Genomic DNA, 118,273 nt, shown 5'->3' on the forward strand with positions numbered 1-118,273 from the left:
ATCACATATGAAAATCTCTTTATTCATATAGCACCTATTATATAGCAGCAGTTTAAAGTACTTTACAGGACAGAAAATGGCACAGATACAACAATAATGATATAAAAACAACAATAATCAAATATAAAAAAAATTTATGAATGAATGATAAATGAAATAATCCACTTTCAATCACAATGTCACTGATGCCCCAGGATTTTAAGCTAGTCATGCTGTTTGGAAAAACGTCTGTGTTGGTTGAAAACATATGAAAACTGCATTCAATAGTCTGTACCCTTTACGTTCGGCTGCTGGCCCACCAAATTTAGAACTGGACTTAAATCAGAGCATTTTCGTTTTTTTGTATTTGTATAATTATGCGGGATGTACCCCATACACAAAAGTACCTTGGCGAGACCCTGTGCAAACAAATCCCATCCTTAAACTATCTTTGTGAGACCCTGTACTTTTTTGGATAACTTGTATTTGAGTCATGTCCTAAACTATCTCAGGTGATCCATGACGTGCAGTTTAAGAACCAAACAAAGAGAAAAATCGCCTTCCTTCTTATGCCTACTTCAGTGATGTATTGTAAAACATCAGACAGCACACATGTATTATTAAAGAGCATGGAGGCACTTGCAACATTATTTGCTCAAATGGACAACAGATAATTTAAACTGATAAGGGGAGCTGTAACAGGATGTTGTTATAGGAAAGATACACCGATCAGCCATAACAATAAAACCACTTTCTTGTTTCTACACTCACTGTCCATTTTATCAGCTCCACTTACCATATAGAAGCACTTTGTAGTTCTACAATTTTTTTAACCTGCTTTTACTCCATTCTTCAATGGTCAGGACCCCCACAGGACCACCACAGAGCAGGTATTATTTAGGTGGTGGATCATTCTCAGCACTGCAGTGACACTGACATGGTGGTGGTGTGTTAGTGTGTGTTGTGCTGGTATGAGTGGATCAGACACAGCAGCACTGCTGGAGTTTTTAAATACCATGTCCACTCACTGTGCACTCTATTAGACACTCCTACCTAGTTGGTCCACCTTGTAGATGTAAAGTCAGAGACGATCGCTCATCTATTGCTGCTGTTTGAGTTGGTCATCTTCTAGACCTTCATCAGTGGTGACAGGACGCTGCCCACGGGGTGCTGTTAGCTGGATATTTTTGGTTGGTGGACTATTCTCAGTCCAGCAGTGACAGTGAGGTGTTTAAATACTCCATCAGCATTGCTGTATCCTATCCACTCATACCAGCACAACACACACTAACACACCACCACCATGTCAGTGTCACTGCAGTGCTGAGAATGACTCACCACCCAAATAATACCTGCTCTGTAGTGGTCCTGGGAGAGTCCTGACCATTAAAGAACAGCATGAAATGGGGCTAACAAAGCATGCAGAGAAACAGATGGACTACAGTCAGTAATCGTAGAACTACAAAGTGCTTCTATATGGTAAGTGGAGCTGATAAAATGGACAGTGAGTGTAGAAACAAGGAGGTGGTTTTAATGTTATGGTTGATCGGTGTATGTACCAATCTATCGTACACTATACAGCTGAAAGTATATATAAACACTTGACAATAATCTTGTTGGACTTTTTACCTAAACCATAGGCAATAATATGGAGTTTGCTTTCAACTTTACAGCTAAAACAACCTCCACTCCTCTGGAAAGGCTTTCTACAATATTTTAAAGTGTATCTGTAGGAATCTGTGCCCATTCAGTAAAGAGTGCATTTGTAAAGTCTGGTACTGATTTTGGTTGAAAAGGTTGGTTGCAGTTCATCCCTAGTCAGACATCCCAAGTCTCCCGGAGGTTCCGGGAGTCTCCCGCATATACATAGCGGCTCCCTGATGCCCGCAAGTCAGATAAAATCTCCCGGAATCTAGAACGAGCAGCCAAGAGCACACACACGCGCACGCAGGCGACACAGACTTTTTTCCCCGATCGCGTAATAAATCCGTTATCTGATATACAATCTAGCGCACTGTGTAGGGAACATAAATCAATTGTCTAATATACTGTCTAGTGCACTATGTAGGGAACATAAATCCGTTATCTGATATACAATTTAGTGCACTATGTAGGGAACATAATTATGTAATACACTATCTAGTGCACTATGTAAGGAACACAAATCATCATCTAGTTATACTTTCTAGTGCACTTTGTAGTGAACATGAATGCGTTATCTAATACACTATCTAGTGCACTATGTAGGGAACATAAATCCATGATCTGATATACAATCTAGTGCACTGTGTTGGTAACATAAACCTAAATCCATTAACTAATACGCTACCTAAAGCATTATGTAAGAAACATAAGTCTATTTCTAGTACACTATCTAGTGCACTAAGTAAGGAACATAAATTATTTTCTAATATACAATCTAGTACACTATGTAGGGAACATAAATCTATTATCTTGCACACTATCTGGTGCACTATGTAGTACATGTTAATGTGTTTGTGACGTGAACAGTTAGCTTAGTAGCTCAGTTAGCAGCTCCTAAAAGTTCTGTTATCACCCATATTCTGTGTGTACGAGAGGTTTTTTAGCTTTTTTTGGGATGTCTGCCTAGTGTTCAATAAAGTTGTGGTTTGGGTTCTGTGCAGGCCACTAGAGTACCTCCACACCAAATGTCCTCCACAACAAACCATGTCTTTATGGACTTTGCTTTGTGTACAGGGGACGCAGTCATGCTGCAACAGAAAAGGGCCCTTTTCAAAATTTAAAGCATATCATCCTTTTTATACATATTGAAGCAAGTGTAAAATGGACTCTCTCTGTACAGACACATTGATATACTATGCAGAGGAAAATATCTACACATGCAAACAGTAGAACTGAGAGGTTAAGATGGAGCTGAGGCCCAGATTAAGGAAACAGAATACTCTTAGTATTAAAGAGTGGGAAAATTCACATAAAATGGACTCTATAGTCAAAGTCTACAAACTTTAACCTGCAGTGCTGACCTTGGCTAACATAGTCTCTCACTCTCCTCTTCAACAAAGAATTGATTTCAGTTACATGAGCTAAAAGCTCTATTATTACCAAAGGAACAAAACATGCACTGTTCCTGCTGTCCTGACTGGCCTTTACAGTGCACCTAAAACCAAAACCACATAATCTGTCATATAAAAAATATACATCATCACTATGTATCCTGAGAAAAATTTGCACAAATGTACTCTAAACTGCTTTCCAATATTCACTCACTCATGCCTGGGGTTTCTTGGGAGTAGCCTATTCATGTACTGACATTTTCAAGGGTTGTAAAAAGAATGCATTATATCATTTGTAATTGTTATTTGTAACTGATTCATCATCCTGTCTAAAGTCATTTAAGTTGATATTATACATGTCTACATATGTCTCTCTAAATGTGTCTTCATCAATGGTACCCATGCCGTGGGCACTGATAGAATCCTATGCCATAAAAGATGCTGGCTTTTCACTATTCACTGATTAAAATCTGGATGGTCCTTTTCATCTTTGGCACAGAGAACTCAATGTTCATTTTTGTAAAGATTGGCAGGGGCATGGGATGCTGAATCATGCCTACCTGTTGTGCCACTAAGGCCAGCAGGGAACATGAAGTGACAGAGGACTGTCAGAGCCATCAGCGTTAATTTGCTTCAGCTGGAAGAGCATTTTATTTGCCAGTTTCATTTTCCTCTTCACACAATAACACAAAATACTGGAAAACTTATTTTTTAGAATCTTTTTAAGATGTCTCTAATGCTTTACAGAATTCATAAGCTTAAGCTTAAACAAATTTAGCATTTGCATAGATAGCCATTTAGATAAAGTTGTGTTAATAACCTGCCTTCCTTCTGTAGAGCAGAATTTACTCTATCTGAGGTTTTACTGACATTTTTAACTTAAAAACAGACACAAAATAAAACATCAGTACATTCTCATTACAACAGCATGTGTTTATGACATTGTGGCTCCTCTGTGTTTTATGGCATCTATAATATTTAAAAGCTGCTGGGCTCACACTCTCTTCATAACATGATCTATTTTTGTCAGTTTTACAGAAAAACCACCAGTGGAACATAATACATTAGACAGATTGCTAAACTGCTTTTCCTCCCAAAAAAAATATTTTACCAGTCAGTTTGTACTTTCCAGTAGAGAGGGTTTTCTGCAAGTAATTCTTAGATTTAAAGATAATGAGTTTGGAGCAGATATTAAACATTTTGGCAGTTATTGTAAAAATTAAGGTGGAATCACATCATTTTCACTGGAGGTGATTCATTGTCATTCTGCAATAACCCCCAACATGTCTTATACTTTCATCAGCTATTCGTTATCTTTATAGTATTAAACCTTGTATATAGAACTGAGTTATGTGATCTGTGTTCAGTGTCATCTATATAATATGCTATATATATATATATATATATATATATATATATACAGTATATATATATATATATATATATATATATATGTAGTATATACACTGATCAGCCATAACATTAAAACCACCTCCTTGTTTCTACACTCACTGTTCATTTTATCAGCTCCACTTACCATGTAGAAGCACTTTGTAGTTCTACAATTACTGACTGTAGTCCATCTGTTTCTCTACATACCTTTTTAATCTGCTTTCACCCTGTTCTTTAGTGGTCAGGGCCACCACAGGACCACCACAGAGCAGGTATTATGTAAGTGGTGGATGATTCTCAGCACTGCAGTGACAATGACATGGTGGTGGTGTGTTAGTGTGTGTTGTGCTGGTATGAGTGGATCAGCACAGTTTAAAAACTCCATCAGCATTGCTGTGTCTTATCCACACATACCAGCACAACACACACTAACACACACTAACACACCACCACCATGTCAGTGTCACTGCAGTGCTGAGAATGACCCACCACCCAAATAATACCGACTCTGTGGGGGTCCTGACCATTGAAGAACAGCATGAAAGGGGGCTAACAAAGCATGCAGAGAAACAGATGGACTACAGTCAGTAATTGTAGAACTACAAAGTGCTTCTAAAATCTGATAAAAAAGCTGATAAAATGGACAATGTGTGTAGAAACAAGGAGGTGGTTTAAATGTTATGGCTGATCGGTGTATGTAGAGAGAGAGAGAGAGAGAGAGAGAGAGAGAGAGAGAGAGCGTGTATTATATAGATGACTGATATATACATACGTATGGCACTTTATACAGTATATATATGTGGGTCATTCTATAATTTGGGGTACATTTCACATCACCAAAAAGTACAAAAACAATGTTCTTTCTCAACAGAACAATCAGTGGTTCAAGTTAATATATTCCTTTAGTGTAACATATCCACTATTTGCAAAGCTTAAACATAATTATTTTTTATTTTATTTAAAAGGGACAGTAGATGTAGACTACTAGGTAACTTAGTTGACAGGTAACATAGTTGACAATTTCCCTATTTTGACCCATAACTTCAGTGGTAGACCTTGCCTGGCTGACCACATGTCATTTCTTGAACAATGTAATGTCTAATTTGAACATACATTTGAATTAAAATTATTAAAAAAATTGTAACCATAACAATTTATGTAACATAGTTTACGGTCAATTAATATACTCATTGACAATGTTCTATTATAGATAAAATATTTTTAAAAATAAGAGAACATTCACCACAGTTTGTTCAATATGCCCTCTACAGAGATGAATGATATCATGTAATGCTGGTCACATAGTTTTAGAACAAACCATTTTTGAGTTGCTGAGTGGAGTTCTGTTAGTAACATAGTTGACAGAACTTTTGCGGACAATAATAAATAAATATATTGAAATTATTTAAAAGAGAAACTCAATTTAAAAAATATTATTTTTCTTTAGTATTTAAACTATTGAAATAAATAAAAAAATAGATGTTGTTGCCCTTAATAATTTTATTCATTATTTTGAAACCAAGGCACCCTCAACTTAAAACAGCAAAAACTGTTCATTTAGGAACATCATGACAAATTTCGAGCTAAATGAAGCATAGGATGCACATAATGTTTTTGTGATATTACAACATGTTTTCCATTAATAGGTAAAATATGACATTTTTAAAGAAAATAGTTAGAATAAATATAATTATTATCATTGGACATGGAATGTACCCCAAATTATAGAATGACTCAATATATATATATATATATATAATATCGTCATACAACAAACTGGTGGTGTGTTGGAACTGGTCCTTTCAGTACCATGTAAGCATACTATCAAATATTTCACAGTAAAGTCTATACTTATTAAGTCAGTCAGATCAGTAAAGCTCAATAAAGTTGTAGCTTTGATTACATTTTTAAAAATCGGTTTAAGTAATATACAGTGCAAAAGCCTTACATTAAATTAACCTAATTAAATTGTACCTCATGCCCAAACTTCTACAGCATCACAGTTGTTCTTACCTGTTTACTTGTGATGCATTATATGTTAATGCAACATATTCTGTTTTTGTTCAAATAACATTTATATCTGGTCAGTGCAATACTTCGTTTATTAAAATTACACTGAAGCTCGAATGCTAAACTTTATTTCAATGTCGCAAAAGTGAAACATTTTAAAAGCAACCTTTTTAAAACCTCTTAACGAGTTTAAATCTCCTTGTTTATTCAACTCAGCACTTGCACTCACCTTGTGAAATGTGTCGCTTTGAGAAAGCACCGAACCGCTTGCTCCAGTCCAGATCACTGCTACATTCATACTTTTTAAGCTCTGCACGGTAGTAACGTTTCTCCGCTCGTGACCCACCGCACCAATCCTGCTGCCATCACAAATGCCGCACAGTGCTGCGCTCCGGTCAGAAGAGTCTAACATGAACCGATACTTTGAAACGACTCTTTGATTCGCGGGAAATACCTCACGAGCTCAAGTAAAGTTCTTAAACAGATGTGTGAAAGATGCACTGGTCCAAATGTGATTGTTTTTACTACTGCGGAAAATAGGTGGGGAACGAAATGACACATGCAAAAATAAGTAATGTTATTTAATTAAGTGTTTATTAGCATATACGACTGACAAAACAGTCTATAAACACAGTGTTATACAGGCATGTTTAGGCTCCTCATAAGCCTTCACTTTCCCACAACCTAACTGCTTACAAACGAAAACATGGCAAACGCCATTGCTAAAAGGCTAGCATCCTGGCTAGCTGAACACATATTTTTAAGCACAGTACATGTGTTTAGGTTTTTAAGACTAAGATGTTCTGGTAACAATGTGTGTTAAGCTTCTTTTATTGTCCTGAATGCACCATACCAACTTAAAGATTTTATAAATGTATTGTTTTTTTTCCACAATATAAATATTAAATAATTTGAATTGTGTGATATTTTTGATATTAAATATTTTCAATTACAAAAGGATTAACTAGTCATCTGCCATCTGCAGTACATTTTGTACTTCTTGCTTATCATATCCAATTACAGTAGACCCTTGGGTTACGACCGGTTTACCATACGAACATTTCGGGTTACGAACGATCTTTTTCAACTTAACGTACAAACAAATTTCGGATTACGAACTGAAATTCGCGATACACGTGACGTCACGAACAAGTTGACTCCAACCATCTCTCTCTCTCTCTCTCTCTCTCTCTCTCTCTCTCTCTATATATATATATATATATAGTGAGTACACCCCTCACATTTCTGCAGATATTTAAGTATATCTTTTCATGGGACAACACTGACAAAATGACACTTTGACACAATGAAAAGTAGTCTGTGTGCAGCTTATATAACTGTAAATTTATTCTTCCCTCAAAATAACTCAATATATAGCCATTAATGTCTAAACCACCGGCAACAAAAATGAGTACACCCCTAAGAGACTACACCCCTAAATGTCCAAATTGAGCACTGCTTGTCATTTTTCCTCCAAAATGTCATGTGATTTGTTAGTGTTACTAGGTCTCAGGTGTGCATAGGGAGCAGGTGTGTTCAATTTAGTAGTACAGCTCTCACACTTTCTCATACTGGTCACTGAAAGTTCCAACATGGCACCTCATGGCAAAGAACTCTCTGAGGATCTTAAAAGACTAATTGTTGCGCTACATGAAGATGGCCAAGGCTACAAGAAGATTGCCAACACCCTGAAACTGAGCTGCAGCACAGTGGCCAAGATCATCCAGCGTTTTAAAAGAGCAGGGTCCACTCAGAACAGACCTCGCGTTGGTCGTCCAAAGAAGCTGAGTGCACGTGCTCAGCGTCACATCCAACTGCTGTCTTTGAAAGATAGGCGCAGGACTGCTGTCAGCATTGCTGCAGAGATTGAAAAGGTGGGGGGTCAGCCTGTCAGTGCTCAGACCATACGCCGCACACTACATCAAATTGGTCTGCATGGCTGTCACCCCAGAAGGAAGCCTCTTCTGAAGTCTCTACACAAGAAAGCCCGCAAACAGTTTGCTGAAGACATGTCAACAAAGGACATGGATTACTGGAACCATGTCCTATGGTCTGATGAGTCCAAGATTAATTTGTTTGGTTCAGATGGTCTCAAGCATGTGTGGCGGCAATCAGGTGAGGAGTACAAAGATAAGTGTGTCATGCCTACAGTCAAGCATGGTGGTGGGAATTCCATGGTCTGGGGCTGCATGAGTGCAGCAGGTGTTGGGAAGTTACATTTCATTGAGGGACACATGAACTCCAATATGTACTGTGAAATACTGAAGCAGAGCATGATCCCCTCCCTCCGGAAACTGGGTCGCAGGGCAGTGTTCCAGCATGATAATGACCCCAAACACACCTCTAAGACGACCACTGCTTTATTGAAGAGGCTGAGGGTAAAGGTGATGGACTGGCCAAGCATGTCTCCAGACCTAAACCCAATAGAACATCTTTGGGGCATCCTCAAGCGGAAGGTGGAGGAGCGCAAAGTCTCGAATATCCGCCAGCTCCGTGATGTCGTCATGGAGGAGTGGAAAAGCATTCCAGTGGCAACCTGTGAAGCTCTGGTTAACTCCGTGCCCAGGAGAGTTAAGGCAGTTCTGGGAAATAATGCTGGCCACACAAAATATTGACACTTCAGGAACTTTCACTTAGGGGTGTACTCACTTTTGTTGCCGGTGGTTTAGACATTAATGGCTGTATATTGAGTTATTTTGAGGGAAGAATAAATTTACACTGTTATATAAGCTGCACACAGACTACTTTTCATTGTGTCAAAGTGTCATTTTGTCAGTGTTGTCCCATGAAAAGATATACTTAAATATCTGCAGAAATGTGAGGGGTGTACTCACTTTTGTGATACACTGTATATATATATATACAGTGAGTCAACATTTGGACCGCGGATGGTGTTTTTTCTTTATATTTTGTAAAATTCAGTATTAAAATGGCCTCAAAGAAGTTGCAGAGAAAGCGTAGTGCTGAGAAAATGAACAAATCTATTACTATTTGTTGTTGTATAATTACTCCTGCCAGTAGCTGTCACTGTGTATCAGACAGAAGGGACAGTGAGTAAGAGAGAAGAAGGAATCCGGCTCAGTAAAGTTGTCGTTCTTTTGTGCAATTACACCTACAAAATACAACACTACTGAAATAAAGAAGGAAATAATAGAGAAATATGAGAGTTATTGTTGTTTCTGGTAGATACATTTTATAAAAAAAAGGAAGGAAATGTATTATGATGTATAGTAAAGCACACTTACTGTAGTGAAATGTGATGTGTGTTTTATGTACAGTACTACTGTGTATTATTGTTTATTGTTGTTTATTACAGGAATGTCTATTCTATAATTTAAGATTTAAGGGAAAATATACTTGTTTTATAACAAAAAGATAATTTAAGGCATTTGAAAGGTAAGGTAAGGGGGTGGTTTGGGAGGTCTGGCACAGATTAATTCTGTTTACATTATTTCTTTTGGGAAAAATAGGTTTAATTAACAAACATTTTGACTTAAGAACAGCCCTTCGGAACCAATTAAATTGGGTCTACTGTATACTTAACTAAAGATAGCAAATAACTTAATGTTTTTAATGTTATTAAAAGGGTGAATACCTGTACTAAGCCAGCCAGTGTATTGTTTTGTTTTTATTTATTCATTTTTTTTACCATTATGAGGTTTAGCTCGCAAAAAATAAGATTTGTTAACTAAATTGTTTTACCCTACTGTCTTTTCTCTAGTTCACCTGTAAATCATTATTTCAAATAAGCTAGCCACAGCATTTTGCAATGTTATTAGATCATAATTTAACCCAGTGTTTTAGACAAGTGTGTAGTTTTTATTCACTTATTTTAACATAATTTTAACAAAACATGCACTGAAATGTGTTAAACCCAAATTAAAACTGTTCTTAGACTTATTTGTTTGTTTACCTATTTATTTATTTATGTTAATTATTCCTGTTATTTAACACATAATGTTTTAAATCAATTAATTAAATAAATAAATAAGTATATTTACATGTATTATATTGCCAGCCTGTCACTATAGCATAGCAGATTGGGCCGCTCCACCTAAATGTTTTTTAGGAAGTAAATCACAAAGTAGGTAGAATTCACATTCAGTTTCAACTGTCTATATCTGTCCACATGGAGTATAAATTATTGCTACATTAGGGCACTACTTAACATAGGTGCTATCAGCTTGCTTTTTTTTTTTTTTTTGATATTATGTCTCTTCAAAGGTTGGAAAGTTTGGTAAGTATGGCTTTGAGAGTTGCATCACAGTTTTTAAGGATTTATGAAGTGGTTTGCTCCATTCTTTGAAAGTTAAGGATTTATGTAGTAAAACACAAATGTGAAACAATCATGCTAGTGCATTCGTTTCTTAAATCAGTATCCATTTCATTAACAGACTTTATTTGTCTGGATTCCATCATGTTACAAATTTAAAATAAAATAAATAAAAAGGCATTGACCACTGTCTTCACATGGCTCAGGGGATCTTGGGGGTAATATTGTTTCTGTAGTTCCCCAAAACAACAGTAAAAAAGTTAATCACAAGGCTAAATATTATTTAACAAGCCTTTCACGTTTGTTTGAAACCCAAAAGGGTTCTATCTACAGTTGGTTTCTCAAAATGTACTTACTGTTTATTTTGTTTCATAATTTGCAATAATGCAGTGGTCAAATCAGTGGCACAGTCAGTTGCATTTTAGTAAGTGTGTTTGGTTTTAACTTACTTTTTTAAACTGAACTTTTTTAACAGTTTTATGCTCAAAGGATAGCATTATTTAAATGTGCATTAAATTACATAATCACCAATGCATCTGTAAAGCAACATTTGATATAAGAAAGGCTCTATATAAATTGCACTTACTATATTAATTAAAATATGAACATTGCAAATTATACAATATTAATAACTAATTATATATTTAATGTAATATTTTTGTGTTTTGTTAAGCATTTTAAACAAATTTATGTAATTTTTCACTGAATATTTTGCTTATACGATGTTCGTTTTAAAGTAATGTTTAAGTAATGTTTATTATTTATGATTAAATAGATGTTTTCTTATTATTCTTAAAAATACTACTACTACTACTACAACTACTACGACTAATAATAATAATAATAATAATAATAATAATAATAATAATAATAATAATAATAATAATAGTAGTAGTAGTAGTAGTAGTAGTAGTAGTAGTAGTAGTAAGCGTTCAAGCTTTTATTTTGAAAACCAGTCCAGGAAGAAGGAAAGGATTGGGTCGTTTCTCTTGCTGGCGGGAGCAGTGTGTTTATGTTGTTGCAGTAGTTTTTCAACACACGTGTTATTAGTGTTTTATGCTACCAGTGGGTGAAAGTGACAGGTGAAGTGTTAACATGCTGTGTGTAAGGTGAGTAAAATGTACACACCGTGTTGCGCATGGAGACTGTGTTGAAGAACCTGGCAAGCACAGTGCAGCTGCTGGCTGTGTCTCACACCAGCTATGTGAAGGAGTGGAACAGTGAGACTGTACACAGAGCATTTCAGTGGGCAGAGTACTGTGAACACCTGTACACTCGCTTCAACAATAAACCCACAGTAAGAAAGGTTTTAGAAAACCACCTGCGTAAAACTAACGAGCTGCTGGAAGAGACTTTGTCCACATACTGCTGTCTGACTCTGTCTGATCTAGCTCAGTGCCAGCACAAACTGTTGACTGGACTCTTGAAGAATCCAGCAACACCTCACTCTGTCATCAAAGCACTTCTGCAGAAGTTCGGACCCTGTGATTACACTGATCAAGCTGACCATGATCTTGGTAGTCTCATTGCTTGTCGATCAGCTTGTAAACTGTTCGAAGATATCTCTCTGAACCAGCCTGATTTTGATTTTGGCATCTCTCTTGGCACACAGGTCCACGGCATGATGCTTCTACAGCACATCCACGCCATACAGTCTCCAAGTGATGACACATGTGCCAAAAAGCTGCTGGACTCTATTTTTCAGGACAGTGCAGGATCAGACAGCTTCCCAAAACTTATTGCATCTGCACTTTTGTCAGCAAATAACTGGAATGAACAGAGCACAGCTCCAGATCTTCTTGTTGACTGGTTACTAACACGTCATGACTTGCTCAACACCGTGTGCCAATCTCTGTCACCACACATATGCACGACATTTTCCCAACAGTGCCCGAAATTCTGGCTTGCTTACTGGGACAGGTTGAAACACTGGGCTTCCACCATGGAATATGATGTGAGCAATGGATTATGGGTGCAGCTGTGTGATAAAGCAGTGTCATTTCAGAGACTGCTGGAGCGGGTTAAGTCCTCATGGAGTTCGGGTTCACCACTGAAGGAGGAGACTGAGAAAGAGCTGATGAGGCTTAAACAAGCTGATGGAGACTTTGATGTGCAGGGACTGAGTGTGTGGACAGATCTGCTTATGCAGCTTAAATGAATGCAACATGTCTATTGTGAGATGTGAATCACTGGTTCATACTTCAGACAATTATTCCTAGGTTGTATGTTCAGTGTCCAGCTGAACCAAACCTTTACTGGAAGCTGAGATGTAAGGTTTCTTGACTAGACAGCATCTGCTAATGAAATGAATGTTAAGTAAGGTTTGAGTGGCTACAGCAAAGTATGAATGTTAAACTGTTTAAATGTTTTTAATAAAGGAATAATTTGGTGTTATTTAATCTAATTTGTATGCACCAAATTGGCTAAACTATATTATGTATTTTATATTTTTCCTAGATGTTTTATTGACACCCATTTATAAAAGGCATATGCAATCACATATTTTTATATTCACATATAAAATAAATTATGTACTTTTAAATTGATGGCAATGGTTTGGGAAAGGTTTTGTTTTTTTTTCCAACATGACTGTGCCCATATACACAAAGTGATATCGTGACGTGATTTGATTTGATTTCGAGGAAAAGTTAGACATCCCATTCCAAAACCATAGGCATAAATATAGTGTTGATGTCACGACCTACTCTGTTCTAAAAAGGCTTTCCACAACACTTGACCATGAGGTAATATCATCTTGTCCGGCCCATAACTGATGTTCTGATTTCTTCCTAAGGCGTTCAGTAGCGTTGTGGACAGTGCTTTATGTAAGCCTCCATTAACTTAACTTTCTGCACAGGGCACAGTCAAACTGGGAGGAAAAAGGCCTTCCTCAAACTGTTGCCGCAAAGTTGAACCCATAAAATACATGAGTGGTGTCCACATACTTCTGGCCATAAAGTGTATCTTGTTGCTTGCTGATCAGTTAATTAATGTTTGATCAGACCCACATAAGTACACTGGTAACCCATAACCAAAGTTTTCTCTGAAAACATGGTCCAATCTATAAAACATTATTTTACAGATTTGGGGCAGTTGTAGCCTAGTGGTTAAGGTACTGGACTAGTAGTCAGAGGGTTGCTGGTTCAAGCCCCACCACTGCCAGGTTGCCACTGTTGGGCTCTTGGGCAAGACCCTTAACCCTCAATTGCTTAAATTGTATCGTCACAACTGTGGGTTGCTTTGGATAAAAGCATCTGCTAAATCCCAAAAATGTAAATGTAAATTTATATGTTACTGAACACATTTATACACTGCTCAAAAAATAAAGGTAACACTTAATCATTACAGTATAACACCAAGTCAGTCAGACATCAGGAATATAATTCTGTCCAGTTAGAAAATAACTGAAATAAAAAATAAAGGTTTTTTTCTAACAAGAAAAACATTAGGTGCTTTGCTTGTGCAGGAAAACCAATTCTAGTTGTTTCAGTGGGTGTTTTACTCACCAGACATTATTCACATATTACTAAAACTTGCTGGTTTATTTATAATAATAACACTTTAGTACTGGTTTAGCAGTTGGGTTCTATGTACTGTATATGCATGATGGATTAAGTCCGCAGCAGACAGGGGGAGACAGAGTTCTTTAACAGACTAATCAGGACTAATGCGTATTACTATCAAGTGTTCATTGTTCTTTTATTTTCTACACTACAAACAAAATAAACATGTGTCCAGAAATGGTAGGATACCTTTTATAAATGCAATAACAATTAAAAACTGTAATTTGAACTTTCACTTGAACTTGAACTTTGAACTGATAAAAGTACAAAGAAATAATTTTTAGTGTTGCAAACTTAATCATATTTTGTAAATATGAAAACAATAGAATGTGATTCCTACAATACAATCAGAAAAAGTTGGGACAGAGGCAAAATAAGACTAAGGTTATTCAAACCCCATTTTCAGTAAAGTTGGAACAAAAGTGGTGCAGGCATCAAATTCAAAATGTGTTCATATTTACAAAATACAATTATCAGTTTTTTAATTGGGTTGTAATTTGTAAATTGGGTTTGTACAAGTAACACTGCTGTGGAAGGTTTCACAATTAGCAGTTTAACTGCTAACTATCTACAGTTCATAATATAATAAAAAGACTCAGGGAGGGGCAGAAAAAGCTGATGAATGTGCATGATCATCGAGCCTTCAGGCGGTATTGTTTTTTTAAAATCATCATGCTATGGTTACAGTTGTAAAAAAACATTGTTACTTAACACAGTATGCCGCTGCATTAAATTAGTGCACACAGAGGAAATCCATGCAGACGCTGGGAGAACATACGAAACTCCTTACGCAAAATGCACAGAGGCTAGGATCGAACCTAAAACCCATGTTGTGGTTCCACCTCCGTAGTGTCATCACAAACATCCATTATAAAGTAATTGAGCTGTAGAGTAGAACACAGAATTGAATTAGGAGGTGGCGTGACAGATGGTGGCATAACTCGTTGCCTCGGCAACTGTTGGCATTAGGCATGTTAAATGGAAAGTCAAGACTTATGGTGGGTCCACACGTCTCCAAAATTGGTCCCGCGAGGATCCAATGCTCCGTTCATTCTTAGCTAGATCTTCTTTGTTTCTCAGATTAGGATGGGAGGGAGAGAGTAAAAGGTTGTATGATGTCATTCTGTATTTAATGAGGTAAGCTGAGCTTGTCGACACCCAGAATCAGATCAGATCGTTGTTAACATGATTGAGGTGAAACCTTGCTAAAGCCAGCCGCGTTTAGTTATGAGTTGGTTATAAGATTGTTATGATTGTGCGCTTCTTGTTCAATCTCTGATTAGTTTACATCAGTCTTTGTGTGTGACAGATCAACGCAGTGACAGTCATTAATATAATTAGGCTTTATTACATAGAAGTTCATGAAGTTAAATGGCAGTACTTGGATTCAGTGGGATGCTGTATTAGCTGTCAGATATCATACAGTCTACTACACTGGGTGTCAGAGTATTCTCAAATAGAGAATGCATCAATTTAATTTTTTAATGATTCCAATATAAGGCCAAAGTGTGGTTGTGAAAGTTAAAATCACATACATTTTTGCTACTGAGAATTTGATTTCTAGTGATAATTCTGCCTGAGCCTGGGCAGATTTGGCATATTATGATGATAATACAGTGGTGTATGTGCCTGTAGAAGCCTTAAATCTGTATGATTTCAATGAAAAAAAATCTATTTTTAAATCCAGATTTAGATTAGATTTAGATTATATCCTTTTTTAGATCTTTTTAAATCCAAAGATCAAGTAAAAAAATCCCAAAACGCCAAGAGGTCAATGTTGACTTTACTGTAACCTTGTAATGTCTTCATGCAAAGCAGCTGATCAGTACCTTCTTCCACCGTTTAAAAGCCTTGGTTTTGAAAATGTGTCTTAGTTGGCTAATTAATAAATTTTCTAGCAAATCAGACAGGCTTAAATGATCTAAATGATATAATATAAAAAAAAATCATTAGGCACATACACTAATTTTTACTAATGTTATTAATTACACACCACTACGACAGCAGAATCCAAAGATTCATTGACATTTTCAGTGCACTACGAAAATGCATCGCTATTTTCCTCATACCTTTGTTGTTTTACTTTACCTTTTTAACAATTGTATCAATATTCCTTTAAAACATTGGGCTTTGTAATGTTTTTTTGCAGATGCATTATCTAATGGAGACAATAAAATTGCTTTTTGAAACTAAAGCCGCCTTACAAGAGGGTGGTCGCTTTTCATAGGTTTAATTATCAGACAATACTGATTTGATGCTTATGTCCTCACAACAGAGTCATCTCGCAATGGCATGTAACATTTTTAGAACAAAGTCCTGTGTTCATTTGCAAAATCTGTGTTGTAACAATGTAATTCAGTCATATACCAACCCACTGTGTTTAGGACACTATTGATCCTGATTTTGACACACCACAATAGATTGTTAAAAAAGAGCTTTTAAAATTCATTACAACAAATAATCTGTTGATTTAATAATAATGTTATATAACCGTTCTGATAGAAATTCTGCTTTCAAGTTTTTGCCACATCTCTGCTTCTCCTAATACCAAGAATTTTTTCTCTCACTCACCCCCCTTTTCTTGTCTTTCTTGCCATGGAAACCATGGAAACGTATTCTCTCAGCACCAATGTGTAGTGAGACAGTAGTGCCAGGGCAAACACCAATTTAGCATGCACAAACTAGAAATATAATGAAGCTAGACTGTTCTTGCTGTGAGAAAACATTATGTACTTTTTATATGTCATAATTTTTGTGTTTATTTCATTATTCATTGATTCATTCTCATCTCTAAATACCACAATATCTCCGCAAGCTCTTTCTATAGTCAATTTAATTGTTAGGCAGTGTTGGATTTTTTTCTCATTGAGATGGGTCTCTCAGGAATACAACATTTGGTTAGCGGGTCTGTATTTCGGCTTCCACTATCCTTTAATGCTTAGTGTAGAGAAAAAAAAAATTCATTTAACTCCATGGTTTTCAGTACAGTACATGTATAATTATACACAAGTTTTATGATATCATGTGGAATGCTTTAGTAAAAATGAAATACAGTGGGAACCAAAAGTCCAAGAGTTCTAGTAAAAATGCATTTCCATTATAATACAATGTTTATCATTACAAATCATATAATCACCCTAAGTGACTCTTAGATGTACATACATTTTTAAATAAGTGTACATGTACATGAATTTTTGAATTTCATTTAATATGACCATATTTACAGGTAAATAACTACAAATTAATTACCATAAACAAATGTCTTAAGGTAATTAGGTCAAATTCACGTTCCTAAACTCTTCTAAGCTTGTGTTTCAATGGAAAGGATAAAACTCAAGGTGATATGACTTTTAGTACAAAGGAATTGATCTCATAAATTTGCTAACCCGCTTTGCAGTAGTGCTAAGAAGAAATTCTAAAATGTAAATGATCGAAAAAATAATCTAGGGCACACAGTGTGTTATTGATTCTAACCATCCATGTGACCAAACATGAGTGAGTTAGGCAGGTTTATGGGGTGTTTTGCTTATAAAAATGTTTTTTCCAGATGTAGTCGAAAAGTCTCGAACATTATCATTACTGCATGGAGAATTTAATTCATTACACTGACACCATGTGAACAGCTGAAAACAGTCATTTTCAGTAATGAAATTCCACCTCACTGCACCCTAATTAGTATTTAAAGCCAAATACTAAATGTTCAGCAGTGACTAAATAAAAACGAGGAACAGAAACACCAACAATAGCACGACTCGTTAATCCTGCAATGAAAAACCAGTGGCAGCATCTAGCTGAAGGTCACTAATTTCTCTACAGCAGAAAGAGAACGGATCTATCAATCTACCCACAGGAGAATAACCCCAACTGAGCCATAGTCAAACACAGACTGCTATGTACAGCTGTCATCTGTTCTTCATTTACGTAGCCGAGGCTTTTCAGCAGTTTTTCCACCACATACAATGAGTGCTTTTCTCTTTATAACACTGTGGTAATACACTTATGTAGCAGTGTACATAATTTACATTGTATAATATATTTCAATGGTGTCTGTTTAAAACATAAAAAAAAAAAATTCTTTTTCTAATGTTGAAGAAAATGACCCAGAATTCTCTCTTTCTGTGGTAAAAACCAATATTACTAAGATATTACTCATTTGCCTATTTACTCTCTCACTCCCACATAAGAAACAGTTTAGTGATGATTCAGTTTTAGCATGATTGGGAAGGTGAAAGAAACAAGAAACTCCCAAAGAAAACCCACATGGTTATATATCTCCTGTGCTGTCCTTATACATTTTTCTCCAAAAAAAAAAAAAGGTGAAAGCAGTTTCTTGGTTGAGCTATGAAGCTCTATAAATAAAGATGTGCGTTATTGGCTTGATAAGACAGGATCATATAAAGTTAAAGTTAGAACACACTGTGGTGACTCATATTTGTTCTCTTTGCAAAGCTTCTTCAGTTGACACCCACAGTGCATATTTATCAACAGCTCACATTTACACACCACTTGAGGGAAATGGATGGAGTAAAATCTGGAAAATGTGTGAAAAGTTAATTGGTCCCATCTCACTAATATATCTATTTAGTATACTATGGTTACACTGTATGGTCAAAAGTATGTGGACACCCCTTTTTTTTGTTGAGTTTGGATGTTACAGCCACATCCATTGCTAACAGGTGTACAAAAATAATCTAAATTTACATGATATACATGATATACAACAATAAAATTAGAAGTGTCATTTAAAAATGTCCATTGTTTAAAAGGCCTATGGCATTATGCGTTAAACCATTCAAACTAATGTCTGGCATTGTGCATTGTAATCTTAGGTTAATGTACAACTGCTTGGTCAAGGTAATTCAAATACACTGATCAGCCATAACATTGTTTCTACACTTACTGTCCATTTTATCAGCTCCACTTACCATATAGAATCACTTTGTAGTTCTACAATTACTGAATGTAGTCCATCTGTTTATCTACATACATTTTAGCCTGCTTTCACCCTGTTCTTAATTGGTCAGGACCACCACAGAGTAGGTATTATTTGGGTGGTGGATTATTCTCAGCACTGCAGTGACAATGACATGGTGGTGGTGTGTTAGTGTGTGTTGTGCTGGTATGAGTGGACACAGCAGCACTGCTGGAGTTTTTAAATACCATGTCCACTCACTGTCCACTCTATTAGACACTCCTGCCTAGTTGGTCCACCTTGTAGATGTAAAGTCAGAGACGATTGCTCATCTATTGCTGCTGTATGAATTGGTCATCTTCTAGACCTTCATCAGTGGTCACAGAACGCTGCCCATGGGGCGCTGTTGGCTGGATATTTTTGGTTGGTGGACTATTCTCAGTCCAGCAGTGACAGTGAGGTATTTAAAAACTCCAGCAGTGCTGCTGTGTCTGATCCACTCATACCAGCACAACACACACTAACACAACACCACCATGTCAGTGTCACTGCAGTGCTGAGAATGACCCACCACCCAAATAATGCCTGCTCTGTAGAGGTCCTGGGAGAGTCCTGACCATTGAAGAACAGCATGAAAGGGGGCTAACAAAGCATGCAGAGAAACAGATGGACTACAGTCAGTAATTGTAGAACTACAAAGTGCTTCCATATGGTAAGTGGAGCTGATAAAATGGACAGTGAGTGTAAAAACAAGGAGGTGATTTTAATGTTATGGCTGATCAGTGTAGGTCCTAACAAACAGTGTTTTGCATGTCACATTGAGAGAACACTTGGACCTTAATGTTCTAAGAATTTCATTGTGTGAGTTGAGTGGTGTTGCTGCTAAGCTGCTGTAGCACTTAAACAATTTTGCTTCACAATAAGAATAACACCTGACCAGGGTAGCTCTAGCGAAAATATGACAAACTAACTTGAAAAGCTACTCCTTTGTCAGAGTTTGTCAATGGAAATTGCACTGTTGTATGCTTGATGTTATGCTTTTGTCTATTAGAAAGGTACTTGTGGTGTTTCACAGAAATAGCTTTAAGTATCGTATACATTTGCTATATTGTCCAACACTATACTACAATATATTATACACAAATGATTTGCGTCTACGTTAACCCACTGACTGTAGGATTAAAACGTGACTAGAGCTGGTGCTTGTACTCTTCTGAACCCGTTCACAGTTTTCCCTATGTGGAATATCAGGTGCTATTTTTATTCTTCTGTCTTGCACTGTTTTATTGCACTGTTTCTTCAGACACACCTCAGCTAGGAGAGATGAAGACACATTAAGCATCTTGGCTGATGGATACCTGTACTCACACGTCATCTCAGAGCCACCCAATCTCTCCAACACTGCAATAGTAAATGAGAAAAGCCGGGGGAAGTATTCAAGACAGTACAAAGATGATTTAGTGTTATTGTACTGTCATGAATTCAGAGCAATCCAGTTCAGTAAACCACTGTGGCTTATGATTTGCAAACGAGATGGACACTACAAGGATAGCTATTTTTAATATCTGTTACTGTCCCAAACACTGGATCAGAACTGGACTGGATTTTTCTGAGGTGAGGTAAAATATATACTCAGCCAATTAGTATTGAAACTGTACAAAATTTTACTTTGATAAGGCCTCTAATCTGTTTCAATTATCCCTTTGGCCTTTCAGTAACTTGTTACTATTTGAAACTGAGTTACCTCATTATTACTTTAAAGAAAATTGTTAAGCTGCAGACCAAAAATTGATTTTGACTGAATTTAATTGCCATTTTCCCTTCAATATACATTTAATCACACATAACAAAAATGCACATTTCTCTGGTCAAGATGAGCAAACTCAGACTGCGGTGACAGTTCACCTCTCAACACAACAGTAACCCAAAGCACACAGCCAAACAGCACTGGAGTGGTTCCAGTTCCTTGATGTATCCCAGACTTAAACCAAATCAAACATCTGCCAAGAGATTCGAAGATGGCAGTTCACAGACACTCACCATCCAATCTGAGGAAGTTTGAGAGTATCTGCTTTGAGTAATAGAATTAACTGCCCAAATCCAGCTGTGCAAAGCTTGTAGAGACATATCCAAGAAGGCTTGAATCTGTAATTGCAGTCAAAGGGGTTTCTACAAATAGTTTTGTGAATAAGATATTTCAGTTTTTGATTGTTAATTATTTTGTAAAAATTGTAAAAACATTAATCAGTGTAGATTAATGGGTAAAATGGCAATTATATCTAATCAAAACTTTCCATAGAGGAGTCAATGTCTTGGTAATATTTCCATGCTTTATACAGACTCTGCCCCTTTGTAATAACTTTACATTTATTTACCTAATCTTGTTAAATGTGCTATGCAGTTGACTATTCTTATGGATATAGTAGCACCATGTTTAATTTGGATGCCCTCCATTTGTTCAGAATTTCCCCCAGCAGTCTCATTCAAATCACTTTTTAATCAAAGTGAGTGGAGTGTGAGGTGTAGCATTTATTAAATGTATTCCCCCTCCTGTCTCTCTCAAACACACACACACACACACTGAGGCATATACAGAGCAAGTCCCATCTGGTACAGGTCAGGGCTGAATAGAAGAGCCTCTCCCCAGGGACACATACCCTCTTCTTAACATGTGTCTGGGCTCTCTTGCTCTCTCGCGCTTCTTGATCACTGTCAGACAGAGGGAGGCAGGAGGTCTCAGGCTACACCTGAGACCCTACAGCACAAGACTGCGAAGGACTGCAAACAAGTCTAATCAAAACAGTGATACTGTCAGAGGTGTAGCTAAAGGACAGAAATGACAGAAACCCAGTTTCTTAGAAGTAAAAAACACAGCATGTTTTACAGATGCTCTTATGTTTTTTTAGCATTTATGATGCAACATTGCTTTAAAAATGTAGAGCTTTTGTTAAAAGCATGCACAATATTCAACACGTTTGTGCAAAGATGTTAAAATATTAGTTTATTTAATGCTCACCCACAAAGTAGATGAACTCTTTTAAATGTGGCAGCTGGTCCACAGAGAGACAGAGTGAGAAAACTGCACTGTCAGAACCCAGCAGCTGTCGTTTCAGCAGGAACTATTTTGGGATGGTGCAAATGAGATGAGGAAGAGTGAACTGGGATATGTGCTAATGAGTGATAAAATATTCATTTTTCCTCTTTTGGTATGAACAAAAATGTATGATGATCGCAGTAATGTGATTATTAAATACTCCATGCCATGTCATGTCACCAAGCCGTCATTGCTTTCCAGTGGTTGGCTGCACAGATGTTCAGTTTTCTCCAATGCCCTCTGTCTTGTAGCAGACTAGCCCCTGATAATGCAATCCACATCATGATGTTGCCAATCCAGCTTATTCTTGAGCTTCCTCGTCGAGTCCTGTCATAACACTCCCTTCAACTCATGTGGGTGTTTCATCACAAGCACAAAGCAATGTAACTTCATTCATTCATTCATTCATTCATTCGCTGTCTGTTTTACCACCGCTTTATTCTATTCAGTCACAGTGGGTCCAATTCACTGGATGAAAGGCAGGAAACACCCCAGACAGGTTGCCAGTCCATCACAGGGGTAACATAACCTTCGTGACTTGATGTGGTTCAGTAGCTTCTATTCTGTTTTACTAAATAGTAGACAGTATTTAACTTTCTTGGAACTATAAAACACACTCTACAGCACATTGGAGTGAGGCACACCAAGTGTTCATTTTTTTGTGCTTGTTGGTGTCAGTTACATAACTTCACAGTGGCTGTCAGAACTGTGAGTGTTATGAAATCTTTGTGTGTTGACTACAACAATACTTCTATTCATACAGACTTTACAGTATAGCTAGGCAATAATTAATGCAACCTTCTGTTTCTCTACAGCTCAGTTCTCTTATAATGGACAGATATGAATAGATTGATATCGCCATTAAGAAATAGGCCTGCAACATTCCCATTTTTCTGTAAGACGATCACTAAACACCATCTGTAGGTGATCTGTGCCTAACGTTCACAGCATACAGAACATCAGTGGCTCAACATGGAAAATATGTTAAATATGTCCAGCTTTTTTAAGTCAACATCTGCACCTATAGCCTATACTCAGCATTCGATCAGTGAGTCACTTAGGCAATATAGTTACTTTGCATACAAAAAATTATATAGACATATCCAAAAATCTATCCATCCATCCATCTATCTATCTAGGTGTACCATAGCTTTTATGGTGTACCTTAAAAATGGAATAAAACATCAAATCATATTTATTTGTAAAAGAACTGGGTTGATATTATGATTATTATTATTATTGTTGTTGTTATTGATATTACCTGATAAATAAGAACGCTCCTTCACAAAGGATTTAAGATTTGTGATTTTACAATATTAATTTTATTAACGGATGTGGTTAAAACACCCAACCTTGATAATCAGGAAGGGTGTGTATTGAATTCTCATATTATGATATGTGGAACACAGCACAATTTATCCAGACTGTTTATGTAAGTTACTGCTATTATTATAGAAAGTAATGTCATTTAAGACAACCTTGAGAGTTATACAAGTCATATATTATATTCCTGAATAATAATAATAATAATAATAACAACCACAATAGTAATAATCATCATCATCATCATCATCAAGTGTCTGAAATACAAAGTGAAACAAGCAACAATAGCCTATAGAATTAGTATATTGAACATAACTACAGTAAACATCTGCATGGTCTGGAAACGGGGAGTGTACTTTGAACAGTACAGCAATCTATTGCAGATCAGCACACACTTACCCATTTCTTTACTTAATCCACCTTGTATGTGTTTATAATAAATGCTTATGGAAGCCTACATGGACATAAAGCTCCATAAAGATCTAAGATAATAAAACATGCAGAACAAGCTAAATGTAACTCATCTGTTTCTCAAGTAAAATGTCTTTAATTAGCAGCCACACTGCATATCAATTACTGACTGATCACACATTTACAAACCACTGATCAAATGACACATTTGATTGCACCTACTGATTATTTTATGAGTAAATTTATTTTCTTTTTTACCACAGCAAAACCTTTAAAATAATAAGATGTTTAATAGCAGTACCACTGCCAAAACCAAAGTGTGAGACAATGTCTTTCACAGCTCTGAGGCTTTTGGTGCTATTAATATTAACGAGTACATTTCTGGGTGTAGGGCTGGCTGGATTTATTAAAGGGGCGGTTTATTCAGAAGGATAATCATGTTAAAGCAATACTGATCCCTGCTGAGATCTCGTCATTAAATAGTCATTCTGGGTCTTGATTATACACACAGTCCCCTCAGAGATCTGTGCATACCCCATAACACCTGTCCCCAAAGGCCTGCACAAACTCATCTGTTCCAGTACACACACACACACACACACACACAATGGAGCCAAACAATGAAACATCCTATTTAATAAGTCATTAAGGCAACCTCAACATAAACAAGTTGTCGTCTTAGCCCTACTGTATTGCTGGAAACAACAGCTCATGAAGTGGTTTATTGTAAAAGATCACCCAGTGGCAGCATCAGCTGGGGGGATATATCACCAGGGTAATTAGCGTGACTGGTGGGGTTGGTTAGCTGTGGGAAAACATGTTCAGGTTGGCTGGTGACAAAATTGTGTGTGCTGTCACATCAACACATGCACAAGTGAAAGGCAGCTCAGGTCATTACTGTGTGTCAGCCTGCCTTGTAGACTTGATGTGCAGTCTATAACTGCAGGTCTATTTAATACAACTCAAACCAACTCAAGAAATTAAATAGTTTGTTTATCACTGACAGTTGACATGATTTTTTAGTTAGTAAGATTTTGTTATATTTAATATGATTTCATTTTAATAGATTTTCAGTTCTTCTACATTATTTTAATATGCCTTTATTGAAATACATTTCTAATAAATAGTGGTTTCTTGAGTCAACCTGATATTTAATATATTAAAAAAGGGAGTAGTTTCTTTAAAATCTTTTAACAGTCATCAGAGTTAACAGCCATCCTAATGTTTACTATTTAATATTGTACTGTAGTATATTGATACACTGTGATGTATGTACCAGCTACTGGTAAATATATCACAGAGCATATAATGATGCAACCGACAGTGAGACAGTGAACCGACGGTGAACCGACGGTGAAATCGTACTTGCATAGCTAGAGTGAGCAAGTTTATCAGTTGAATTGACTGAAGTGATGATATAAAGGTTCCAAAAAACCTGTGCTCGCAAGTGACAATCAAATAAGCATTTACCATATAGCCATTGCCTTGCAAATTTAAGTCCCAGCCTATGCTATACATGTTTAAGGCTTGAAGCGGGGAACTGATTGTCTCTGCTGTCTTGGTGACAGAAACAGCAATTTTGTTGGTCCTATCAATCTTGCTAAACCAACCAATTCTAGGTTTCTGAGGTCATGTCATTGAAAGTGGCTGAGAAGTGCAATCCTAAAAGCATGTAGAACCTCCCTTTCCTATTATTGTATGCTACAGCTCGTAAAGAATTGGAAAGCTGTAAATGTCTCGGAGGATGCACGACAGCTCTCAAGACTTCTGAATCAGTGACCGCTGTGTGATATACTATAATGTAATGGATATACAATAATGTTAGCTATTATGAATTATCCATAAGTATTTAATAACTAATTGGTGAGATATTAAGGAAATGTAAAACCGCCAACATAAAAACTGCCACAGTGTGGTAAGCACCTCACAAAAGAAGCACACATGTGATGTTAAAGAATTGAGCTCAGTTGCAGGAGGCTTACTTAAGACAGAACAATACTGTAACTGAAAAGCCACATATTTAAAACGGAAAACAATAACTGAATAAATGAACACAGGCACAGCATCACAGAAGAAGGAACATCCATGTGCAGCTACATGATCTACCTGTGAGTTACAATCAAACAAATATTTGCCAGAGAACCGAACAGGGCAACCCACCAAACGACTGTGGCAAAATACAAGAAAGCTGCCACGCCCCCACAGGATAAAACTCAAGGACTCATGACTGGATCCTGCGACAGCTACACACAGGAATAAAGAATGCTGTTATTATTTACCAGCTGGGCCCCCAGCAACCAGAGCAACATAACACTCACAAGAAAGTCAGTGGGAGAACAGGCATGTAGTCAGCCTGCATGTGAGACAGACTAGCAGATAAACAAACAGACTCACGGGGTGTCAGGAAATATAGATGCTTCCAGATATAGTGAGTAATGTTAGATTAGGCACAGAGAATGCTTTTGAGGTGCAGTTTAAGGAGAATCTGTGTATTTGCTCCCATGCCGGCAACCATGCAAACTCAAGGTGGTCATGTTATAAAAACACATAAAACATAAATAAAGAGTGTGAGCAAATGGATAAACCTTTGAAAATATTAAAATAAGTTTAACAGACTAAGATGACAAAAATTGTGGTTAATAACTTACAAGGGTTTTTCAAAAAGTTACTACTCTTCCTACCCTCACCGTTTCCAACCAAAATATAAGTGTGGAAACTTTTTGAAGATCCTTCATATATTGCATAGATTTGAACATTGTCCCGCTGAAGGATCCACAATTGACAATCACAACCTAGTTTTAGCTTCTTGGCTTAGGGAGCCAGATTTTCATCTCAAATCCCCTGGTGCTTCAAGTAGTCCATGATGACATGGATCCTAAGAAGGTTCTCAAGGTCTTTAGGAGAAAAAAACTTAGTCAAAAAGTCTTGATCATTATCACTGTACATAAAATACAAATGCAAAATACTGTACAAATGCATTCATTTTCAGGCAGGCAGATTAAGATATTATTTATTGATTGCCCTAACAGTGGGTGTGTCTGAAAACCTATTGAGCTGCCTTGCTGCCTACTGCCTACATAGTCAGCTGCCTAAGTAAAGAGGATTCTGACATCAAACTTTAGAAGGCAGATCATTTAGCACTACTTAGATACCGATTATGTCATTGGTTGTCCCCGCCTGCTGCCATAGTGGTAGCTTACTAAACTAACACATTTAGCCTCAGGCCATTCAAACCAATAGGTTCAGGCGACACAACCCACTAGCACACTAGCTAACATCTCCCTCCATGTACCGAAAAACATTGTCACTGACAAACTCAAGATTGCAAATAAATAACACTTGTACACATTTATAAAGATTAAAAATTACTTGCATTTGAAAAAATTAAAATTGGCATTCTTCACCTGTTGATAATTTAAAATGGGAATGTTATAATAAATTATTATTAGGACTTTTTTTATATAACAACATTTTAAGTTATAATTTTTAATGTTGATTACATTGTGGGGGTTATCTATGACATTCCCTTGCATCATTGTTTTTTTGCCTAATTATCTGTCTAATAAAAAAGCCTTAAGTAAAATCATAAAGTAGTCACTAAAATCACTAAAATTGTGTAATGAGTTAAAGAAAAATTCAAAATATTCCATGCTCAGAAAAGTGAAGTATAAATGAAGCATATCCTTTATCTATATATATGCTATTTAGTCAAGGTCAAGTCAAATTGATTTGTATAATGTTTTTACAATAGATATTGTCTCAGAGCTACTTTACAGATTTCAGGACCAAAATTCCTAATGAGCAGCAATTAAAAATGAACACCTATATACAAGTTTTGTATCACACTGAAGACTACTTAGCACTTTCTTGCTTAAAGGTGCTAAGTGCTTAAAGGTTATTGATTGTTAAATTGTTTAAATCTAATTTGCTGGCAGTAATTTGTCTTTTTCTGTGTTAAACAGGGGTCGATAACCCCAGTCTGACTTGGTGGGATTCATTGAGTCTGGCCTGTCTACAAAGTGTTAAAATAGAAAAAGCATTTAAGAGAATGCTGAAAAGAATTAGACTTAATGAATACCCAGGGCGGCACGGTGGCTCAGTGGGTAGCACTGTCGCCACACAGCAAGAAGGTCCTTGGTTCAATCCCCAGGTGGGGCGGTCTGGGTTTCTGTGTGGAGTTTGCATGGTCTCCCCGTGTCTGTGTATGTTTCCTCCGGGTGCTCCGGTTTCCAACCACAGTCCAAAGACATGCAAGTGAGGTGAACTGGAGATACGAAATTGTCCATGACTGTGTTTGACATTAAATCTTGTGAACTGATGAATCTTGTGTAACGAGTAACTACTTTTTCTGTCATGAATGTAACCAAAGTGTAAAACATGACGTTAAAATGCTAATACATAATAAATAAATAAATGAAAACCCACAATGTACAATCTATATGGAATTCAAACATTAGAAACACTACAGGATTTTCAAATCAAAACTGTCAAATTTTAATGACTAATACATGCGAAACCATTACAACCATAAACAATGTCAACTACAAAATAGGCTTATATTTGGTCCTTGAAAATAAATAGAATGGAATAAATGTTTTGGTCATTTTTTATACAAAATTAAAGCCATATTTATACATTACAGTATAACACTTTTCAATCAGAACTCACACAACAATAAAAGATCATTATATTTACCTTTCAGTAAGCAACCATAAAGAGTTTTGTAATATAGATCTGTGTATATTTACACACTGTTTTGGTCTTTGCTAAATAATACTATATATTTATTGTTTTAACAAAACCCTAATATAGCATGTAGAGCTTTTACTAATTATTACATTGTGCTATTTAGCCTATAGAAGGATAAAACCATGGCTCATTTTTCCAAAAACGGCAACAGCTTCTTAGAAAATGTCGCAGAAATGTATTTCTCCTTTAAAAGTAGGAGACCAAATTTAAGCCATTCATTTACATTTCCACATGACTTTTAACTCACTCACATCACTCTGAGATCACGACACGAATAAGAATCACAACAGTGAATGTACTACAATGGTTACGAGTACAATTAAGTTATTGCATTGCACCATTTTGAGTTTCTCATGAAGCATTTTAGCTTTTGAAATGTAATTTTAGACCTATGCTGGGAAACATATCTAGTAAACATGTTAGACCAAAAGCTCAACGTTATCGAAAATTTTGCAAACATTCCACACCAACTCTGGTGTTTTCCAGACATTCATGTGAGACAACATATATAGCATGCACTGTCTGACATCTAAATATACTTTATAAATGGACAGCTCCCTGATATGGTGCTGTCTATGAAAAATATGGCCTCTGAATAACAATTAGCAAACAGATCACCAACCCAACTTCACAAGAATCTCACAGAAACAGCAGATCAATCTAAACACAGACGATGAAATCACTTATTGAAGAAATACTTGTCAGTGCATTCAAAGCACTTGAAAATATGGCGGATCAGTTTTTGATTGGCTGAATAGGCTACATGTTATGTAAAGTCTGCATTGTAATAGCAATTCAATACATGACAACAACACATTATACTTGTGGTACATTTATAAAGAAGAAGTGCTGTGGAATGATCTTTTGTTTAATAGGTAACAAATGCAAATCAATGTTCAGGACTCTTCTAACTGGATATACAGTGAGGTGAAAAATAAACTGCCTCCTTTCTTAGTGCCTCTGTTATTGTTAAAAACAATCTTTGTAGTAAAAGCATAATGTTATCTAATACAGTCTATCTATCTATCTATCTATCTATCTATCTATCTATCTATCTATCTATCTATCTATCTATCTATCTATCTATCTATCTATCTATCTATCTATCTATCCATCTATCTATTTATATATAAATAGTCATGAATAACATTATGGTTTTACTAAATGTTTGTGTCTTTACATAGTGATCTGTAACTGATTTATTCTATTTAATTAATTCTCTGGCATTAACAGGGGCAATCAGAATGGGGCAACTACTTTTTTTGCAACAATGTATGCTTTTATGATTTGATTGTTTATAAATGTGTTTTTGTTTTTGTTTAGTTGATTTGTGCTATTACATTATTTATTTGTTTTTTAAAATTGCATTCATTTAGATTCATTTTAGAATAATATTAACATGATATTAATCAGTATCACATTTATTAACACTGACCCACAGTGCAAATTAAAATATCTTAGTTTTGCATAACATATCTAGGCAACCTAATGTTTCCTAACAAAAGTGCTTCTGTCAAAATGGCACAAGATGACTGTTATGTAAACTACTGATGCTCTCTACACCCCCCCCCCCCCCCCCCTCCGTCTAGCATTAATGTTACATAACAAAATTAAGCTGACCTTCAATAAAGTGTACCAAGAAAACAAAACTATTTAAAATTACAATATTTAGTATTTGTATCTATTCTGTGGATTTATAGCTTTCTCATTTTACATTATTCCATGTAACATATTGCTACATATGTAAATATGTATACACTTGAGTGCAAAGGTTTGGATATATACCCTAAAAAATAAACATGGCCAATCTGTTGCTCAGGTACACTTCGTTACCTTTGTTATCTTGACCACTAGGCTTTTCCTGCTGGACTACTGACCATACTGGACTAGTAAACAGAAGGTTGCTAGTTCAAACCCCACCACTGCCAAGTTGCCACTGTTGGGCCCTTGAGCAAGGCCCTTAACTCTCAATTGCTTAGACTGTATACTGTAAGTGCTTTGGATAAAAGCGTCTGCTAAATGCAAATGTAAATGTTACCTATTTATCAGTTGAAAGAGACCTCATAGGATTCCCACTGACCAGATGATGTTAGGATTGTGGACCATTTACAACACTGAAATGGCCACATTGAATTGACATGGTAGTGTGTGTTACTTTGGTATGGGTGTTTTAGGTGCAGCAGTGTTGTTGGTATTTGTAAGTACTATTTAAATGTACATACCTCTATAGTAGGATGACACTTCCTGACAGCACTCATTGTAGGTGTACGGTTAAAGATTATAGCTATTGTCTTTTTCATTCAAAGTGTGTGTTAATCTTTCTCTAGTCTTTCATCTTTAGACACTTTTGGGTCAAAGAACACTTCTGGTCTTATATTTTGGTTGGAGTGCTGTTCTCCTCCTAGTATTAGCATTAATGTGTTTAAAATTCCCAACAACACTGCTGCATCTGTTACACTGTATAAATGTACAACACTGTAATCGCAGAGATGAGAATGGTCCACCATCAAATAACAACTGATCAGTGAGGGTCCTATTAGGCCCCTTTTGAATAACTAATGGTGTAGATGGAGTAGTCAGAGCAATAGATGGCTTACTGTCAGTAATTGTATATCCACAAAGTTCTTTCGTATAGTACTTCTAGTTTTAAAAATAAAAACAAGTATGTACCAGAGATGTGTGCTTTGTGGTGTTTTCTAAAAACAACAAAATATTGTTGATCCTCCCCAGTTCACGTTTAATTTCTTCAATTTTGTTGTTGTAAATCAAATGTAGCTTGTTTTAATTTTTCCCTTAAAGATTTGCCTCTGCAGACCCTTGTACTCAACTTGATACAGCAAGAGTAAATGAAGCCCACACTCCACATCTCTGATTGAGTTATTACAGCATTATAAATATAGATGTCTCTTGTAGACTATAAAACCTAATGTCAAACATGGGTCAAGAATGTGTACTTAATCATCTATTATTGACCAGTATATGTTCGCTCATTGTTAACAAAATATTTAATAGGTTACAGTATACAGTACTATGAAAACATTCTTATACTTTTCTATAAATAAAATCCTCTTTTAATATTTATTTTTTATAACTGATTTGCACTAATGTCTAAGCTATTTTCAAGTACTGAATAAATGGAATGTTTAATTAAAATGCATTTGAATGTAATAAATATTTTTGTTTTATTGGTCCATAAATACTTTTCTAGCTATGATTATACAGTATTCTTATACATAATCAGCTTTATATCTACCTACAGCCTTATTTTCTAAATGTGTTAGTCTGAGCCACACTTATCTTCCCTGTAGATACTTTGATTGTATGCAGATAAGTTTTTTTTTTTTTGATGAGTCACCATAAACAATGACTGTGTGACCTTTTTTCTAAATACAAGCAGCCCTTTTGTTCTATGAGTATCCATTTCTATGCTGAGGATAAACCTGCTCAGCTCCATCCTGAATATACTCTTCTTTTTTCTCCCATCCTTCTGCCCATCCCCCATTCACCTGAGTAGTGGCTCCGTATGTTTTTGGGGGGGCCCCAAATGCTCCCTGAGCTGCAAGTGGAGCATGACTGAGTGTGATGTCACCAGTCTCTTCAGCAAGCTCATCTTCATCAATAAAACCACACTTCTCCTCACTGGTCTCCTCTGGGTCAGCCCACGGCTGCTTTTCACCTGATGCAAAGATGCCATAGAATACTACACCACCGTAATGGACCATGGAGGCAATCAGGAACACGTTCTGCCATTCTTCTCGTGTCTAATAATAAAAGAAGAGAGGTAAATTATGAACACAGTGATATAAGTGCTGTATAAACCATGAGTTGAAGAAGTATGATATATAGTATAATAATAAAATATGCACTTAGGTCAAAATTAGTATTAGAAATGACAGTGTTTGTTTCTTTACCTTGTTCTTTGTCATGGCACCCACAATAAGAGGGCAGACCATACCAGACAATGTTCCAACCCCATTTGAAATGCCCATCAGAATGCTGGCATACCTGGGTGCAATGTCCAGGTGGTTTACATTAAAACCTTTAAAAGAAGACAAAAAAACAGTCATAAATGATCATGATGCTATTTAAGGATAAAGGAGTAATTAAATGTCACATAGAAAGCAGTTTGAAGATTGACTTGCCTGATATTGCAAATCCACTGAAACCCACCGCTAGCACCAAAAATGAGATGGCTACACCTTTACTGTGGGAGAAACCAACTACCAATAAAAGTGTGGCCTCCATCCCAAACCCTAGAATAGAACCAGAAAGGGTCAAGCAAACATTTCCCATGGGAAACTAAACAGAATATACTTATTAAAAATACAAAACATATATTCATAATTATATACGTGGAGGTCATCTTACCTCCACAGTTCATAATCTTTCTGACAGTAGTGGTAGACAGAATATTTTTGCTGCGCAGATGGTCAGCAAGCTGGCCTCCTATTGGCACTATGATGGTCATGACCAGATGAGGCAGAGCAGACACCATACCGACCTGAGCACACACAAACAGATTAGCATATCTAATAGACAGATGTTTTTATTTCTAATAGTTAGACCAAATCTGAATGCCAACAAGTGTCCTAATAAAGGTACCATTGTCATTGAGAGCCACTATACTGCTGTTAGAATGGGCTATACTGGTATATCCTTGACAAAGGAAAGAGCTTTAAATATCCCTATTCATTATACTTTAGCAAACCAAATCTGGTCAAGTACACACTGGAAACTGTGACAATAAAACAGTCTATTTTAGTTTATTCTCTCATAGACCATAAGTATTCCATGTTAAACTAAAAACAATAGGGCATAACTTACACATAGCATTTTACATAAAACAAATGTTAGATATTTTGATTCAGATGTTTGAAAGTAATCACAGCATAGACAAATCACCACAGCTCTACATTTGACTTCAATCCTTTAAGCTAGGCAATAGCTCAAAGACTGTTATGACTGGCACAATCTATTCAGTGCTTACATGTTTACAGATTCATAGCATTTGCTCTGTCTGGGCACCAGAAATCAATACATATGTCAGTTTTGATCATGTTTTACTCTTTAAAACCATAAATCATACATCCATATGTAACATGGGACATAATAACAGCAAAGGTTATTTAAGGTGACAGTTACAATAGATAATAGCAAAAAACAATAGCATTAGACTGGAGCTGTCATGGACCTCTTAACTGAGAAGGAACAAGGGACTATTTAAAAGATATTTTAAAATTAATAAGCAAACACAAATCCTATAATACAATATATGAAACCCCTTTGTTTGTCTCCCTATTAGTATTTTGCCACCTCTGCTTTTGCTGGAAGGAATGTTGGTGGTTGGTGGTTGGTAATTCAAAGAAAAATCAATTTGAAACGAGAGTAAAATTGACCAGTCATATCCTTTCTCAAAATAGGTGGGCTTTGTTATTACTAACTTTATGAAGTTCTGCCTGCTGTGCCACCTACGTTAATTCTGGCTGTTGCTGACACTGTTTGTGTAATGTGAAGGTTTATTTGTGGATTATACAATTATACAAGTAAACATTAACCAGCAATGCACATCACCTAAAGGTACAAGGTATCTAGTTTACTTACAAATTTAAACCATATTGATATGAAAACAGTTTTGTCCCCATGACTTGATATTTTGAGACACTGCCAGCACAACAAACCAAAACTGCAAAAATAGAGACCCAGACTTCCTAACTATCATTCAACAACATTCTCAGTAAACACAATTTTGCAAAATCAAGCATTATAATTTTATTTCTTTATCATAATAAGTAGTATGAATTTAACTCACTTTACTGATCTCAAAACCAAAGACCTCTTCAAAGTATGCAGGCTGGCTAATGAGCAGGAGGTAGAAGGTCCAGCTCCTGCAGAAGTTGGCCACAATGATTGCATAGACAGGCATAGAGGTGAAGAACTTCCTCCAAGGTGTCTTAAATTTCTGCAAAATTATGCACAATTTTCTACATTAAAGGTCATTGCTTTCTATAAATAAATCTGGAGCAGTTCAGCATATTACTGTGGCACATAATAAATATGCCAAATAATGCATTCACAGATCTATTGCTCTTTGTTCTATTGGGAATTACCTGGCTGCAGTGCCCCGGTTATTTTTAGCCTGTTTATTGCTAAAGTTCGGACAGTGTAGAACACAGTGATGTTTTCTAGGAAACAGAAGTATCACCTCAGCTGCGCCAAGCAGTTTTGTTCCTTCTCCAATGCTCTCCTCTATGTAAAGTCGCTCCTCCTCTGTAATAGTGGGGTGCTCCGCTGGGCTCTCATAAGACACCAGGATCCAAAACATGTACCAAACAATACCAAAACTCCCTAATAAATGAGGCAGAGGAAGGTCAGATACAATATGTACTTCATGGCCAAAAGTATGTGGACACCCCTTGTAATTACTTGGTCAGTTTTTAGCCCCTTTCAAATTAGCCATACAGTTATGCAGAGTCTAAAGATAAGCAGCAGGATTGTAATGTGAAAAGCTTAGTTACTAAAACCAAGTATGTTACAACATTTACTCTGCTAAAACTGCCCTGCAGATACAACAGTGTGGTTGTTGCAACAGTCATGTTCTAAAATGTAGTAAAAAAGACTAAATGTTGTAAATGAGGGCCTCTATTTTAAAGGTAGTGTTCAGGTGTCCATATATATTTGACCATGCAGTACAGCACATAACATCACATTTGACAGCATATAGCCTAATTTGTTGTTCTGCTTAAACCACAGCTGTGGTCTTATTGGATTACCATAAATATAGAAGACAGAGGACCAGCCTGAATACTGCACAAGGATCCCAGCCAGAGGCATGGCTACTACAGCTCCAGCGTAGGAACCTAAAAATTAGTTTATACAGAACAACAGTCTCAGTGCCTTGTGTAAGTTACTGTGATGTGCTGTGATGACGCACATAAAATAAATAATTTCATATTTACCACAGAAAGAGGTGGTTGCCAAGCGACTTCTCTCTAGTGGTGGAGCCCACTTGCTCCAGATACCGTGGCAGGCTGGATAGGTCACTCCCTGAATTCATTTCATTACATAAAAATGAAATTTTCATTACATAAAAATTAAAATTTAAATGACAGTTGTAATCACTTGTGTTTTGTCATTCTTTATGTAAAAATTGTCTGATCTTTTGTAAGTGATAATGCTGGAAAACACAAGATGTCTAAATTATTAAGAAACCAATTTATGTTTTTGCAGAACAGTAATTAATCATTACAATATTATGCAAACCTATAGGCTTATAATATTTTTCAAGGTTTGGTTGCTGGTTGATGTAAAAACAAAGAATTGTAGAGTTCTGAATAATTATAAAGCTGAATAATTAAATCCTGGTGTTCATCTGTTCACAGTAAGACAAACAGTTTGCAAATTAAGTACATTTAGTACTGTTTCTACCTCTTCTACTCTCTTAGGAAGAGGCAAACTTGTCCATGTGGACACTAAAAATAGAAAGTGAACAAAATGGTGTTTATAAAAGTACGCTACAAAAGAAGAAAACATTTTTGCATAACCTAAGGTTGAATGTACTAAAATGCTTGTGGGACAATGTGCTGTGAAAAAACACAGTAAAATCATAATACTTGGTGTAAAAAGGCACAGCACTAACACCAGAACCTTGTCCCAGCTGCTAAAGCATTGTGGAAAAAGCATCATTGTCTGAACATTAGTCCAATCTTTGGACTAATTGTAATACAATTTACAGGAGTGCATCAAGGTAGCATCTCATTTCACACTTAATAAAAGACTGATTATACAAATGAATGGTACTTTGTAATGACTAAAGTCCAAAATTTCAACCAAATGAGAAACTGGCAGGAACTGAGCAGTGCTTATAATGAAAAAAATCTTAGAATGGTCTACAGTTCCTTCTCATTAATTTTTGCTGCTACAAGAGGTATTACCAGTTATTAAATACAGTGATTTATATTCTGAAGCTCAGATGGCACCATCATAAATTACACTAGCCCACTACTGCTGAGAACCAAGGTTTAAATTACAAAAGGTTCTGTCTGCCTGTCTGGTGTCTACATACAGACATGATTGGCTATGTTTTGGGGACATGGGGCTGCCAAAGCCTAGCAATGAATTGCTATCCTGTCTGGAGCATGTTACTGCTTTGCGCCCAGTGATAGAATGATGGATGAAGATCAGACTACATTTGATAAGAAATTGTAAGTGTTTGCACACTTTGTCCTGCAACAGTATCTTTTCAATCTTCTCAATTGTATTTACATTTCATTAAAACATTATTGATTGCAAAATCATTTACATTCTTGGTAAGAGTAGGTCAGGTAACACTCTTCCCACTATGTTAATATATCGATTTCCAGTGCAAATTCAAGTAGACTGTCTGTTTTACCTAATGTTTCATTAAATCTTCATTAGTCACTAATTTGCAGACAATCAGTTGCTGATGGACACAAATTGCTTGGACTAGCAAAGGCAGCAGTTTTACCCGGGCCAGTGTTTAATTTGCTTTAATCGGTCGATACACACAGAACACAAGCTGCAGTGGTTACTGAAAACTCCAATGTACACTCATGTACAAAGCGAGCTCATCCTACTGTTGTCATTTCTGTTGTACAGGACAAAGGATGTATAGCTAGATGACCTTCTTGTGGTTGGTGAAAGAGCAACAGCTGTTGTTGCTCTCTCTGTGGCTCTCAGGCTTTTGTTTGGATTCTTATATTTTATTATTGACTCTCTCACTCTCCCACTCTCTCTCTACCTGCTCGTGGTGTCTCTGTTTGCCCTCATTTTAGAGGCAGAGTTTAAGACCACAGGTTTACAAATGTTCAAATATAGGGTTTTCGGTAACCCTTCGCAGGATGTAGCATACATATTTTAGTTTTAGTACTCACATATAATACATCTGAATGTCTAAAATAATGGGATAAGTAATGTTCACTTAATTATGTACTGCCTACCTCCACCAGGCCTTGTAATATCCTCACAAATATGACACAACCATAATGCGCACGTGCCGCTGAAGGAATGAACATGTTGAGGGTTGACGTCAGCAGGATAGCTGCTCCAAACACCCTAAAAATGAAAGAAAATCAAACCTACATGATCACATAGAACAAAGCATTTGTTCATCACATCACCTTGACAATTCATGACTCAAGGCAGAATTTTTTTATTTCTTGTTCTTATAAATTTGACAAAAAAATGTAAAACATATTAAAGTATACTCAACAAATTTGTGTTGGTGTCTTAACATATTTAAGATCAAATATAGTTTGTGTTTACACTGAAACAGGCATTTTGTTTAATAATGTCAAAATTCGTTGTCTTGTAATGATGTAATGTAATTAAGCAGTATTTAATTGACTGCACAGTACAACAGGATGATTCTGCCCCTTCCCCATATGACATACATTGATAACCTTGCTGAGTTTGATGCACTGTGTGTTGTGACACATTCACCTTATCTCAAGTAATTTATTATCTGCAATTTGAGCCACAGTAGCCCTCCTGTTGATTGGTACCAGATGTCATAGCCTTAATGTCCTCTGGCACTGATGAGTCTAGGCTGCCCAACAATGTATGTATATACAGTATATGTATATATATATATATATATATATATATATATATATATATATATATATATATATATATATATATTCTGTCTAATTATATAATCAACAAAATAAATACATCTAATGATTGATGACACAGTTGATAATAGTGGGTGCCACATCGCAACATGGGTTCTGAGGAGATTATTAGGAGGAGGATTAGATCCTTGCCTCCAAAAGGTACAATGTTTATGTAATATTCTGTATTAGTATATATTTGGAACGTTGCAGTAGTAGTAGTTGTAGTAGTAGTAATAATAATAATAATTATTATTATTATTATTATTATATTGTTATTGTTATTGTTGTTATTATTATTATATTGTTATTGTTGTTATTATTATTATATTGTATGATGTATTATACCTGTATTTATTTTGCTTATGTAGCATTAAGAATGAATTGTGTCTTCGTTTGTAGAGAACGTTGCAATGAGCGTGTAACATTCCCACATTACTGTTCTTGGTTGCCATGTGCATCGATTACAATCGAGAAGCACGCGCTTCTCCCTCGAGAGCTCATTAACACAGAAGCACGCGCCCGGACTGAACCCCCCCGCGCTCGTCTATACTAAGCATACGCACACCTCCTAACCCCCTCCAAATTGTAAAGAAAAAATAATAACTAAATAAAATGTTGTTTGATTTTTATCATATTTGCATCAAAATATAATAAAATAATATAAGATAACATATAAATGTATTTAATATATGAGTAATTTATTTAGAAATAAATGTATATCATTATGCAGTGTTGGACAGTAACAAAATACAAGAATCCTGAACACATAATTGAAATAGACATTCCTGTGTTTTTCTGTGTGTGGTTCAATAAACATTTCAAAACGGCTTTTTGAGAACACGTTTCAAGTACTAAATAAAATTAATAAAAAATTGTATTATCAATGAACAAATTATCAAAGATAATGCAATTTAATTTTAAATAACGTATATAATCTTTGTGTTTGGTTAATAAGAGTTTTAGTTTTACATATTTTTAATTATTCATTATAGGAGAGGTAGATTTAAGACCAGCTCTTTTCATATTCATTTATGGATCCATATTTTTCGAGAATGTAATCTTATAGACTGCTTTAGTATAGGACGAATTTTACAAAATTAAAGGATCTGTTGTCCCATTTTACGAGACCCTGCCAACGGTACTTATTGAAAAGTGTTTGTCTTTTATAAATGTCTTTCTAAAATAATATTTATTAATTTAGTGTTCTGTCCTACAATAGCATATGATGGCATATGATTGGCCCTAAGCTTTTAAGTCACTCTGTACCTTATTTACAGTTTTTGAACATTTTTTTTACATGATTTCATTCATTTATAGAAATAGACAGTTGTCATTTTTTGTGGTTCTATCTAATTTCTTAAAGAAACAGGATAAAATTCTGACATGAGAGCAGAGACTGCTTAATTATAATACAGATGTTTAAGTTCCATTTGTATATTGCGTTGATTATGCTGAATGTTGCGTGTTAGAATTGAAAAAATGTGTGAAAAAATCGATATAAAAATATTTATAGATCTATATAAAAAATTTATTAATACAGATCTATCATTTATAATTTTATGGTCTATAGCTTCTATAAATTGCTTTAAGCTACAATACTACTTTAAGAAAGAGATACCTATTGTACGTGTATATATCTGATAGTGTTTAGTACAGATCTAATGTTAAAACTGGGCCACTGGTTCAACCCCTGATGATGGCAGAGCCTGAAGCCATGCCACTAGAAAACAGTTCAGTGTTTGTAATAGAATGTCAGATTACACTATCCAAAATCACAATAGAAAGGCAAAGGCACCTTTGTGCCTTTTTATTCACATAATACACAAACTATTTATTATTCAATATAGAATAATTGGAGGATCACCTGTTGGCTGCCAGTCTGGAGCAGATATATCCTCCTGGGATTTGTGTCACAATGTAACCCCAGAAGAAGGAGCCATGGATCATCCCGACCGTCTCTGGATCCCAGTTAAACTTTGCTTTCTTAGTGAAAAAACGGTTACATGTTAGAAATGTTTAATTAAAAAGCACCATTAACACGAAAAGATGCGATTCCTGGAATTTTATTCTTTGAGAGCTAATAAAGCAGAATTTTCAGCAATTTCAATTACAATATTTAATAAAGGAGGCCGATACTGAATGTGGGCGGGGTATAAATTCTGGGTGGAGTCACGGGCGCACCTCTTTGATGATTATCTTGCCACCCCGGTGTATGGTACTGTTGTTGACCATGCCCACGATGGCGACCCCCAGGTTACAGCGGATCCCAAAGGAGATGCAGAAACCGAGGCCGCTCATGATGGCAATGATGTAGCGGCGGGGTAAGCCGAAACACGAGCAGTCACACAGAGGTGCTTTCTTCTCTTTGATCTCTTTAGGACGCCCATCTTCTGTCAACTCGATCACCTCACCTGTTTTCTGCTTCCTTTCCAAAAGCCTGGAAAACCACACATTTACTTTCTTATACCACGATCAGAGCATATCTCAGGATCCCTGGATTTGCTTATGATCCATAAAGGGGCAATAATTTACGATTCTTTAAATGCCACATATTAACGACTAATGTGGGGTCGTGTTCTTGCAAATATTTGCGCCGCATTGCAGCATCTATTTTCTGAATTGTGAATTCCTATAATATATTTATTTAATTATTATGATTTAGGGAACGAAATACAATGGAATCATGGAATTTGTGTGGGCATAATAATTAGTTATCTGATGAAGAAAATAGCTGATTCTCTGTTAGATTTCTAGCTATCTGCTTGGTCATAATAGAATGTTACTCAAGATAGCCTACCATAAAGAAAACATGGTGTCTTTTCATCAGTCAAAAAAGCAGCATGATGCCTCTGTCTATATGATGAAAGCAATTACAAAAACGTGTTGAAAATATTAATTAAATGCGGACCAAAAATGGCATTGATTTATTTTAGATTCATGTATTTTATTAATTTTTTTAAATACACCGCAGTGATACTAATACTGCACATTCATTCGAAAAAACTACGAAAATACTAGTTTGCACAATGCAATTATGACATAACTAAAATACACTAAATAAGCATTATATTTGATGCAAGTAAGCTAATAAATAACGCTGCTTCATTATTATAATAACTATTATTAACGTTATATGTTAATTATTTCATTAAATATGTCATAAATTCTCAGCTCGTGTCTTGGGTACATTAATTATTTAAGGTAGACACGAGCAGAAGAGCGATCCTCATGGGAATTCATTCATCTCCAGTGGCATATAGCAGTCCGCCTTAAATTGTTTAACAGAATGGCCGTATTACTTTTGCAAACGAAAAATCTTACAAATAATGCATATGATAACGAATTATTATTATGTTTGGTGGAAAACATATTAAAAAATTTGATAAATCATTTATATAATGACAAGTTTGTTTTAAAATCTTACATAAATCAAGGCTAATACACATGTACAAGAATAAAATGCATATATTATATTAGGGTAAAGGTGGAACTTACCTCTGCATATGAGCCAGTGTCTTCCCCGCCACATTCTTCAGTCCCGCCTTACCGGGGGCTAAAACTCGTTCTTTTACCGTATCCATATCCAAACCAGGTATTAATATAAGCCTCAATAAAAATCCATATTCCGTAGGGTAAGGAAACCAAACCGGTGGATTTTTGTCGATGTAAAATCGGAGTTGAATTTCTTCGTGACGATGAGCTGTAAAACGCCTACACCTGAATACACTCACTTATCACCACAGAAATCCTTTAAGTTTTCCTTCAGTTCAGTACATCCTCGATTATCCATGGCGCCTCCAGATCAACCTTTATATACTCCAATCAAATGTTAAATACAGAGAAGAAACATATTCCGGGAAAAAAAACATACAATATTATTTAGTAGGTTGGAGATTCAACTGATTGCTGCGCTCTCACTGAACCTGAGCAACCGGGAGCGCGCCTTCTTTCTCTTTGCGCGCACACGCCGCTCGCACCCCTTTTACTCCTCTTTACTGTAACAGGCACTCGCTAAGAAATGGATCAGACCCATCACCACCAGGTCTTCACCATCTCTAGATTTTACATCACTGATTTTCAACACTGGTATGTGGATGGTATTAATAGTACATTTTTGTTCGTGGGTCGTTAAGAAAAGTCTGTTTAAACGTATGGACATGAGATGATACCATGGAAACGAGATTTCACCATCAGTTCTACTACAGATTCCTACATGAATATAGGAATTCAAATTCTCTCACTTTCTCTCTTTGTGTGTGTGTGCGTGTGTGTGTGTGTGTGTGTGTGTGTGTTAGCCTTCAAGGGTAAGGCGTATTTTAGAAAAAATAAATGTAAGCAATTTAAAGAAAAAAAACAAAGAGAAAATAGAAAAGCGTCATGATGGGATTTTAATAAACCAATGGAAATTAAAGAAGAGAGAAAAATAGGAACATAAAGAAATAAGTAATAACCAGGACGAACAGAAGATATATTGGGTAGAAATAGAAGAACAAAGAAGCAAAATAATGAGAAGAAAGAAAGAAAGATGGGAATTAAGTAAACCAATGAGAATTATAGAAAGAAAGAAAGAAAGAAAGAAAGAAAGAAAGAAAGAAAGAAAGAAAGAAAGAAAGAAAGAAAGAAAGAAAGAAAGAAAGAAAGAAAGAAAGAAAGAAAGAAAGAAAAAAAAAAGAAAGAAAGAAAGAAAGAAGGAAAGAAAGAAAAAAAAGAAAGAAAGAAAGAAAGAAAGAAAGAAAGAAAGAAAGAAAGAAAGAAAGAAAGAAAGAAAGAAAGAAAGAAAGAAAGAAAGAAAGAAAGAAAGAAAGAAAGAAAGAAAGAAAGAAAGAAAGAAAGAAAGAAAGAAAAAAGAAAGAAAGATTAAACAAATAAAAAATAAGGGATGAAAAACTGGAAAAGAGGAAAGGATGAATACACGGGGAAACGATGAAGGAACAGAAGATAAAATAAATACTTGTTAAAGTAGGGAAAGTTTAAAAACGTTTGAAAATTGGAAAACAAGAATGGGAATTCCCAAAATGAGAATGATTATGTGAAAATGAAGCTAAAGAAAAAGGATTAGTAAAAGAATTTAAGAAAGATAATGAAAACAAAGGCAAATAAGAAAAAAAAAATCGAAGGTAAAATATAAAAAACGAGTGTAAAGAAAGAAGGGAAGTTGGGTGGAAATAAAAATAAAAAAAAAGCCGAAAAAGATTAGAAAAGAGTGGAAAAAATGAAGAAATTAGGAAGGATGAGAGTAAGGTGAGAACATGGACAAAATAAAATACAAAAAGTATGTAAACAAAAAAGAAAGTAAAAAAGAAAGAATAAAAATACTGTTTATTAATAGGGCTCTGAAGGACTGTATTTGAAATAACCACAAGTAAACACTGTAGCACTGGATACGTTCTAAATTCCAAGTTCTTTTATTTAGTAGCATCCGTCTTACTGTCCTCCACTGTCTTCTACCAGGCAGAATGCAAAAAAAAGAAAATCCAGTGTTCATGCGTACTCAGGATTAATTGCCACCATGTCATTGAGTCTAATTGGCAATGCCATTCACTTCTGTTGTGCCCATCTCACTTCTCTCCAGTTTCCTCCCAGCAGGTTCCACTCTATGCTTCTTCCACAGCATTTTGAAAGTCGCCCACATGTCTCTTCGAAATGTTCTCCCCACAAAGCAGCTGAAAAGGGGGTTGGTACAGGAGGTAAGACTGCAAACACACACTTCAAGACAAAACATTAAGTCGGCAGTCTCCCAAGCTGTTGGATTCTCTGGCGCTAGGACTGGCATTGCAAGAGCCAAGTTTCTGCTCACATGATATGGTAAGTAAAAAAGTCCAAACATGACCATGGCTGCGTTGAACTCACAGGCCAGCCCTCTGAGTCGTGGGTCTACCCGGCTGCGCAGATAGCACACACTGCGTATATAACAGTAGCTTAATACTGTTAATGGAAACAGGTATCCGATGCAAGTACAGAACAGGGAATATGGCAAACCTTGCTGCACGCTGGTAAAAATGAGGACGTACATGGTGCACACAGTCTTGTTGCCTCCCTGACATTTCAAGGTGGTATTCAGCTTTGCCACTGGGATGCTCATCGCTATGGCTACCACCCAGAGAATGATACATAACGTAATGGCACGCTGACGAGTGAGAAGGGTTGTAGAACGAAGAGGATGAACGATGGCCAAGTAGCGGTCTACACTCACGCATGTCACGAAGAAAATGCTGAGGTAGAAATAGGTATGGTAGAACATACGGAGTAGCCAGCAAAACAATTGCCCCAGTGACCATTCCATCCCAGAAAGGTGAAAGTTGATGATGAAGGGCAAAGCCAGAAGCCAGGAGATGTCAGCCATGGCCAGGTTGTGGAGGAAAAGGCTGCTGCGGTTCCTTTGAGCCAGTCGGCGAGAAAAAACCCAAAGGGAGAAGACGTTAAGGGGCACGCCAAGCACTATCACTGCCATGTAGACAAATGGCATCAGGTAGAGCTGGACGATTTGCATTGCACCCTGACCAGGAGCAGTCATATTACAGGATAAAGCTTCATAAAACTCCTGCACAAGAGAACAAAGAGATGCCAAATTAAAGAAAACCAAGAATTTAAGACTTGGTGCTGGTGCAGCACTTTGGTTGTAAATGTGCTTTATAAATAAATTACTTACTTACTACTATAAATTGCTTTTAAGTGTGTGAATGAGTTTGATGCCCTCTGATGGATAGATGCTTCCCTGAGCAAGGAGCTTAAACCTCAACTGATTGCACAGTAATCTGTCTCAATTGTAAGTTGCTTTGGATGTAAGTGTCTGCTATGAATCTAATCACAGGATTCTGTTGGCTTTATATTTTTGGTTGGAGCATCAGCAGTGACAGTGAGGTGTTCAAAACACCTTTACAAATGCAGCCAACACTACTATATTATTACCCCATTATTGATTGATGGGTACAGGGAGTGACAAAGAGACAGCGGCAGATGTACAACAGTCAAAAATTTTATAATATTTGTATACACACAAAGTTCTCTGGTATTGTTGGTAGTTGGTATTGGTCTGTAAAACAATCAGCAAATGTGCATACCAGATAGGTGTACCTAATAAGTTGCTTGGTAGGAGTAGTAACCAAAGATTAAGATCACACACTGTTGCCTGCTGCTGTAAAATTACTTAATAACATCAATACGGCTTTGACTTAGACTACAATAGCATGCACCAAATTCAGAATATTCTCATATGGTTTGCCAAGAATGGCCGCAATTACTTACCTTAGTCTGATCATTGTCCATCTTGCAAAAGGAGCTCCTTCTTTAGAGTCTGAGACTCTTGATAAAACCATAGGCTGACTGAAAATGTCTCCACCTTCCCTTTCACTCCTGCACTCTTTAGTATTAAATAAATAAACAAAGCAAAGTAAATATGAACCTAGCAACACCACCTGCTCCTAAAGATGCTGAACTGTCTGAAAGTGCCAACAGTATTAGCATTTAGGAAAGAATAGGATTATTGGTAAACTTGAACGATTAGGGAATATCTCATATTATAATAACACTTTCATGTTATTACCATGTATAAATGTATTATTTATTTTTTTATGGATTTTTATTAACATATTTTTTACTTATAAAATGCAGTTTGATTTCTGTTTGAAACTACAGTACTAACAATTGCTAACAGGTGTATATAATCAATTATATACAATAAGTTATATGTTTACACTTCCAATTTGTCAACAGTTTTTGAAAAGGCCTTTACTTGTTCCAGCATGACTGAGCCCCAGCGTACAAAAGCAATGTCCATGAAGGTATAGTTGAAGAGGTTTGGTGTGGAGAAACTCCAGTGTCATGCACAGAGCCCTGACCTCAACCCTGTGGGATAAACATGGATTGCGGACAAGGCCTTAAAGTTCAACATCAGTACCTGATCTCACAAATGCTTTTTTTTAGGCACAGTATTTAGGCACAATTTCCCTCCTACATACTTTAAAATTATATGGAAAGCTTTTCCCAAAGCTTTTATAGCCACAAGGGGGCCCCAACTCTAAATTAATACCTATGCATTTGAAATGGGATGTTCCACAAGCTCGTGGTCAGGTGCCCACATACTTTCAGTCATATAGTGTAGTACTTCTCATTTACATACACCGATCAGACATTACATTATGACCACCTCCTTGTTTCTACACTCACTGTCCATTTTATCAGCTCCACTTACCATATAGAAGCACTTTGTAGTTCTACAATTACTGACTGTAGTCCATCTATTTCTCAACATACCTTTTTAGCCTGCTTTCACCCTGTTCTTCAATGGTCAGGACCCCCACAGGATCACCACAGAGCAGGTATTATTTAGGTGGTGGATGATTCTCAGCACTGCAGTGACAGTGACATGGTGGTGTGTTAGTGTGTGTTGTGCTGGTATGAGTGGATCAGACACAGCAGCGCTGCTGGAGTTTTTAAATACCGTGTCCACTCACTGTCCACTCTATTAGACACTCCTACCTAGTTGGTCCACCGTGTAAATGTGAAGTCAGAGACGATCGCTCATATATTGCTGCTGTTTGAGTTGGTCATCTTCTAGACCAGTGTTTCTCAACCTTTTTTCAGTCACGGCACCCTTTAAAAGTATGCAAAATCTCAAGTCACCCCAGTCTAAAATGTATTAAAAAACGTACACTCTGCATCCCTCGGACTGCTAACACACACGCACATACACCATAAGGTGTCATTTAGGGAGGGAGGGGTAAATGTGACTTACTTTTAATGGGAAACCTGAGCCTGGGATGATGCACACAATCACCCTATTCTGGCAGGGATAGATGAGAGGCAGACGCGGAGCTCCTGGTCCAGAGCCCTCAGTCGCTCCCTGTACTTGTTCTTGATGTAAGTTAGGCTCAAAAAGCTGAGTTCGCGCCATGAACGAATCAGATTTAACATAATTAAACGAGTTTATAGTTTATTTCTCAATTATTTGTCAGTATACTATCAGCACTGCTTCTTTTCTGCATGTTCTCTCTGTAGCTCGGTTATGGCTCTCTCAACTCAAAAGAAGCTTTATTGGCATGACAAATAAGGACATTCGTATTGCCAAAGCAAGTTACAGAGAAATAATAAAAATAAGGATAAGAAAGAACAAATATATACAAAACAGTTACATGTGCAAAAATATAAAATAGAATAAAATATTAATAAAAACAGTGCAAAATAATAACAATAAAATGTATAATATTTACAGTAATGAGGTAGTAATAACGATCAGTTTGTGTGTGTGTGTGTATCTCTCTCTCTATGTGTATAATTTTTATTGTTATTATTTTGCACTGTTTTTATTAATATTTTATTCTATTTTATATTTTTTGCACATGTAACAGTTTTGTATATATTTGTTCCTTGTTATTGTTATTTTTATTTTTTCTCTGTTACTTGCTTTGGCAATACGAATGTCCTTATTTGTCATGCCAATAAAGCTTCTTTTGAGTTTGAGTTGAGTGTCTCTCTCTCTCTCTCAAACTCAAACTCAAAAGAAGCTTTATTGGCATGACAAATAAGGACATTCGAAAGAACAAATATATACAAAACAGTTACATGTGCAAAAATATAAAATAGAATAAAATATTAATAAAAAACAGTGCAAAATAATAATAAAAACTATAATATTTACAGTAATGAGGTAGTAAAACAATCAGTTTGTGTGTGTGTGCGTGCGTGTGTCGCTCGCTCTCCGCTTTCGAATTTGAATTTTGATAATAAACAGCTCTGATTATGACTGATTAATTCCCTCTGCTGATGGAAGCGGAATGGGTGGATTACAGCCGAACTGCGCAGAAATAAACATATATAGAACGCCTCCCAGAGGCGCGACTCGGTTCCTTTTGTTCATTTTAAAGAGCCGTTCAATAGAATCGGATCGTTCGCGAACGACTCATCACTATCAGAATATTTTTGACGGCACCCCTGACGAAGCCAGACGGCTCCCCGGTTGAGAAAGGCTGTTCTAGACCTTCATCAGAGGTTATAGGATGCTGCCCATGGGGCGCTGTTGGCCGGATATATTTTTGGTTGGTGGGCTATTCTCAGTCCAGCAGTGACAGTGAGGTGTTTAAAAACTCCAGCAGCATCGCTGTGTCTGATCCACTCATACCAGCACAACACACACTAAGACACCACCACCATGTCAGTGTCACTGCAGTGCTGAGAATGATCCACCACCCAAATAATATCTGCTCTGTCGTGGTCCTGTGGGGGTCCTGACCATTGAAGAACAGCATGAAAGGGGGCTAACAAAGCATGCAGAAAAACAGATGGAATTTTTTGTATATCTTAGACCCCAATGGTTCCCCTCTGCTGTTTGCTATGTAAGTAAGTAATCAAACATGAAATTGACTTAAAACAGGTTTGATTTATTTAAAATAATTCAGGTATGAAGATCTAATGACAGTTTAATGCAATATAATAGTACTAACTCAAGCAAACAGTCTGTCAGAACAATGGCACATTTAAAAACTAGATGATCATTAAATAACTAATGAATACATGTTCTTGATTGTCTACAGAAACAAAGATTAAAAGCAGATCATTTCAGACAAGAATGAAGGAAAGCTGTGTCATGTCTGGTTTCTCTTCGTGAACAGATACATTAGTGTGTTTGGCTCATATTACTCTTAAGGATGTAAAAATCTTTATATAATAATAAAATAAACATTTTAAGGTAACCAGCATTGGAATAGTTCTATCTTCAGATTTCAGGTCACAAAAACAGAAAATGTCATTTCATAATTTGCAAATTATAATGCTTTCTGTACAATGTTTACACAAGGCAGGAACATATTGGCAAAGCTTTTACAGTCATTAACATGGGCTCTAAAATTCATCAGATTTAAACATTTTATAACACTGATAGCATAGTGTAAATACATTAATCACTGACATTTGGAAATGAACAAATTCCTTCTTCGTTAAGTGCTTTGTGCAGAACAGAAAAAGAATTCCCTCCCCTGACCCATAAAACAAACAGCAAGTGTAAAACAAAAACAAAGAAACAGTCACAGAGTCACTATGACTACAGCTGGACTTTCCTTTACTGGAATAAACGTGTAAATAAAAGCACATTAAAAGCCATTACCATGGCCAGTGTATTCTCTCTCTCATGCATTAAACTGTATTTACTCTTTATTTGAACACTTTGGCTCTGAATAGCAAAACTAGATTAGCTAGATTAAAAAAGAAGTAAATAAACCATAATGATTAGCTTACTTGTATTTAAATAGAAATGTAATTGAATGTGTTGATGCTATCACATGGTTGCAGACATGCTGAACTGTAATTTGGCAAAAACGTTATTCATACCTGGCATTTACATCAACATGGGTAATCAAATCCTGTGCACTGTAATGAAGTTTTTCATAGAGCAGTTAGTGTGGGTGCTTTTCTTCCTTTTTAATTGCTGTCACTGAAACAAGTGCTTTTGCTGAACAGGAACTAAATCAGTCTTGCAACCACTTTTAATGAATAGGTCATTTCTATAGTTATTAATAGCATATGAACCATGATTAGCTTAGCAAAAGATACTTATTCTGCACACTCCACATCTGAGCGGCCAACTGTTTGTGTAAAGGATGATGTTATCTAAAACAGGGGTTTTCAACAGGCACTCGCGCCCCCCCTGGACAGGCACTCATGCCCACGCCCCCCCCCCCCACGCCACTTGCTGTTGGTTTTGTTTTCTTGGGCTTGTCCTTGAAGTGACATTGCAGGTTACAATATCCAATGAAAAGTGATCATTAGTGACTCATATAATGACAGGTGGCTGTGGCTAGCAAGACGGATGTTAACACCACGTCTGAACTGAGTAGTACATGTCTTAGGGATCTGCATACTGATTTGAGTTGCATAGTGCTGTAGAAACAGTGTAGCGGCCAAAGTGTAAAAAATATCATTTACCACGCTAGCTATTTAATTGCTTAAATAGATTTGAAAAAATTGTGATCTGAAATAAAAAAAATCACCTGTGTAAATGTATTTACAAAGAAAGCTACATCAGTTGAAATAAGGAATAACAGTAAACTGAATTTCCTACCATAGATTCTTTAGATGTATGAAATTAGAAGGCATCTGTAATCATATAGTTTATTCACAGACAGAAGGCATCTATAATCTTGTCTTTGGATGTGTAATATCATTTTCTTCCTGAATTTAAATCTCTATAAATCTAAACAAGTGAAATGTTCATGTACAAGTCCTGTCATACAATAAGGACTACTGACAGCTGTCAGTGTGGATCTTGCATATCAAACTTCTCAGATTAAGGATCTTAAATAATAAATATGTCCAAATTTATATATTTTCATGGACTAAATAGAGCTCATCCTAACCTGAAGCTATCAGAAAAGGCAAAAACAGTCTGTGGCCCAGAGTAAGGTAAATGGCTGATAGCACACACTTTCATTTTCACATGAGTTTGTTTTTGTGGAGAATTTGAGCAGGAAAGTGTTTAAGTCAGGCATTCAGAAAGCACCTCGTGTGTCACGTTAGCTGTCTGTGGACAGATGCAATCGCCTCCATTCTGAAGTTGAATTTTCAGCTTTTCCACCTCATAGTTGTGCATGTATTCCTGCACCAGGTAGCGCTCACGCTTTACACGAGCCTTTACATCAGACGGCACATCCGGAATTATCCAAGCCACAAAGAACTTCACCACAAACACCACATGCTGAGAAAGACGGAGGTACATGTAAGTAAATAGCTTCAAAAATAACAGTAGCATGAAGGAACAAAAAAGCATAATCAATACAGGGATAAGGACTCACCTCCATAATAATAATGAAAGCCATTTTGGCGGCCAGAATATGCCAGAACTGCATGGTGTGCAAGTACTGATATTCATGGCCTGGGGGGTAGCGGTAATCTCTGTACCTATACACAACACATGTTCAATAACATGTTACAATTAATACTTGATATTTTGTCATTGTGGACTAAAATGAAAATAAGAAATTTGAGACAGCATGTTTTTCTTTTCGGATATTCCTGCCTTCCTAATTAGGCATCTGTGAGCCCATTTGTTTAAAATAAAGGCAGTTAAAGCCCATCTTTAAGTGTGCTGATGTGCCCACTGACATGACTGAACAAAGTATATTGTATACATACTTCTGAATATATATACATTGTTTTACCCTTGCTTGATCCTGGTCAGGGTTGTGGTCCGTTTTCTCTGGAACAATTGGGCGCAATTCAGAAACACACCCTGGACAGGACACCAATTTATCCCAGGGCCTTAGACACCCCCCTCAGACATAGCCAATCATGTCTGTATGTAGATGCCTGACCGACCGATAACACAGCTGGGGATTTGAACCCTGCCTGGATTACATTTAAATTGACATTTTCAGCATTTAGCAGATGCTTTTATCCAAAGCGACTTACAATTATGACTGAACACAATTCGGAACAATTGAGGGTTAAGAACATCGCTCAGGAGCCCAACAATAGCAGTGGTGGTGGGGCTTCAACCGGCAACCTTCCGATAAGTAGTCCAGTACCTTAACCTCTGAGCTACCACTGCCCTAGTTTGTTTGTACTAAGTGATTTAACTGACTCGTTAAATCGCTGATTATTCCAAAACTTGATCTTTAGGACTGTTGTGATTATCATTACAGAGTTACTCACATCTCAATCGCAATTTACTTTTGTGCCACCAAAGTGCTAGGTGAAATATTTGAATAGTAAAAGGGGGACATGTGTATCTTTCTTTAGTCTTTAATATTAGTTTCTGATCACATGATGCTTTTAGCTTTATATTTTTGGTTGGAGAGATATTTTCCACCCAACATTAACATTAAAAGCTTAGACTTAAAGTTGCCAATGTGCATTTAAGCATATGCCAAACCCAGATTCATGCATTAGACTGCTAGATCATCACTTCAGAACAAGCCCCAGATTCCAAAGCACTTGCTACCAGGGGTTTTCTGGAAATATCCAAATCCACTAACTATACTGGGTGTTTGATACAGTTTGATACAAAACCTTTATCCCACACAACTTAGAAACATTACTCATGTTCTCAAATAATATTATTTACCACACTTAATTGATGTAAATCTGAAAAAAAATACACAAACCTGCAGGTGGTAATCATGCTGCTGTTGAACCAAGCAGGATTTTCATCTGGATCAGGTTTGTTATTGTCCTTGAACTGTGAGATGTTGAAGATGGATAGGCTGTTGCTGATGTAGCCCTGCATGGTAAGCTCAGTACCCGGGTAATATGAGTAGAAATACACCAGCCGAGGAATCATATCAGAAGTAAACGCCACAATGAAGGCCTAATTTGTTAAAAAAAAAGTGTGAGAACCTACAGTAACACTGCTGTTTTAATAGCAATAAATACAGTCATAAAATTACTTAGAGCTGCATATATCTATACACACATATACAGTATAAATATATTTACATACATTGTATAATGTGACTTGGCTGACTTACGTTGGTTACTACAGAGAGTATGGCGATCATATTGAGGATCTCCTCCCAGGCACCAATGCTGTGGGCTTTAGATGCAACAGGTCTGCGGAACTGAGTGGTTAACTTCCATGCATCAACACGCACCTCCAAAATATTGTTTATCAGAGCCAAGAGGGGAGCCAGTGGAAAGGATGCCACAAACAGTGTGATGAAACCAAACTGGATCACTGGAGAGGAAGAGAAACAAATATAGAAAATAGTAAACTAGTCCCATGAACAGGTCATTTTAAACTCATATACTGTCCAATGGAATGGATTCCCACACATTTCTTTTTCTCAACTTTAGACAAAACATGATAACATTTTAGAGCTGTATTTTGTTAATATGATTAATTTTGTAAAAAAAAAAACCTATATTTTTCTACAATATTGAAAATATTAAAGACATTTGCAGGTTTTAAAGAAGACGTATTGCATTAATTCCTGGACAGCCATACTGCATATTGGATTTGCCCGATTTACCAACTAACTTCATCAGGTTATTGAAAGATTTGTCAACCATAATAAACGAATATGAACTCCCTGCCCCAGGCTCTTCATGACTTAACGTCTGTTCTATCATATTATATAAAGCTACATCAGTGCCCATGGCATGGGTGACTTGCACATTTGTAAAACTACCATTATAAAACGGATAGTTCCGGTCCTTAAATCTGATTGGCTGAGCCACGTTCGAAGCTGTTGTAAAATCCCTGATAAACGCACACCTAGGACCACCTCACATCATTCCATATTAATACGCCACTGAAAAGAAAAAGTTAATGTTATTTTCACCCTCATGTTGCTTAGCAACACTGTTAATCGAACTAGCTTGCGTCGCGGAAGAATGCTTTATTGTAAGTTTATACACAATAAATACATTTATGAATTCAACATTGTTGTATTTATTGTATTTTATGTTGACCGCCGTTTTATAAAAGCAATAAGCCACTTGAGACCGTGCATTACTGCTATGATTTTATCACGGGAAATAAGTTTTTCCGCTTCGCGTCAAAAACGCACGGCCTCTCGTGGCTTATTGCTTTATTGACTCTGAGGCATATATTGATAATTTAGAGAGAGATAGACTGATCAGACTTAACATTAAAACCACCTCCTTGTTTCTACACTCTGTCATTTTTATCAGCTCCACTTACCATAAAGAATCACTTTGTAGTTCTACAATTACTGACTGTAGTCCATCTGTTTCTCTACATATCTTTTTAGCCTGCTTTCACCCTGTTCTTCAATGATCAGGACCTCCACAGAGTAGGTATTATTTAGGTGGTGGATCATTCTCAGCACTGCAGTGACACTGACATGGTGGTGGTGTGTTTGTGTGTTGTGCTGGTATGAGTGGATCAGACACAGCAGCGCTGCTGGAGTTTTTAAATACTGTGTCCACTCAATGTCCACTCTATTAGACACTCCTACCTAGTTGGTCCACCTTGTAGATGTAAAGTCAGAGACGATCGCTCATCTATTGCTGCTGTTTGAGTTGGTCATCTTCTAGACCTTCATCAGTGGTCACAGGATGCTGCCCACAGGGTGCTGTTGGCTGAAGATTTTTTTGGTTGGTGGACTATTCTCAGTCCAGCAGTAACAGTGAGGTGTTTAAAAACTCCAGCAGCGCTGCCTTGTCTTATCCACTCATACCAGCACAACACACACTAACACACCACCACCATGTCAGTGTCACTGCAGTGCTGAGAATGATCCACCACCCAAATAATACCTGCTCTGTGGTGGTCCCGGGGGAGTCCTGACCATTGAAGAACAGCATAAAAGGGGACTAACAAAGCATGCAGAGAAACAGATGGTCTACAGTCAGTAATTGTAGAACTACAAAGTGCTTCTATATGGTAAGTGGAGCTGATAAAATGGACAGTGAGTGTAGAAACAAGGAGGTGGTTTTAATGTTATGGCTGATCGGTATATATGCTTCCATCGAGAGGGAGTATATTGTTATTTCAGCAAGACAATGTCAGGCCTCATTCTGCATGTAGCTGCAACGGTGTGGCTTTGTAGACACAGAGTGTATGTGCCTTCTATTGAACATTTATGGCACAATATGAAGAGGACAATTAGATTACGGTGTCGACGGACTGTTGAGCAGCTGAAGCAAAACTGAGGAAGATTTTCACTTGGAAAACGGAAACAATTAGTATCATCAGTTCCCAAATGTAAAAAATGTGTAATTAGTAGATAAGGTGATGGATCACAGTGGTAAAATGCCTGTATCTCAACTTTTTTGAGTGTATTACAGGTGTCTGATTCAAAATTTTGCTTACATTTACAAAATACAATGATAACCGTGGAAATCTTGTTTTTGTACTTTGCCAGTTAAAAAAAGATTCAAGAGAATTGACAAATCACAGATTGATGTTTTTATTGCATTTTATAAAAGGTTTATAATAAATATTTAAAAACACACACTTAACACTCACCCATTTCCAGATACTCATAGAACAGGCCAAACTGGCTAAAGTTTTGCAGATCATAGTCCTGCTCCCAGCGGCTGTACAGACTCTCTGGATGACTGCGAGCGCTTCTGCTTCTCCACCAGTTCTGCAACCAGCTACATTCACACAGACACATCACATGATTTAACTGCTCTGTTTGTTGTAAAAGAACAAGTTCATAATCTCTGCCGCTGGTTGTTATAATACATTAGAAACCACTTACGGAACCAAAGCCTCCTGGATGTTTCCCCACACTTGTTTACCAGCCATCACGATCACCAGCTGAGTGGTCAACTCAATCAAACAACCACCGGGGTCACACTACAGAGAGAATGAGAATCTGCGTTGAATTCGGAATGGATTCATGATCTACCAGCCAACAGTTATTTATTTATCTATTTATTAAGATTTTAATGTCATGTTTTACACTTCGGTTATATTCAAGACAGGACAGGTGAGTTGTGTGCTGCTTCCACACATGAGAAAAGCATCAAACCATGCATGATAATTGTGCAACCTTTCTTCAAGACCTAGAAAACTAGTCGCCCACTCATTTACAAAATCCACAGTACCAGAAGTTCATCTTGAGTTCAACATTCCTGCTATTTATTGACTTAAATTAATATTCTGATTGAAAAAGCAGACTCTACCTCTTCATTCCGCAGCCCAGTCGACTCACTAAACATGTATACATATTTGCCAGGGTAGCCAACAAACTTTCCTTTGAAAAAGGCCACGTAGAAGCAGGAGGAATAGTAGTTAACAAACTGGAAGAGGAACATCTTGACGGTCAGTTTGTTCTCATACTCCAAATGCGTTTTAGGAACTTCTGCAAAGCATTAACAGACACAATATATAAAACTTTATATACAGTCCTAAGGTTTTAATTCTGAATTTAAAAATCACTGTGGTGTCAAATTAATTGTACAATTGTCAGAGGTTTTGTTTTGAAATCTTTTCACATTTGATTAAATGGTGTTTATTTAATGTTCCTGTTAAATAGTGGATGCTTTATTAAATGCCTAATAAGCTGTCAAAACAGCTCTGACCTGCTGAGACATGGATGTCACAAGGATGTGGGACCAGGAAGTTACCAGTAGGTCCAATATCTGTACGAGACACACGTACCTAGCCGTCCACATAATTCTACAATTGATCTGATTTCCAGTTCTGATGTCTGTTTGCCCACTGTTCAGGGCTTGATTCTTGAAGGACCACTGCTCCAGTGTCCTTATGCTATCCATATCTGCTGTATTTTACATGTGTACTCTGTGTAATTACCATCTGCCCAAGATTTAATATATTTCTGACTCTGACATGCACAATTGCTACCAAATAAGTATAGCCAAGCATGTTTTGGGAAGTGTTCCTTATGTTTTGGCTCATCAGTCTATAACAACATAATATATATAACAGAAACATGAAACTTTACTGTTGAAGTGACAACAGAAAAGTCAAGTAAATGAGTAACTGCAGTTATTTTTATGAATTCATCATGTCTGGTGGATAATGTGGGTGGAAGGTAGAATAGACGAGCCTGCTGGAAGTGCCGATGGTGGGATGCGATGAAGCAGATAAAAACAGTGGGCAAGACAAGAAGAAAGCTGGTCTCATATATGTGTGGGTTGTGGGGTAGGATGGCAAAAAAAACATCCAAGCCCAGCTACATTTTAAAAACACCTACATGAGTTCTATGTTTTATATATGTTATATATATATATATATACAGTGTATCACAAAAGTGAGTACACCCCTCACATTTCTGCAAATATTTTATTATATCTTTTCATGGGACAACACTATAGAAATAAAACTTGGATATAACTTAGAGTAGTCAGTGTACAGCTTGTATAGCAGTGTAGATTTACTGTCTTCTGAAAATAACTCAACACACAGCCATTAATGTCTAAATAGCTGGCAACATAAGTGAGTACACCCCACAGTGAACATGTCCAAATTGTGCCCAAAGTGTCAATATTTTGTGTGACCACCATTATTATCCAGCACTGCCTTAACCCTCCTGGGCATGGAATTTACCAGAGCTGCACAGGTTGCTACTGGAATCCTCTTCCACTCCTCCATGATGACATCACGGAGCTGGTGGATGTTAGACACCTTGAACTCCTCCACCTTCCACTTGAGGATGCGCTACAGGTGCTCAATTGGGTTTAGTCCATCACCTTTACCTTCAGCTTCCTCAGCAAGGCAGTTGTCATCTTGGAGGTTGTGTTTGGGGTCGTTATCCTGTTGGAAAACTGCCATGAGGCCCAGTTTTCAAAGGGAGGGGATCATGCTCTGTTTCAGAATGTCACAGTACATGTTGGAATTCATGTTTCCCTCAATGAACTGCAGCTCCCCAGTGCCTGCAACACTCATGCAGCCCAAGACCATGATGCTACCACCACCATGCTTGACTGTAGGCAAGATACAGTTGTCTTGGTACTTCTTACCAGGGCGCCGCCACACATGCTGGACACCATCTGAGCCAAACAAGTTTATCTTGGTCTCGTCAGACCACAGGGCATTCCAGTAATCCATGTTCTTGGACTGCTTGTCTTCAGCAAACTGTTTGCGGGCTTTCTTGTGCGTCAGCTTCCTTCTGGGATGACGACCATGCAGACCGAGTTGATGCAGTGTGCGGCGTATGGTCTGAGCACTGACAGGCTGACCTCCCATGTCTTCAACCTCTGCAGCAATGCTGGCAGCACTCATGTGTCTATTTTTTAAAGCCAACCTCTGGATATGACGCCGAACACGTGGACTCAACTTCTTTGGTCGACCCTGGCGAAGCCTGTTCCGAGTGGAACCTGTCCTGGAAAACCGCTGTATGACCTTGGCCACCATGCTGTAGCTCAGTTTCAGGGTGTTAGCAATCTTCTTATAGCCCAGGCCATCTTTGTGGAGAGCAACAATTCTATTTCTCACATCCTCAGAGAGTTCTTTGCCATGAGGTGCCATGTTGAATATCCAGTGGCCAGTATGAGAGAATTGTACCCAAAACACCAAATTTAACAGCCCTGCTCCCCATTTACATCTGGGACCTTGACACATGACACCAGGGAGGGACAACGACACATTTGGGCACAATTTGGACATGTTCACTGTGGGGTGTACTCACTTATGTTGCCAGCTATTTAGACATTAATGGCTGTGTGTTGAGTTATTTTCAGAAGACAGTAAATCTACACTGCTATACAAGTTGTACACTGACTACTCTAAGTTATATCCAAGTTTCATGTCTATAGTGTTGTCCCATGAAAAGATATAATGAAATATTTGCAGAAATGTGAGGGGTGTACTCACTTTTGTGATACACTGTGTATCACAAAAGTGAGTACACCCCTCACATTTCTGCAAATATTTCATTATATCTTTTCATGGGACAACACTATAGAAATAAAACTTGGATATAATTTAGAGTAGTCAGTGTACAACTTGTATAGCAGTGTAGATTTACTGTCTTCTGAAAATAACTCAACACACAGCCATTAATGTCTAAATGGCTGGCAACATAAGTGAGTACACCCCACAGTGAACATGTCCAAATTGTGCCCAAAGTGTCAATATTTTTTGTGACCACCATTATTATCCAGCACTGCCTTAACCCTCCTGGGCATTGAATTCACCAGAGCTGCACAGGTTGTTACTGGAATCCTCTTCCACTCCTCCATGATGACATCACGGAGCTGGTGGATGTTAGACACCTTGAACTCCTCCACCTTCCACTTGAGGATGCGCCACAGGTGCTCAATTGGGTTTAGTCCATCACCTTTACCTTCAGCTTCCTCAGCAAGGCAGTTGTCATCTTGGAGGTTGTGTTTGGGGTCGTTATCCTGTTGGAAAACTGCCATGAGGCCCAGTTTTCGAAGGGAGGGGATCATGCTCTGTTTCAGAATGTCACAGTACATGTTGGAATTCATGTTTCCCTCAATGAACTGCAGCTCCCCAGTGCCAGCAACACTCATGCAGCCCAAGACCATGATGCTACCACCACCATGCTTGACTGTAGGCAAGATACAGTTGTCTTGGTACTTCTCACCAGGGCGCCGCCACACATGCTGGACACCATCTGAGCCAAACAAGTTTATCTTGGTCTCGTCAGACCACAGGGCATTCCAGTAATCCATGTTCTTGGACTGCTTGTCTTCAGCAAACTGTTTGCTGGCTTTCTTGTGCGTCAACTTCCTTCTGGGATGACGACCATGCAGACCGAGTTGATGCAGTGTGCGGCGTATGGTCTGAGCACTGACAGGCTGACCTCCCACGTCTTCAACTCTGCAGCAATGCTGGCAGCACTCATGTGTCTATTTTTTAAAGCCAACCTCTGGATATGACGCCGAACACGTGGACTCAACTTCTTTGGTCGACCCTGGCGAAGCCTGTTCCGAGTGGAACCTGTCCTGGAAAACCGCTGTATGACCTTGGCCACCATGCTGTAGCTCAGTTTCAGGGTGTTAGCAATCTTCTTATAGCCCAGGCCATCTTTGTGGAGAGCAACAATTCTATTTCTCACATCCTCAGAGAGTTCTTTGCCATGAGGTGCCATGTTGAATATCCAGTGGCCAGTATGAGAGAATTGTACCCAAAACACCAAATTTAACAGCCCTGCTCCCCATTTACACCTGGGACCTTGACACTTGACACCAGGGAGGGACAACGACACATTTGGGCACAATTTGGACATGTTCACTGTGGGGTGTACTCACTTATGTTGCCAGCCATTTAGACATTAATGGCTGTGTGTTGAGTTATTTTCAGAAGACAGTAAATCTACACTGCTATACAAGCTGTACACTGACTACTCTAAGTTATATCCAAGTTTCATGTCTATAGTGTTGTCCCATGAAAAGATATAATGAAATATTTGCAGAAATGTGAGGGGTGTACTCACTTTTGTGATACACTGTATATATATATATATATATATATATATATATATACTGTATATATACACAAACATTTACCAAAAGCCTTGATGAGATCAAGTTTTAATTATTAGCCATGATTCTAAAAGGTAAGTTTGCTGCAAAAACAACACTTCGCCAAAACAACACATATCCACAGGGAAGCATGGTGGCAGCATTGTACATTGGCGCTGTTTTGCTGGAACCGGGGCTTTAGTCCAGGTGTAAAGACAATCAATTTTCGTATTTAGTATTTAGTCAGCCACTGATTGTGCAAGTTCTCCTACTTAGAAAGATGAGAGAGGTCTGTAATTTTCATCATAGGTACACTTCAACTATGAGAGACAAAATGAGAGAAAAAAATCCAGGAAATCACATTGTAGGATTTTAAAAGAATTTATTTGTAAATTATGGTGGAAAATAAGTATTTGGTGAATAACAAAAGTTCAACTCAATACTTTGTAACATAACCTTTGTTGGCAATGACAGAGGTCAAACGTTTCCTTAAGTCTTCACCAGGTTTGCACACACTGTAGCTGGTATTTTGGCCCATTCCTCCATGCAGATCTCCTCTAGAGCAGTGATGTTTTGGGGCTGTCGCTGGGCAACACGGACTTTCAACTCCCTCCACAAATTTTCTATGGGGTTGAGGTCTGGAGACTGGCTAGGCCACTCCAGGACCTTGAAATGCTTTTTACGGAGCCACTCCTTCGTTGCCCGAGCGGTGTGTTTGGGATCATTGTCATGCTGGAAGACCCAGCCACGTTCCATCTTCAATGCTCTCACTGATGGAAGGAGGTTTTGGCTTAAAATCTCACGATACATGGCCCCGTTCATTCTTCCCTTAACACGGATCAGTCGTCCTGTCCCCTTTGCAGATAAACAGCCCCAAAGCATGATGTTTCCACCCCCATGCTTCACAGTAGGTATGGTGTTCTTGGGTTTTTCTTCTTCCTCCAAACACGACGAGTTGAGTTTTTACCAAAAAGTTCCATTTTGGTTTTATCTGACCACATGATATTCTCCCAATCCTCTTCTGGATCATCCATATGCTCTCTGGCAAACTTCAGACGGGCCTGTACATGTACTGGCTTAAGCAGGGGGACACGCCTGGCACTGCAGGATTTGAGTCCCTCTCGGTGTAGTGTGTTACTGATGGTAGCCGTTGTTACTTTGGTCCCAGCTCTCTGCAGGTCATTCATCAGGTCCCTCCGTGTAGTTCTGGGATTTTTGCTCATCGTTCTCATGATCATTTTGACCCCACAGGATGAGATCTTGCGTGGGGCCCCAGATCGAGGGAGATTATTAATGGTCTTGTATGTCTTCCATTTTCTTACAATTGCTCCCACAGTTGATTTATTCACACCAACCTGCTTGCCTATCGTAGATTCACTCTTCCCAGCCTGGTGCAGGTCTACAATTTTCTTCCTGGTGTCCTTCGACAGCTCTTTGGTCTTGGCCATGGTTGAGTTTGGAGTCTGACTGTTTGAGGCTGTGGACAGGTGTCTTTTATACAGATAACGAGGTCAAACAGGTGCCATTAATACAGGTAACGAGTGGAGGACAGAAGAGCTTCTTAAAGAAGAAGTTACAGGTTTGTGAGAGCCAGAAATCTTGCTTGTTTGTTATTGACCAAATACTTATTTTCCACCATAAATTAGAAATAAATTCTTTAAAAATCCTACAATGTGATTTCCTGGATTTTTTTTCCCTCATTTTGTCTCTCATAGTTGAAGTGTAGCTATGATTAAAATTACAGACCTCTCTCATCCTTCTAAGTAGGAGAACTTGTACAATCAGTGGCTGACTAAATACTTTTTGGCCCCACTGTACATCCAAAGCATCCATTCACATTAACAAAAAATGGCTTCATCAGAAAAAGATTAAAGTTTTGGAATGATCCAACTGATCCAACTGAAAATCTGTGAAGTGACCTGAAGAGGGCTGTGCACAGGAGATGACGTTCCAATCTGAGAGATTTGGAGCACTTTTGCCCAGAAGAGTGGGCAGAGATTGTCAAGTTAAGACAGCAAAATTTGACCTCTGTGTTATTATAACCCTCTAAAACATCCACATGAAGTTAACCATTAGAAATTATGTTTGAGATCAAACAAGCAAGGCTAAATTGTGTGTTTTATTATGGTAAACATAAGAGCTTCTCTGTGACTCACCCATATCTGTGATCCAAATGGCCACCCGTTCATACAGGAAGTTAAGTACCATGATGATGACAAAGTTGATACAAGAGGCAGTCACAGAAGTGGCCAGCTGTGGAGTGATGATTGAACCCACCACTTCCACGTTATTGGTGGGGCTGTCTTTCATTACGCTCGCCAAAGCCGCAAACACAGCCAACCGATATGCTATCACCCCAATTATACTTGCTATGATCAAAGAAATCTTCATATAGACAGAGAAATACACAAAGAGAACCAGACATGTCAAAAAATATAAAAAGACATATTGCATTGTACAAATATGTTCTTTTTGTGGATGTTTTAATATTACATTTAAAGTAATATTCATGCCAATAATACAACCCCAGATTAAAAACAGGTGTGACAGTCTGGAAAATGCACATACAAACAAAACAGATATAAATCAAATATCTTGGGCTCATGCTGTCTGCATTGAAATAAAATGCAAAGCATTTTCCATACTGTCCCAAGTTTTTATGATTTGCAGTTCTAAATTAGTCCCACCACTACATGCTGCTCAAATCATGCTTTAACATCATGAATGTTTTTATCGAGATTTTCACTTTTACTCTTAGATTTACTTTAGTTTTGGACTTACTTTAGTTTTCCAAGCAGGTAAAAAATCCCTTTTCCTACATTTCAGATGTAGCAGCTTTATCAAATTATATAAATCTTTATGAAATTAATGGTTTAGGAAAACATGTATGATGTTATATGAATAAATATACATTAAAGATACAGATAGTGTTGTACTACGTGTAAAAGGGGCGTAATGCCTACCCAGAATAAGACGGTGGCCCCAGAGAAAACAGCGCGAGCACACTTGCTTGTTACTGGTAAGTAAGGCTCCATTTCCTACACAACAGGCAGGCAAAAACATAGCAGTTAGCAATTAGCACAAACATCATTAACACAAACCTAAGACCAGGCATGCGTTCTCCCAAACTGACAGCTGCATAAAAGGCTTGAGGATCTTCTCTCCTGCATTGATTTTAACATGTTTTTGAATCATGTCTTTTTAATCTATCTGAATTCAACTCTGCTGAGCTGCCACTGCAAACGCTTTATAGTACCAGCAAGCACTTAATAAATCAACACACTTAACACCAAACACACAAGAGCTGAGCCTGTTAGCATCTCGCGTTAGCCTTACCCACAGGACCACAGTGGCCCAGCAAAGGAGGACCTTGCTTAATGAATCAACCACTGTCTGGTCTAGAATCCACTCCAACTCCTACAAGGAACGCGAGCACATCCAGAGCATTGGAAAGAACCGCCCCTTAACACCTAGTACACTGCATCATTTGCAATATGTCAGAATTTCACATGACCTAGAAGCTTGTGATCAATCTGTGTTTATCATCATAGGAGCAAGAAAACTACACAATCAATACAGTTAACATACAAAAACTGAAAATATTGTGGGCGCTCGTATGGCACAGCAATCTATTATGCTAGCCCACCACTGCTGAGATTTGGGTTTGAATCTCAACTGTGCTACTGGCTGTCTACACAGACAAGATTGGATATGTCTAATGCCAAGTTCACACTACACAACTTTCCAAGTCGTCAGGTCGCTGTACAGTTCACACTACACAACTGGATCTCTTGTAATCGGGAGTCTTTCAAGTCGATGTGGCTTTCACACTACATGACTGATCGGCAATAGGGTGGTTCACACTACACGATCTATCACCAACTGGAATCGCAGGTGAGCTTCTCTGGTCTCCCAAACTACGTTTTGTTACGAAAACATGCGTGAGAAGTGACGAGGGGTTTAATGATACCACCGCCAAAAATGCACGTCAACAAGTAGCGAGCGATCACAGTTTGTGCGCTGATGTGCAGCGTAAAATCAAGGAGAAAAAATAAATGAATCTGAGTGGATTTGGCTACGTGAGCAGCATGGATTGTTCTATAGTGAGTTGGAGATTAATAAATATTTTTTGCAATGCAACATTGGTGTTATGTTTTGTAGAGAACGATAAGGTCAGAAATACTGTAAAACTTGTGTGTGCGCCGATGTATTCTTCGATGTAAACTGTATTATGCCCCTGTCCCACCTGTTTACAACTCCTCCCCTGTGTTTCCCCTCACACCGTATCTTGGGTTCTCATTGGCTGTTCGACATAGCACTCGCTGCCAGTTGGGCGACTCATATCCAGATATTTGACATGCTAGATATAACTTCAGTCACTCGGATCGAGTTGTTGGGTAGTTCACACATAGCGATTGAGAGCCGAGTTTTAAACGCAGAGCAAACGCCGAGTTGCTCCCGGGCCGGCAAATCTAGCGCCGACCAGTTGGCGAGCGAAAATCAGGGCAAAAATCGTGTAGTGTAAACTAGGCATAAGGGGAGGTGGCTGGAGCCCTGCAATCAATAGGCACCATGGGATGAGGCGGTTAAAGAGAGTATAGCATATTATACATTGCGATCATTAGACTGGAGTTATGACAACTGAATAAAGTTTACACTCTCCTATTTTTTGTAAGTTCCCGAAAAGAATACAACAAGAAAGTCATACCTGTGTGATGCGGTTACGACGCTGGCTGGTACACTTGGTCTCGTACTCGGGTCTAAGCTGAAGTTGCTGCTGCTCCTCCTCAAAGTCCACCAGGTCCCACTCGTACTCCAGCCTGGCTTGCCGACGTTTCCAAAACTCCAGAAACAGGGTGACTAATAAGGCAACAAAACATAAGCATAGTCATCAGCCTCCCTGCTCATACAGACGCTTGAGTTTAAACGCAAGGATTTCCATTTAGTAGCAAACCAGTAAATTCTCAGTTTGAACACTAGAGGGTGACACTACCCAAAAAAAAGCATCCACAAAGGTTGTAAGCCGTACTTACCCCATATACCCATAAATATGGCAAAGAACACCGTCGCCGTGTTGTCAAAGAGATGTGATTGCTGTTTAATAAAAAAAGAAAGTGAAATTTAATGCAAAATAATCATTTGTTTCTTTCTATAGATTATAAATAGGGTCATACTAAGTTCATGTGAAAATGTGCATAATTACATGGACCCTGTTTCTCAAAAATCACAGACTTCACAGATTTCTAAAGAAAAGTGCCACATTTCAGCCCCTCTGTGTGCACAGGCTGGGAGTTTTCCAAACTCAGTTACCTGAGTAATGTTTTTAGCTTCTTTACACTTCTATATCTTGGACATTTTGTAGAAATGATTGCTAATGAGTATAAAGTAAGAAATAAACTGTACATAAACTATCGAGAGCAGAATATTTTAAAGGCTTGTTCTTTTGAGCACAGACTACAGAGAGATGATCACGTGTGTAGAGAAGCGACACTTTATGGAATATCCAAAAGGACAAAATGCACTCAATATGTAAATACATACATCAAACATTGTCAGCACACTGCACCACAGAAAAGTCTGTTACACTGACTTCATTGGCGTATGACTGCTAGGACCACTTCATATTGCATATTGCACTTCGTATTTAATAAGCTATGCGAATGAAAAACATTAAATCGCTAAAGACAAACCTTCAATTTTGAATTTCACAGCAAATTGCATATTACACGGCAGACGGCTCAATTCTCGACCCTGAATTAGGTAGGACCTTAACCATAAAGAAAACATTAAAGGAAAAAGTAACGATAGCACTTACCCACGTGGAGTTGCAGGTACTGTTAAGTTTCCAATAGCCGCATTTTTTATCACAGAGAGGGCACATGACAATCTCGCCACCAACATTCTCATCACAGATCTCTTTACTGCACAAGAAAAAAAAAGATACATATAGGTAATCCTGATTATTATAATGACATAATACAAGTCACTCTGTCTCTCACTCACGTCCAGACTTCCTTATTATAGGTCACAAGTCCGTAGATAAAGCAGGCAAGTCCCACCACTGCAGCATAGAACAGCATCTCGGTATAAAAGCCCAGCCAGGCAAAATAGATCCCGATCTTCTCTCCATAGTATCTCCTACAAAGTAGATTACACTGTTTATGAACAACTGAATAGATGAACGAATGCACCATGTACATAATGGCTAGTCTCTCACCTGATAGAGTTGAGTGGCTGCTCCTTGTAAAAGCGGAGAAAACGAGCCCAGTATTGGTAGAGGCTGAACCTCTCGTTCTCACAGTTTGGGTCCCGAGATCTGGTCCAGTACCTGCACTATACATTGTATATGTTGTATAAACAGATAGTCTTATGCTATTGTTTGGACATTTCTTAGACAGGTTGTTTTTCAGGAAAAATATTATTTTAACATTTTGTATGCTTTAGTGCGCAATTTCTTTTTGATGAAAATAGCATATTGAAAAAGATTGAAAAAGATTTTTTGTTTGGTGTTGTTTGGTCTGGTTTCACTGGGAAACACTGAAAAAATCTGGCATGGGGACTAGTAAGCTGTGAAGTGTGTCTCCTCATCTTAGAATTGCTTGTTGTGGAATGATGAAAATAACATATTGTTTGGTCTGGTTTCACTGGAAAACACTGGGTGCCAATCTTTCACAGGGCTTTGACAACCAAACCCACTCCCCCAGATATAGCCAAATCATGTCTGGGTAGTCACGCGGCTGGCCAATAGCACCACTAAGATTCAAACCCGGATCCCAGCATTGGTGGGCTAGTGTAAGAGACTGCTGCACCACTCGGGTAGCCTACTGAAAATAATAAAACATAAAACATATAAAACAACATTTTACATTTCATTATGTATTTTTCCATAATGCCAAAACTAAGAATGCCTTCTGTTTTCTGTAGAGAATGTGTTCAATCATTTTTACTTTAATAAAAAGGCAATCGGGACGGCACGGTGGCTTGGTGGGTAGCACTGTAGCCTCATAGCAAGAGGGTCCTGGGTTCGATCCCCAGGCGGGGTGGTTCGGGTCCTTTCTGTGTGGAGTTTGCATGTTCTCCCCGTGTCTGTGTGGGTTTCCTCCAGGAGCTCTGGTTTCCTCCCACAGCAGTCAGGTTAATTGGAGACACTGAATTACCCTATAGCGATGGACTGGCGCCCCGTCCAGGGTGTTACTGCGTGCCTTGCGCCTATTGAAAAGCTGGCGGGCGACCCCGATTGGATAAGAAATTGAGTGGATTAAGAAAGTGAGTGAGTGAGTAAAAAGGCAATCGGTTGGTGCAGCTCTATTTTATCCAGGGTTCAAATCCACAGCAGTGGACATATTCGGCTATGTCTTCAAGGCTGGGGGGATGACTTGGCCTGTTCAGGATGTGGTACTGCATTGCACCCAGTGATTCTGAGGAAAACAGACCCATGCAACCCTGACTAACAGAATAAAGCAGTATTAAAACACAAATGAACAGTGGGAATAAAAGCAAAACATGGAATCTGACTGGGTGTGTGCACAATTCTGCATTACACTATTATTCTGGTGACATTTCTGATGTTAGATAAATACACTGCTGGACAAAGTAAACATCAAAAGCTTTTGTAGTGCTGCACACCACAGGTTTGGAGTAATTAACCCTAGTGTGTCTGAGAAACTTACATCATGCAGAGGGAAGGCCGAGGTGTAGGTTCCATTGTTCAGCAGTCGCTTAATGCCGCGCTTATCCTTGTTGAGTTTGTCGTCTTTATTATAAGGGCAGCGGGAGATGATGTAGTACACCTGCAGAGAAACTGCTGTCAGCCAAATGTTTTCTAATCACTCATGATTAAAATCTAAAGCTTTATTCACATAATAAGTCTCATCGTGCAAAGGCCATCGATCAGCCAGCAGAGGTCGTAATTGCACCAGTAAGTTTTGAAAGTTTGAGACATGAGCTCTGGTGGGCTAGCATGTTTTACCGCTGTACAACCTGAGCGACATGTTGTATTCCATGTTTTTTTTTTCATTTTTATCAGATTTTTTCCCCCCAATTTTCTTCCCTAATCTCATCATATCCAATTACCCTGACTGCGTTACACTTTACCTCAACCGATACAACCCTCCACTGCTGACTGAGGAGCTTTGCAACTGACACACGCCCCCTCCGACACGTGCGCAGTACCGACTGCCTCTTTTCACCTGCATGAGATGAGTTCATATGTGGATCACCCTTGTGCACAGAGAGCCACACCCTAATCAGCATTATTCCCCAACTCTGCACGGGCGGCGTCAGCCAGCCAGCAGGGGTTGCAATTGCACCAGTCATGAGAAACCCTGGTCCGGCTCATCCCACCCTGAACAACAGCCAATCGTGGTTCATGTAGCCGCCCAGCCCAGCCGGATGGCAGAGCTGAGATTCGATACGATGTGCGAGCATATTTGACCACTGCGCCACCTGAGCGACGTTGTATTCCATGTTTAATTAAACATTTACATTTACATTTTCAGCATTTAGCAGACGCTTTTATCCAAAGCGACTTACACAATGAGCAATTGAGGGTTAAGGGCCTTGCTCAGGGACCCAACAGTGGCAACTTGGTGGTGGCGAGGCTTGAACCGGCAACCTTCTGTTTACTAGTCCAGTACCTTAACCACTGAGCTATCACCAACCCATGGCAATGTGAAAAATCTGGCATGGCGATCAGGTTTGCACTGTGGATAGCAAGTCTCCTCATCTTAGAATTGCTTGTTGTGGCTTCACAGCTCTTTAATATGATTTATTGCACTCTCTGGTTAAAGCATTAAATTAATTAAAGTAGTAAAGTAATGTTTTATTAATCCATTTCCCTTTGCTTCCTTTCACATCTCCACATAAGACCCCTGGAAAGTTTTTTTGTTTAAAACTGAAATACATCTCATATAAAACTGCATGTGAATCAACTGTCAATACTGTATGCTGTTTGCAAGCTTGCTACTCAGTGTCACAACCAGCAGAACGCGGTTTAGTTGTGTATCATGTGATAGGTTTAAAAGCTGCAAAACTCATTGGCGGTAAGGCCAGGGTTATACTTATTGCTGGCTGCTGTACATATCATCCATTTGATGAAGTGCATTGCTTCTTTGCTTCCTTAAAAATTAATGTGATGTGTCTACAAGTGCAAAACAGACTGCAAAAATGCATTACAGAGGAGCGTGGGATCGACTGCAGTCCCCAGCGGTGTACAGTACACTGTACTAATTTAACATATAGTATTTCCTATAGTAGCACAAAGTTTGTGAATTCCTGCTGATGGCACGTTTTGGCTATGAGCTGGACTCTAAAGAATAAAGGTAAGAGTCCTCCAGGTGCACAAAAGTCAGTGAACAGTGCTTCTTGTGTTACATCTGTGTCTTGTATCATGTTTAACATCAGCTTTAGAATGCATTCTGACAACCACCAGTTAAAATATGAAATACTTGCACACTAAAGACTGTTAAATGAATAAAAGCAAACGTTTTAACTAGTTAATGTCAATTTCAAGTGTTATCTATTTAAAGAGGTTCTTACAATCCTGTTGCGTGTTGAGTTGGGAAAGTAGGTATCTTTGTTATCGATAAGGAAGAAGTCAATCTTGCTCTTGTTGAAGGGTGCAGTGAAGTAGTCTGGTTCAGGGTGCATGACTTCATTAGGCAGGCGAAATGGCGTGAAGAGCCATGCAGCGGGAATTTCTCGGTTATCAGGGATATCGTTGACTTTAAAAGGCACTTTAATCTTCAGAACATCAGCGTAGGTGGCCAGCACTTCCCACGGGGCATGGATCTTTAGAAAAAATGTTTTTCCATCCTCGGATTCCTGAAAAACACACAGGTATGAGATAAAGGAAGAAATTAACTAATGATGAAGTGAAGGTGAATCTTCACATCTATCCGACTGTGCTTCTTATTCATTATGTTTCTGGACATCATCTGTTCGACCTGCTGCCCTCTGGAAAACGCTTCAGGTCTATCACAGCCCGGACAAACAGTTTCTACCCCAGGGCCATACGGGAACTGAACACTCCCAAACCACACACTAACAACTGACTGACTTATAAATCACTGCACAAGTAAAAACTGAACAAACATTGAACTCTGGACTCTTTAAACATGGCCAATGCTTCATTTTATTCTGACAGTATTTATATTTATTATGGCTGCACTATTGTTTTTTTAGAACATGCAATTTATTCTGTGCAATATCCTAAGCCAATCAGGGCATGTGCAATACCCCACTACTACCTCAATGCTGTGTGTTTTATAGTTTAGTCTTTATTCTTAATATTTAAGATGTGTGTGTATGGTGTATTCATATATATATATACAAATTATTTTGCTTCTATTTTTACTTATTGTATGTGTAAGCACCGTTGGATTGCTACTCAATTTTGTTGTACACTGTGCAATGACAGTAAAGGCATCTTATCTTTAAGCAGAGTCCCACCATAGACCCAGAACAATGCCACCAGAGTGAATTACTGTGAAAATGAATGAATTACAGTGCCATTTGGGCAGGGCTTTTGTGCAGTGTGTGTTGATTTGACTGTGTGAAAATCAGTTAAGCTACAAAACTTTTGTGTGCAATAAAAATGTACATAATTTACACTGTATTATTACTGCACTAAAACACCGTGGATTTGTTTTGTACAAAAAAAAAAAGCCAAAACATGTCAAAGCTGAAAAAAAATCCAAGATAAGGTATGCCAATTATTAATTGACAGCTAACCGTTAACAAGTTTACAGCATCCTGTCAGAATAAAAGACACTTGGCTAGATTGGGCACTCAGAGTGGTGCAATGATAAATTCAGGCTGGTTGTACATCTTCAAACAGACATGACTGGCTATGTCTTGGGGGGTTGGGGGGGTTGCATTGTGCCCAGTGATTCTGAGGTAGCTGGTCCCACCTCAACGCTGACCAGGATAAAGTGGTGGTAAAACATGAAAAGGAAATGAAATAAAATCACTGTTTTTCATATCAACAAGGTGTTATTGGTGTTACCAACAAAACGTAATTATTTAAAATGTCACTATAAATGATAGTTGCACTGCTAAGTTGTAACACACGTCCATCTTTTTACTCTAAGAAGTAAAAGCATCTGATGTTGTATTGGGGCAGGTCACTGGCACCACTGTGCCAGGTGTAGCCCCGCACCTGCTAGAACTGTAAATGAACCCAATTTGCAGGATGCCCAACCAAGGCAGAACAACACTCTTGCTAAAAAGTCACAAACGTAAAGGCTAGTGAAAATCACAAACATAGAGCTAGCTAAAATAACGAAAACAAAGTAACACATTAAAGACACAAAACATTGGCAGCCTCCAACAGAGAAAGTGGGTAGAAGTGGGTTAGCACAGAAATGAAAACTGGTTGTCACAATATGGCAAGCTACTCAGAGCACCTACAACAACCTACTGTAAAAGGAAAAAGGAAACCCAGAACAAGCCGGGGACAGTAATGTAAGAGACGAAATGCCACTCCATCAACTGGCGCAGCCCCTGTCCAGCGTGGATGTGAATGTGGGGCCCACTTCGAAGAAGGTTGTTCTGTCATGACAGCCAAAAAGTGGCATGATGCTGGCTGGGTGCCCAGAAAGATACACTGCCAGCATGAACCACACATACACACTGTATGCACAGCATCACGATATTAAGAGAAGGGCAGGTTGCCAACAGAGGAGCCAGCAACAAATTATTTTATGCATTTTCTCCCATTCTTTTCCCAATGTAGTGTAGTCTATTTGTCTTCCGTTGCTGGGAGTCCCTGATTGCAGTCGAGGTGGGTATATTGCTGCTCACGCCTCCTCCTTAGCGGAACCCTTTTTCACCCATGTATTCTGCATGCATCCATGCGCTCTATCTGCTAATCAGGGTCAATCATGGTCCTTATACAGTGTTTGAAGACCCCACCCACATAGTCCGGTCATCACGCCCCAGCAGAAACGTGTCTGCTGCAGGCACAGTCAATTATGCCCGCTAGATGGCGCTCAGCCGACCGGTGGCAACGTCGAGTTTCAAACCGAGAAGTTTAGAATCTCGGCGCTGGTGTGCTATTGGAATATCCCGCTGTTCCACCTGGGCGTAGTAACTGAGGATGCTTAAGAGGAACTCTAATCTCCACGAAAGGTTTACTGACATATTATATCTAGCTACCACTGGTGTACATGTTAAAATAGGAGACAGATTCTTCTAACTCACCGATTTGTCTTCAAGCTCCAGCTCTAGCCCCGCCTTCTGCAGGTTAGCCTCATACTGTTTTCTTCTCTCCTGTAACAATAAATACATCAAAGTCACAAGGTGTTTAGTAACTTGTCAATGTGTGACACAGGGCACTCTCATACAATGTCTTTAAATATGCTCTCATTCACTTTTACTATTTTTTTTAGCAAAAGCAGCTGCTCCAAGGATCTATTTTTTAGGGATCTCTACAGTGGATTATTCTGGTCAGCATACCAGACTTGGCACAGTTCTTATGCCAGATGCCCTTTCTGTGGCTTGGGGCCGACACTGCAATGGCTAGGCTGTGTATAAAAATAAAACATTTGTAATTTCATTCCATTTCATTTTCATTATCCAGTGGAGGCAAAGCATGAATACCCTGGACAGAGTGCTAATCCATCGTAGAGCTTTGGCAAGCATCCCCACCCCACCCCACCATTAGGCACTGCAAATAATGTCTGTGTAGACGGCCGACCAATATATAAATCATAGCGTATTAGACCTCTGCACCAAACAAGCGCTGCATTTGCTACATATTAAGGTGTAACATTCTAAAGCTTACCCGTTTTCTGTCCTCTTTATCTTCAACATACGAGAAAACAAAATCCACTTGCCGTACACCATCTTTGAAGTACACAGAGTCCTTACTTTGATGTTGTTTATCCACCTGCAAAACACATCACATTCAGACCCAAACGACACTCATTACATTTAACATATACACATATATATATATATATATATATATATATATTCCCCGTGAAATGTGTGTCTGGGCTGGTACTGTTGCTCGCTGGTTTTTGTGTGTTGAACATGATGGCGAACAGGTCGAGACTGTCCTGTAAATTATCTTACACATATGAAGTATGAACTGCAGACTGAAGCAAAGGAGCAAAGACAGGCGACTGCATAACAGGAGCTGAAACACTGCACTCCATGCAACTTAATGCCAAGTTCATACTACACGACTTTCCAAGTCGTCAGGTCGCTGTACAGTTCACACTATACGACTGAATCTCTTGCACTCGGGAGTCTTTCAGTCGGTGTATATTTCACACTACACGACTGATCGGCGATAGGGGGTTTCACACTACACGATCTATCACCAACTGGAATCGCAGGCGAGCTTCTCTGGTCTCCCTTTTTTTCTTCTTTACAAAAACACACGTGAGAAGTGACGAGGGGTTTAATGATACCACGTCCAAAAACGCACGTCAACAAGTAGCGAGAGATCAAAGCTGTTTGTGGTCTGATGTGCAGCGTAAAATCAAAGAGGAAAAATAAATGAATCTGAGTGGATTTGGCAACACAAACAGTATGGATTGTTCTGTAGTAAAGTGGAGGTTAATTAATAATTTTGTAATGCAGCATGGGTGTTATGTTTTGTAGAGAACGATCAAATCAGAATATTCTGATATAAACTATATCCTCTCCTGCGTTTCCCTTCGAGCGGTCGGCGAGCCGGTCGGGTCGAGTTGTTGGATAGTTCACACTTAGCGACTGAGAGCCGAGTTTTGATCGCCGAGTGAACGCTGAGTTGCTCCCGACCCGGAAAATCAATCGCCGACCAGTCGCCGAGCGAAAATCAGGGCAAAAATCGTAGAGTGAACTAGGCATAACCGGCAAGAAAACTCACACAACAAAGAGCACTCAAGTTTAACTCCACCAGCCACTCAGTCCACCCAAATACTTACTAAAGAACCAGACAGGAGAACACAGCAAACCAGTAGCAGTAAAAACATGGAAAGCTGCAACATTACCCTTGAACAAAAGTCAAGATGGAAGTTTGCACGTCGCACCTACAGCACTAGGACACAGGCTTCAGAAAACCAGACCGGTAGAGCGGTGGCAGGAAGGCAAGCGGGAGATGACAGGCAGGTAGTCAGGACCAACAGTCCTAGAACTCAGCCCCGAACTCAGCCCCGAGTCCCATATACGCTTATTCAACATTACTCATTTAATCATCAGAATCTGATAGTTGGCCCTATATAAAGAGTTTCCTTTTTCTGACCTTCACTCAAGCAATTATGTTAAAAAGAAAAGCCAAAAAGAAGATATCATATCCTGGCATTTCATGAATTTAAATGAGTGAAAACTTTGAGGCAAAATCTGCGTGAAATTAAGAGCAAAATTCATTAAGCTCTACTTTAGGTTAGCTCACAATTACAGATGATGTTTTACAAACGCCTCTGTTTATGCTACAATGTCTGCTTTAGATACACAACTCAAAAATTCTAACAAAAAAAAAAAGAAAACACATAATCCTGCTTATTAGCAGAATCTAAGTCATTTAGCACTGTACACTGATGAGCCAAAACATAAAGTCCACCTGCCCAAATGCCTAAAATGCTGTTAAAACAGCTATGACCTGCCCAAACATGAACTCATACCCCAGTATCAGTATGACCAATTATTACCTACAAACAGTTGAAAAAGGTCAGGTTCTCCATAATGAAATTATTGTCTAAAAGTACAGGTGACGGTTAAATGGTCATAGCTAAAAAAGAAACACTGGTCAGAGAAGTGGGTATTGCAATGTTCTGCACCAAGAGTCAGCTCTGTCCTACATTTCATACACATTACAAACAAGACTGCAATCACTGAACAGAAGGATGGCAAAGCTTGTATTGATACACAGCATGGTTCCTGGGGGCTTGGATTTGATTCAATCTGTGTGTTGCCGTTTTTGACAGGTTTTGCATGTTCTTTTATTATATTGTGGCTTTCTGGTTCTCTTTAACCTTATTAAATAAAAATGGTACAGCAGCGATTATAAGTTCAACATGGTTCCAGGGTCATGAAGATCTGGGTTTAAAACCCATTCCCTGTACAGCCTGGGAGGAGTTTGTCATTTCATGTCCACATGGGTCTCCTATGAGTAATCAAGTTTTCTCCCAGTTTCCAAAAGAATGTATCCCTGCCTCGACTCCAGTGCCGAGTCTTTTTAGTGAATCAGTTACAAATCTATGAAGAAATGAATTCAATGTTGCCATGTTTCCACTGCCTGTACGTGAACACTAATCTGGCATTTGTTGGCTTGGCAAATCACTAGAAAACCTTATGTAGCTGGCAGTGAAAACCACTTCTGCTTTCATATTTCTCAGTTGCTTAGAAACAGTGTTTACATGACCATTTGAATGGTCAGCCTACCGTGTGCACAACATTCCCATGTCAAATGCACAAATCCACCAGGTTGACTGGCCTGCCTGCAGTCCAGATCTGTCTCCTGTTAAATATGTATGGCGCATCATAAACAGGTGAATTAGACAACAGCGTCCAGCGACTATTAAGCAGTTTAGACTGTTAAGACTGTTATAAGTCTTATATACAGCAAAAATTAGCAAAATTCTGTTTGTAAAACTGCAACAATTAGTATCTTTAATTCCCAAACACTTAAAAAGTGTAATTAAAAGAAAAAATGATGTGACCCAGTGGTGAATATGCCTGTTTTTTTCTGGTTTTCGTGCCTTTTTTTGAGTGTGTTGCATCATTTTGTACGTTTGTTTTTAACAGAATCAGGTCTGTCATTGAAAACACTAAATATCTTTTTTTTGCACTCAGTTCTAATTGCATTTTTAGTACGTGTCCCAAATTTTCTGAAAATGGGGTTTGTGTAAGAGCTAACTCGTTTACCCAAATCTTATCATACAGTAAAATACAGAGCTAATGTTGAGCATTTGTTTGAGGCGGAAGGTATGAGAGGAGTTTCATTTTGCATGCCTGCTAGCAAATGTTTTAATATCTGGATATAATTAATCAAATGTATGCAAAATGACCAAACCCTGATCCATGAACAGCAAGCAACCTGCAGCTAAAGTTAATCAGTTAGGCAAGAAAAACTGGGACCTGGCAAGCACACGTACAAACACTTAAAAAAATAGTCTTTCTACACATGCATATGTATAAATCAGCAAAACAAACTTGTTGTAAACAAAAAATAAAATGTCCTTTTGGGCTCAAAAGGCAGGTTCATACATAACACGCAAGGCATTGTAGGCCAGAATGACAGTTTTATCCTTTAAAGTGCTAGTGAAGTGGTAAGAAGCAGTTTTTAATGAAGCAGTGCTGATAAAGGCTCTTTTAGGTTTATGGCAGGGGTGTCCAAGTTTTCTTGTTGGGGGTCAGATGGAGTAAAAAATATGCAAACACGGGCCGTAGACTCTTTTGCAATCAAACAAATAAAAGACCTACCTGATTACTAACAGTTACACTTCATTTTTATGAGTGACTAATGATGTATCTTTTACAGTGTTGTGTGAACTAAGATTTTGCCAATTTCACTCACCAGTTTATAATCATAATAGGAAAATTATTATACTTATTTAAATTCTCATAAAAAAAAAACTATGAAATAATTATTATTTAATACAGTGGTAGCTTGAAACTCGACGTTAATTAGTTCTGGGACTGGCGTTGAGTTTCAAGGTATTTTTTCTCATAGGGATGTATGGAAAACCTGTTAATGTTAATGGTCTAGTGGAACTGCATATATTTTAGACTAATGTAAAATAATGGGGTTGTTTTTGACACTGGTACACTGAAAATAACACAAGTATGATATAAAAACTCTGAAATGCAATTGAAAATTTATATAAAAATTCAATAAAACCTGCACTTTACTTCTTTATTGTTTTCTTAAGCTTCCTAATCATGGATGCTTGCTCTTGGAATACAGTATTCCGTTTAGTAAAGGCACATTCACATGAGAAGCGACAAAATAACTTTAGCTTTTTTCTACTGTAAGTTTTGTGCAAGCGTAAGAAAACAATAAAGAAGTAAAGGTAAAGTGCAGGTTTTATTGTACTTTTATGTTAATGTTTAACTGTTTTTTAATTGGATTTCAGTGTTTTTATATAGACTTATTGTACTACAACAATGAGTGAGAAATTTTATTAGTGGACAGAACTTATAAGCAGTAATAATTAAGACAAATTAAGTGTTCCTGTGTCATTCTTTTAATACATTAAGTTACATTGAACTTTTTTTTTTTTTACGATAAGCGTTTTAGACCCGGAAAAGCTCATTTTCCTCTATAACAAGTTTATAAGTGATACAGTAAGGAAAGTATTGTACAGCTAAACACAGAGTGGATTTAATTGCTATTTGTCTAATTACACATTGATGATGTTTCACCGCACGGCTCAAGCCAAGCGCTGAACACAGTGGTTGTTCATTGTTAATTTAAAATTAAATTTAAAAAAATTTAAGGCTGAACACATCAAGTTTAAGAAACCGTTGAGTTTAAGGGTACAAAAATCTCACCGAAGTGCACAGAGTTTTAAATATTTCGAGTTTAGGGGACGCGAGTTACAAGGTACCACTGTATTTAATAAATATAAAAAAATATTTTAAATGTTTATTTTTTCACAGCATGCCTAAAATCTTCTGAATTCGCAGTCTAGTTTTTGTTTCTTTGGAGCCGCCATGTTTATTAAAAAACTCGAGAACATTAATGTAGGTGTAACGTTAATGGTTTAAGTCGGGGGGAAAGCAGATAGGCATTTTACATTTGTTTTATATGCAATAGCGCACCCAAAGTTCAAACAGTTCAAGCTATTTTTTAAAACCTGTTTAACAGCAGACCAACTTTCATTTTATTTCTAAAATACCCGGCAATGTGGTTCCAAAAATGTCGTTTCAATGAGTCGCAAATGGCCCACAGTCCGTGATTTGGACCCCTGGTTTACAGTATTTTAACACATACTAAGTTTGATTCATCTGGATAGGGGTTTTGTTGCTGCCGCAGCTATGACGGAGGTTTAATAATTTCATTATTAAAATACGTAAATAAGGGTGCATTCCGAGACATTAAGTGTTATCATTGGGATAACAATTTCTAGGTACTTGCTATATTTCATGCTATGTAGTATGGTGGTATGTAATTTGGAGTTCAGTCAAGTTTTATTGACATTGGTTATGATTATATATATGTGCACAAAAGATATCATTACTGGTGTGTACTGAATACTCTCATTACTGGGCAGGTAATCAGTTGTTTTAATAAAGTTTGTTCAATTAAACATGGGTGCTGCATTAGTCATTGTTCATCCCTTGACCACTTCCCTCTGGTAAAGTCCCAAGCAGAACCACACGTTTACTCTGGTTCAAAATATTGTGTGTGTATATAGTAAATATGAATTGGTCTGAAAATCCCAGACTGATTAAAGTGCAGTATTTGCCGAGCTGTTGATTGTATAACCAAGCAAAATTACTTGCCTGTTTGCTTTCCTCCAATAGTCATTATAGTTTCCTACACCAAGGAACTGTCATTAATAATGATCAAAAAAGATGTTATTTTAATGGTTTTTACTTTAAAATTGCAATAAAAAAACAGGCAGGCATTTCTATTTAAACAGAATTGGGTTATCTTATTTAAAGTCATTCATTTCATCCACCACAAGTTCAGCTCAGACTTGCTGTATAAACAAAGATATTGGTGCTTTGTAAAAGGAAAATTGCTCGCAGCACTGTGTCACATTTTTGCCCAGTGGAACAATATTTTATATTTATATATTTATAAAATATCTTTTTTTTTCTTTTTTTAAATTAACGTCGAATATTTCTGTCAAATAGTTAATAATCTGTTTAACGTTAATACAACTATTAATGTCTATTGCTTTTTCTTTGTTACCACTGTGATATCGGGGTTGGGTCCCCCGATAACACTGCACACAATTCATTAAGGAGATACAAAGCACATAATTGAGGCTTAAGGGCCCGGTTTAAGCACCCAGCAGTGGCAACATGGAAGTGGTGGTGCTTGAACCATCAACCTTGTGATTACAGGTCCAGTATCTTCACTGTTGAACTACCACTGTTCATACTATTAGTATTTCATCTTCTTTTATTTGTATTTAAACTATGTAATATCCTGTGCACTACAGGTCACATGACAGGTACTTGCCCGCTACACTGAAAGTTACATGACACGTAGTACGATGCAATAAAGCTGATTTTGTAAATATAGATAAATGAGGCTGTTTAAGTCCATTTCCAAAGCTGTGAAGATGCATTTAACTTCTCAATACTAATATTTCTTTTACAATACTGAACAATCCTTCCTAGTGAAGAGTACAATATACAGTATATTTGGCTTATTTTATTTGCTTTATACATTCATTCTTTTATTTATTGCCTGTTTTACCACCGCTTAATCCTGGTTAGAAATGCGGTGGGCGCAATTCACTGGTTGAAACTTAGGAAACACCATGGACAGGTCACCAATCCATCACAGAGCACACACACACACACATACACAGTCAAGGCTAGGGCAAATCTGTATCTCCAGAAACCAGACCACTCTGAGGAAACCCACGTAAACACAGGGAGAACATGCTCCAAACAAAAAAGACCCAGCTCGCTCCACTTGGGAATCGTATCCAGGACCATCTTGCTGTGAGGCGATAGTGCAACCAACCGAGCCACCATGTCGCCCTGCTTTATACAATCAATGCAAATTATTTTCTCAGAATAGTTCTATCATGTTTACAAAAGGCAGCAAGGTGGCAGAGAGTAGAGGAAATGCCACACAGCAACATGGATCCTGAGGTCCATGCTTTCATTCTTGACTCTGCTTACTGTCTGTGAGGAGTTCCACTGGCTGTTGTGGTCTTCCCTACGTATGTGTGTGTGTGTGTGTGTGTGCGCGCACCCTGTTCTATATAGATATCGACAGATAGATTGATAGATAGACAGACAGACAAACAGACCGACAGACAGACAGATAGTTAGATAGACAGATAGACAGACCAACAGACAGACAGACAGATAGCCAAACATATAGATAGATAGATAGATAGATAGATAGATAGATAGATAGATAGATAGATAGATAGATAGATAGCCAAACATATAGATAGATAGATAGATAGATAGATAGATAGATAGATAGATAGATAGATAGATAGATAGATAGATAGATAGATAGATATAGCCAAACATATAGATAGATACAGTAGATAGATAGATAGATAGATAGATAGATAGATAGATAGATAGATAGATAGATAGATAGATAGATAGATAGATAGCCAAACATATAGATAGATAGATAGATAGATAGATAGATAGATAGATAGATAGATAGATAGATAGATAGATGATAGATAGATAGATAGATAGATAGATAGATAGATAGATAGATAGATAGATAGATAGATAGATAGATAGATAGCCAAACATATAGATAGATAGATAGATAGATAGATAGATAGATAGATAGATAGATAGATAGATAGATAGATAGATAGATAGATAGATAGATAGATAGCCAAACATATAGATAGATAGATAGATAGATAGATAGATAGATAGATAGATAGATAGATAGCCAAACATATAGATAGATAGATAGATAGATAGATAGATAGATAGATAGATAGATAGATAGATAGATAGATAGATAGATAGATAGATAGATAAACAGACAGATAGATAAACAGACAGATAGATTAATAGACAAACAGACAGATAGATAAACAGACAGATAGATAAATAGACAGACAAACAGACAGACAGATAAACAGACAGATAAATAGACAGAACGACAGATAAACCGACAGATAGATATGTACACGCATGCACACAGACACAGATTCTAACCCCTTACTCTTCTGACTGATATCCCAAAGCTCTACCCACTAGGCTACCACTGTCCCATTAAAGTGTGTTATTATATAACATTAGAAGGTAGGAATACAAATCTACTTGCGCAATGTTCCAATGACTTACACCACTTTGCAGTGCATCAAAACAGTCCATAATCATTTCATCTAAAATCACTTAATGTATGGAGAGACAGACTTTTAGTGCACTAGACAGAAAATAAACATACAGACAGGTATCACTTCTAAAAGAAAGTACTCTTGTAGAACTTTTGTAGGCTATTCCAAACCAAGCCCCAAACACTTGGAAAGCATGTGGCAACAACAGGGAAGAATTAAATGACTGGTTGTGCAGCTGTTTCTCAAGATCTATAAATAACAAATAATTGAACCACACGAGCAGTGAGCCGGCCGCTCCAACAATAAAAATGCACAAAGCTTGCTAGTCTCCTGTACGCTCACTGCCGATGGACATGCAAAAAGCTCCTGACTAAACAAATACTGCAAACTAGTCTTACAATGTAAACCTGAAACCGCCTTTGGAAAATTCCCATTCTCGTCTAGTTTAAAATAGAGGACATACACTGTATTAGTTTGCTGGAAGCCACTGCCAAGAAATTCCACACATTCCTCACTAGGATTTAGTCCCACAAACAAGTCTTTTCCTAGTGCTGTGCAACCTTTTACTAATTAACTGCCAGCTCATTTTCTGGAATGATTTCATTCTTAAGACGCACATGAAGCAGAGAAACCGCTAGCGACTGAAGCCAAACGTGGGGGAGGATGAGAGTGAAGAGTGCTTTACCTCCTCCATGCTGTACTCCTCCTTTAGTCGCTGCATAGGCTGAAAACAGTGTGTCTGCTTTTACTGAGTGTGAATCCCTCCGCGCTGCCTAAAATTTCCCACATAAAGAATCAACCTGCTCCTCAAAGCTGACGCTCACAAACTCTCTCACACCCCTGAGTCTACTACAACCCATTTCATTTCTACATCATGTGTATGGAGAGCAAGCTCACACTTGCCCAGTCATCCAGTCAGAGTCAGAGAGGGGGAGGAAGTGATGACATCAGCATGTTGGCCACAACCCTGAGAATTTGATTTCAGAAAAGCACTCCAAGAGGAGGCAAACTGAAAAGATGCAGATTGTTTTTCTCACTATACAAACAACCAATTCAATTCTATTCAATTGTATACACATGGGGTCTGTCCAAAAACCTACTGCTTACCTGGGCAGCTGCCCAAGTTATTTATTATTTATTTATATATCAGGATTTTAACATCATGTTTTACACTTTGGTTACATTCATGACAGAACAGGTAGTTACTCATTACACAAGATTCATCAGTTCACAAGTTTAATGTCACACACAGTCATGGACAATTTTGTATCTCCAATTCACCTCACTTGCATGTCATTGGACTGTAGGAGGAAACCGGAGCTCCCAGAGGAAATCCACGCAGACATGGGGAGAACATGCAAACTCCACACAGAAAGGACCCGGACCTCCCCACCTGGGAATCGAACCAAGGGCCTTCTTGCTGTGAGGCGACAGTGCCACCCACTGAGCCACCGTGCCGCCCCAGATGCCTAAGCAGAGAGGATTCTAATAAATAGGGCCCTACTAAATTGATTACACAGATTATATAAAGAAAAGAGCCACATTTCACGGCGGTCATTAAATAACACTCATAAATTGAATGATGGATCAATAGAAGCTACAATACACAGCACAGCCTACCTTAATAGCTCCCTCTCATAGACCAAAATACTCATCTGTGTTTTACACTCCATCCTCTGAGTCCACAGAATTGGAGTTTTCCAAACTCAGTTAGCCGAGTCGTGTTTTTAGCTGCTTTAGACTTTGACATCTTGAACATTTTGTCTAACCGATTGCTAGTGTAACCGAGAGTCTTTAGAGTTGGCTGAGATTATAAAGAAAAAAATAAACTGTACATAGACAAACTATCGGGAGCATAATACTTTCCTGGCTTGTTCTTTTGAGCACAAACTACAGAGAGATGATCACGTGTGTAGAGAAGCGGAAGTGTGTCGGCTTCTGACCACAACCGATTACTGACCTCTAGGACCTGAGCTGCCCACTCTGATTATAGACAAAGGTGCTGAGCTTGGGGGTTCTTGGTCATAGAAACTTGTGGTGATCAGGGATGTTGGGTTGCTGTCGTTCTGCCTCTCTTGTCCGATCACTCAGGTTTGATGACAATGGGGGAGGTGGGCGCTGATGTCCTGTGAAAGCCTTCATGACTGTGTTACCTGCTCGCTCTCGCTTTTAGTTATGCTGTAGTCATTAGGGGTGCCGAAGTCTCATGCTACTTTCTGCAGAACTGACATTTTTACTCTGAACGATTTCATATTTAAACTACATTTTCTGTTGTTTACCCCGAAGTGATTCTGACTGAAACCTGTTTAGCCACCCAAGGTTGAATGCTGCAAGTCGAGACTGCCGTGCCAACAATGCTGCTCCTGCTAGATGTGATGGAACCCTGGCCTGTTTGTATAAAAAATTTCAAGAACTCACTACGGACTTTATCACAGACTGGACTAAATAATAATGAACTCCAGTTCTTCACATTATTATTATTTTTTGCTAGTTATAACTTTTAGTTCAATTTAATTTTGTGTATGTATGATTTGTGTAAATCCTCTAAAGGTTTCTTCCTGAGTTTTTCCTTGCTACTGTCACCCTCGGCTTGCTCAACAGGGGGTTTTGGTCTGTTGGTCCTGGATTCTGTAAAGTTTCTTTGAGACAATGTCTATTGTAAAAAGCGCTATACAAATAAATTTGACTTGACTTGACTTTATGGAATCCCCAAAGGGACAAAATGCACTAAATACGTAAACGCATACATCAAACACTGTCAGCACGTTACCCCACAGAAAAGTCTGTTACACTAACGTAAATGCCGCAGGACTGCTAGGACCGCCTCATATTTCATACGCTAGGAGCATGAAAAATGTTAAATCGCTAAACACAAACCTTACATTTTGAATTTTACAGCAAATTGCATATTACATGGGAGACGGCTCATTTCACAGGCAACGGCTCATTTTACCGTCCGTGACGCGATTTTCACAGCTGTGAACTGGGTAGGGCCTTACTAATAAAACATCAAACTTATAAAGCAGATTAATCAAACACACTACTTAGATAGTGATTGCAGCGATTATATTATCAAACTTTTCGCTTACTAAGCTAAGACATTTAGCCTCGGGTCATTCAAACCAATGGGCTGAGGCGACACAATCCACTAGCATGCCAGCTAACATCTACCTCAATGTACCGAAAATGGTTAAACTGTCACTGACAAGCCCAATTTGCAAATAAATGACACTCGTGCACCATTATACAAATTAAAAATCAGTGAGAATTTATTTATATTTGAAAAGAACTCAGTTTGTTGCTCTGCATTCGGCACCTCAGTAGGCTGCATTTTAAGGCATCTAAAAATTGGGACAGCCTTCTTTTCGGGAGCGCGTGTAGGCTGATGTAAAATGCTGTCTATGCAGAGAGCTTTCTAGGTTTTCTGACAGCCCCCTTGAGGCTTTTACAATATTTACAAAGTGGTAGATTTGTGGGTAGATCTTGGGCTACCAAACAAATAACTGTGGGTTCTTGAACCCATCTTGGCTCCTGGGGCATCGTACAATGTCTGACCCTGCACTCTGACCACATCTTCCAACATATGCAAGAAAAAACTATTTCAGTGTACATGCGTATATGTATACACTGATCAGCCATAACATTAAAACCACCTCCTTGTTTCTACACTGTCCATTTTATCAGCTCCACTTACCATATAGAAGCACTTTGTAGTTCTACAATTACTGACTGTAGTCCATCTGTTTCTCTACATGCTTTGTTAGCCTGCTTTCACCCTGTTCTTCAATGGTCAGGCCCCTTACAGGACCACCACAGAGCAGGTGTTATTTAGAGGGTGGATCATTCTCAGCACTGCAGTGACAATGACATAGTGGTGGTGTGTTAGTGTGTTGTGCTGGTATGAGTGGACACAGCAATGCTGCTGGAGTTTTTAAACACCCCACTGTCACTGCTGGACTGAGAATAGTCCACCAACCAAAATTGGGCAGCGTCCTGTGACCACTGATGAAGGTCTAGAAGATGACCAACTCAAACAGCAGCAATAGATGAGCGATCGTCTCTGACTTTACATCTACAAGGTGGACCAACTAGGTAGGAGTGTCTAATAGAGTGGACAGTGAGTGGACACGGTATTTAAAAACTCCAGCAGCGCTGCTGTGTCTGATCCACTCATACCAGCACAACACACACTAACACACCACCACCATGTCAGTGTCACTGCAGTGCTGAGAATGTCCCACCACCCAAATAATACCTGCTGTGTAGTGGTCCTGTGGGGGTTCTGACCATTGAAGAACAAACTAAAAAAGTATGTAGAGAAACAGATGGACTACAGTAAGTAATTGTAGAACTACAAAGTGCTTCTATATGGTAAGTGGAGCTGATCAAATGGACAGTTTGTATAGAAACAAGGAGGTGGTTTTATTGTTATGGCTGATCAGTGTATATAAAAATAAAGCATCTACCTTAGATACCGTGATAATCTTACCCTTACTAAACATTTTCTTTCCAAGTTACTTTTGTGTTTTACCACATCTTTATCCTGGTCATGGTTGCAGTGGGTCCGGTTTCCCCAGAAACGCTGTGCACACTGCAGTAACATACCCCAGTCGCCCCCACATCTGAAAGAGCTTGATTTGGGCATATAAATCCACAGACACACCTTAAAATCTAGTGAAAATCATTCCCATAAGACTGAAGGCTGATATCCAAATAGCTCATTGTCAGGTGTACAAATACTTTTTACCATGTAGTGTACTTCATGAACTTCTGCAGCTGACTATTGCTAAGGCAGATGCATAAACAAAGTTATTGGTTGCATTAATAACCGCTTTATAACTCTGGGAGTGTATTTGCATTAGTGCTTTGCATTTACAGCAGCAAAACAAGAGCTCAAATGTAGATGACCTTGCTAGCAACCTTTGTCATCAGAACCTTTTATTGCTTTAAATTCCATAACTAAAGTAGAATCTGAGACATTCTGTTAGCAACAGTTCACAAAACAAGCGACACAGATACAGTATGTGAGACCTCCTAAGTCTTGCCTCCAGTGGTAAAACCTAGTATTTGTAGTTACTAGGTCCTTCCCCATCTATTCAACATGTAATAGTTGCATAATGTTCTCTTGAAGTGTCTATTTTCCAAAGGAATATATAGTAACTACATCCAACGAGTCAGAAAAACAATAGAAAAACCTAGTAACTTTGTTAGGCCAATCAGGGATCACCAATGAGTCATGTGACACAAGCTGGGGTGCCAAAAGCTGTTCATGAAGTTTGTTTGTTAGTTTATTAGGATTTTAACGTCATGTTTTACACTTTGGTTACATTTATGACAGGAACGGTAGTTACTTATACACAAGATTCATCAGTTCACACAAGGTTATATCGAACACAGTCATGGTCAATTTAGTATCTCCAATTCACCTCACTTGCACATCTTTGGACTGTGGGAGGAAACAGGGCTACCACTTAACCACCCTGTTAAAGAAGAAACGCTTTGATTATAAAGATTATGAGGAAATAGACTTCCTCAAACAAAGATTTGATGTGTAAATAATTCCTGCAAAACATCAATGCCCTCGAGGAATCCCACAAATGGACCATGTGACTGGCGTGAAAAAGAACTTTTCCTTGGATATGGAAATAAATGACAGTGTTGAAGATCTTACTCAGGAATTATGAATGTTATTCTGACCAGTAATTTTATTAATGATTTTATGTTTTGTATATAATTTTAAATTTGGCCAGTTATTGTGTTTTGAGGGTAATTTATTGTAAATGGTAATGGTTATATTATGTAGAAAATATTCAAAATATCTCTATTCTCAAAGGGCTTGTAATTATCATTTTATGTATAGAGTTACTCATTTTCCTTGTATGAAATAAAATTTCAACAAATAGAAGTAAAATAGTAAAACAATAAAGTTTGTGAAAACCTACTAGCTTTTTCTTTTGGTTTACAAATTGTCATGGAAAATAAAAGCAATGGAAAAACATAGTAACTATCACAAAAGAATTATTTTCTGTGTATTCTTAAAAAACCTTTCTCACCAAGTAGATATTTGTATTTAAAACAATGATAGGCGGTAAAAACACACGCTGGAACCAGAGCTGGGATCTCAAGTACATCGTATCGAATCTCAGCTCTGCCTACCGGCTAAGGCTGAGCGGCCACATAAACGATTGGCCTGTTGTTCAGATATGGGCGGGACTAAGCCAGTTGGGTCTCTCTCCCATGACCGGTGCAATTACGACCTCTGCTGGCTGATTGATTGCGCCTGCACAGAAATGAGAAAAGAGTGCTCCCAGGGTGTGTCTCTCCGTACACAACGCTGAGCTGCACTGCACTCGTCAAAGTGCAGGTGATAAAATGCATACGGCATGCTGCCCATGTGTCAGGGGGCGTGGGTTAGCTTTGTTCTCCTCAATCAGAGCAGGGATCGGCATTGGTGGAGAGGAAGCATGACGCAATTGGGCAATTGGATGCGATAAAAAGGGAGAAAAAGGGGAGAAAATGCATAAAAATGCATAAATAAATATTAAAAAAAAAAAAAACAATGATAGACACATGTATCAAGTTTATTAAGATTGTAGCACTAATCCAATCTGTGTATAGAAAATCTGGATTTACTCAATTTGGTCTGGATCACAGTTACTAGGTGTTTCCTTTGGACGCCAGAAGTATACTCTTCCATACACACACTCCTAGACCTTGTGGAACTAAATTAGCCCTCCACCCACTTGTTACAGTAAATTCTACAGCAGAACAGAAATACGGCGGATCTTTGCTTTGACTGCACTTCCCTAGTGATCTTATTTCACCTAATTACACGTTGCAGATTACACACGTCGCTGCTGTTAGCTATTCATCAGCGTATTTTTTAAAAGACAGCCAACCTTCATTTAACATCATTTGAATGACCACAGGAAAGGTCTATACTTGGGGTGGAATCCCGGGACAAAGCTGAGCACCATTGAAGTTTTTGAAGTATGTTCATGCCTCTTCCTACCAAGCAGTCTAAATAAAGGCTTCATCCAATATTTGCACCACATGGAGTGTAAAGAACAGTTTTTTCGGTATTTTATGACCATATGCGCCCCACCTTATGCCACACAGGAGATTCTCTTCAAACAAGCAACACCCAGTTACAAGAAACTACTATACAGATAGGGTCTGTCTGAAAACCTAGGCAGTGAGCTGCCTTGCAGCCACTGTCTACTTAGGCAGCTGCCTAATTAGAGAGGATTCTAATAAGACATCAAAATCATAAGGCAGGTCATTTAGCTGCACTTAGACAGCTTTTACAGCAATTACGTCACCGCATCATTTTCTCTTAATAAGCTAACACAGTAAGCCTTAGGCCATTCAAACCAATGGGCTGTGGCAGCACAACCCCAAGCATGCCAACTAACATCTCCCTCCATGTACCAAAAACAATTAAATTGTCACTGACAAGCACAAATTTGCAAATAAATTACACTTGTACACTTTTATACAAATTAAAAATCACTAAGAATGTATTTACATTTGAAAAGAACTCAGTTTGTCGCTCTGCATTTGTAATTAATAGTAAGAAAAGTTGTGCCACATTAAATGCTGGGATTGCCTTCTCCGCTAAGGAAGCAACGGATGCTCCCTCTTTATTCAGGCAGTTTACAGCTTCAGAAAAAAGGCACCTTAGTAGGCAGCATGTTAAAATATCTAAGAATTTAGACAGCCTTCTTTTTGGGAGTGCGAGTAGGATGCCATAAAATAGGTCTGCCTTGTGTTTTTCTCCCAATCTTAAATTATTTTGGAACTCCATTAAAAAAAATTTGTATCTCTTGCAAAATATTCAGCCGCCACTAACCACTATCTACAATCAACAGACATGTCAGGACTTGATTTTCAGCAGTGGATTGTGGAAGAGCTTCATATTTTCAATAAATTCCATATGACGAGTTTTCTTACTGTAGTGCTGTGAAAAGTCTTTGGCCCTCAGTAATATTTGTTAATTTGTCATATGTATATGTTGAAGAGCTTCCAACTAATTTTAATACAAGATAAAGACAAACACGAGGAAACAGAATGCAATATGGTGGCATCCAAAGTGCCTACAATTGGAAGATGTGGATGTCAGTCAAACGCGATGGACCAATTAGAATTGACGCAGTGCTTGGTTGACATTTTCCGTTAAAGTTCTGTCACGTTTTTTTGAAGAGGACATCTGTGGCTAAACGGAAAATGGTGTAGTTTGTTTTATTTCATAACACTAATGGATTAATCGTTGAGGATGTGAGAGATCTCCAAGCCGGGACAAGATAGGTTTTCATTATCTCAGGTGAGTGATGTATCATTTATAAAGTGATTTTTATTGTGTTTGAACAGTCCTTTTAGATGTGGAAGTAGTAGATGATTTTTTTAAATGCTAAAAGTTTAAGTAGATCAGTGTGTTTTAATTTCTTTTTTCTTTTTTTGTATTTTACCCCTTTTTCTCCCACTTTTAGCGCATCCAATTTCTACCCGTCAATCATCCTCTCACTAATGCTGGTCCCAGCTCCCGATTGGGGACGTGCACAGCAATCGAAAATCTTATCATCTACACTTGACTAGCACAGTGTGGTACGGCACAAGGTTATAATAGTTTTGGATTTTTCATTATAGTTTAGTTTTATTTCGTTGTGACTTTTCTCTAATTCAGTTAGTTTTAATTAGTTTTTAGAGTGGGTTTGCTAGTTTTTATTAGTTTTTATTATTATTTTAATGCTTAGTTTTAGTTTAGTTTTCATTTTTTTCTAGTATTAGTTTTAGTTTTTTCATACTTTGGGTTATTTTTCAGGTGCAGGATTCAAAAAGGTCAGAGTAAGTATTGTGTAATAAAAACTCAACAAAAGATACCATTTAAAAAATGTGCAGCCTTAAGTGCAAAATGTGTGTAATACTGCTGCTGAAAATAGTCAATAGACTAAGGACACAAATGAACATAATAATTAGGGCTGTCACACGATAAAAAATGTTGGGCCCCCTCAACAAATTGCACATGCTGATAGCTGATCAGAATGAATTAAAAGTACTCACTCAGAAGTTACACTTCAAGTTCAAATTCCTGCCTCTGGTATTTTTAATGCACAGTTTTAGTTATTTTAATTTTACTTAACTAAAATATTGTAATATAATAATAACGACCTGGCGAGTGCAGCCAATGTGGGGGCAGTGAGGTGAGTACTTGAGTTCATGTCGTGTAGGCCCCCTGCCATGGGCCCCGGTGCACCTTTTGTATCTGCCGTAGTTTTTCCTGCCCTTGTAATTCACACAAGAACTATTTTTCCTTGAAAAAGGGCTATTCTAAGAAAAAGAATGTTGTTTTCTAACGTCTCACCTGTCATGTAATGTGAATTACAAATATATTGTCTGTCCCTTTAAGAATGTTAAGTGTACTATAGGGGCATAGGGAGCAAGTGTGTAGGGAAGATCTCAGAAATGACCGTGTCCGGCTGTGCTTATTTTGTTCTGTTAATCAGCGTTCTGCTTCATGCACTTTTAAGAAACGCAAAGTACCACAGAGACACATATTTATGTGGCACAAACAGCCCAATAAAAATATTTTGATAAAAATTTTTCATCTCGATTATTATTTTTTTATTCACGATTAAAAATTAAACGCGTTAATCACGATTACGACAGCCCTAATAATAATATAAACTAATTCATGAGACACACATCAGGGAGCTCAATCTGAGAAAAACATCAACTTAACTTTTGCTGTCGTCATTTTTCAGGCTAGCGTGGTGAGCAGAAATAGAATGTAAACAAGAAGTGCCGTCAGAATAGAATCTTTATTGTCACTATACACAAGTACAATGGAATTTCGTCAGGGAGCATGAGGTACCGTACGGTGCCGGCAGCTAAAGTAAAACTGCTCAAGTGGAAAAAATCGATTTCATATCAGTTCACAAGGCTCATAAATAAATTGACAAACACGAAAACGAAGGGTATTCTCTCCATAATTTTAGTATGTTTTAGTTAGTTTTGTAAACGCCTAATACAGTTCCAGTTAGTTATGGTTTTTCTTTTAATTACCTTTTTTATTTATTTCAGTTAACGAAAATGTTTTTTCAATTTCAGCCACACCCTCTACCGCACTCTTTCCCCATCTCCGTGCAGGCACCACCAACCAGCCAGCAAAGGTCGTAATCGCACTAGTCCGAGAGAGAGTCTCCATCCGGCTTTTAGTCCCGCCCCCTATCTGAACAACCTGCCAATCGTTGTTCATGTAGCCACTCAGCCTTCAGCCAGCAAAGGCAGAGCTGGATTTAATATGATGTATTCCAGATCCAGCTCTGGTTGCAGCGTGTGTTTTTACCGCTGCGCCACCTGAGCGGCGTGTGTTTTAATTTCTGAATGGCTGTTGCAGATGAGCTGTAGATCAGTGGCACATGTTAATGATGTCATTGCACCTTGTTACGGCAGTTGCCGAGTGAGCTGGCAATAAACGGCACTCTGTTGGAAAATATCTTCGTGTCTTATTTGCTTTACACACAAACAATGGCTTTATTTTCATTAAGTGTTCTTTACATTTAGCAACAGTATCGGATCGGATTACATGTTTTTTTCCTTCCGATATCCGATCCAGTGATTTGGGCCAATATCGGACTGATACCGTGAAGAGCCCTACAGCCCTACTTTTGATAATAATTCTATTTATTGAGATGAAGATTTATTCAAACCCTATATCACATATAATCCTATATCCACCCCTAAAGGTAATAACTTGTTATGCCACCATTGGCAGTAACAATTTAAACATTTGCAATATCTTGTGAGGAGTCGTTTACATCACTGTGGGGAATTGTTTTAATTTGGCTACATTGAAGGTTTTTTTTAGCATGATCTGCCCTGTTTAATGTCTTGCCACAACATCCTAATAAGATTCAAGTCAGCACTTGGACTGGGTCATTCCAAAACTTGTACTGCTGCATATCCAACTGCAACTTTAGGCCACAAACTGGTGGACGTTCTCCTTATAGGATTTTCTGATAAAGAGCTGAATTCATAGTTCCGTCAATGATGACAAGCAGCCCCAGACCATTACACTACAACCACCATACTTGACTGTTGGAATGACATTCCTATGGTGGAATTCAATGTTAGTTTTATGCCAGATGAATCAGGACCCATGACTTTCAAAAAATTCTACCTTTGACTTATCAGTCCCCAGACTAGTATCCCAAAAGTCTTGGTGGATATGTTTGGCAAAGGCAAGCCTTTGTGTTCTTTTTGGTCACTTTCCCATGGATGCCATTCTTGCCCAATGTCTTTCTTATTGTGGAATCGTTTACATTGACCTTGACTTAAGCAAGTGAGGCCTGCAGTTTTTTTAGATGTTCAACTAGTAAGACTGAACCCAAATGAATTTGGTTATCTGGTTGATATAGTAACTAAAGGGTCAATTACTTTTTCACATAAGATCAGGTAAGGCTGAACAGCATCTTTAACAAAATAACAAACTAATTTTAATAAAGCATTTTGTGTTGTCTTTGTCTAATCTGAAACATATAGGTGTGACAAATGTGACAAAAATATGAGAAAGGAAAAGGGCAAATACTTTTTCACAGCACTGTACATCAGTGTGTACATCATCTTCATCTCAATTTCAATTAATGTTTTAATAACAGCTGCTGCATTTCAAATATTTTCTAATCTACTAAATGGTAGAAATGCATTTAGTATAATGTATCTGTATCAGTATCTATTCTGGCAATCTAGAGCATTATTGGTAGTGGCAAATGAGCTGTAATGTCATAGCTCAAAAATGCATTTTGGTTTCTGTTTCCTAATCATTGTGGTCACATAATAAATGATCTTCACAGAGAAAAAGACTGAATTGAATAGATTTTATTGGATAGTCAATTTATTACTAAGCAACACTGTATATGTACTGTATATATGACAAATAAAGGCGTTCTGTTCTATTGTATATCAACCCTACGAGTTTATGCAATAACAATGTCTAACAATCCAGTGCCAAACATGTACCATTGACCTCTTATTGCTGGAATGAGTTCAAATGTATTTTATTTGTTTTGCTGGTAGTGTGTGGTGTCTGTGCTGTAACTCCATTTGGTCAGTTCTGTCCATACTGCTCACACGGAACACAATGTCCAGCTTGCCTTGCTTTGTAGTCGGTCTCTTAAATGTGGAGAGTAATTGTGTAGAAGATCATAGTTAAGATGCACCTTTCATACACTAAACCCTAATACAGTGTGTTGTAATACCAAAGGTTTCAACACTGTGTTTAAGTGGTGATAAAGAACTGAGTATGTATTTCACCACAGTCTTGCTTGTAATCTCTGATGTATAAGGCAGAGTTTATGTCTGGTATGTATTTATTTATCTGACATTGTGTTGATACATTTACTGAGCCCAATAAAATATCTGGATTACACAAAACACAATACAATCATAAAAATCTCAGCGACTGCCGTGTTTGTATTGTATAACAGTAAGGAAAAGACCAAGACTATGTTGTGGACTAACTGAGCACACAGTTGATAATATAAATATGGGCTGTGACAATCCACAATGCACCTCATAAACATATTTAATATATTTCTGTGGTCTAATATTTCCCAACTCCAAAACATGGTTGGATATTGCATAATGTTAAGATGCAGGCACTGTCTACAGATAGCATTAGCTATTGCAACATGGACAAGTTAGTCATGTTCTACTAGATCAGGCATTTCCTGGATTTTGTCAGGCTGGTGGCTGGTTGAATTGTGAGTAAGCAAATCCTTCATAAAACCACAGTTTTACTAAAGACAAATCCTTGTTTGTTCATACTGCTGCATCCTAAACCCTCCCTTCCCACAGATAAAATGTGTGACTTTTGTACTGTGGGCAATGGCATGATAATAATAGTCATAAGGTTTTCTATCAGTAACAATAAGGAAACTGTGGACATACAGGCTCTAAACTTTTGCTAGCTAACTAGGGCACATAAGAAAGTGTGTTAGCTAACTGTGTAGAGGCTTGTTGAGAAGTCAGTAAACTTAGCTAGCACAATTTGCTTTAAGTTTACCAGGATGTTTTGAAACAATAAAGTTTTGAATGAGTGTAATGCTGTTTTAGGTAATTGTAAAAACACTTGTGGCAGTTGTACAAAACAAACGTCTTAAATTATTTTTTCAAGAACAAAAGACCATGCATACATCAGAAACCTTCAACTACCTGCTGAAATGAAGCTGTTCGGTCTACTAGACATAAAACTAGCAACAATATTTCATGATCTAATGGAGCAGCAGACTAATGTGCTAGCCCACAGTTGTGTAGTACCAAGTGCCACCAGCCTGGTCTGGCTCTTTACCGACACAGTTGGCTATGTCTGAGGAAGGGAAAGCTGGACAAAAGGTCACCTCCTTGTTGCTTCAACTGAGACTCAGACTGGCCAGTTAAAGTGGCAACAAGCAGTAAGTGCAAACAACAGCAATTCTGAAAAGGGGCAGTTCCATTATGAGGCCCAAACACCATAACACTGGGGTGAGTTCCCTAGAAGCATCACATGCCAGCATAAAACCGGACCGGACCAAGCAGGCCAGCACAACGGCTTTTAAGAAAAGCACGTTTGCCAGAGTAACTGAAAAGAAGAAACTGTGATATATAGAAGAACTTTTACCTGGAGCAAATTAATGGCACAGGAGATCAATGGCGCAGGTGATTGTCAATCAAGAGAAACTGACACATCAATCATCTACGCCTCCATCTCCCCTCTGCTGGCCAAAATGGCAATGCAGATAACACATTTCTTAAGGGTGCATTCACATTAGAAACAGCAAAACCGCTTTTGTGCTGGCGGAGGACCACACATTTTTGCCGTGTTGGGCTCGCACTATTTGCGCTTTTGTGACCTTTTCAAAGCGCCTCCATTGAGATGAACTGTTTGATATGACATAGTAAAAGTGACTCAGGCAGTACGAACAACTTAAAGTAAACAAAACTTAACATGTCTTATTGCATTAAAACAATGACTGAAGATTTCCATTAGAGGAGAGAACTTATGAGCAGTAATTAAGAGCGGTTTAGTGTTCATGTGTCGTTCTTTTAATACATTAAGCCACTGTAAGCTTTTTTTTTAACAATAAGTGTTTCATACTTTCACAAAAAAGCTGATTCTCACAATTTCTCAGCACCGTGGTGTCGTGGTGCATTTTGATGACGTTTTACCGCACTGCTCAAGCCGCACTGCTCAAGCGGTGGTTTGAACAGAGGCTCGCGTTTTAGCCTCTTCTCATGTGAATGCGCCCTTAACGAGACTCATTCAGCAGATAAGCCACATAACATTTTTATCCATTCATCTTCTTTTCCCATTCTATCCAGTGCAGAGTCCTTGAAACCCTGAATCTGATGTTTGATGATGCTTGAACACAGTCATGGACAATTTTGTATCTCCAATTCACCTCACTTGCATGTCTTTGGACTGTGGGAGGAAACCAGAGCACCTGGAGGAAACCCACGCAGACACGAGGAGAACATGCAAACTTCACACAGAAAGGACCCGGACCGCTCCACCTGGGGATTGAACCCAGGACCTTCTTGCTGTGAGGCGACAGTGCAACCCACTTAGCCACGAAGCCGCCCCCCCTGGACCTGAACACACATTCTAGTTCGCGTGCCACTCCAAACTGATTGACATCACAGCCTAAATAATCACATAATGTTTTATAACTGACAAACAATTTTGGCCCTTGGTAAGTATGATGGTTAATTACTTTTTCTTTGGAGTTAATGTTTAAATTCACAGTTATACAAGCAGAATCATAAAGACTTGCAAAATCTATTCTGTTGTATTTATCAGCTTTATGACTCACACCATGCTTAAGGGTAAACAAGTTAAATTATGCACACACAGCACTCTAGCCAAACACAAAGCAAACACAATTCAACCCTCTTTACCATGGCGTACCCTGGAGCGATACTTCAGAAACAGAGTTCTCTTCCTCCAGATCTGTGGGGAAGCAGTTAAAGTGTAAAATAATGTAAAACAAAAAAGGTCTTATATACGTACACACACACACACATGCGCACACACACACATTACAGTACAAGACTACACTATGGTTATACATGTGCATCCCATTAGATGACCTAAAACTTTGTTTTGGTTAACCACCATCTATTTTTAGAGCATCACAGTTCCCCATTCTAACTGAAAGAGACGACTTTAGAGAAAATAGGATAACTACTTTGTGAAGAAAAGAACGCTGACCCACTGTCAGTTTACCCTGTGGAATACTATTCGTTTATATTCATGTTTGTTTTATTTGCTTGTAGAATCTGTATTTGCTTTTTCACTGTGTCAAACCACAGCCACTCAGACTGTCTTATTCACAAGTATTTGAATTACAGATGTATTATAGCAGCATGTTTATTAGGGCCAACCACGTAATAAACTGTCAAAAAAGCTCTGTGGTGACTGGTACATTAAGAGATCCTGGTGCATCCTGGTGCCTTCTCCTCCACGAGTAAGTGATCCACATGTGCCCAGCAATCCACATGATCTTAAAGAAAACAAAATTTATCAAGCCAGTCGACCAGCTTCAAATGCTCTAATGTCTTGTTCTGACGCGTGTGTCCCCAGCGTAGGAGCTTTTAACAGTGGACAAGAGTTAGCATGGGTACCATGACTGGCCTGCATACAGCCCCATACACAGAGGAGCTTGATGCACTGTATAGTGTGACACATTCACCTCATTATCTGTTTTAAAATGATCCACAATTCGAGCCAGATAAGTCCTTCTGTTAGTCTGTACCAAGTGCCATGGACTTAATGTTGTCAGGCATCAATGAGTCTTGGCCTCCCAACAACCTGTTGACAGTACTTGGCTTGGGGTTTGTTGACGGTGCAGCCCTTGATTAGTTGCATCAGGTGTGACTAAGATAAATGTGTGCTCCTCTAAAGGATTCTCTTCAAGGGCTTGAATAATTTTGAGATTGCAGAAGTCATTACATTTTGGAAAAACAACTTGCTATATAATTGTGTTGATTTAAATTGTTTTTGTTTGTTTGGTTTATTGCAACACCTTAAAGTTTGTACATTTTGCTAAAAAGCCTAGGTTGCAGTTGGGGTTGAATGATTTGAATTGCAACTATTTTAAGGGTGAATTATACAGCTGTATTTTTCAATTCATTTTTTTTGTTGTACCACCTCTTTATCCTGGTTAGGGTCACAGCTGGATCCAGTTTTTCCAAAATCACAGTGTGCAATGCAGTTACACACCCCAGACAGGACACCAACGCATTAGACATAGCTAATTATGTCTTTATTTAGTCAGCACCACTGGGGATTCCCAGCAGTAGTGGGCTAGCATTATTTAATGCTGCACCATCTGAATGCAGCTACACGTATTAATAATAATAATACTTTTAAATACACTATGTGGCCAAAAGTATTTGGACACCTGGCCATGGGCTTGTCGGGCATCACATTTTAAAAACAAATTGTATTATATAGTGTGACCTCTTTGTGATCTTTCAGCTAACAACAGCCACTCTTCTGAAAGAGCTTCTGACAAGACTTTGAAGAATGTCTGTGTGAATTCGTGCCTATTCAGTCAAAAGAACATTCATATGGCTGACCACTGATGTCGGTCAAGAAAGTCTCAATTGATGCTGATGTTGTGCACAGGGCACAGCAACAGGAAACAGGAAAGAACCTTTCCTGAACTTTTAAAAAGTTGGAAGCGTACAATTTCCTTTACATAACTGATTTATTACACCTGATAGCAAACACATGAATTCAATAATTAGAAGGGGTGACACATTTTATAATTAATATTAACAAAGACCAGGATTAGGAGGAAAAATCTGTATTGTTTACGTACATCCATATTTAGAGCTAACTGCTCTGTTTTAATTTAGAACCTTCCATGGAGACACACTTCTTGATTACACAAATAAACAATGCCAAACAATCAGCATGTTATGTAAAATGTATTCATTTTCTTTCCAGCAGCTTATTTGGTTCCTTCCTGCTCTAGTCAAGTCAGGCTAGTCTTCCTGTGTTTATCTTCCTAAGAAAATCATGTGGGTCCAAAAAAAGAAAAAGGAAATCTAAATGTCACTTCACCCTGAGATGTGTTCTAGAAGCACATCTCAAGCACTGAACATGCTTGGTACTAACACAGCAACTCGGCTATTTCTACTGCTTATTCAGCCTGTGAACTCAAGCGATTTCATTATGGGAAAATCCCTAAGCATCACAATGTACAATGAACTATAGGTCTGAAAAAGAATCCGCCTATAAACAAAGCACTGCGTAACACACAACATGCACACTCACAACTCTTACCCCTACAAAACTGGAAAGGTGTAGAACAGGTTCAGTGTGTTCCGTTTCACACTGATCACACACAAGCACAGAGGAGTGACTGGAGCTTTTGGACAGTGAGCCAGAGCACAGTGAACAAATACTTGCTGTGGACTAAGAGAGGAAGAGGAAGAAAAGGAAAAGGAAAAGCAAAAGTGTGGGGAAGAAAAACTCAGGTGAAAGTTGGAAAAAGCAGTGATGCTAGGACAAATGAAAGATCAAATACGTTTTTAAAAGACCACTCTAACAACCAAATCAGAAAAAGTTGGGACAGTATAGAAAGTGCAACTTGTGGACAGTATACACCCAAGACATTTTATGTTTTGTAAGGTGTTAATATAAGTGTTCAGTTGGTAATATACATCAATTCCTGCAACAAATACCATAAGCATTTACCACTTTGTAATGTTGCCATTCCTTCTCACAACACCCAAAAGACTGTTAGCACCAAGGATACCAAGCAATGAAGTGTTAAGAGGTGCAACAGTACGGGGTTGTCATTGCCACATTTTCTGTTTCAAAAATTTCCACACATTCTCTATTGGGGATAAGTCAGGACTGCAGGCTGGTCAGTCCAGTACCTGTACCAGGATCTTCTACAGCCATGCCTTTGTAATGTGTGCAGCATGTGGTTTTGCATTGTCTTGTAGAAAAATGTATAGACGGCCCTGGAAAAGATGACGTCTTGAAGGCAGCATATGTTGCTCTAAGATCTCAATGTTCTTTTCTGCTTTAATGCTGCATTACAGAAATGTAAATGACCTTTGCCATGGGCACTGACACAGCCCCATACCATGACAGAACCTGGCTTTTTATCTGCCATTTGTGGATATAACTTCGTATTGTAGTGCTTGACAAAGGTTTGCCAAAGTAAAGATTGCCTTTGTCCATGTGGTTTTCCATACTGTCTCAACTTTTTCTGATTCGGGATTGTACACACATCCGAAGAACCACAAAAGATAGACCAAATAATGGAAACTCAAAACAAAACATTAATATTATGGAGCTAATAAAGATTTTGTCCTATCCTAAATAATTTGTGGCGAATGTTGGGCTGTTATTTAAAAAAGAAAAATGTTCAGTTCTTTATTACTTTATTATCTGTAAAAACTTTGTTTTTTTCGGCAGCTGCTGTATTTTAGGGATCACCACAGCGGTTCATTCTGCGGTCGCATACCTGATTTGGCACAATTTTTACAGCGGATGGCAATTTAGACACAACCATCCATTTTATACAGGCTTGGGACTGGCACTGAGTGCACACTGATATGTGTATCTCCTAATAGCAAGACTATTCAGCCACTCCTCCATCCTCCAGACACAGCCAGTCATGTCTGTGTAGATGACAAACTGACTAATAAAACAGCTGAGATCATGGATTCAAAGGGTTAGCATGATTTGCTGCAGCACCACCCGAGCACCCACCTTCTTATAAAAATGTATTAATGTTAAAAAAAGAATAACCAACAGATGTTTATCAGCTCAAACCTAAATACATTTTAGAACCAACAACAAACAGTATTTACACCCTAGGGTGTGGTAAGTCCTATAACATTTTTGAACATTATACAATCATGAAAAACAATCATCAGATTTTCATGTCATTGTTGATCCACCACTGTACTAAAATGATGGCAACAAATGTTGTGGGTTGAGGGCTACAGCTAATTTTGATTTTGTGGTTCTTACACTATACACCAAGGTGGGACAGAAAAAGTTTCCAAAAGGCAGTCCTGCTTCAATCTGCAGCTTAGTAAAGCTCAAAATGTTGGACTTTAGTGAATAATTTGTTATAAAGGCTCCTAATCAATGCGGCCACTATAAGTATGTGACCACTTGGCCATCACACTTAAATGAGTTTGCTGGACATCCTATTCCGATGCCACGGACATTAATACAGAGAGCCTCCTGTCTCTAAAATTAATGTATTCATTTTATTTAAGGCTTGTGTGCTTAATCACTGGCACTACTGGGTTCGCCTATAAGGAAGGTGTTCGTTATAAACGACCACTAGGTTTGCTCTATCAGCACTAGTTTCTTATTAGAATATCTGTTGATTTATTCATAGTCAGTGTTAAAAGTTTTGTCTATGAGTGGCCAGGTGGCGCAGCGGGATATTCCGCTAGCACACCAGCACAGAGATTCTGAACTCCTCGGTTTGAAACTCGACGTTGCCACCGGTCGGCTGGGCGCCATCTAGCGGGCATAATTGGCAGTGCCTGCAGCAGACACGTTTCTGCTAGGGCTGGATGACCAGACTATTTTAGTGGGGTCTTCAAACGCTGTGTAAGGACCCTGATTAGCAGATACAGAGGCACCTGTGCAGAGTGCATGGGTGAAAAAGAATTCCGCAAAGGGCTGTGTGCGGGTCGGACGAGCCGTGAGCAGCAATATACCCACCTCGACTGCAATCAGGGATCCCCAGCAGAGGAAGACAGTTTTGTCTATGAACAGAAGCTGCACCAGCATAGCGAATTGGTGAATTTAACGTCTTGGAGGTTTATATAACAAAAGATTTATACTATTATCTGTTGAAGAAGGCTGTTTACTTCAATTGGTTGTTGTTTTCTCTTGTTTTGTCTACACTGCTGTTTCAAATGTGCAGTGTTGTTCATTCATAACAGGTCAGGATTCAGTAGGACATACTGTAGAGGTCATTCTACAGAATTGTTTTCACCGTTGCTGAAAGTGTCAATAGGGATTTGTAGCCAGTGTGTCAATGGGGATTTGTAGCCATTCATCATAAAAGATATTCTCTGGGGTTGAGGTCAGGGTTCGGTGAAGGCCACTGGGGATTCTCTACATCAAACTCATCCAACCACGTTTTTACGCTAGAACAGGAATAGACCTTGCCCAAAATGTTGTTACAAATATAGAAGCATATAATTTAGTAAAACGCCCCTGTACAGACGCAAAGCGGGCCTAGCCCAAATCTTCCAAGAAACAGCCACAGACCATTATTACTAGGGCGGTAATTTAAGGTTCTGTACTGGTACTCAAAAGGTTGCTGGTTCAAGTACCACCACAGCCAAGATGTTCACTGTTGAGCCCCTGAGTGAGGCCCTTAACCCTCCGTTGCTTGAATTGTATTCAGTCACAATTTTAAGTCACTTTGAATGAAAAGCATTTAGTCTGCTAAAGTCCATAAATGTAAATATAATCCTCCACTAGACTTCACTTCATAGACTGACTTTTGGCAAAAGTGGCATTCTAAGATGTTTAAACGTTTAAAATCTACGAGCTCTGAACCCATTCTACTGCCAAAGTTTGACTATATGGAATGCACAGCTATGGGCTTGATTTTACAAATCCTTTAGCAATTGATCTGGCTACAACTCCTACATCAATAATTAAGTGGTGTGTCCACATGCTTTTGACCATTATAGTGTTTTGCTGAGGCTGTTCATTTGTGGCATTTAGCAACCATGTCAAGTCTATTTCTGTCTGTAAGCTTTGACCCATGACCACTTCTGCTCTTAACAGATGTCGTTTGTCCATGTTTGACATCAGCTACCAAGACTTGAGACTTTGTATATCTGACACTCGCTATTTGGCCTCTGTAAACCTTTTGTCAGAGAAGATTTGGTCTGCATGCTAGACTTGGCACAGTTTTAACGCCGGATGCCCTTCCTGACAACCCACCTATTTTTGGTGCTTGGGGCCGGCACTGAGAGCACACTGACAAGTACACCTCCCAATGGCTATGCTTCAGGAGAAAGACACAAACTGAATAAATTGCTCCTCTAAATCGATCCTCAAATACAGCAAATATTGTCTTTTAAAGCTGAAATAACAAATGGACTACACAACATGCGCTGTGCTGAAGAGAAATTTATTAGTAACTAACAGTGGTTGGAAAAGAATGGAAATGTCAAAGCAACACAATTTCCCTATGAAAATAATGCCTACGTCGAAAGAGGAGGCTCATTTGCATCACAGAGATAGTTGGTAAAAAGACAGAAACATACAGACCTTAACATTTAAGGTTTCCTTTAGAAATAAACAATTCCTGCAGCATGTACATGATTTGAGCTAATAATCTAGCACATGAAGCACATGAGCATTGACGGTACCTATGTGTGCAGGCTCTATATATAGATGAGATCATTACCTATCAAAGAACAGAAACTGAGTGGTGCTTCCTGCAACAAATCAGTCAAATTGCGTGATGTGAGCCGACAGGTGGGGCTAAACAGATAATACAGCAGTGATATAAGATTAAAATGGAATGATATGAAAATAATATATTTACCAGAGCTTCACCATACTGAAGTGATCTGCTTTCCGAATTGAGATGAAAACCATTGTTCTCCTCTATAAGACAAACAGAAAAATAACAGATTGAAGCAAAGGAACAACAAGACTAATATAAAATTTGCCTATTATATATCATATTAATCCTTAAATAAGTTTTTGCAATTGTCTAAATCAACATACAGTGTCATAAATATTTGCCCCCTTTTTGATTTCTTGCATTTTTGCAATATAAGTCATGAATAAAAATAGACGAAGACAACTAAGGGCCATATGCTAATATACTAGCCCACCACTGCAGAGACCCAAGGCTCACCACCTTGGTCAGACACACACAAGAGAGGTCAGGGTTAAGAGGTCAAGAGGGGCTTTATTGTCATTTCAGCTATATACAAGTACATATTGAAACGAAACAACGTATCTCCAGGACGAGGGTGCAACATAGAACAAAAAGTGCAAGACAATACAGTACACACAGTGCAGATAGAATAAAATAAATACAAAATACATTTCTAATCTAAAAAGTAATTAAAGGAGACAAGACTAAAGACATGTATTGGTCAGTACATGGTACTGAGTAAATGGTACGTGAGGTAGAAAAGCATATTCTGATATGCAGTTAGCAGCGTAGGGTTTTATATAGCAGCAGAGATAAGAGAGTAAGGTGCAAAAATGCAAAAAACTACTGTGTAAAAATACTGTGCAAAGATGCAAGTAAGACAGTCACAGTAGTACTGTACAATACAGTAGTTGTATGTATTTAAGTTGTGTGTTTGTCAGAGTCCATCATGTATGTATGTCAAGTCAAGTCAAATTTAATTATATAGCGCTTTTTTCAATGAACATTGTCTCAAAGCAACTTTACAGTATCCAGGACCAACAGACCAAAAAACTCCCAAAACCCCCGAAAACAATTTCCCTATCTGAGGGAAAAAAGGCTAACACCCTTCTGCAGCAGCAACAAAGACTCCTAGGGCAAAAGAAAAGGTTTGAAAAGTAGTATTTATCTCAGTATATGTAAAAACTCTCTGTGAAAATGGTCTGGTCAATGTAAAGAAGCAGTAAATGGTTTCACACGTCAGAGGAAACGTGTCCCGTGCCAGCTGGGACGTTTTGCATGCAGCAGAGGTCACCAGAGCAATAGGGAGCATTAAGAAATTGGAACTGACTGACAAGCAGAAGAGAAATATGGAGAGCATAGCATGTTCCTCATAAGTGTAGAAATCCAAAGTTGGCAGGTATAAAGAAGTGGTTGGCAGCTTTACACATGTTGGATGAGGTTAATGTTTGCGAGAGCAATAGGGAGATTTAAATAACTATACTGGAGAAAATGCAATAAAAAATGGTCAAACTGAGTAAAAAAAGTTTTTTATGATACCTCAAGTACACAAAACAAGAAATCTGACCTAGTTTAAGTTCTAACCCTATTAAAATGATGTGGGAGGATCTTAAACTGGCCAGTTCATGATAGAAAAGCCTCTTAAAATCTGCTAAAGCTTTTATTTTAATAATTCAAATATTCACTTGAAAACTGTTCTTGAATGCACTTGAATGTTTTGTGTTTTCACATGCTTTCCTTTTCTTCCATTCTGTATAGGGATCTGAAACCAAGGTACAGACTTTTTACAACACTGTATTTTGCTGTTTCTGTTGGTACTGGCTGACAGATGCACATGTGTGCCATGTGATGTGTTGTCTTTTTTAATGTGTTTCTATCATTGTAAATTGCTTATAACCATTAACCTCTGTAAAAAGGGCAATGAACTTCTACTACAGTACACGACCTGTGTTTTACCTGTAAATAAAACTAAAGAGCTTTCAACAAGCAGATAATCAAACTACATACAAACATGATCAGAATCAGCAGCTGCTCAGAGCAAACAAAGGTTGTGACAATACCAACCATTCATGCATTCAACTCACGCAAAATACACAGACAAGAAAACACTTCATAACAAAACCCATACTGGATAAAATCAAACTTGTTTTAAACACAGTTCATATAATAGAAAGTATAAAAATAAGAATCTGTAATGTGTTCATTGTCCTACACCTTTATTAACTTTAGAAGTACAAAGAAAATACAACGTCAGCTTATGCTGGGAGTGGCGTTGAGTTTACAAGGCGTTGAGTTTTAAGGTATTTTTTCCCCATAGGGATGTATGGGAAACCTGTTAATGCGTTCTGTGGTCCTGTGGAACTGCATAAGTTTTAGGCTTATGTAAAATAACAGGGTTGTTTTTGACACTTACACACTAAAAATAAGACAAATGTAATGTAAAATAAAAATACAATTAATAACAGTAAAAAATACATAAAAAAATACAATAAAACCTGCACTTTACCGTACCACATTCCATTCAGTAAAGACGCATTTACATTTTGCTCTGGCTGTGCCGTTATTTCCTATGGAATGTGCAAAGCTTAACGTGACTTATTGTACTGAAACGAGCAAGGAATTTCATTAGTGGAGAGTTAAGCTTTGTTTTTATTGATAAGTAGCGATGTACCGATCGGGTTTTTGACGCCGATTTCGATCTCCGATTTCTTTTCAGAGCGATCGGCCGATACCCGATTCCGATGGGGGGGGGTTTCAACCTGTGGGGCGCGAGTGCCTGACCAGGGGGTGTGGCGGCATTGCGAGATTTTTTTTACTTCTAAATCTAAAGCAATACACGCACACACACACGCAGGTTAGATGTTATACAGTTCAGTCTGAAAAAACCTTAAAAATAGGACGAACAGTGAAGATAAACCGGTGACGGAAGCAACAGCGTGTGTGTGCCTTTAAGAGAGATGCTCTGTTCACAGTATCGATATAAGTGATTCATGATTCATTTTATGCGAAGCGTAAGTTTCTCTTCTTAGTTATCTCTCCGTGTTTACTGTTATTAATTAATGTCGTGGTTTTAAATAAACACCAGCTACTACAGAACATTTTGTGTGACTCTCTTACATTAAAAAGCTTCATTAAACTGCTATTACCACAGATCTGTAACCGAGTCAGACTCGTTCCATCTGTGGAGCTAAAAGTTTTCTGTCAGTCAGAGCAGATGATCCTGAACTATGTATGATGCACAACGTTAATTATGTTATTTTAGGTTGTGAAGAGCTTTCACGATGGTTTCTGTACGATGGTTGATGAATGGTGATGTGATGGTTGGTGCTTTGTAGCTCCAAGTCTGGATCAATCCACTGAGCTGTTAAGCTTAACGTGATCTTTATATATCACACGATCGGATCGGCTACATTTGGGAAATATCGCCGATCGCCGATCGCATATTTTGATTAAAAATCGACCGATATCGATTTATAGCCGATTGATCGTTCCATCTCTAATGATAAGCGTTTTGGACTCTCTCAGAAAAGCTGATTCTCACAATTTCTCAGAACCCCAAGCTATAACACAAGTGTAAAAGTGAAATGGGAAAAAAATCCAGCTAATCACAGATACATTTGGATGCTTTCAGATGATGATGTTTTACCGCACTGCTGAAGCCAAGCGCTGAACAAAGCGGCGGTCGCACATACATCAAGTTTAGAGTAAACGGCAAGTTTAAGGGTACAAACTTCTTGACAAAAGGCGTCGAGTTTCAAAGATTTTGAGTTTAGAGGTTGTTGAGTTACAAGGTACCACTGTACTTGTAATGCTCTGACTGACCAAATTGATTGTGTTTTGAATTATAAATTCATTTTGAATTTGCTGACTGCAACACGTGGCTACATATAAATGGGTACTTCTCAGTACTTTAGAAAACGGTTGTCACCTTACACACTCCACCGATGCATCAAGAAATGAAACCTTAGATTATGAGAAAGTTATAGTTATAAGAGAAAGCTATACATCAATTCCCAATTTGCGCCCAATCTAGGCATCTGCAATTCCCCCCAAGAGAAAATCATGCCAACAGCACTCCCCTGCATTGGCTGATACCGTCACGCATCCCCTCGGACACACGAATATTCGACTGTTGCATCTTTTTACTTGCTCACAAGAGTCTCACAGAGAGCTGCATTGCAATTGAAGAGAGACACTAAGCTCCCTAGAACATCCATTTCTTGTAAAGGTGTCTCGACCATACAGATAGAGACCAATCTATAACGCAGACACTCAGAATCAAACTCATAATCATACATGATTTAAAAAAATTGCTACATATAAATATGTTTTGTGACGTGCTCTTTATCTGAATGAGTATGTGAAAAGTCAGCTGGCTTATTGGCACAGAGGGTGGGGTGAGGGTGGGTCTCAGATCAACAGTCTGAACTCTCTGTACCACTCACGTCAGAGATCCAGGCAAGTTCAGAGATTTATATTTCATCAGACTCTAAACTGACACAAAATAGCTTCTCTGTATGTTGTTTTTAATGCCCAATAGTTCAAGTGTTCATTATTTATATAATATTAATAGTTTAAATGAGTTTAAATGAATTAAATACATGGAAATGAAAACACATGTAGACCACCAACATCTATACATTCAGGACAAGAAGGTGTCCAGTTTTACTCAAACACATTCAAATTAAGGCATCCCAGACAACCAAGTGCTTATTTCAGCAAACATCAGCTAGCACTGCTAACTGTACAATTTAGCAATGACTTCATGACTTGGAGTCTGTTGTCCTGATGTTGGTCACATGTATTCCCAGGGTTAACACCTCCACAGAGACAAACCTCCACAGCTGTTTGGATTCTAGTTCTCTTGGCTTTCTTAGATTTAACTGTCTCGCATAATCACCGTTTAGTGTGAAATGCATGGAGACAAAGGCATACAAATCATTTATTCCAAGCATGTCAAAAAAGACTACATCAACTAGCCACCCATTCGTCTAGAACACATTATCTTTTTTTTTACTTATATCTCGCAAAAATATTTATTCCTGTCTAACTAGCTCCAAGGCTTGAGAAGTAGCCAACACGACTACACTATTAGTACATGTCTTCACAATGAGTCCTTTAAAATTTTCATTAACTGTTTAACCCTGGTCAGGCTTACGGCGGGTCCGGTGTAAGGCACTAACTCTAGACAGGGTGCCAATCCATTGCAGGCCTTTAGTCTTCCTCAGACAGCACCATGATGGGCTAGCGTAACAGACTACTGCGTCACCCAAGCACCTACTTTGCTTTACTTTTATCTTATTGTCACGTCACATTAACACAGGTGTGAAAGGTGAGTGAAAATCTTGGGTGCATAGTCCCTCACAGTTTTAACACACAGTAAATACAAAACACACATTTGCTTACATAAATTTTACACACAACTAGCACCATCTGTTCAATATATACATGTAAGTTATGAATGTACAGATATACAACATTGAAGTATAATCTACTGTGAGTCTGTTAATGTAAATGTTTCAAGTATTATTCCGGCATATAAGGTTTCAATTTAGGATTAGAATAATTTTATAATGTCCAGATGTGCAGGTATTGTACAGAATAAGTTATGTGTATCAAGTCAAGTCAAATTTATTTGTATAGCACTCTTTACAATGGACATGGTCTCAAAGAAATTTCACAGAATCCAGGACCAACAGACCAAAAACCCCTGTTGAGCAAGCCGAGGGCGACAGTGGCAAGTAAAAACTCCCTTAAAATTACAGGAAGAAACCTTGATAGGATACAGACTCAGCAGGGACCCATCCTTCAACCTTTGACCTATAGGGTCAAATCATGTTAGTAAATTATAAAAATACAATGTAGCTTAATTGCTTTAGTAATATTAGCATGGTCCAATATGTTGTCACTTACATAAGAGACTCCTTTTGTGTTAGGCTGGCCACAGAATATAATGTGATTATGATCAGCACTTATAGGATACTTTGACAATCTAAACAAATCTAAAAACATATAGCATAAAACCCCCTGTTGTGCAAGCTGAGGGCAACAGTGGCAAGGAAAAACGTCCTTAAAATTACAAGGAAGAAGCCGAGGAACCAGACCCAACAGTGACCCATCCTCCTTGAGTAGCCTGGAGGATAATTTGATTGACTTAAACAAATAAAAAAAAATAAAAAAATAAAAAATTTCTTACTAACGTTATAACAAGTAAACAAGATAAAGAATTGTGGACAAATGTAGTATAAAACTTTGGATAGTCTAGTTAGTACATAGTGATGATGTAGGACAAACTTAAGAAAAGGAGTGAGCTCTTTTGTCAGTCAAACAGTGGGGCGGCACGGTGGCTAAGTGGGTAGCACTTTCGCCTCACAGCAAGAAGGTCCTGGGTTTGATCCCCAGGTGGGGCGGTCCGGGTCCTTTCTGTGTGAAGTTTGCATGTTCTCCCAGTGTCTGCGTGGGTTTCCTCCGGGAGCTCCGGTTTCCTCCCACAGTCCAAAGACATGCAAGTGAGGTGAACTGGAGAAACTAAATTGTCCATGATTGTGTTCGATATGACCTTGTGAACTGATGAACCTTGTGTAATGAGTAACTACCATTTCTGTCCTGAATGTAACCAAAGTGTAAAACATGACATTAAAATCCTAATAAATAAACAAACAAACAGTGGGATAAGCTAAAACCATGACTTAATCGAAAAACAGCATTTCAAATATAAGTGTCAGAAACGTGTCAACTTTATAACATGCTTCCGGAAAGTTCTTCTTAAAAGAATGAAATTCAGTTAACATTTGCTAAGTTTTTATGAAGCTGATAAAACATGTAAAAATACTTAATCTATGATGTTAACACAACAAAGCATGTTTATCATCTATATACTATATATCTACTTTACCATGCTGTAAAGAACTCTTTATCTCAGTAGATAATCTTGTCATTGTAAATTTACAATCTGTTATCTTCTGTATTATGCTTATTGCCTGACAACAAAATGATTTGTCATGACTACTAAAGCTGTGACACACCCAACACGTATATGATCACTGCTGAGAGATAGCAATGGCAGAGAATAAACCACCGGAGAACAATTCTGCTGGGGCTAAAAGCGAAGTAGCTTTTGTATTGCACTAACAGCCTGGTTGTATTGCGTCTTCAAAAGGACTGTCTGCTTCTATTAGAAAGAAGGCAGCTCACTACCATATCTACGGCAGAAATGATGAGAACGGAAACACTGTTTGTCAGTCAGGAAATAGCACATGCAGAGGTAGGCTGGCTAGCACAGCCTGTCTATGCAAAATCAGTACACGTATCACTGTTGTCCTATTGCCATATCAACCACTCGGGATAGTTTCTGTGAGCTCTATCTCTGCACTAAAAAGGTAATGCTGTAAACTCCAGTAATGATAACACAAAGTTCAAAGTATGTGTCTAGGCACAGTGAGGTGATAGAGTAAAATGCTCTTTTTTATTATTTTAAAGAGCAAATGTAAGTGTTCAGCAAGCTAAAGCACTGGAAGACAGCATGATGACCACAGCCAACAAGAATTTAAATAAAACAGAGTGCAACAAAATGTTATGCATAAAAGCTGTGTGTGTGTGTGTGTTTGTGTGCTGAAAGGTTTTCATGTAGCAGCTTAATTTAATATTTTGGCCAGAAACTGTTCTGTTTTCAGTACAGCCAATCCCCTCCTATCACTAGTTGCATCACCGTGCCAGAGAGGAACTGGTGCACATTACTTAACATTAACACTTTACATTCAGTAAAGAAAGCCAAAACGATAGGGTGTGTTACTCCTGTCTCTGAACAAGCAATACAACCTAGTTAACAAGCAATAAACCGTGTTGATTATTATTTCAGCAGATTGTCTTCGGGACAAAGAGAAAAGACACTGGACAAGAAAAAGTGAATGACCTAGGCGTATATATTTGTACAGTGCATTTGCATATGGCAAATTAAATTTTCAGAAAATGTCCTTATAGTAATGGAGAACCATGTCCTTTGCTTTCAAATTACCACCAAAGCCATTTTCAAGAACAAAAAACAGGAAAAATGAGCTCTGGGATCTGTTTCACGCTTACTTTTGCCTTGCTTTTCCAGGATGCCTCACAGTAACAAACAGCCTACTAGCCTGCCCTCCTTGCCTATATTTCAGCCTGTCTATTAATGCCCTATGTACCAAAGATTTCTAATGTAAACAGCCTGACATGAAGCATTAAACATAAGCATTGTGTTTAACTTATTTTTGATATAAACACTTATTGCATGTTATTAATATAAAAATATAAAATAATATAAACTTGAGTTCAAGTAAGGCACAGTACATACTAGACATTTTATTTCTGCAGTCACTTCAACTTAATTTTCCCAACATAGAGCTGAGAATTCTGTCTATAGTAGGGCTGCAACTAACGATTATTTTAGTAGTCGACTAATCTGGCGATTATTTTTTCGATTAGTCGACTAGTCAACGACTATTTATGTCATACCCTCCATCTCTGCCTTAACATAACAAAACTCTGTTATGTTATTTAAGTTCCAATATCAAATTAAAATAATGACCCATGAAACATGAATATGAAAATTAAGCTTGATAGTTTAATCAAATGTATTTAAAACATTAATACACAATCACAATAAAAAAATCAATTAAATAAGAACGCTTTGGACAGCATTAGAAGCTGTTATGTTTAGAAGTTATCACTCTGGAAGTCAAAAACATTTATAACATGTGAATGCTGTCTGTGAAGACCTCAGCCATTTGAGGGGTGCATGAACCTCTTCTCATCCACACTCCATTGCTTAGTGCTATTAATAGAAAGAGCAAAAGAGAAAGCTGTATTAATTATCACAAACTGAAGGCTATATATCATAGTTTATTACAAATAATGTACTGGCTATGCCAACTAAACTATAACAGGTTAAATATCTTAAGTGAATTATCTGCTGAGCTATCAATAAGTGGAGAACGCTTATTATGTAGAACGAATGCTCTCATTAACGTGAGCAAAAAATAACGTTAGGCTATAACGTTAAGTTATATAACGTTACTCCTAATAAATCACTGATTAACTATTGCACTTAATGCGTTAGCTTAGCTGTCAAACCTAAAAAAATAGCAATCTCTTAGGAAGTTTTCCGACAGGTACTCTAACATTAACAAACATTAGCTACAGTACATTGGTTAAAGAATGAAGCGGTGTAAAAACGTACCTGTCCTGAATAACGCTGGTCATCACGGCTGCAGGGTGCTCGCGTTTCAGATGCTCATGCATCACCGTGTTGCTGGCGTGAAACCACAACTCTGCTCTGCGGTGTCTGCATTCAGCTCGTTTCTTTGGTTTATTTTGGCTGAAATGCTCCTGAAATACTTTAGAAAGTTTCGGTCTCTTTATCTTTGCCTCTCTGTCTTCATAAACTCCCCGCTGCGCCATGGAAGCGATGCTGCGCCCCCTGCAGTTCCTTTAGTGCGTTGCAATAATAACGACGCTTCGACAATGAAATTACACGTCGACAAATTTTTATAGTCGACGTTATCGATTATGTCGACTAATCGTTGCAGCCCTGTCTATAGTGTCACACTGATAAGTCCACAACAAAGCCAGCAGAATTCCATTCTGCATTTGGTGGTCACAAGTCCTCAAATATCTACAAATATGTAAAATCAATCAATCATTGTTTTACCACGGCTTTATCCTATTCAGGGTCGCGGTTGGTCCAATTTACTGGGCCAAAGGCAGGAAACACCCTGGACAGGTTGCCAGTCCATCACAGGGCAAACACAAACACACACACACAAACACACACATATATTCATACCAAAGGCAATTTAATATCTCCAATTAATCTGACTGCATGTCTTTGGAATGTAGGAGGAAACCGGAACACCCAGAAAAACCCACACAGACATGGGGAGAACATGCACATGTTACACAGAAAAGACCCCGACTGCTCCATCTGGGAACTGAACCCAGGAACTTCTTGCTGTAAAGCGACAGTGCTACCCACCAAGGCACAGTGCCACCCACGTAAAATACGATCTGAACAGGATCCAACGTCTTGGAAAAGCACCAACTTTGTATGCAAAAGTTTGTAAATTTCTTTTAATCGATATCCAACCGTCATTAATGGACAGTAGCCACCAAACTTATAGCACCAAGTCACACGTGCTTAACTGATTTTAAAAAAATCATAAAATGTAGAAATATAGATAAACATAAACAGTGCACAAAACCAGTTCAGCTTTAAGAATGTAGATTTTATACAGTCAGTAGCAAACATTCATTACAAGTGCAAACTAAACACAATAATGCCTAGAGATGCAGTTGCTTATTAAAGCTCTTACTGACAATGTTAGTTATTATAAGATGATAAGCAGAATTTAATATTTCATTCAGATCTCAAGTTTGAGGCATTGCATTCTCTGGTTTGGTTTGGTGCTTGATGTGTAAGCTTATATTAGCTTTGTGTTTTTAGTGTTTGCTTAACAGGGCTTTGCCAGAGAGTTGACAAAGTATTTACACTGTAGATAGATAGATAGATAGATACTTTATTGATCCCGAAGGAAATTAGAGATGTATGACTGTATGACTACACCTAGCAAACAAAAGAGGTCAAGCTAAAGACAACCATGTTATTCTGGCCTACTTTGGACCATAAAATAATTTTTAAATTAATCTTAAACAGAAGGATGTCTCCAGATTTTTTTTATTAAAATGATCTATTATATAAATTCTCTTGGTATGAACATCCTGATCCCTCCTGATCTGGAGTGTAATAAACATATATCTAAACATAATCTTAACCTGTTACTTTTTTAACAGCTGATAAGAGTCTGAACAAAGGATAATGTTGAATATGCTCATTAATAAATATTACTTGTAAACAACCCAGATGATGTCACACATGGTACCTTATATTTATCTAAGATATATTTCATTAAAAGTGATATACTGAAACTTAAACATAAATGTTTTACAGACAGTTGTTGTACACAGTAAATTTTCTGAGGTGCTAACAAATGGCTTAAAACAGAACTATGGTTATGCTGTCATACAAATGTCACAAAAACAAGTACAGATCATAAATAGGCAAGGTTTTGTTTTAAACAAACAACCAGCTGGCAGAATTATTACAACTGGTTGATATGTTTGTACTTAATTTTTTAAGCAAACAATGTGAGTGAAGTAAGTGCACTTGTGAAACTTTTAATAATTAAAAAATAAAAAGTTCTTCAATTGGTTAAAAAAATGCACATGAAATCAGCCATCTGCTAATTTAGCTGTAAAATCCCCATTGGCCATAAAAAGCATGAGGACTTCTTTCACATGATAGGAATATCTATCATGTTTGAAAAGGTTTCTTTACAGATATATCATTTGTTTGTGGTTTTTATTTTCAAATTACAAGGTAATGTTCATTATATTAACATATATTGCATTTTCGGGGTATTTTCTGCCCAATAAACGGAAGTATCACTAAGCATCTTTTACTCTCTCTTTTCAATCTCTTTTCAACTCTTCTTCTCACATATTGTTGATGATTTAACCCAACATTTTTAACTTGAATTCATCACTCCATAATACTTGTTTACACTGATCTTTATTCCAATCTTTAGCATAACATAGTCTTTTTATCCTATTCCACTTTGGTAAAAATGGTTTCTTGGCAGCTACCCTCCAAAAAGACCATTCTCAACCATAAGAGTCTTCGGACTGCTGAATCTGGCTTTTTGATAAGGCTGCCAGATGCTGAGCCAAGTCCTTTTTGGACTTTTTCAGTCTCTCAAAAAAGAAACTTGAAAGTCTTCCTTTAAAACTTTTCTTTTAAATTTTTCCAGACCTTTTTTTGTCCTTGACCTCTCCTGACATGAAATGGCATTTTAATGTAATATTGACAGTAAAAGTTGGTCTTACACTTATTAGCAAGCTTTCAATTAATTAAACTCATACAATATGTACAAGTTATGCTCAAGCATGTCTTGCACAAACCTGGTGTAATAGACTAGTTTTTTCACAGCAATCATTTTTACATGAAATAGTAGAATAAATGATGTTAGTTATGACTTTAATTAGCATTACATTCCATTTAGGTTTAAGAGAGCCCGGTTCTTGCTATGGCTTAAGTGTAAGCGGATGTCACACTATAAACTTGCTATTTTAGCCTATAGGAGCTGTGTTTCTGATTTTGTTTCAGTTTTTGTTAATACTGCATACACATTTCTCGTGTTTTCTGATTGTATTCTACTAAAAAGACTGAGAAATAGTTACATATGGTCATTATACCATTCCTAAAACAACAAATCTAAGGGTGGCCTAAGACTTTTCAATGGTTATGTATGTTTTGTTGACATTGGTCAGTAGGATTAAGTTTTATTCTTCAAAAAAAAAAAAGGATCTGCACTAAAACCACACCTGGGACATTAAGAAACATTAAGAGTTTGATTGTTTATTAGGATTTTAAAGTCAAGTTTTACACTTTTGGTTACATTCATGACAGGAAACGACAGCCACTTACTACACAAGGTTCATCAGTTCACAAGGTTATATCAAACACAGTCATGGACAGTTTAGTATCTCCAATTCACCTCACTTGCATGTCTTTGGACGGTGTGAGGAAACCGGAGCACCCGGAGGAAACCCCCGCAGACACGGGGAGAACATGCAAACTCCACACAGAAAGGACCCGGACCGCCCCACCTGGGGATCGAACCCAGGACCTTCTTGCTGTGAGGCGACAGGGCTACCCACTTAGCCACGGTGCCGCCCGAAATATTAAGAGTAAATGAAAAAGTTTATCAGTTACTATCTGCTAATTGGAATGAGTTGCATTTGATCAGTAGTAAATGTAAAGGAATTTTACTAACTTGTTAACCATACCATAACCATGTGCTTACACATTTTGTGGCTATAAAAAATACAACTATAGCCAAACATAGTCAAATCAAAATTGTAATGTAGTTTTGTTTACTTTAAAGGCTACATCCTTTTAAGTTTTACCCCAGATCATTTGTAGTCAAGCTGACTGTAGTCAGTCAGATCTGTTTTCCTCTAACAAAACTTCAGAAACTAACTACAGATTACTGTTTTTGTTTACATCATGTATTAAATATGTATTTAATTATGACAATTGTAAACAAAAAATGAGTACATTTGAAGCATAAAGAGTGTAAACGTTTTTGGGGTGCTAACGGAAGCCTGGCCTTCCAGTATGATTGAGCTTTCTGACAAATCGACACACTCATACTGTCGCCTTCCTGAAGAAGCACCGTTACCGACCGCACTTCTCGAAAAAACGGACTTGTTGGACACTTACCTCCACTTTGTGAAGCGGTCTCATTCATTTCGATAAGAGTCGGCTCTCCTAACTTTCCCTTTTCCCGACTCATCTTGGAAAATGTTTAAAATGTTTGTTTAGTGCTAAAGAAAAACGGTTTTCTAGAAGCGGGGCTCAGTCCAGCCCACGCCTCTCTCTCTCTCTCTCTCTCTCTCTCTCACTCTGCTCACTCTGCCCTCTCACCGCGCAGCCTCATAGGCCTCATCTTACAAGGGCATGTCTGCCAGCGCATGCACACACACACACACACACACACACACACTACTCTAGAGAACTTCCACTATTACTCACCTCACACACAAACCTAAACTCAAATCTTACAGTTCTACTGGAACTATAAACCATTTACACTAAAAAAAAATTAAGAACAAAGGGACCCCTGGTAAAAAGTTTACACAGACTTGCAAGTTTTATTTACAGCTTTATGCACAAGTCTGATCACTCCTTGTTAGGTTTGTTTGTTTATTAGGATTTTAACGTCATGTTTTACACTTTGGTTACATTCATGACAGGAAACGGTAATTATTCATTACACAAGATTCATCAGTTCACAAGGTTATATCAAACACAGTCATGGACAGTTTAGTATCTCCAATTCACCTCACTTGCATGTCTTTGGACTGTGGGACCGGAGGAAACCCACACAGACACGGGGAGGATATGCAAACTCCACACAGAAAGGACCCGGACCGCCCCACCTGGGGATCAAACCCAGGACCACCTTGCTGTGAGGCGACAGTGCCACCCACTTAGCCAATGTGCTGCCCCTTTTTAGGTTTGAGATAATCCAATGTGATAAAATATACAGTTGTGTTCAAAATAATAGCAGTCCAACATCACTAACCAGATCAATCACTGTTTTTGGTAGAAATTATATTTATACATGGCAAAAAACTTACTAGTAGGTGTAGTAGAGTAATAAAAAACCAACAGACCCAACCATCATGACATGCATGCTGCTGATTCTGTGTCCCATTGTTGCAAAAACGACATGTGCTGAAGAGGTTACAATTTGCCAAAGAACACATTCACTGGCCTAAAGAGAAATGGCGCAACATTTTGTGGACTGATGAAATCAAGATTGTTCTTTTTGGGTCTAGTGGCCGCAGACAGTTTGTCAGACGACCCCCAAACACTGAATTCAAGCCACAGTACACTGTGAAGACAGTGAAGCATGGTGGCGCAAGCATCATGATATGGGGATGTTTCTCATACTATGGTGTCGGGTCTATTTATCGCATACCAGGGATCATGGATCAGTTTGAATACATCCAAATACTTGAAGAGGTCATGTTGCCTCATGCCAAAGAGGAAATGCCCTTGAAATGGATGTTTCAACAAGACAATGACCCCAAACACACCAGTAAGCGTGCAACATCTTGGTTTCAGACCAACAAGATTAATGTTATGGACTGGCCAGCCCAATCTCCGGACCTTAATCCAATAGAAAAGTTGTGGGGTGACATCAAAAATGCTGTGTCTGAGGCAAAACCAAGAAATGCAGAGGAATTGTGGAATGTGGTCCAATCGTCCTGGGCTGGAATACCTGTTCACAGGTGCCAGAAGTTGGTTGACTCCATGAAACAGATGTGAAGCAATTCTCAGAAACAGTGGTTATACAACTGATTATTAGTTTAGTGGTTTACAGGAAAGCTAAATATTGAAGCATTTTTTAGTTTAAACAGTAAATGTTTGAGTTTGTAAAGAAAAATGCAGACACTGCTATTTTTTTGAACAGCCTAATATTCCCTTTTCTTCACTTTCTGTAAAGTAATAACACATTTGATCAATTTTAATTCATGTTTTGATTTGGAAAAGAATGTGCAGTGTTGTCAATGCATTTGTGTATGAAAATAAAAGCTATTATAAGAATTCTGAGCTTTATTCACTTTTTTAAACACACTGCTATTATTTTGAACACAACTGTATAACAAAATCTTGCAAATGGCTATTTTACAATAAAGGCTTTTCCAGTTGCAAAGCTGTAGAAGGCAACTTCAGATTATTGTATGCAGTTTTGAAATAGGGATTAAACTGAATTCTGACAGGTTTAGGAGTGCACATACTTTTGACTATAAAGTGTATGTAGCATTGTTTGTTTTATTAGGATTTTAATGTCATGTTTTACACCCATTGGTTACATTCATGACAGACACGGTAGTTACTCGATACACAACATTCATCAGTTCACAAGATTATATCAAACACAGTCATGGACAATTTAGTTTCTCCAGTTCACCTCACTTGCATGTCTTTGAACTGTGGGAGGAAACCGGAGCACCCGGAGTAAACCCACACGGACACGGGGAAAACATGCAAACTCC

General features: G+C 38.0%; 4 protein-coding genes across 6 annotated transcripts; 1 reads left to right on the forward strand and 3 right to left on the reverse strand.

Annotated features, from left to right (window-relative positions):
• Positions 1 to 11,675: 11,675 nt before the first annotated feature.
• fancf (FA complementation group F) lies at positions 11,676 to 13,083 on the forward strand. Its single transcript, XM_063001952.1, has one exon. It carries the CDS (start codon positions 11,828 to 11,830, stop codon positions 12,845 to 12,847), a length of 1,020 nt encoding a protein of 339 aa, XP_062858022.1. The 5' UTR covers positions 11,676 to 11,827; the 3' UTR covers positions 12,848 to 13,083.
• An 18,920-nt stretch (positions 13,084 to 32,003) lies between these two features.
• On the reverse strand, positions 32,004 to 41,973 carry slc17a6a (solute carrier family 17 member 6a). Of its 2 annotated transcripts, XM_063001963.1 has the most exons (12): positions 41,872 to 41,973; positions 40,558 to 40,813; positions 40,241 to 40,359; positions 37,699 to 37,813; positions 35,698 to 35,785; positions 35,512 to 35,598; positions 34,944 to 35,086; positions 34,551 to 34,700; positions 33,110 to 33,242; positions 32,884 to 32,994; positions 32,653 to 32,780; positions 32,004 to 32,502 (listed from the first exon to the last, which is right to left on the reverse strand). In XM_063001963.1, the coding sequence occupies exons 1-12, from the start codon at positions 41,955 to 41,957 to the stop codon at positions 32,149 to 32,151; spliced, it is 1,770 nt and encodes a 589-aa protein (XP_062858033.1). In that variant the 5' UTR covers positions 41,958 to 41,973; the 3' UTR covers positions 32,004 to 32,148. The 2 variants fall into 2 exon arrangements, with proteins under 2 accessions (XP_062858033.1, XP_062858042.1); XM_063001972.1 differs by lacking the exon at positions 34,551 to 34,700.
• A 1,924-nt stretch (positions 41,974 to 43,897) lies between these two features.
• LOC134318248 (proteinase-activated receptor 1-like) lies at positions 43,898 to 44,947 on the reverse strand. The gene has a single exon (XM_062999111.1). The coding sequence runs from the start codon at positions 44,888 to 44,890 to the stop codon at positions 43,898 to 43,900; it is 993 nt and encodes a 330-aa protein (XP_062855181.1). The 5' UTR covers positions 44,891 to 44,947.
• Positions 44,948 to 50,375: 5,428 nt separating this feature from the next.
• Positions 50,376 to 116,074, reverse strand: ano5a (anoctamin 5a). Of its 2 annotated transcripts, XM_062991657.1 has the most exons (20): positions 115,929 to 116,074; positions 102,776 to 102,837; positions 73,016 to 73,120; positions 72,433 to 72,501; positions 69,769 to 70,053; positions 67,902 to 68,021; positions 66,449 to 66,564; positions 66,235 to 66,369; positions 66,047 to 66,152; positions 65,265 to 65,325; positions 64,940 to 65,091; positions 63,195 to 63,269; positions 62,388 to 62,616; positions 55,963 to 56,141; positions 55,536 to 55,633; positions 55,298 to 55,428; positions 52,833 to 53,038; positions 52,470 to 52,672; positions 51,159 to 51,264; positions 50,376 to 51,061 (listed from the first exon to the last, which is right to left on the reverse strand). In XM_062991657.1, the coding sequence occupies exons 1-20, from the start codon at positions 115,999 to 116,001 to the stop codon at positions 50,843 to 50,845; spliced, it is 2,730 nt and encodes a 909-aa protein (XP_062847727.1). In that variant the 5' UTR covers positions 116,002 to 116,074; the 3' UTR covers positions 50,376 to 50,842. The 2 variants fall into 2 exon arrangements, with proteins under 2 accessions (XP_062847727.1, XP_062847734.1); XM_062991664.1 differs by lacking the exons at positions 102,776 to 102,837; positions 115,929 to 116,074 and adding an exon at positions 81,862 to 81,911.
• Between the last annotated feature and the right edge of the window lie 2,199 nt (positions 116,075 to 118,273).

This window comes from Trichomycterus rosablanca, chromosome 1 (genome assembly GCF_030014385.1).
Source record: "Trichomycterus rosablanca isolate fTriRos1 chromosome 1, fTriRos1.hap1, whole genome shotgun sequence".
NCBI lineage: Eukaryota > Metazoa > Chordata > Actinopteri > Siluriformes > Trichomycteridae > Trichomycterus > Trichomycterus rosablanca.

Excerpts from the sequence above, each read along its gene's own strand:
- fancf (XM_063001952.1), top strand. The coding sequence starts at position 11,828 with ATGGAGACTGTGTTGAAGAACCTGGCAAGCACAGTGCAGCTGCTGGCT.
- slc17a6a (XM_063001963.1), bottom strand. The coding sequence starts at position 41,957 with ATGGATACGGTAAAAGAACGAGTTTTAGCCCCCGGTAAGGCGGGACTG. Across the intron at positions 37,814-40,240 it reads TCCAGACTGGCAGCCAACAG|GGTGTTTGGAGCAGCTATCC; the intron begins GTGATCCTCCAA and ends TTTCATTTTTAG. Across the intron at positions 32,503-32,652 it reads GTGCCATGACAAAGAACAAG|ACACGAGAAGAATGGCAGAA; the intron begins GTAAAGAAACAA and ends TTTTATTATTAG.
- LOC134318248 (XM_062999111.1), bottom strand. The coding sequence starts at position 44,890 with ATGACTGCTCCTGGTCAGGGTGCAATGCAAATCGTCCAGCTCTACCTG.
- ano5a (XM_062991657.1), bottom strand. The coding sequence starts at position 116,001 with ATGAGTCGGGAAAAGGGAAAGTTAGGAGAGCCGACTCTTATCGAAATG. Across the intron at positions 53,039-55,297 it reads CTATGAGTATCTGGAAATGG|TGATCCAGTTTGGTTTCATC; the intron begins GTGAGTGTTAAG and ends CTTCCTCTCCAG. Across the intron at positions 52,673-52,832 it reads TACTCTCTGTAGTAACCAAC|GCCTTCATTGTGGCGTTTAC; the intron begins GTAAGTCAGCCA and ends TTAACAAATTAG.